The 125,574-nt window shown below is 41.8% G+C and overlaps 5 protein-coding genes and 1 long non-coding RNA gene across 11 annotated transcripts; 1 reads left to right on the top strand and 5 right to left on the bottom strand.

Moving 5' to 3' along the window:
- Positions 1-7,745: 7,745 nt before the first annotated feature.
- Positions 7,746-20,739, top strand: ephx2 (epoxide hydrolase 2, cytoplasmic). Its single transcript, XM_036128103.1, has 18 exons — positions 7,746-7,956; positions 10,391-10,469; positions 10,550-10,712; positions 10,799-10,989; positions 11,052-11,174; positions 13,093-13,164; positions 13,237-13,332; positions 13,415-13,493; positions 13,581-13,615; positions 13,703-13,729; positions 13,798-13,883; positions 13,972-14,083; positions 15,481-15,555; positions 15,631-15,673; positions 15,750-15,852; positions 17,312-17,381; positions 20,253-20,333; positions 20,409-20,739. Exons 1-18 carry the CDS (start codon positions 7,853-7,855, stop codon positions 20,553-20,555), a joined length of 1,686 nt encoding a protein of 561 aa, XP_035983996.1. The 5' UTR covers positions 7,746-7,852; the 3' UTR covers positions 20,556-20,739.
- Positions 20,740-21,745: 1,006 nt separating this feature from the next.
- Positions 21,746-25,866, bottom strand: plaat1l (phospholipase A and acyltransferase 1-like). The gene is made up of 5 exons (XM_012850969.3): positions 25,696-25,866; positions 23,843-23,972; positions 22,244-22,332; positions 22,007-22,171; positions 21,746-21,918 (listed from the first exon to the last, which is right to left on the bottom strand). Exons 1-5 carry the CDS (start codon positions 25,702-25,704, stop codon positions 21,853-21,855), a joined length of 459 nt encoding a protein of 152 aa, XP_012706423.1. The 5' UTR covers positions 25,705-25,866; the 3' UTR covers positions 21,746-21,852.
- A 3,855-nt stretch (positions 25,867-29,721) lies between these two features.
- On the bottom strand, positions 29,722-40,733 carry LOC105916420 (zinc finger protein 513). 4 transcript variants are annotated; one of them, XM_036128384.1, is made up of 7 exons: positions 40,590-40,733; positions 40,086-40,330; positions 37,504-37,620; positions 35,021-35,152; positions 34,493-34,939; positions 31,859-32,040; positions 29,722-30,612 (listed from the first exon to the last, which is right to left on the bottom strand). In XM_036128384.1, the coding sequence occupies exons 2-7, from the start codon at positions 40,123-40,125 to the stop codon at positions 30,064-30,066; spliced, it is 1,467 nt and encodes a 488-aa protein (XP_035984277.1). In that variant the 5' UTR covers positions 40,126-40,330; positions 40,590-40,733; the 3' UTR covers positions 29,722-30,063. The 4 variants fall into 4 exon arrangements, with proteins under 4 accessions (XP_035984277.1, XP_035984274.1, XP_035984276.1 ...); XM_036128381.1 differs by having other exon boundaries at positions 34,493-35,152; XM_036128383.1 differs by having other exon boundaries at positions 31,859-32,037; positions 34,493-35,152.
- A 2,090-nt stretch (positions 40,734-42,823) lies between these two features.
- On the bottom strand, positions 42,824-44,892 carry LOC118557806. The gene is made up of 2 exons (XR_004928026.1): positions 44,207-44,892; positions 42,824-43,152 (listed from the first exon to the last, which is right to left on the bottom strand). It is a non-coding gene; the product is annotated as an uncharacterized LOC118557806 (long non-coding RNA).
- Positions 44,893-46,806: 1,914 nt separating this feature from the next.
- On the bottom strand, positions 46,807-60,993 carry dusp27 (dual specificity phosphatase 27). Of its 3 annotated transcripts, none has more exons than XM_021309705.2 (6): positions 60,899-60,993; positions 59,393-59,574; positions 58,975-59,093; positions 52,827-53,058; positions 52,526-52,743; positions 46,807-49,563 (listed from the first exon to the last, which is right to left on the bottom strand). In XM_021309705.2, exons 2-6 carry the CDS (start codon positions 59,533-59,535, stop codon positions 46,832-46,834), a joined length of 3,444 nt encoding a protein of 1,147 aa, XP_021165380.2. In that variant the 5' UTR covers positions 59,536-59,574; positions 60,899-60,993; the 3' UTR covers positions 46,807-46,831. The 3 variants fall into 3 exon arrangements, with proteins under 3 accessions (XP_021165380.2, XP_021165381.2, XP_021165379.2); XM_021309706.2 differs by having other exon boundaries at positions 59,411-59,574; positions 60,899-60,992; XM_021309704.2 differs by lacking the exon at positions 60,899-60,993 and adding an exon at positions 60,496-60,690.
- A 6,946-nt stretch (positions 60,994-67,939) lies between these two features.
- Positions 67,940-116,732, bottom strand: LOC105916419 (prolactin receptor). The gene is made up of 9 exons (XM_036128418.1): positions 116,454-116,732; positions 98,539-98,648; positions 84,020-84,164; positions 80,544-80,713; positions 72,813-72,991; positions 70,966-71,119; positions 70,732-70,819; positions 68,891-68,960; positions 67,940-68,749 (listed from the first exon to the last, which is right to left on the bottom strand). The coding sequence occupies exons 1-9, from the start codon at positions 116,645-116,647 to the stop codon at positions 68,111-68,113; spliced, it is 1,749 nt and encodes a 582-aa protein (XP_035984311.1). The 5' UTR covers positions 116,648-116,732; the 3' UTR covers positions 67,940-68,110.
- Between the last annotated feature and the right edge of the window lie 8,842 nt (positions 116,733-125,574).

Genomic DNA, 125,574 nt, shown 5'->3' with positions numbered 1-125,574 from the left:
TTCTTTAAACACTTTTAGAATGTTTTGCATCAACCAGCCAATCAATTTGGACTTTTTATGTCACAAAGACTCTCTTATCTCCTGCCCACTTGAGATGACCTGATTGTTTTAATTGTGAGAACACACAAGTGATACTCTGGATTGGAGCTCTTTCAGAAACACAAAGCATGGTCTGGACTGGTGACCAGACAGAGGTTGAACTCCCATATCCATGACAGGCACAGTGTGCGCCGCCTGGTTAAAGCATGGAGTTCTGCACTCAGCGGACATATAAAAGCAGTTCTGGTGGGTTGAGTGAAACCACCGTGGGTAATAGTGGATGTCCAGCATGTCATGGAGACGGTTGTAAGCCTTACACCATATCAACTGAGAAGGACAACAACCAAATGGTCCCTCTTTAGAGAAATTAGTCTGTTTTACAAATAGATGAATGAAAACATAGCACTCAAAGCTCTTCCTCATCTCAAGCAACTTTAGCCATGCATCCCTGTCCTCCACCCTCCCCATCTTGAATCACTATGTTACCTGCAACACAAGAGAAAATAAAACAGCAGACATACAGTATGTAAATTGCAGAGAGGCATAAAGTTAATCATCCCTTCCTCCCTTGGGAGTCTCAGATCATAACCCGGTTCACCTTAAGCCCGTGTATAAACCTGTTGTACAGAGGGAGTCTGTTGTACCACGCACAGTGAGGAAATGGTCTGAGGAGGGTGAAGAAGGCCTTAGAGACTGCTTCAGCTCCACTGCATGGAATGAGCTTTGTTATCCTCACGGGGAAGACATTGATGGAAAAACAGAATACATCACCACTCCCATTCTTGTTATCTTCATTAAGTTTTCTTGCAATACATTAAAGCTGAATGTCTATGAAGGGTCAGTTAAGTTCCTGTTTTTAGCTGTAGTAAAGGCCAGTTTAAGTAAAAGGAATAATAATAAATACATAATAAAAGTAACAAACAAGGAAACAGACCATGCCTATCTTAGCTGAATAAACAAAATGTACAATGTTGCCTTTCACTAATTCAATAAGTAATTGTTTCCTATGAACAATGAAGTTACTTTTATATTTCAAATTGATGAAACTAAAGAAAAAAAATGCACCTAGCAAGAGATCTATACTTAATTAACAAAAAAGCGCATAAAGGCATTACTTTCACAATTTAGATAATGGTTCAAAAACTCAGTTTTAGAAAAAATTGAATATGATACACACATATTAGTATTTGTCCATTTGCAATAAAATATCCATAAGCTACTTAGGGTTTACTATCAGAACCAATAATTCATCGAACATTAAACACATTCTTGGGTAATGAGTCCAGGAAACACGTTTTACAAGCAGGGAACTGAGTGTTAACACCGTGACATTCAACTCTCGTCAAGTTAGTTAATATTTGCAACTTTCCAGTCAGCTCTGTAAGTTTAATTGATAAGTCTTTACTTAAGACTTTGTGTTGCAAATCCAACTTTTCCAGGTTGAGTTTGCCACTAGAGGTATAACATAGATCGGAAGCACTGTTGGCTTTACGGTCGTGTAGTTCTTTTGACTTGCATTATAGTTTAGGTGTCTTGGAAAAAAAATACAAAATGGCAGCGTTGATCTTAGATTTTTTTATTTTCTATTTTATTTTATTTTATTGCCATCAATTCTAGTCTATTGTACCTCCTATTGTTTTGCTCCTGCTCCCGTTGATAATTAATCCTGTACCATCCCAATCATGTGATCTTTCCTAATGTTGACTCCCCTCCTGCAGGACTCCTGAAAAAATGTCAGCCTCTACTCTCTATACCACGTGTCAAACTTAAGGCCCGGGGGCTGAATCTGGCCTGTCAAGGCATTTATCTGGCCCTCAAGAGAAAAAGGCATATCATGTCATAAATTTGAGGCATATATCCTTCTAAATTGTATAAAGTGCTGATCTCTATGGCAAGGAGCCATTCATAATACATGGTATAGCTGGTCATGGTTTCCAGCAAGAGAGATGACTAAAAACGATTGATTTGTACTGGTAGCCATTCCTATGGTCATTCCAAAAAAATACACGTCAAAGGAATGTGCGGTAGTACCACGAGATAAATTCAGAAAAGTTGAGTTCGCCCTCAAAAAGACACAGTGTCATTTTTTCAGTTACGTATGTGTGTTCTGAGCTGCAGACTCTTTTATGGCTCGAGAAATTCTCATCAATATTTAGAAAAATGGAAAGGGCATAAATCAGAATCATTGTGTGCAGAATTTAATATTAGCGCTACAGATAATGTTCCACTGACAAATTCTGAAATAGATTATAATGCATAGTATGACTGTTTTGTGAATGGAGATTTTGAAGGCAATGAAGTTATCAATGTGGGCTGCACCACTGTAAAATGTAATGTAACATGGGTTCTATCCTGGTTTAAACATGTCGATGTGTTTGTTAGAAAGCCTGTATGGTTTGAAAAGCCAAAGGTTTGTGAATTTAAGGCACATCAAAAGCAGCTTTTGAGTCTATCTGGGTTAAATGTTGAGTGGATAAATTATGTTTACTATAATCAACAGTGAGTGATAAACTTTACTGTTGAAGGGTTTATGGCTATGGGGGATCAATTGCATCAAACGACTAAATAGACAAGACATTTTAGATGAATGGGGGCTCTGACTATTAAGGCAGGGCTAATTTTGCTAATAACACTAATTGGGATTTTTGTATATCAAGTGTTGTGCCTATCTTGAAAAGGTGGATTCTAGGAACTGTTTAAAGATGGATGACATCAGACGGCAGCCATCCGAAAAGGCTGACCACCCGACCGCCTGGACACGTCCATGGACTCGTGTATCTACCAAATAGTTTATAAATGGTGTGAAAGAAGCTCCATGACTGGAAAGGACTTAAATGCCACGTGTCAATTTGGTCATTTTATTGAGCGAATGGACTGTGATGATTAACCACATTAACACTGTTTAGGTTATGCATTTTTTACATTTAATGGATCAATTTAGCACAGGCAGCCGGATAGTTTAACCCATCATAACACACAGTATTAACATTACAAACCAGTATTATTTGTGGTTATATTTACGTATCTGTATGTGCATTTAGTTTGATCTTTCACCCTCTCCATGCACCATGAGAGTTGCTGAAGTTTTGCCAGAAACCTTTGGATCCAACAGTTAAAGGATGCGACGAGTGCATGAAATAAATGCAGCAGCATTAAACCAGACAAATGTACGATGCAATTAAAACCTTTATTGCAACTGAATCTGGTGTCTCAGCAGGGCTTTGTTCTGGTCTAGTTTTTTTAAGGATTCTTGGCGGTTCTTATGTTTAATTTATTTCAAATACCGACTCATCATAAAACTGGTGAGGTGGACGCCTTCATCAAGGATTTGCTGAGAACAGTTCAATTTGTGTTAAAGGTTAGAGGGTGAACCGTACATGGGCACGTAGCCTCATGACGCTACTTCCAGTCTGAAGTAAATGAAAGTGAAAAAAATGGGATGGTTACTGCACCATGCTCAATTTTTAAAATTTGAAAGATTAATGAATAAGCCTCAGCACAATACATATTAAGGGTTTGTCATCCTTCAGATTTAGTTTTAGCTATAGTTTATTTTAATATAAAATCCATTTCTGCTAACAAAATAAACCATAGTGCACCTTAATCTTTGTGGGTTATAGACCACACCTCATTATAATTGTCAAGCATGCTGCTACAGGGATGAATATTTGGGCTTGTTTTGCAGGACCTTGCCCTTTGTAGTCACTAAGGGTAGAGTTAGTGATTTTTCCAGAAGTTTCCCCAAGTCCCTTTTTGAATAACTGTACGAGACGTCTTATCAGCTCTTCTGTTCCTGGGGTGTATAGCGTGAAAAAAAATCTCCCAAATCTACTCCGGTCTTCTTTCTTTCTACAGAGGTCTTCCTCCTCTTCTCATGAACTTGTGCGCGATTCGCTTCTTGTGACTCTCATTCGGTCATGACTTGCACTGGTTGTTGTAGGACCCTAATGTCGAGAAGAAGAGGCAACGAGTAGTTTTGGTAGCCTCGTGAGACCATCCTGATCTCGCGAGCTTTCAAGGTTTCACTCGCAGATCAGTCTGGCTACTCTCCGTTAAAGAAAATTTGGAGCCGTTCACCAAACGAACGTCCAATCAGCGTTGGCTTTGAGGCGGGTTGAGGTGTGACGCAACGAGAAGATCGACAGTTCAGTCTAAAGAACATGGCGGCTTCAGCCGATGAAACTAGCGTTAGCGTGGCTATCGAGCAAGTTTTATCGGAATTACAGAGTATTTCTCTGCTGAGCTAACGAGCCTTTACCTGCAGCAGCAAGAGTAGCTTGGCTTGTGGTTGTGTTTTCTCAGATTCGTCGTCGCTCTGTTACGAGCGACGACGAATCTGATTGGTTCATTTGGCCCGTCTATCACCAACATAGGCCAATCAGCTAACCAGTATTTTCGCCCCTTCCCAAAATTACTTCAACGGAAGGTTTCCAGATGGATATGCGGAGCAAATCTATCTGGCGGAGTCAGGTAATAGTTTTGGGTGGTTTTAATGAAAATCAAAACTCACAAAGACACGGGAGGATGCAGGAGCCAGAACAAAAACAAAACGTAGATTCAGGAAGCAAACGAGGAAGAGATCGGGCAAAGTGACAGGAAGCAAACAGTAGAAACTAGCGGCGAGTGGGAAAATGAGAGGATCTTAAATACTGGGAGGATGGGAGCTGGAACAATGGTTGGTTGACTACAGAAAATTTGGAGGCCCCCCCATTACACCGGTGGGCCCAAGCGGCCCCTTAGTATGCCTATGGCTTTGACCGGCCCTGGCTGGCTGTCTGCAGGACGGAAAAGTCCCAACAACTGCAGCTTACTCGCTCAATTTGGGGAGGGTTTGGGGTTGTTGCGGGTCTGAGGTGATTTGCGAAAAATCTATAAGTCCCACACCAATGAGGGTTACATTTCCTGAACCCAGACAAGAAGACCTACGTTTTGATGTATAATTTGTCTACGTAGAGTGAAAATTGAGCGAGTAGGCTGAAGTTGTTCGTTCTTTTTTGCATAATTTTGACTTTGGGGTTGTTGCCGGTCTGAGGTGATTTGCAAAAAATCTAAAAGACCTACACCAATGAGGTTTACATTTCCTAAACCCAGACAGAAATACCCACGCTTTGATGTATAATTTGTGTAGGTAGAGTGAAAATTGAGCGAGTAGGCTAAAGTTGTTCGGTGTTTTTTGGAGAATTTTGTCACCATGGTAACTGAAAATGGCGTGATGAGAAAACGATAAAAGATATCCACATTCCGTTTTCACTTCTGAATAGTTCAAATATATATCTACAAACTGGAAGTCAAACGATGTTCGTAGGTGAAAGCATGACGACACAGTAGAGCGTTGAAAATGGCAATTTTTCTGTGTTTTTTTGCAAATTTTGTTCCAACCGTAATAAGCCTATGCATTTTCAATGCATAGGCGGGCGCCTAATAAACCAAAGACTGTACAGAAAGGACCTGAAACAAGGCTGAGCTAATAAATCTAAGAAACACAGGAGGACCAGGGGAAACCTTCATGTCAGGAAAACAACTAGAGTAACTAAGACTGACATATCAAAAATGGAATAAAACATAATCTAAATATACTGAAATGCTAAAACAGAATAAAAACTCTGCAGACCGCGACACATTCGGACCGAACAGCAGGGATTGCTCAAATTTTACAGGCCTGCAGCTCCCACAGAGATCTGATTTTTAACCCTTTTCTGAATACGTAATGTATTGACTACTTTCAGGATGGAAGGTCCAGTTCACCCGGTAGAACAAAAAGCGTTTCTGAAAAGGATTACAAACTATAGCTTTAAGTGCACCATTAAGTTGTTTATACACCCAAGTACTCCAGAGCCAAATTAGGCAAGATAAGATAAGATAGGGCTTTATTGATCTCACAGTGGAGAAATTTACTTGTCACACATCGGCTTAATTAAAGGCATACTATGCAACATTTTTCAGTTAATTAATGTGTTCCATACCGTTTTGGATGATTAAATGAGTCATTTCAGGTCGAACAAAGGTTTTCTCGGCCGCCCTGGGGGTCTGTGGGGGAAATACCGCACTTGCAATTGCAAGAGCTCATGGCCCGCACCCACAGAAGTCTCGCTTTACGGTGAGAACTGTGTTTTTGCCCTGCCATTCACTATATGCACGCGCGAAAGCAACAACAAAGAACCGCGTGTTAACGTCAAATAAACATGCAAGCATATCGAGTTTTATTATTATTATTATTATTATTATTATTATTATTATTATTATTATTATTTATTTTATTTTTTTATGTTGGTGAGACGCTACCGCGGTGAGGCGGCGGCCGCGGCTTGGCGAGGCGGCCGGCCGCCTCGCCAAGATAGCGCTGCGGGAAGCTTGATGTTCATACCTTCACTGTGTTAGTCATTGTTTGTACTGCCGTTTTTTCCACTTTTCGTTGCGTTCGCCTGTCTGCTAAGCTCAAAACAACCGCGCCTGGCTTGATGGAGAAACCAGAACAGCTGAGCATCTTTACGACAGTGCACTTTTACTTTCGCCCCCTGGGGGGAGCCTCGCTGAAAAATCAACCCCGGTTGCAAAGTATACCTATAACAAAAAGAAAGGTGCCAAAAGGAGGAAAGGTGCATAAGGTATAAGGTATATGTTATTTACAGTGTGTCCACATATGTACAGTGTATCAAAAATAAAATAAAAAATAAAATAAAAAGTACAAGGGAAATAAAGCAGATATTTAGGGTGACTTATGTACGCTCAGGTGACTTATATACGAATGGAATGACGTTTTGCATTAAGTGGTACCAGGTAAGTACAGCGGTGAGGTAGTGAGATATCTATACCACTGAAGTTGCTTATTAAACAGGATTATTTAACAACATTAGGCAACATCCGCCTGGCAGCTCAGTTTTGGTCCAAACCGGTTTTATCAACGGGAAAATTATCCCAAACACAGCAGCAGACCTACAACACAGCTTCTCTATGTTCTTCATTTCTCTGCAGGTTAGATGTTAAGTAGCTTTAGTAAGTACAACAATCCCTAATGAGTAAATACGCTTGCACTAAAAGAGAGTGGACTCTGTTTTTATCACGTCTGGAAATGGTTTTGCAAACTGTGTCAAAAGTAAAATAAAAAAAAAAAACATATAGTTACACCGGAGCTCCTACTTCAGTCATGCATTTGTTATATTTTTGCAGAAATAAGGTTTTTTTCAGGTAATATTTTTGCCTCCTGACAGACCGTAGCTTTTCATTAACAGCAGGCACAAAGTGCAGGTTTCCAGAACTTTGTAATGAGCTGCATTGGTCCAGTCAACACTACCGCTCCAGCACAAAGCAGTCCAGGGCAGTACAAGCTGCCTCTCTGTTTTCCCAGAACTTAAAACTCCCCTGACATTTATCACAGATAAAACATTTCAGAAGATCCTTTAAAAAAAGGAGACAGTTTGGTTTCTGTTTGTATTTTTTATAAAAAAGGTAATATATCTGCAAAATTCTTTAGAATATGTTCTGTGAATCATTTCCTATTTAATCAATTGTTTGCATTGATTAGAGGTTTAGAAATCGGTTTGTTTTTCTGTCATGGAGATCTTGCCATTGCTCAAAATAAAAAGGATACGAATAATTAAAGTGAGAAATAGTATAAAGCTGAGCTTTCGTGTGTGAACCGGCCTGGTGTGGGCCAGGCAGGAGCTTGCATGTTGAGTGGGCGGCCTCTCAGCGTTAGTGTGTACAGAGGGCAACGCCTGCTCTGCTGAATGATAACCCCCCCCCCCTTCACCCCTGCAGCAAACTTCAGGGCTTTCAGGCTGACACATTAACATCCTGCAGGGTTTCCGAGGACATGGCAGCAAAGAAAGCCGTTTTGTTCAACTTCTGGGGGGTCGTCGTTCCGTCGAGGCCCGGCGGAGTTTTCCACAAGCTGGAGGAGCAGCATGGACTGCCGCGGTGAGAGGCTCCAGTTACACAAGATATGGCATGCGCTGCCAAACACAGGACGCCTAAGGTTTAGGCTCCGGTCCGGATGAAACGCAGCAAAAACTCGCTCGCTGAAGATGCTTTGACGCGTTTGTAAATAATGTTTGAACATTTGTGATGCAGAAATGCAACAATCAATTTGTTTGTGATAGATTTAAGTTGCTAAAGCTGCAGGTTTTAGAGTATGGCTGTGAATTCCTCATAGCCCAACAGTATGGAGGCATGAGTCAGACCAGGATTGTGATGGTCCCTGCAAAATTGACCATTTAGTCTTGTTACTTAGTCAATAATTGAAACTGCAGGACATCCAGGGTTCGTAGGCAGGTAATAGTGTTGAAAGATGAAAACTGCATGAATGATTTCCACTTTTGCTCCCTAAAACCTCTCTTTGGTCCAGGTGCATCTTTGTCTTTTGTTGAAAAGCAGTGGTTAGGTACCAAAATAAAAAACCTAGAGGATCATGTAAACCTGGCTGTGCGTTTAATATTGCAACTAAACAGCTGGATAGATTATAGTCAGCTCTCTAACAAGTGTATGCAGGGCAGAGAAAAAACACTTTGGTATTTATTTACTTGTTTTGGTTAATTTCCAAGAAGAAAATTCAAACATTTGCTGGGACAAACTCTATAAAATGTAAAAGTTTAATTCGTTTTCATCATGAATCCGTTTAAACTTAACCAGTACATCTGAAAAATTAAACTGACCGTAAACACTGTTAAAATGTTTGCGTCGTACTATCCACATCTTCTTGTTAGCTGATTATCGACAAAAGGTAGAAGAACACGATTCTACATTTCCCAGGGAAGATGATCACGAGAACGAGAGAAAATGCAACTTTTTTATTGCCGTCTATTATCAGTAGACCCATAAAACCCATTTCTATCACATCAGTTATTGTTCTTATCTGGCCCAATCGTTTTATTGTGGTTTTTATGCTTGTCCAAATTTTACATAATCAAAGCAGTTAAAAAGTCAGGTTTGGTTGGCCCATTTGATCCACCATACCACTGGTTCAACTATTCAGGGCTGTGAAAACGTCTGTCTCCAAATGGATTGTTACGTTTTCATTGACCGAACCCTCCAAACGTGTTTTAATATCCAACAAAGATGGTATATACTTAAAATGTTCAGATGATTTATTCAAAAAAAAAAAAGAAAAGAAAACTGCTCCTTAAACACTATAACTGATTGGTCCACGCTTGTTAGCAACAACTGGTTATGAGTCTTTTATAACAATGTGGAGGAATGTTTGCTCATACTGATTTGTTGAATTGATTTAATTTAATTAATGGGTCTGAGCACAATTGGCCAATTCACATGATCCCATTAACCAGGCGGCCGCCCCACAGCCTTCATTTTGTCTCTCAAGGCCATTCAGGGGTGGACTTGCTGGTGGGCTTTGGGTCATTATCCTGAAGTTGAGGTTAAGGTCTGGGACTGAAAGGCCAATATTCTCTTTTAGGGTTTTCTTTTGCAGCAGAGTTTACTGTTTTATCAATAATAGCAATTACAAAAAAAAGTAAAAAACAAAGCAACTGGACTTGTATTCCGTAAAAAAAGAAAAAAAAAAAGTAAAAAACAAAGCAAGTCCAGTTGCTTTGTTTTTTACTTTTTTTTTTGGAATGACCATGACCTGGATGACTGAGAATCTTCACCAGCAATAAAAGTTATCCAGGTCCTGAAGAAACAAAACACTCCCAGACCTTCAAACCGACACGTTTGACTGTTTTCTGGACGACCAGATAATAAGATTATTATATATTTTTTTAAATCCTGGGAATATTTTTCCAAAAGTCTTTGGATCATCAAGATGTATTTTGGTAAATTTGAGATGATCCTTTATGTGTTGTTGGAGTTTTAGATGTTGTTCTGGGTTCTTCTGTAATCCACTGGATGGGTTACAGAAGATAGTTCAGGTGTGGCTTAATAAAGTGAACAAAAAACTATTTAGTTATTCACTGAAGTAGTCACTTTTTACACACAGCTCTAATTTAATTAGCTTGTGCGGATAACTCGAGAGAATTGGAATATATCTCCTAGAATAATGCTCCAAGTCATTTTTATCAGGGTTTTTCAGAAAACACACGAAACAATACTGCAACAGCTTGTTTTTTGTTTTTTATAAGACATTACACAATGTTTATGTTGTAAATAAAATGTCACCCATTAGAAACCCCCTTTTGAATGGTTGAGTGTGCAAATAAGTGCAGCAAGATAACATGTAGATAATTATTTGATCTTTTTCTAATTTAACAATGTTATCATGCTACCATGCTGGATGTATAATAGTTACCTCTTTATGGTTGGGAAAATAAGCATAAATTGTGATGATTTGCCTACATTTATTGGTTATTTTGTGTCATTAAACCTCAGAACATTTATTTTTTTTGATTGTCCTCCTCAGAGGTTTTCTCTCCCAGGTGGCGTCCCAAACTAAAGGCGCCTTGATGCAGGCGGAAAAAGGCAAAATGACTCTTAATCAGGCGAGTAAAGACATCACCTTCATGCCACTTTGGGTCATTTGTTTTTACTAAAGAAGTGGAGGCATGTTTTTTTTATGCAGATGGTCCCTGCTTTCAAAGCTGAGTGTGCAAAAGAAGCTAAGGCCCGGGGAGTGACGCTGCCGTCTGATTGGTGCGTCAACTGCCTGCTGGAGGAGGACAGAAAGGCAATGAGGGACGTTCAAGAAATTGTGTTAAAGACTTCTGCAAGTCTGCGTTGCAAAGGTAGCGTACTGACCTAACAGGTTTTCCTTCAGTTTGTCCCTTTGGACCGTTCAGAGCAGGTTTTTACTTCAACCTTTGATTTAAAGGGGTACTGACCGCAGTCCTGGCCAATCACTGGCTAGACGACAGCGCCTCCGCAGACGACCTGGCTCAACTTCTCTGCCTCCTTGGCCACAATTTTAACCTCGTCCTCTTGTCCTGCCATTCGGGGCACAGGGTCCCAGAACTCGGCATGTTCAACTCTGCTTTGGACCAGCTGGGAATCTCATCAAAGCAGGTGGTTGAAATGCAATGTTTGATCCTGGGTGGAGGATGTGAGCTCATCGAACCCCGTTTCAGGCTTTGTGGCTCGACGTGGAGAAGGAGGGGGTGAAGGCAGCGGAGAGAGCAGGGATGAAGTCCATCCTGGTGGAGAACCTGGAGGCCGCTCTGCACAAACTGTCCGACTTTACTGGAGTTCAGGTACACAGTTGCTAGTGTTGCGCCGATGCCATTTTTTGGCCCCGATACCATACCTGGCTTAGCAGTATTGGCCGATACCGATACCATCTGTTTGAAATTGATATGTGTTTGTGTGTATATGAAGAACTGCATACTACTTAGGGTAGTAGAACTTTTTATTGCCTACCTGGAATGGGTGACAATAGCTGAATAAACTTTTGGCTCTCAAAGGCCAAAATAGTGCAATATTTGTGAAATTATAACATGTATAACAGTATTACAACAGTAAGACAGTAAAATTACATTAATAATTGAATAATCTCTTTTAAACCCCGAGTTTTGGCTCTCAAATGCCAAAATAGTGCAACTTTCATGAACTTATATAACATGTATAACACTAGTCAAGAGAGAGAAGGCTGCGTTCAAGTGACATACAAACATCAAAATAGTATCGGTGCCCTATTAGTTGGTACTCCCGATACCTATACCTCCTTTTTAGTGCTGGATTGGAGCCCCGTCCCATACTGGTATCGGTATCGGTGCAACACTAACAGTTACTTTACTTTAACACTCCTAGGTTAAAGTATATACACACATATTCCCAGTAATATTAGATTTATTATCCATTAAGCAAGTCACACCTTCACCAAACCTTCATCAATAACATTCATTGCATATCGATATTTGGCTGCTGCTTGTGGCAGAATTGATCCGGTTCATTTGTACTGGTTGGATTTCTGGCACAGACCTGGATTTAAGCGTTTTGCACACATTTTTGTTTTGTTTTTTTTTTGGGCTTTTTTCGCGGCTCTAGTGGCTCACCTTTTCTGAAAGTAGGCTGACAGGAAGGGGGTTGGAAGAGGGGGAGAGACATGCGGCAAAGGACCGCAGGTCGGATTCGAACCCGCGGTCGACCGCGTCGAGGACTAAGGCCTCTGTATATGGTACAGGTCCTTTGTAGTTAAGCGCTGCGTTTAGGATCATCCCATCTGAATCCATCTAGCCCCAACATGCAGGGCAGTCAAACTTTTTTACAGTAGCAGGCCACACTCTATCAGGTAGGAGGGTGCACTTATGCCGGTGCCCGAGCCCCGAAGGGGAGAATTTTGAAAAATAGAATCTCCCTGATGTATTTTGGAACCTTTCAAGATAGGTGATTATTTAAAGAATAGAGTCAGAGTGCATGTTTTAAATTGAATAAAAAGCAAAAAAAAAAAGTGAATGATCAATTCTTAAAAAACAACCTTTGTTTTTTTTATTATTTTTCTTAAAACATTTTTCACATGTTATCATCATGTTTTAACAAGGTTTTGAACAAATTTGCATAAAATTTGTTGAATTTGAATTACTAGCACCATATAAAACAGATCAGATTAGGTGAATATATGACAATTTACTAACTTCCGAGCACGCAGTGAGACCTGCTCATTCCATGCTCAACACCAGCTGTGCTGTGCGCTCGCTTGGCTGTTTCTCCGCGAGCATCGCGCGAGAAGAGTTTTTCAGAGTTGAGCTCAGATTGGTTGCTGCGCGCTCAACCAGAAGCCACAAATATCGCTCCAATTATATAATCAAGGAAAAGTAGGCGGCAGCAAGAGCTGCTATAGACGGCGATTTGCCGCCGCTGACCGGCTACTTTTGACTGCCCTGAACATGCAGTTTCAAAAGCCGCTTAGAAATAGGCTCAAAATGAAAGAAAATACACAATAAGTTAAAACTTCCTAAAGCTGTAGAACTGTTCAAATCGACCATTAAAAGTCTGAATTAATTAACATTTATGATGAGAGGATTGAAATTTCTGATAATTTTAATGAAGACTAAAGCGATATCTTATTAGTGCAGATGGAGTTTTACTCCTTGAGCTGATTTGTAACCAACAGTCGAGGGACTGAATCTTTGCGATGTAGAAAAAAAAAACTTATTTGTCTTTAATTTCCAGACTGCTGGAGCAGAAAGTCCTCCAGTAATCTGCCACCCGGACCAGGTGTCCCATGGATACATCCCCGTCAGGGTAAAGACCCACATCTGTGTCAGCAAATCACCAAACCCTATCAGTACCGTTTAATCAGAGATACATTTTCAGCCTGGGGTTCGGACCCACTACGTGGAGATGGGCTCCGGTCCGCCGGTCCTGCTGTGTCACGGTTTTCCTGAGAGCTGGTACTCCTGGAGGTACCAGGTGAGCACCGATTAAAGCTTTAGGTCTCAGGACAGCAGCAGTCTGCTGGGTGTTTTCATACCTGCCTCCTCCTCTCCGGCAGATTCCAGCTTTGGCTGCAGCAGGGTTCAGGGTCCTGGCTCTGGACATGAAGGGATACGGACAGTCCACAGCACCTCCTGGTGGGCATATATGGAAATTATTTCCCGAGTCTAAGGTTTTCCCCCCTTGTCCTAAAGATTTTATGGTTGACAATTGTTTTCTCACAGACATAGAGGAATATTCTCAGGAGCAGCTTTGCAAGGTACTGACGTTGCTCCATATTACTGTATAAAATATACAATTCTGCATTTAAACCCGACTGGAGTGTGTAACGTTTCTGTTTCTGCAGGATCTTATCACGTTCATGGACAAAATGGTAAGAAATAAATGAACACCCTGATGAATTAAGGTAAACTTTAGCTGACTTTGATTTTCCTTTTCAAGTTCATACCACAGGTGACCCTGGTTGGTCACGACTGGGGTGGTGCGCTGGTTTGGACTATGGCCCGGTATTTTCCAGAGAGAGTCAGGTGAAAACACAAACGCTTTCTAAGTTAGTGAAGACTACAGTATTAAAAATACCAAAGTGAAACCTGTTGTTCTCTTTTTCCTGTGGAGGGCGGTAGCGTCTTTGAACACTCCCCTGTTCCCAGCGGACCCTTCAGCTCCCGCCTCAGAGAAACTAAAGGCTCTTCCGATATTTGACTATCAGATTTACTTCCAGAAACCAGTAAGTTTCAGCTATTCATTGATAACCTCAATAAGTCTCCCACAGGAACAAACCTTCTTCTTTCATTAAAGAAAAGAACAGGATTTTAAATATGATAGAATCATCTACACTGTAGAGTTAGTTATGGAGTTCCTCAGGGTTTAGCACTCGCATCTCTTGGTGAAATTAACAGACACTGTAGCAGCTAAAATCCTCTATTTTAGGCTACTGGTTGTTGTTTCTGAAAGGCGTTGGTTTTTACATGCGCTCGATTAAAATTCGCAAGGCCGATCTTCAGTTTGACTTATGATAAAGTAATTTATTATCAGAACAATGTCCATTGTCTTACTCTTTCCATTTAGATCCACGAACATTCAACTTCAATCCAAACCAAGCACAATAGAAAACTGTTGCCTCTTTCCATTAACAACACCTGAACACAATCATGGTTGACCTTAAATAACCCCATCCCCCATCAGACACTCAGAACTCAAAATTAAATACGCCCCCTGGTGGCGATAAACACAGGAAAGGAAAAATGGCTCCTACAGACACCATGGCACAAATATGCACCGATATGCTGATGATATTCAGCTCTTCACTGATAAATGGCTGAAGATAGATTTACATTTTCTGATGCTCAGGAAAATGGTTTGGGTTTAAAATTATGACTCAATGCAAACCCCTGGTTTACTCAGTTAAACCACTTTTAACAATCAACCATTGTTTGATTTACCAAATATGACTGTGTTGATTTTGACAGAAGGAATTGGACTATGTGAGTTGTTGTAGCTCTGATTGTGTTGGACTGAATTATATTGGAATAAATAATTTTGATTACAGAGAGTGTGTAGTTTGATATGAACAACATGTGAGCTAAAAGGAAATAAACAATTAGTGAAACCAGGGTACAACGATTTTATTCAATCGTGACTGCTTTGAAAATGATGGAAAAACTGCTTTAAATTTTAATTTCTTTAGATAAAGTTAGATTTGACACTGGCGGGGGTTCTATCTTGGTAAAGGACCAAAAGCTGCTTTGAAAATGAGAACCTCCCTCCGTAGTTCCAGATATACATGGTCAGATTAGATTGTTTTTCAATTTTGTCACATTTCTTTGGGTATTTTCCAAAAGAGCAGCTCAAAAGAGAAGATTTGAAGCATTTTACGCATTTAAGAGCTTAGTATGGTTTCCTTTGGTTGTATGAGAGTAAAGCAGATCATAATTGGTGCTCTGACTATGCCTCGTTTCATTTGGTAACTGTTCCCTCACTGTAGGATTTTCACTGTTGGATTTAAAAATTAAAATGTCAACAAGATTCTTAACTAATCAGTTAAGTGAAATAAAACCACCCTTTGTTTTATTGTTGGAAACGATGAACTAAAAAAACACTTTTTTTTTCTAATCCATGTTTCAGGGAGCAGCCGAGGCCGAGCTGGAGAAGGACTTGGAGAGATCGTTCAAGATTTTCTTTTCCAGCAGCAGCGAAGCGGTGAGTAAACCCACACCAGCGCAGTTTCAGGTCGAAAGGAGCCGGAATAAAACCCGGTGGCAAATGTCTCCCCAGGCGAGTCGTCCGGCTCTGAAGACGTCCGGAGTCTGTGCTCGAGGTGAGGAGCTCTCCTGGTTTCTGTGTTGGTTGAAAGGCGACGAGCGGAGCTGACGCTGGGCTCTGTGGTCCCCCAGGCGGGCTCTTTGTGGGTCTCCCGGAGCAGATTCCTCGCAGCTCCATGCTGACGGAGGCAGACCTGCGGTACTACGTCAGCCAGTTCAAGGAGAGCGGCTTCAGGTTGAGTCCATTTGACACGACACCAGATTAGATTCCAGTGATTTTAATCTGATGGTGTTCACATTTAACCTAACTCTAGCCAGATGTATTTCACTCCGCCTAGCTCCACTCACATCCATCTGGGACAGATCCATAGGAATTGCCTTTTTTGAAGGCTGGGCCTTATCAAAAATTCTTGCATATGATTGGATAAGCCACTTGTCTGTCATCTTTATCAACGTGCTTTTTTTTTTTTTTTTTTTTTTTTTCCCAGTGTCCTGTCTAGCAATGTGGCAATAGTAATTGATGTCTCAATGCCTGATAGAGCTCGACAGATTTTGCTTTTACAAGTGGAGCAAACAGCTTTTGCCATAGTGCTCCACTTGATTTATGCTTGTAAATAGCTTTATTGTGATTCCTGCAGGGAGAATTTCAAATTATATGGACACTACAATGGGAAAGTAAAGGAAGAACAAGAAGTGAAAGAGAAAGAAAAGAAGAAAAAAAAGAGTAGAGGTGAAAGAAAGAGGAGATAAAAGGGAGAGAATGATAAAACCTTCTCCGTCTGCTCCGTCACCTGGAAAGAGATGCAAAAAGAACAGCACAACCAACAGACATAAAGCAACAGATACAATCGAATAACACCTAGATGCCATTGCTAAATCATATATATTATTATGTAAGCTGACGTGTAATGTGATACTTGAAAAAAGAAAGTGAAAGAACACGTGCTATTTCAACCACTCACACCGAAGCTAACCCGTGACGCTAATGAGAGCGACGCAGGAAAAAGCAAAACTTTCTTTTTTAAATGTGTTTGCGGCTCTAGTGGAACGCGTTTTATTGACAGTGAGCTGACAGGAAGAGGGGGGAAGACAGGCGGCAAAGCGCCGCGGGTCGGAGTCGATCCCGGGCCGATCCGCATCAAGGACTAAAGGCCTCCTAACATGGTTTGCGCTAACCGCTAACCGCTCCGCCACGGACGCGTCCCGGAAAACAAAACTTGCCAAATCCGGTCGGGAGAAGGGCGAAAACATGGTTTCCACCAACAAAAGCCTTCAAAGCCGTTCTCTGATGCTCTTTTAATGAAACAATATTAGGTAGATTGGACAACACGGAAGAAATAGCAGCATCAATGTTAACGCTTGCGTCCTCGATGCGAGCCGCCATTGTTGTCTGAATCAAATCAGTCTCACGGTCGCTTCTCTACTACGTCACATCTATGAAACTCCAGCCCTGCGTCCTGATTGGCTAGACAATAAAATTGGTTGGAGAAATCACTTTCTATGGAAGATGTCCCAGATGGATGTGAGTGAAGCTAAGCAGAGCAATATCAATCTGGCTAGAGTCAGGTTAGGTCACATTGAGGTGTTACATAAAGTTACTGCTAGCTTTAGGGAGGCTGTGTTTCTTGTTGCTCCGTCTACATGACTAGTGAATCCACCAGGGAACCGAGATCTCTCTTTGTCTTGTGTAACAGGGGTCCATTGAACTGGTACCGCAACAACCAGGCCAACTGGAAGTGGATGTGTTCGCAGCCCACCGGGAAGGTTTGTGACCGTGATTTGACTGGAAATGGAGAAAACTGTAGATCCCGGAGTCGCTTCTTTCTCACGTTAATTAACAGGCTTACAGGCTGAAACATGGAGCTTTAACGCAAACATGCAGGAATTATTAAAAGCAAGGTGACGCTTTTTACTTTAAAGAGTAGATAAACAGTTCTGCTGGGTGTGTTTCAGTCATTAAATGTTTAATTACCGCTCTACGGCTTACAGTTTTAACCACCTTAGACATAATTCCTATTTTAATTTATTATTTTGTTACATTTCCAATGAAAAGGACAATTTGTCTAAAAGTATAACCTACTACTAGTCTCCCCTCAGTTTTTGACGTTTTATTTACGGGCTTAATTTGACATGATGAATATTCTGAATATTGAAGTTTTTAGATTTTTTTTAAGGCTTAAAGTTACAGTGGGTAAAACTTATAGTGGTCCAAGACCGAGGAAATTTGGGAAATTAACCAGGACCCCATTTTTGGCCCAAACATGCATGTTTTATTATAGACATGACGCATTTTGCTGTCTGAGCTACTTATTGCTTCACTACCTCAGAAATGCACTGCAAAAATGGATCTTAAAATATGTAAAATGTTCTTAAAATGAGTGTATTTGTCCTTGATTTGAGCAGGTAAATAAGATTATTTGCCAATGGAATGAGTATTTTGACCCCTAAAATAAGATAATTAAACGTCCTGCACTTGAAATAAGATGACGGAGATGAGCTGTTTCTATTTTAAGTGCAAAAATATTATTCCATTGGCAAATTATCTTATTTACCTGCTCAAATCAAGGACAAATACACTAATTTTAAGAACATTTTTACTTATTTTAAGTTCCGTTTTTGCAGTGTGATTATTGATCTCAGTCCCATCAGCTTTGTTAAGTTATAAAGTCATATATCATAATTTATTAACCTTTATAAGCAGCAGGATCAAACTGTGGGGAGTATCAGACCCTGTCAGGTGTTTTCCTTCATCTCATCTCAGTTAACTGGGAACATTTTTTAAAGCTTTTATGTTAAAGTCTAAACATAAAAGCTGTCAGTAGCAGAAAATATCCAGGAAGTGCAGCATGGACCTTGCAGAGCCGTGGCCTCAAACCAGCCAGTTTAGGCCATTTTATTCAGGTGTGTGGAGCTAACATTGCAGCACACCGGCCCTCGAGGATTTGAGTTTCAGACCACTAAACTAAGGCCGCCTGCACTGCAAAAGGGAACTGAAAGTAAGTCAAATTTTCTTGAAATTAGTATATTTTTCCTTCATTTGAGCAGCTAAATAAGAATATTTGCCAATGGAGTGAGTATTTTTACCCCTAAAATAAGATAAATTGATATCCTGCACTTGAAATAAGATGATGGAGATGAATTTCTCTTATTTCAAGTGCAAAAATCTTATTCCATTAGCAAATAGTTTTATTTAGCTGCTCAAATCTAGGATAAATACACAAATTCCAAGAAAATTTGACTTACTTTGAGTGCCCTTTTTGCAGTGTGCATTTCAAAGCTGCGTCTGTTTATTACGAAAACGTCTCCAGGAGCATTATTTTAGCGTCCCATCAGCGAAGGGTCTCAACGTTTCTGAAGGCACGTTTACCTGATGCAAAGATCTGGATCAGGTCCTCCCAGTTCAGCTTCTTCAGGCCTTTCTGTGCGGCAAACGTCCCGCGTTTCCACCGCCGATTGGAGGCTCGTCAGCAGGAACCTGCACAGGTTGATGAGGTTCAGGTGTGTCCAGCTCAGGTGTCCTGCAGGTGTGCTCCAGAGGACCCAGAGGCCTGATTTACGGCTCAGACGGAGCCCTTCAGGCCCCTGAGGACTGAATCAGGACCAGTGTGGTATAGTAACGAAGTAAAAATACTTCACTACTGAACTTAAGTATATTTTGGAGTACTTTATACTTTTCTCGAGTATAAAATTTTTTGATAACTTTTACTTCACTATATTTCTGAACTTAATTGCATACTTTTACTCCAATACATTTTTAATGTTTGGTTTAGTTACTCGTTACAAAAAGAGAGAGATAGACTCACGCATGCAAGAGTTTTGACCCCACCTACTGATTGACTGCAACAAAGTGGGGACTTGCCTGGCCTTGTTTATCACCACCAACAGGATAAGAAGCTGGTTCAGTGGTAAGGCAGATTAAATTAACCTTGTGGTATAGGTAAAGCATCTAATAGCTGAGAGTCCTAATTTTCTTAACTAAATGAACCTGGTTTATCACTTAAACATGTTCTTAGTATACACCCCCTGGTCTAAATTTTGCCTGAACTTGGTTGTGTATAATTGTAAAGTGCTTAGCACTGACCTTACTTGAAGAAGGAAAACTTAAAGCTTACAAAAAGGTTGTATTTTCTGTCTAAACTTGGTCTAAATTTCTCCTGCACTTGGCTGTTTTATATTATTTCAAGTGAATTTGACTTTCCAATTTTACCAAAATCGAGAAAAATGTCATTCAAACTGCATTTGCTTTGTTTTACTTTTTACTTATACTTTTTATTACATTACTTGAGTACATCTATTTTTACAGTAATTTTCATACTTAAGTACAAGAAATTTCAGATACTTTAAGACTTTTACTCAAGTAACATTTCAGTCAGGGACTTGGACTTTTACCAAAGTCATATTTTGGAGAGGTACTTATACTTTTACTTGACTCTGAGATTTCAGTACTTTATACAACACTGGCCAGGGAGAGCTTATCCCGGGACGTTTCTTGGTTAATGCACCACATCAATGACACAGATCTGAACATAGAAACCTGAATTTATCCTCCAGCAGCAGGTGCAGAAGACCAGAATTAGAGAAAAAAAAAGCAGGTCCGTCTTAAAGAAGCGGTGACCACGCTTGTCGTGTTTTCAGGTTCTGATGCCGGCGCTGATGGTGACGGCGGGCAAAGACCCCGTCCTGCTGCCGGAGCTCTCACACGGGATGGAGGACTTGGTAAGAGGATTCGGCCGGAGAGCCACCGGGCTTTCAGTGGAGACAGGCGATCACAAACAGATGTGTTGTCCGCAGATCCCCAACCTGAGCCGCGGACACATCGAGGACTGCGGACACTGGACTCAGATGGACAAGCCGGCAGAGACCAACAACATCCTGATATCGTGGCTTAGAGAGACACACGGGGCGGCCAGGGGGGTCCCAGCGGCCCCCAGGCTGTGACGGGGGGAGGACATGAAGGAGGAGGGAGGGAGGGAGGATGTAACGTGAAGAGGAGATAAAACGTTACAATTTTAGCATTTAAGAAGGAAATGCTGGGAGGGAAAGATGCCTGAAGGAAACCAGGAACGGCTGGGAAAAAATAAAATGAAAAAAGAGGGGAAAAAAAGGTTTAGCCAATAAAAACTGGAGAAAATAGCCTCAAAATAAAAAAGGAAGATGGTGACAGAGGAGTTGAAACATGAAGGATTTGTCTCTAAAATCACAAAAATAAAAAAACATCAAAATGAAAAACCCAGTCAGATGTTTTTTGGTTCATATTTTACTTATCAGACATTAATTTACTGTAAACATGTTTCATCCTGATCATTTGATTGTGGTTTCACACGAAAATATAAATTATTAGTCATGTTTTTTTTATTTTTTGGTTCTTTTATTTTAAATCAGACTTCAAATTTTGTTTTTTACAAAAATGTGAATATTAATATGTTTAATTTAACCAGTAAAAATGTTAGTTTAGCAACAAAACAATGAAACTTCATCAAAGTCTGGCAGGAATCTTTAAAGTAAATTAACATCAATCAGAAACTGTACGAGCGTCTGATTAAACATATGCACAAAAATCTGATTTTATCTTTAAATTCATTTACAGACTGAAAAAAATGAAGAAATAACGAGTGGAGAAAGTCTGAAGTGAGAATATTTTACAATCCCAGGATAAATATGTGGGGAATGTTTCTGGAAATATTAAATCTGGTATTACACTGCAAAAAGGGAACTAAAAGCAAGTAAAGAATTCTTGAAATTAATGTATTTTTCCTTGATTTGAGGAGCTAAATAAGACTATTTGCCATTGGAATGAGTATTTTTACCCATAAAATAAGATTATTAGCTATCCTGCACTTAAAATAAGATGGAGATTAATTGTTCCGATTATTCCATTGGCAAATAATCTTATTTACCTGCTCAAATAAAGGAAAAATACACTAATTTTCAGAAAAGTTTACTTACTTTTAGTTCCATTTTTGCAGTGTAAGATTTTCTCTGACAATGTGATCACGTTTCAGGATGTTTCAGTGCGACAGGTGATAAAACATCTTGTTTTGTACCCATTTATGAGTAATAAATGCATTTAAATGCAGCCGGGGATCCGAGAGAGGGAGCGCACCACGGATGGATAGAAAAGGAGGAGGAGGAGGAGGAAAGAGTGCAGGAGGTGGAGACGCTCCTAAAAAATGTCTTTCAGCCTGAAACCAGGATGAGGGCTCCCCCTGGTGGTAGACGGTGACATCGGCTCCCTTCACAGCTTCTTCTCCAGAATCAGCTTCTTCCAGGCCGGCATGATGTGTTCGTAGATGAGCTCGATCTGTCAGAGACAGCTCCGTTAAAGTCCTCCCACCGTGACCCACACCTCCTCCTCCTCCTCCTCCTCCTCTTCCTCATCTTCGGCTCACCTGCTGCGACTTCTTCACCCCGTATCTGAAGAGCGTCGCCTGGTGCTCGCTGTTGTGAAACAGGATGTCAAAGGTCACCTCCCGGCCCATCATGTCCTCGATGGCCGGCTTCACCACGTTGTGGAAGTCTCTGGGCGAGTGCGTGCCGTCCAGCATGTTGTTGACCTGCAGACACAGAGCGTCTCAGCCTCCGGCCTCCTGCTCCAGCCAAAGCCTCACCAGCCGCAGGACATATACCTTGTATTTAGTTCCCAGCATCTCCAGAGGGTCCAGCTTGATCTCCGACCTCAGGGCCCGGCCGAACAGCAGGATCTTTGTGTCGGCGTCTGGGAGAATGAACCAGGAAACGGAAAAAAAAGAATCAGACGGTGAAGAAGAGGAACAAGCTGCTGCAATCAGAACCAGGAACCTCAGAGAGGAGACATAATTATCCCAGTTTAATTTTAATTGTATGCACTTTTTCATAATTAAATGGCAAACGTTCATAAAATAATTGCAGTCTTTCTTTGTAGACCCCATTTCTTTGGCTCGTGGACTTACAGGGGACCAAGAACCGCAGCTTGAGGACCGCAAACAGAACTTCTTATGGTTTTCTTCCACAGTGGATTCTCCAACCTGAGTCTTTGGATCTCTGCAGCTCCTCCAGAGCATCCTGGTAGGTCTGCAGATGGTCTATCCTCTCCAGGTCAGGACGATGGATTGATCAGAGCTCTGGGACGACGTCCCAGAACCTGATGCTCATTTAAACTGGATCAGAACTTCCCTCCTGACCCGTCTGCTGGTCTCCATGATGCTGGCTGTTCTCTAATGTTCTCTAAAAGAACCTCTGAGGCCAAAACCAGAGGATCTGCAACTCTACTCAGACCAAATTACTCACAAATGGACTCTGGTTACTAATTAATGAAACATTTTAGTTGCATTTTATTTTATTTCACTAAAGTAATCACTAATCAATGTCAGAAATCAGGGTAAATATACCTGATATATTTTATTTAGAGGAAAATTTTGTTTATCTCATCTCTATTTATGTTCAAATGATTTAATTGAACTGGAACAGAAAATTTAATTTGATGTTTATCAATTACTTTATTATGTAGTCCTTGGTTGAAGAATTTCTTAAATTGATTATTTTTTATTATTATGTGGTAATTTCTAAAATTGATTTATTTAATATTTGTTAAATGTGTGTTAAATTTGTTAATTGTCTGAAATAAATTCATTCATTCATTCAAATTCATTTATTCATTCATTCATTCATTTCTGGTTATCAGAATAAAGGGACTGAAAATAAATGCAGTTAAAGGTCAAAATGTTAAACCCAAGCATAATGTTCCTTTATAATCATGCTCCAAAAGATACATTGTAGTTTTAGGTTTTATTTAAGGTGACAATGTGAAATGGAGTAAAAAATTCAGGCAGGTGAATGGACACCTAAATTAAGTTAATGTTTCTGCACAAATAGCGGCTTCCTGCAGTGATAAACAGACTCTGGAGGAGACGCAGCTCCACCAGGAAGCCTCGTCAATTTTCTCCTTGTTTCATGCAGGTTTTCTGGGTAATTTTAGCAGCAGGAGTTTAGAAAACAAACAGAATCAGTAAAGGTTGGATGCTTACAAGAGTATTTTCAGATTTTTTGGCTCAGAAGCCAAAAAAAAAAAAACTGCATGGTCACAACATTTTCTTATTTCTAAGAGCATACTTCATTGTTTTACTTTAGGCTTTAACAATCAAACATGCACAGCAAAAATAAATCTTATTGAGCCAGTTCAGGTAATTTTATGAATTAAAATTAGAAATAGATTTCTTCACATTGGGTCATAGAAGGTGAACTCTGACCTCTGCTTGTCAGGTGAGCCACGTAGGGAACGCCGTCCCGTTCTCCGAAGTATATTCCGAAATGAGAGAAGTATTTGTTCCTGGGATACTCCACGATGTCTCCTGGGAACAGCTTAGGGTGGGAATTCTTCTGCACAGAGGGGAAAAAACATCTAAAATCTTTAGTTAGAGTAAATATAACAGCCTGAAACACATTTAATTACTGCTTCTGCTTGGCTTAAACTGCATTAAATCACATATCAAAGTGTTTGATGCAGACGTAATTGAGGTAAAGCAGCTCTGTGAGTTTTCAGAGTACCAGAATAATGCCAACAGAGGATAAGAAACCTAAGAAAGTGGTTCCTTCCTTCATTATTTCTTCCTTTCTGAATCATGTAAATATTGTCACTTTTTGTAGGAGAAAGAGGTGAACACTGACGCCATTTACTAAAACGCCTTTAGAATTTGAACCAGATGGCGGTGCTAGACTGAAAGAAAGAGGGTGGACCCGGACGTCCGGAGAGAGACGTTTTATGTTTGTACATTTAAAGAACCTGGGAAACCCCAGATGATGACGTCACAGCTTAGCACACCTCTGATCTAAAGCAGAAGGCCCTGTGAAGAAGCCATTTGATTATCTCCTGTAAAGCAGGTCCTCCACGAATGTGAGCTGAAGGGCCGCTCAGCAAGGAAGAAGCCATTGCTCCACAAGCAACAGAAAAGGCCAGATTATAGGTCCCACATGCCCTTAGAGTTTGGGGACATGTCCTGTAGCCTGATAAACCTAAAACTTTGGACATGAAACATCGGAGAAAGGGTCAACTTTCTCAGAACAGCCTTGAAACTGTTAAGTACGGAGATGTTGTGGGGCTGCAGAGGAACTGGTGGAACCGATCAGTTCCAGGTGAATCTAAGCTCTAATGAGGCCTGCAGGTCTATAAAGATTGGAACTCCACACTACTCCGGACATTTTGAATTGAGAAAGCTTCCCGGATGGGAAGCGAAACGTCTTCATCTTCATAAAAGTCCAGTTGTTTTATTTTTTTTTACTTTTGTTGGACTGATCATGCCCTGGATGACTGAGAATCTTCACCAACACACGACGGGATACAAAGTCAGCATCAGCAGTAAGATGAGCAACTTCCACGAGGTCCAAATGTAGCAAATAAAAAAACCTGACATTGATCTTTAAGAGTTATTTGCCCCCCCCCCAAAAAAAAAAAAAACTGCTTAGAGGCCGTTTGACCACAGAAACCTAAAGTATGTTTGGATGAGTCAATGTGAGGCTTTAAACCTAGAGCATGGTGGCGGCAGCATCATGCTGTGGTCTACTTCCAGCCGTACTGGTGAACGGCACGAAGAGGATGGAAATGATAAAATCTGGACCTGCTCTAAGTTATTGGGATTTCCAACTGGACCCATCCGAACGGTTTCAGAACCTGTACTGCAGGAAACCGACCAGTTCTGAGGGAAAAATGGGTCAAATATCCAACCTGACATGTTCCAGAGGTTTGGTGAAAACCCAAAGAACTGCTCAGCTGTTTGGTTTGTCCCTTGTGGGCCGCTGTAGCTAGAAGGTGGTGGGATTTGGGAAAACAGCAGTCACTATTGACACATTATTGACTCAAATAAAACAACTTTCTGATGAAAGAATGACTTTGTGCTGGTAGATCCGCCAAAATATTCAGTTTCTAGCTAAAATGAACATAAATCACCAAAACGTTTCCACGAAAGCAGCTAAATTTCCTCCCTACCATCTTCTCTCACGGTTCCCATGAATAATGAAGTTTTTTTATTTATTTTTTTTGCACACTTCTTGACCAGGAAAGAGACGAAGGTTAAATCTTAAACAGGGTCAGAAAGCAGCGACTCACCATGCCCATGGCTCTGGATGTTCTCTGCGGCGTTCTTCTCCTGTTCTCAAACCAAAGCCCGCTGCGTTCTCATGAGAACCCCAGCTGCTTTGCATGCAGACCTCACCCATGTGACGATGAACTCTGTTAGTCTGTCACGGTCCGCCGGGCGTGCTCACATCACCCCTCCTGCATAGACGTTCCCCATCTCCCCCCCCCCTGGTCGCCTCCTCAGAGGGAACCTCAAGGCTCTGTTGGGTTTTTGGATCGGTTTTCTGGTTTCAAATTCATTTGTGCAGGTGAAAAAGCAGAAATTTCCACCAAAGCGTCTCCATCCCAGGACCTGTGGGTGTGTTGGCAGGTGTTTCCTAAACAGATCAACTGAAAGAGGAACCAGCTCCAGTCCGTTTGGGGTTTTTTATTTTCTTAGAGATAACGAAGCCATCAAAGACGGCGGAAAGAAGGTGATGATAGGCCTGACATGAAAATGAGCTACAGCAGCAACCAAAAGGTTCCTTTGCTTTCCTTAAAAGTTCAGGGTAAAAAAAATAAAAAATAAAGGTATACATTTTTGTTTTTTTGGGTTTTTAATAAATTATTATTATTTTTAAATCAAGATTCTGGTCGTCTGGGAGCTTCAACAAACGTTTGATTACAGCTTCAAGTCAATTTTCTCGTTTTGCCCGAATAAGAAAAGACAGTTTCACATTTTTGATGGATATTTCTAACTAATGGCGAGAAAAATGGGTCTTAAAAAAATTGTATTTCTGTTGTAAAAATTAAATTTAATCACTCCATTAAAACTGAAAAACGACTACAACGTGCATCTGCGCTGCAAAAAGGGAACTAAAAGTTACATATTCTTGAAATGAGTATATTTTTCCTGTATTTGAGCATCTAAATAAGACTATTTGCCAATGGAATGAGTATTTTTATCCCTAAAATAAGATAATTAGATATCGTTCTTATGAAATAAGATGATTAATTGCTCTTAAGTGCAAAAATCTTCTTCCATTGGCAAATGGTCTTATTTAGCTGCTCAAATCAAGCGAAAATACTCATTTCAAGAAAGTTGTACATACATTTAATCCCTTTTTGCTGTGTGTTATTCTAAAAACCATGGTTTGTCATTTATAGCCAGAGTTGTAAAGAGCCATCGGTGGTTCTGCAGACATTTTACCTCATCGTTCCAGCAGAAACACCATTTCTCACGTGTAAACTTCAGTGACATCCTCTGGGAAGGTTTTCCACGAGGTTCTGGAGAGTTTATGTGAGGAACGTTCTCAATTTTTCAGCCATTTCATTTCAAATGAAAAAACAAAACCAAATTTTACAGCATTATTTTGGATTTCCTATATTTGCCTCGTTAATTTCTCAGTTTTTTCCGTCATTAAAACAATGTGAAGTAGCAGTAAGACAGGCAATGAAACGACAGAAACGAGGTCGGTCTTCATGTCTACGTTACAAAATAAAATACATAAAATATGCAGCATCGGCGCAACAAAAACGCAATAAAACGACGACTAAGGCTGTTAGAATGGAAAAGTTTAGGTCAACCTGAGCTAAAAGTCTAGTTTTGATTTAAAGAGTTCCAGGTTAAATGTGGACCTAATATTTGTTACGAACCTCTTGGTTCTTCCCAGAGCCCGGATAAGTGAGACAGTAGGGGTGTCACAACACATCGATATATCAATTAAACAATTAATGACCCTACTGATGCAAAACTGAAAATATCGACCATATCGTCCTTTTTAAGAGGCACCTTTATTTTGAAATTCACAAGGCGTGAGACTAAAGTGATCTGTTGTTTCTAAATCATATTGTTTTTGTGAGTTAATATTAATTTTGTTAGACGATTTTGCTTCATAATGATCTTGTCGATGCGAAGTCAGAACAGACTTGGTGATATCGGCAAACATCGCTCGACTTAATCTTGAGGAAATGAAACGCTGTAAAATTATTACATTTTAGGACATTAAAATCTCCAATTAAACTAAATTTAAGATTAAATACAAAAAAAAGAAGAAAAATCACTGAAATTTGCCTCATTTTGTACGTAAAGTTATATAAAGTATCTAAAAAGTTATCAGTTATCCCTGCTGTGTTTTACTCCTCTCATTCATTTAAATCTTTATTTTTAAAACTCATAAAACAGGATCTGAAAACGTACATTTACCTGGACAGCTGAAAAACCAACAAAGAACATTTGTCATTTTTAACCTTTATTCAGGCTTTCAGCACGAGGTAGCCACCAACATTTCCACACAAAACAAAAAAAAAATGTTATAATAATCAAAATAAAACCTCAACTTATAAACTTTTTACCCCAAATCAACCAACCTGAGCTTTCAGCGGCTCAGGCTTCCAGACATTCAACGCTTAAAGTCGATTTAATTCACCCTGAGCTGCCACTAATCAGCAGTGGCCAATCAGAACACAGCACGATAAAGCAGCGGCCAATCAGAACACAGCACGAAAAAGCAGCGGCAGGAGGAGCCAGAATGAGAAGAAGAAAACTTAAAGCTGCTGAAATGATAGAAAACGGAAATCATCTTCAGAAAATAGAGATCTGGAGGAATCAGGTCACCTCTGAGTGTTAATAAAACGCTTTAATAAAGCATAAAGCGCTTTAATAAAACTTGTTAATAAAGCGCCTTAATAAAGCACCTTAATAAAGAGTGTTAATAAAGCACCTTAATAAAACTCGTTAATAAAGCGCCTTAATAAAGCGCCTTAATAAAGCGCCTTAATAAAGAGTGTTAATAAAGCACCTTAATAAAACTCTTTAATAAAGCGCCTTAATAAAGCGCCTTAATAAAGCGCCTTAATAAAACTCGTTAATAAAACTCGTTAATAAAGAGCCTTAATAAAGCATGAAGAGCCTTAATAAAGCGCCTTAATAAAGCGCCTTAATAAAACACGTTAATAAAGCGCCTTAATAAAGCGCCTTAATAAAGCGCCTTAATAAAACTCGTTAATAAAACTCGTTAATAAAGAGCCTTAATAAAGCATGAAGAGCCTTAATAAAGCGCCTTAATAAAGCGCCTTAATAAAACTCGTTAATAAAGCGCCTTAATAAAGCATGAAGAGCCTTAATAAAGCGCCTTAATAAAACTAGGTAATAAAGCGCCTTAATAAAGCGCCTTAATAAAGCGCCTTAATAAAGCGCCTTAATAAAACTAGGTAATAAAGCGCCTTAATAAAGCATGAAGAGCCTTAATAAAGCGCCTTAATAAAGCGCCTTAATAAAACTCGTTAATAAAGAGCCTTAATAAAGCATGAAGAGCCTTAATAAAGCGCCTTAATAAAACTAGGTAATAAAGCGCCTTAATAAAGCGCCTTAATAAAACTAGGTAATAAAGCGCCTTAATAAAGCGCCTTAATAAAACTAGGTAATAAAGCGCCTTAATAAAGCGCCTTAATAAAACTAGGTAATAAAGCGCCTTAATAAAGCGCCTTAATAAAACTAGGTAATAAAGCGCCTTAATAAAACTCGTTAATAAAGAGCCTTAATAAAGCATGAAGAGCCTTAATAAAGTGCCTTAATAAAGCGCCTTAATAAAACTCGTTAATAAAGAGCCTTAATAAAGCATGAAGAGCCTTAATAAAGCGCCTTAATAAAACTAGGTAATAAAGCGCCTTAATAAAGCGCCTTAATAAAACTAGGTAATAAAGCGCCTTAATAAAGCGCCTTAATAAAACTAGGTAATAAAGCGCCTTAATAAAGCGCCTTAATAAAGCGCCTTAATAAAACTAGGTAATAAAGCGCCTTAATAAAGCGCCTTAATAAAACTAGGTAATAAAGCGCCTTAATAAAGCGCCTTAATAAAACTAGGTAATAAAGCGCCTTAATAAAGCGCCTTAATAAAGCGCCTTAATAAAGCGCCTTAATAAAACTCGTTAATAAAGCGCCTTAATAAAGCGCCTTAATAAAACTTGTTAATAAAGCGCCTTAATAAAGCACATTAATAAAGCATAAAGCGCGTTAATAAAGCGCTTTAATAAAACTCGTTAATAAAGTACAAAGCGCCTTAATAAAGCATAAAGCGCTTTAATAAAGCATAAAGAGCCTTAATAAAGCATAAAGAGCCTTAATAAAGCGCCTTAATGGCGTTTTAAAGCAGCTGCAGCAGCGGTTCAGTCTGTTAAAGGCACCTGAGCTCAACGTCAGCCTCTGATCTGCAGGCCAGCAGACACATTCAGAGCATTAGAGGGAATCAGAAAGTGTCGTTTCATGTTTTAATGCGTAAAAAGGCAGACGGGGAACAGGACAGGCACTGCGGTGTTTCCCTGTGAGCTGCAGCTCCGGCCGTTTCTATCCGCCGACGCCACGGGGGGCAGAAATCTGTGTCTGCCACATTTAGACAATCTGCTGAGGGAACGGCGGCTTCAGTCGCCCGTCTTCTGTGGCGTCTCTCCTGACGGATGAGGACCCTCCGTCTCCTCGGCGGCGTGCTTCCTCTGGTGGCGCTTGTAGTTGTCCCAGTGGCCCGTGGTGTAGCCGCACCGGGCGCAGGCGTACGGCTTCTCGCCCGTGTGCCTGAGCATGTGGCGCTTCAGGTTCATGCTCTGGTTGCAGGAGTAGCCGCACACGCCGCAGTGGAAGGGCTTGGCCCCCGAGTGGATGCGCTCGTGGCGCCGCAGGTTGGCCAGGTTGCCGCAGGCGTAGCTGCAGGACGGGCACTGGTAGGGCTTCTCGCCCGTGTGCACGCGCGTGTGCCGCTTCAGGTTGTCCAGGTGGGCGGAGGCGTAGGGGCAGTGGGGGCAGCGGTGCGGCTTCTCCTGGCAGTGGGTGTGGGAGTGGCGGCTCAGGTGGTTGGGGTAGTGGGACAGGAAGGGGCAGTAGGGGCAGCGGTAGCGCTTGGCGCCCCTCTGACGGCGGCGGGACCCGCGGGGGGCGCCCCCGTCTTTGGGGGGCGGGGAGCAGCGACGGCACACCTGAAACCAGAAGAAGGAGGTGAGGCGGGAAGAGGAGCGGAGGGAGGGAGTAACGGCCACAGACATGAATACGTAGACGTAGTCGGGTGAGAGGCGTGCCGACAGAGCGGCCATCTTAGGTCAGACCAAGCTGCAGTCAGACAGAATACAAGTCAGGAAAATGTACTTTATGTTTTCAGACTCTCTGAATCCGGAGAATTCTCAGCCTATTTCCAGATAAATCAACTGACTGAAAACGTCGCACCTTTAGGGGCTACATGGGACCAATTGATTGAATTAAATTATTGTCTAACTTAATAAATAATTTTGATTTTGTATTGAAAGTAAGCAAACTTCCCAGGAAGCCCGACTTTTACTCCGCTTCTGTGTGCGCAAATAAAAGGACACTAGGAACCAGATCCTGGGGAATTACCTTCCATAAGTAAGATTTTATGATAGACAATCCTCATGCTTTACAGTTATAGTTTTTCCGGCTTAAACACAAGATAATGGGTAGCATGGATGGAAGTAGAGAAAAGTACATTGAACACCAAAAACAAACAAAATGGTCCTAAATTACTGGATAGACATGATTTGTGGTGGAGGGGGGGGGGATATTATACAGTTTTTGCTATGATTTTGTAATGTATTTGATTCTTAGATGCGTTATTAGATTTTTTGTTGATCCCCCCCCCCCCAAGATTGCGGTTTGTAATATATAATTTTTAAATGCTGTTATGGGCACCTCTGCTCTCACTTTTCTGTATATAGTTTTGCTCCTATGTAGATCAGTGTCTGTGTATATAGCCTATACATACAGTATATATATATATATATATATATATATATATATATATATATATATATATATATATATATATATATATATATATATATATATATATATATATATATATATAGCAAGAAAGAGAGAGAGATTTATGTGTGTATAATTTGTGTGTATATTAGATTAATATGTAACTGCAAAATATGTAAGTGCATGTACATTTTTCATCCAGTTTGACTTCAGTTTAAATAGTTTTGGTTCTGAATAAATATGTGTAATCTGTCTGAAAGGTCACGATCACTGTGCACATGTGATTAAAATGAGATCTGAGCTGCCTCCTATTCATTTTGACAGCAGATGTTTGATCTGTGGTCTGACCCAAGATGGCCGCCCTGTAGGCACGTCAGCCCAGCGGCCGGCAGCGTCCAATGGGGCGTCTACGTATATGATGTCTACGGTAACGGCCCCCCCATCACTCACCTGGCCTCTGTCGGCCTCCGCCTCGCCTTTCTGCCCCTCCAGGTCGGCCTCCTCCAGGGTGAGGCCGCACAGCCGGCAGCACAGGGGGAAGAGGAGGACCGGGAGGGGCCCGGCGGGGGAGCCCAGGCCCCCCAGGGTGCGCAGGTAGGAGGAGTCCCTGGACACGCCGAGCGTCAGCTCTGCTAACGACACAGAGAGCAGGATGAGCCTCGACTGCAGCAGCTGCTGGTTCAAAGCCCAGCGAGGCGTCCCCCCCCCCCCAACAGTTCAGCAGAGGTTAGTATTTTCTGCTCCGTCAACCAACCAGAAAGAATCTCTCTTCCTCTTTTTCTGCTCAATGCGTCCCAGATAAAAATAAATAAATGTCTCAGATTCTTCTTCTTCTGGGTCACGACGTGAAACAACAACTCGTGTTTGGATAAGATGCTGCGGGCCTCTAAAGCAACGCGACAGATTAACAATGGTGCATGATGGGAAACGTAGGACTATTAACCATGATTCCTATCTCCGTTTGTGGTTAAAAGAACATTTCATACAAACAAACTTGGTTGAGTTTTTGCAAACAAGGATCACATGTGGAACGCCTCATGGCTGCGTTCTCGGCCCCCTTTTATTACCCACAGGCTCCCCCTGGGGGTGGTTACAGTGTACTGCAGCCAGTCTTAGCATCCTTACACTGGTATTTCAGTGCTTTTCTACTTCCTGTTGTTTTGAGAGGTCCCGTCATTAGCTCTGTGCGTTCATGGTGCCGTACGGAGGAACCTCTGCTGCCTTTTTGCAGCCGGTGGGTTTATAAGGGAACCAGAACCAGAGAGACTAGTGAAGGCACCTGCTCTCTGAACAGTTTGTGAAACCACTTAGAAGAATAGAAGGCAGGATTTAAAAATGGATATATAAATCACTAAATGTTGGAATTTTGATGTGGACATGCTTTCAGTTATTATTTAAGGATCTTATTTGAGATTTTATTCGAATTAGAAAAGAAAAAAAACGCTTCTCAACATGAATTAATCTGACAATGGGGTTTATTATCTTTGTTCTGGTACCACGATGAGAACCGACTGGACCACTGAGCTTTGGCTTCATCATGGCTGCATCTCTGTGTCTCTAAATCCACATTTTGAAGAACGACAGGAATGCCACGCAGAAGAAGTGTCTAAAGGAAATTAAAGCTTTTCTTCTGCTTGGCAGAAACCGTCGAAGGAAACGCTTTACGGCCTGTACACTGATTCCCTGTTATATCTCAAAAGTATCTAATATCTAAAGTTATTGAAAACACATTAAAACTCATTAATTAGGCAGTAGAATTAGTAACTTGCCTATATGATTTTTCTCCAACTCTTTGTTTTGTATTTGTAAAACAAAATTACATTTCCAGATGTCTGTTTTGGTCTGGAAAGATTTTTATTTTTCACCAATTCATTTTTTATAATATATATACATATTTTTCCATGGTGTAATATTATTCTGATTAATAATACATTGTGTGTTTATTGTACTATTCTATGTACTAATACAATAATCATTTGAATGAGTTTTATTTATAATAGCAGATAAAAATATATTCTATGATCTATTGCTATTGTTACTGTTATCAAACCAATATTTATATTTTTATAGTATAATTCTGATTCCTAATATTTAATAATGTATATAACAAACAATACTTTATGTCCATATTTATTAAATGAAATGGTCTAATATAAGTAATATATTAGATTTGGACCTTTAACTGAGCTTGTTTAATAGCAAAAATGTTTCACCATTTATGTCCATCATTTCTTAAAGTACATAAAAACCCCAGCTATAAACACATATAGAAATTTATTTGATTTTGAATATTCTTTAGGATTTTTTCTTATCATTTCAGTGTTTCCCGCAGCGCTATCTTGGCGAGGCGGCCGCCGGTGGTCCGCGCAAAGCTTGTCTACGCCCCCCCGCTCCGCCGGTCCGACAACTCAACGCCTCGCCTAAGCAAATTCCTGGGGGAAACACTGCATTTATTTGATTTGCATATGTATTTGTGTATTTTGTACCTAATAAATATATTGTAATAATGTACGCACTGGCTTTGTTATATGTACTTTGTTCTATTCCCTGTTTGGTTTTTGTAAAAAAATAAAACAATGCACCTACTATAATGACGAGGTCTTCGCTTGTTTATGATACGTTCACCAGAGGGCGCTAAAATCTCAATCGATAATTTTAACTCTCCAACAAAACAAATTTTTAGTACAAGATTATGTGTTCAAGTTAATTACATAATTTTATAGTAATGTAGAACATTATAATACGGATGTATTTAAGGATGAAAATATTTTTCCCCATTTCTGTTTGAACAAATAATAAAACTAATAGAGTGCATTCAGACAAAACGTTATGCAATAATACATTCCCCGACTTCTAAACATCCGATGATGACGTCAAGCAATACAATGGAGAGAATGTAAAATGCATCAATTTCTTCCAGAAAAGTCTTCAATATTTTCTATATGACGTAGTTTAGCTTCTTTAATGGTTTAAGGATAGAAATAAGTATTTTCAGCACCGTAATGACATTATTTTTGGTTATTCTGTTGATCGTGCTACCGGTACAGATCAGGTAGTGACACCAACAACCCGGTGAAACTTTACCTCCATCACTCCCACCTTCCTGCTTCCTCCTCCTCCCCCGCTTCTTCTCCTTCTCCCTCCTCGGCGGCCTCTCCTGGGCGTGCATGCGCTGGTGCCTCCGCAGGTTGCCCAGGGAACTGCAGGCGTAGCTGCACTGCGGGCAGCGGTAGGGTTTCTCCCCGGTGTGGGTGCGCAGGTGGCGCTGCAGGTTGACGAGCTGGGCGGAGGCGTAGGGGCAGACGGGGCAGCAGAACGGCTTCTGGCCGTCGTGCGTCCTCATGTGGCGCTTCAGGTGGTTGGAGTAGCGCGAGGTGAAGGAGCACAGCGAGCAGGAGAACAGCTTGGAGGGGGCGGCGGTCTTAGCCACGGCTTTCTTCTTCTTCCTGCCGGCTCCGTTGGAGGCGGAGCTCTGCCGGTTCTCCTCACAGGTGAGGCAGTAAAGCTCCGCCCCCAGGTCCAGCCCCACACCTGGAAAACACCGCAGACAGTGAGACGGAGACGGAGGTGTCAAAGGTGTAGCGCCTAAAACTGGAGGTGAGGAGCAGTCACCGAGGCCCAGGCCGGCTCCCAGAGGCGTGTCCCCCAGCAGCTGACCGCAGCTCCTGCAGGAGAGGAGCGCCGGGAAGGCGGAGGCCGAAGAGGCCGCGTCCTCCTCCACGCTCAGGGAGAACACCGTCACACCTGCAGCACCCAGGACAGAGGAGGACCACGATTCGATAAATATCGATTAAAAGACAAAAAGGGTCAATAAAAATGAAATACAATAAAAGTTTTCCTTCCGTTTTCATTCATTTAGGTTAATATTACGTCATTACGTACTCTCAACCAATCACAACGCAGACCCAGGAATGTTCCGCCCCCTAAGCTCCGCCCCCTTCTAAGAGTTCAGATTTTTCTGATAAAAAGTTTTTTGGTAAAAAGTTGAGTTTGAATTCAGTGTTTGTGTGTTCTTTACTTACAAATAGGTTGCTAAGCAACAGCATAAAATGACCAGGGCTGCATTAAAATACATTTTTGGAATTTGTTGATAATTATCGATATCAATATTATTCCTATATAATATTATTTATATAGATTTATTTAAACCATAATTCTGATTTCATGTGGACTTTTCTCTGCATTGATCTAAAGGAACAAAAATAGCCTGGAGATGAAGGTGTTTGTAAACAAAAACAAAAAGTGCTGTTTTTATTAATTATTATTCAAGAGAATAGCTTTTATGTGAGCTGGACATAAACCCTTGTTGAACTTAAAGAGAAACCAACCAACAAGTTTATGTATTAAACTGTTAAACTTAATGCTGTGGTGAGATTCCTGAAAGTTTCAGGTAAAATGTATGATCGTATAAACTCTAAAACAAATAATAAAAAGTTAGATCACCTCACTGCAAACCCACTTTAAACATAATTAGCGACACCTAAAGCACGTCTGATCCATTAATTGTTACGCAGCCAAAAGCTGCTGACCTCAGCGATTTGGAAGTTGCGTTTTTTTTTATTTTTATTTTTTATTTAGATTATATTGCAGATGGGATTAATTGTCCAGCCCTACTTTAGTTTCTGCGATTAGGTCTGTATACGCCAGCTGTCCTGGAACTGGACAGGAGGCGGATGTTTCTCCACCAGCATCAGGCCCCGATCCACTCCAGGATGTAGCCACAGCCCCGTAAACAACAATCCTGACCGAACCGTCCCACTCAGGGCAGTGGATAAAAATCAATACAAAGATTAATATTGATGTTGTTAAAAACGATTTAATATCAATATTCTGGATTTCAATATCAATATACCTCCCAACCCCTAGGGGGCGTCATTACAGCCATTAATGTTCACATTATCAATATCAATCAATATTATTTCTATATAATATTATTTATATCTATTTATTTAAACCATAATTCTGATTTCATTTGGACTTTTCTCTGCATTGACCTAAAGGGACAAAAATGGCCTGGAGATGAAGATGTTTGTAAACAAAATTTTTTTGCTGTTTTTATTAATAATTATTCAAGAGAACAGCTTTTATGTGAGTTGGACATCAATCCTTGTTGAACATAACCAACCAACAAGTTTATGTATTAAACTGATTGACCAGAACTTAATTCTGTGGTGAGATTCCTGAAAGTTTCGGCTAAAATGTCTGATCGTATAAACTCTAAAACAAATAATAAAAAGTTAGATCATCTCACTGCCCCGATCCACTCCAGGATGTAGCCACAGCCCCGTAAACAACAACCCGGACCAAACCGTCCCACTCAGGGCAGCGGATAAAAATCAATACAAAGATTAATATCGATGTTGTTAAAAACGATTCTGGTTTTCTGTATCAATATACCTCCCAGCCCCTAGGGGGCGTTATTACAGCCATTACTGTTCACAGCGAGGAAAACCAAGTGAGACAAATTTGCTGAGTGACAGGATTTTAGAAGCGCCTTCTTCCCTAAAAATCAGACGTTTGGACACATTTTTGGTTTCTGTGATAAATGCATTGAACAAAACGCACTTTATGTCATGTTAATATATCAGTGTTCAATAAATTGAACATAAATATAATATTTGGCTGTTTTGTTTTTTTTATATGAAATGACTTTGGGCATTACTTTGAGGCAGATGAGCGTTCACACTGAGCCTGGTTCTGGTTCTGCTGGAGGTTCTCCTCCCTGTTAAAGGGGAGTTTTCCTCTCCACTGTCGCTTCATGCATGCTCAGTATGAGGGATTGCTGCAAAGCCATCAGCAATGCAGACGACTGTCCACTGTGGCTCTACGCTCTTTCAGGAGGAGTGAATGCTGCTTGGAGAGACTTGATGCAACCTGCTGGGTTTCCTTAGAGAGGAAACTTTCTGACTAATCTGGAGGATCTGATGGAATTTGACTTTGTAAAGAGCCTTGAGATGACATGTATCATGAATTGGCGCTATATAAATAAAACTGAAAGTAATAAATATCGTCAAATCAAGCTGAGCTATATGGAGAATCGTATCGGCTCTTCCTACATGATACCCAGCCCTGGTGCTTCCAGGGTCTTCACTGACCTCCGTCTCTGTCCAGCCCCATGATCTCCGAGTCTCCAAACTCCAGATCCCCGTTCAGCAGGAAGTCGCTCTCCAGAACCGGGCGGCCCGGCTCGCTCGGCGCCGCTCCGTCCTCCGCTGCAGACGAGAACGAGACTTTAACTAGGACACGTTACCATAACGAAGCCTACCTGACTATCAGAACCTTTAGTCCAGGGGTGTCAAACTCATTTTGGTTGAGGGGCCGCATTCAGCTTAATCTGATCTCAAGAGGGCCACACGAGTAAACTCATTGCAAGATTAAATAGAACTAATAAATGTGGACTTGTTATTGATTTTTATATTAAGTTAATTTCACTTTTAAACAATATATTATGAATAACCTCAGCGTTTTTAAGAAAAGTATGTGCAATTTCAACAATACTTTTACTCAGTTAAACATTTACCAGTGCATTATGCATAAGAACTGATCACAGTGATTATACAATGTTGAAAAACATTTATTCACATTTTTGGAACTTAAAAACGCTGTCCTGCATGACAAAATACATCAAACAGATAAAAATTAAGAAATGATTTGAATTTTTCCACACCTGAAGCTTAATCTGCTAATTAAAACACAGCGCCCCTCGTGGACAATATAGGAACTGCATATTTTCAATTAAACAAAGTACATGTTTTTTTTTTCAATAATTGTTTTATCATTCTCTTCCTTTTATCTTGTCCACTTGTGAAAGTCAAATCTGATGAGCTCTTTGTGGCATCTTATTGCCACGTTGCCAGACAGGACACTGGAAAAAAAAAAAAAAAAATTATAATGATAATGCATTTAGCCACAGGGCTGGACTAAATTGTTTGGCGGGCCGGATCCGGCCCACGGGCCGTATGTTTGACACCCCTGCTTTAGCTTTAGCTTTAGCGCGTCTCTGAACCTGCAGGAGGAAACAGAAACGGGTCAGGAGTCCCACGAGAGGAGAGGATGGACGCAGCAGGAAGTCAGCGAGGAAGAGATAAGCGGAGAGGAGGAAGAGCGGACGTCCCCTCTGGCGGGACGAGGCGGGGAAGCAGAAACAGGATCTGGAGGCGAAGCGTCGAGGTTTCCACCACGTCCAGCTAAAGACATCAAATCACACGTGTCAAACTCAAGGCCCGTGGGCCGAATCCGGCCCGTCAAGACAATTTATCTGGCCCTCAGGGGCTAAAAAAAAAAAAAAAGGTGTATCATGTGACAAAATAGAGGCATATATGCTTTTAAAGTGTATAAAGTGGCTAAAACTGTGCCTCCTGTAATGAATGTTGATTATTTCTAATAGTGTAGTAACAGCATCCTGCCACTAGGTGCCAGTTTTTCCCACAACACATTAAAACAACCCAGAAATGTCCAAAAAGAGAAAAAGTGATCCAGAATCATGAGTTTAAAACCCAATATCATTTTTTTGTGCTACTTTTATGTTACTGGGAAATTCTTCAGTTTTATCTGAACTGAGATGAAATTATGAAATCAAAAGTATCATCTCTACAGGTGCAACCGGCCCTTTTAATGACGCCAAAGTGGCCCGATGTGGAAATGAGTTTGACACCTCTGCATCAGATCATGAAAGACAGACGATCGTTACATCGATTTGTGTCGTTCAGAGAATAAAAACTCAACGCTCAGTTTAAGTACGGAGAAAAAGAGCGTGTAGACCGTCTGGGTCAGCAGGCGACACCTTCACAGCCAGGACAGCTGACTGGACACAGGTCCAGAAGACACTAGAAGCTGGTTTAGAGTTCTGGACCCACTCGCCTTCACAGAAAGTTAAGTGGAAGGAAGAACTGCGGTAGGAAAGGATGCCAGCAGAAAAGGAGAACCAGAACCAGATATCCAAAGTCCTCTTTCCAGGTGAAATCAAGGTGCCAGAGTCTGGAGGAGGAGAGGAGAGGAGAGGTCCAGAAACCACGGTACTTAAAGTTTCCTCCGTTTGGGTTCTGGTCCACCGGGTTTTCTGAGGTCAACTTCCTGTTTCCTTCTGCTGACAAGCTGAACGGGCCTGAGCAGAACCCCGTGGAGGATCTCTGGATTTGTTTTCCCCAGAGGAAGACGAGCCGGGCCTCCAATAATCGATCCGATGTAATATTTTAACTTTCACAAGAAATAAAGTCCAGAAAAGCTTCACTAAAAAAAAAAAGTCTAATAAATAAACAGAATGGATTAGTTTCACTTTCTGACACGAGGGACAAGAAGAGGCTGAACTTTTCCCACAATGCTCTGATTCTGGGTCCGACTCCTGACTGGCGCTTAGACTGGACCAGAACCTCCTTCCTGTCTCCCACGCAGATGTTTACGCACGTCTGGAAGAAAGCTGTCAGAACATGAAATAAACACAGAAAGGAGGAGGAGGAGGAGAGGAAGGATGAGGGGAGCAGAGGGAGGTCAGGAAGTGGAGACAGGAAGCAGAGAGGAGGATGAGATAAGGAGCCCAGAAGAACAACAGCCCCTCCCTGGTAGACCCTGGGGGGCTCCAGACCTGCTAAAACCTCCACTTTGCCTTCAAAACTAGCCCACTCCGAGAAATAGACCAGCGCATGCGCACTTCCTCCCTCCTGGCCGCAGGTGAGCTCACCTTTCAGCGGCTGCGGGTTGGACTGCTTCCTCCGCGGCATGCTGGAGCCCCTCGGCCGCCGCAGGCTCCGGTCCGTCCGTCAGCCAGCCAGGCAGCCAGCTAACTGCATGTCACCCTCAGCCTCATCATCATCATCGTCGTCGTCGGCGGCTCCTTCCTCTTCCTCTTCCTCCAACGGACAGCGGCGGAGTCATCGCGAGCGACTACCGCCCGGAGCGGAGCCGCGGAAAAGTGCTTAAACGAGACTAGAAATTTAATAAAACCATCAATAATTAAACGAAACCGATGCTCAGCCGCTGTTTTATAAATGTCAGTAGAATAAACACAAGTATAACTTTAATATTCCCACATGTACGCTGTGTATGGCATCGTTTTCCAGCAAGTAGACGGCGCCCTGCTCGTTTAAACCCAGCCAACTTGGCCTTTAAGAAACTAAACTCCGTTTAAACTTGTAGCTAAAGTTAAAACTTTACGCTTCCGGTCTCGGTTCACAGATAAACTCACCTGCGGTCCAATCCGAGAGCAGAACGAGGGAGAAAAGTGACGCTGAAAGTTTAAATCCGCCGTTTGTTTGTTGCTGTCAGACTGCTGACACCGGCGTCCGCGAGCCACGTGACCCCACTCGGCGGCAGGGGATTGTGGGAGATGTGGTTCCGAACAAGTCTGTCCTCGCCCAGCATGACTTGAAAGTTTGGGTTCTGCTTTAAATAAGCAGGGGTTGTTTAATTTAGATCTGACTAGAAATGACACAGTTATGACGCTTCAAACATGATTTATTTAAATTATTTCCAAAACGACGTCGGGTTTGTTTTTAATTCGGAATTCTGGTAAATATCTCATCAATTACAAGTCAGATTAAGCTGATTCTGGTTTTATTTGAAAGTAGAAGTTCTGCTTTAAATAAATTATTTAGATCTGACTAGAAATGACACAGTTATGACGCTTCAAACATGATTTATTTAAATTATTTCCAAAACGACGTCGGGTTTGTTTTTAATTCGGAATTCTGGTAAATATCTCATCAATTACAAGTCAGATTAAGCTGATTCTGGTTTTATTTGAAAGTAGAAGTTCTGCTTTAAATAAATTATTTAGATCTGACTAGAAATGACACAGTTATGACGCTTCAAACATGATTTATTTAAATTATTTCCAAAGTAACGTCGGGTTTGTTTTTATTATGAATTCTGGTAAATATCTCATCAATTACAAGTCAGATTAAGCTGATTCTGGTTTTATTTGAAAGTAGAAGTTCTGCTTTAAATAACCAGGGGTTGTTGAATTTAGATCTGACTAGAAATGACACAGTTATGACGCTTCAAACATGATTTATTTAAATTATTTCCAAAGCAACGTTGTTTTTTTAAATGAATTTTGGTGAATATCTCATCAATTACAAGTCAGATGAAGCTTATTCCGGTTTAATTTGAAAGAAGAGGTTGTGCTTTAAATAAATTATTTAGATCTGACAAGAAATGACAGAGTTATGACGCTTCAAACATGATGGGATTTATTTTAATTATTTCCAAAGCGATGTTGGGTTTGTTTTTATTATGAATTTTGACACGATTTGATGTTTTTTTTGGGGGAGGAGGGATTAAAACCTGGACTTTTTGAGTTCTGAGCTGTAAAAAAACAACAACCGCCCCTGAGTTCAGAATCCAATATGGCTGCCATGCAAATAAACTGTGGTGAAACATCCATTTAAACTATTTCTGGTGCGTTTAATCTGTCCTGAAAGTAAAAACTCTGATCTGGGTTCAGCTGTCATTTGCTCTGCTGACACAATATTAATCTGTTTCTCACTTTTTACTGTGTTCAAACACTAACAACATGTTGGCTCTACTTCTGCAACACCTGAATCAGATATAAACCAGCAGAACTGATAATAAATGGTTATATTACATTATAACTAAGCAGCAGCCATATTGGATAGTGACCCCTGGGCTGCTCGGTAAGCTCCTACTCTCTCAGTCAATCAAAACTCTGAGTTTAGGTTGTTTATGTTGTTTTCATAATAGGGAGCTGTGAAAATATGACTCTTGAAGAAAGAAAATGCTCCACTTGGTGCTTTACAGTTTTTAATTTTATTTATTTAAAGGAAATACATTAGAGAAAATTATCCCTTTTACTAGTGAGAGAAATGCATTTTTATTAGCTTGTGTTGCTAACAATTTTTAGGACCAGAGTAAATGTAAATAAACTAGTTTTATGTCCAATTTATGGAAGATGTAAAGTTCTAGCTTGAAAATATAAAAAATAAATTCTAATAGATTAAGACATTTAAAAATTTAAAGGAACCTAAAGAGCTTAAATATGAATCTTACAAAATAATGCATGTAAAATAAAATAATGCATGACAATATCAACATAATAAAATAAAAAAATTGTAGATATAGATATCCACATTTAAAGCATCACAAATGACAAAGTTTTGTGTATTAATTTAGAAGTTTTTTTTTTTTTATTATAACCAGTTAATAAACATTATACAGATGCTGAAGCCATTTATCATTTCCTTAAAACTAATTTGCTTGCAAATGAATTCAGTGTGTTAAATATGGTTAAAACATGCCTGAAAATCTTATTGAAAAACGATTACATACGTATATTATTCTGTACTTCTCTATATGTACACACACTAAAAGTCCCAATAAACATTTCTTCCCCTATTGGCTCATTAAAATATTTGTTTTATCATCAACATTTGGATAGAAATGAAAACATTAGGCTCCATGTTTTTTAGTGGAGCGCCTCAAGGCTCTGTCCTCAGTCCTCTGCCTTTCATTTTTATTTTTCACACGTTAAACATGGCCTCAAACTCGTCGATCCTCTGTCTTGTGTTTCCTTTGCGGATCTTCTTGTAGGACACCGTTTTATATTTTGATTGGCTGCTTTTCTCCTCGTCGTTGTCCGCATCGGCCTCGTCGTTCATCTTTGGGGAGTTTTGACCTGCTTCCTCCGTGTTTCCTTTGTCATCGGCAACTTCCTTTTTCCTGTCGTCCACAGACGACTCAGCAGCAGCGTCCATCAGCCTTAGTTTCCTCTCCATCCGGCAGCCTAATGCCTGTCGTTTGAGGAAAAAGAAACATTCTCTGTGAATTTCTTTTGGGTTTTTTTAAGCTGCCGGTAGATAAAGAGACACAATTTGCTGCATGGAGGCTTGTTTTGTTTCTATAAACAGGTTTGTGTCATCCTTGTGGAATTTTAATTAGATTTGAATGAATAAACGCTGGTTTAAATCTTCTTTTTTTGCCAGATTTTGTGCTCAGCCAAGCGTTAGCAGCGTTATGTAACGAAGCGGTGCAGCTTTCAGGTTAAAATTGAAACGCTCACAGAATAAAATAGCCATTTGGTCTGAGTGAGAAGCTATCTGACCTTTGCTTCTTCACGTTGTCTTCATGCATTTGCAAAAATAAAATAAATCCTGCTTTGAATCCGTCTCAAACAGAAAGTATTCTTCAGCATCTGAACACAGCTTTGCAGAGAAAATCTGCAAGGTTCCTTTTCTTTTTTTAAAGGTGCGTTTTGTTTAAAGCTTTTCTAACCAGTATTTCATCTAAACTATGGAGGAACAAGTCTTCCATATTTAGAAATAAATACAGAAATAAATAAATGCTCAATAAATAAATAAGCATACAATTAATTGCCGCCAAAAATACAATAAACAAATACCACATCATGTCAAGAAATATAACTAGTACCAGGCCTCTTCATTGGAAATAAATTAAATCCACGTGAATAATTATTGCACATGAGAGCTTCTTTGCAGAGTAATTCCATCTATTCATGTAGTTTTTGTTCCAGTCTGCAGTAGAAATCTGGTTGAACTTATTTTAGCAGCAGTTTGATGGAGCGACTTTAATTTCAGTATCGTCAAAGTATTTGACTTAATGCACTTAGATCATCTGAAAATGTTTTGTAAGTCTGACCACAGCAAGCTGACAGGTTTTTGCTTTGGTTTCATTTTGATTTTTTGATTTTTAAACCGCGTCTTTACTCGGTTCGGACGTAAAAGCGATGAAAGCTGTGACGCCTTTCTCTGACTGCAGGAGTCACCGTCTCAGCCCGGGTCAAAAACCTTTCCAGAATTCAAAGTGAGATGCACATGAGGCGTTTACCTTTAGTAGAAATGTCTCTGCTGTCCCGGCTGGACGTCTCCTGCCTCTGACAGAGCTGTGCTGCACATCCTCTCCCTGCTGGACCTCATGGAGCCGCTTCTGGCAGGACGTCCTGGTCCTCCCAGGCTTTGTTGCTGCTCGCTGGTCTGGGATAAATGTCCCCACAGTGATGGGCTCTGGCAGACACCCAGTCTGGCTCTTCCTCTGCTCTGGTGTTTTATCAGATTCTGCACCGTTAGACCGATTTATCCCTCCGTTCACCTCCTCTTTCCATCTTTTCTCTTCTTTATCTAGTCTAGTTTAAATCTCCTGACCCCTCGCCTCCATGTTTTGTTTTCTTGCATCGTTCTCTCCTTCCCATCGTCGCTTTTTCTCACTTTTCTATTCTGTTCAACCTTCAACTGTGTTTCTGTTCACTTTTCCTCCTCATCCTCATTCTCCCATCCTCTGTTTAATCTCAAGGTTTATCTTCCTCCACTTGTTTTCCTCCTACCCACGACTTTTCTCTTTCATTAACGTCTTGCCTTTGCAAAGCTGTCATCTCTCAGGTCTGAACGTTTCACCCACTGCATTCTTGTCCTTATTTAACACTCATATTTTCACACTTCTGCATTCCATCCCTTCGCGTGCATCATTTCTAAAAAACCCTTCGGACGGTTGCAAGGATGAAAATTTGCTGATTTTCTTGGCCTCCGCCACACGTATCTAATTTTTCAAACGGCTGGTTTTCATTTAAAGATGCTTCCCAGAATGGGAGAGTTTATATTACAGATATTACCTGGTCTGGCGTTCTGTTAACTGTGACATCATCCAGAGAAGACGGCTCACCGACTATTACCATCTAACATAGAACAGATTACTGGATCAATGTGTGCTTCTGTGCTTGTTTGTCTCTCTTGTTGTGTCTCTGCTCTGTCTTCTGTAACCCCAGTCGGTCGAGGCAGATGAGCGTTCATACTGAGCCTGGTTCTGGTTCTGCTGGAGGTTCTCCTCCCTGTTAAAGGGGAGTTTTTCTTTCCACTGTTGCTTCATGCTTGCTCAGTATGAGGGTTTGCTGCAAAGCCATCAACAAGGCAGACGACTCTTCCTGTGGCTCTACGCTTCTCTAGGAGTGAATGCTGCTTGTCGGGACTTTGATGCAATCAACTGGTTCCCTTATATAGGACATTTTTGACAAATCTGTATAATATGATTGATTTTGACTTTGTAAAGTGCCTCGAGATGACATGTTTCATGAACTGGCGCTATATAAATTGAATTGAATTGAATATGAATGTGAATTTTCTCACACCTTCACCTTATTATCTAAAACCCCAGACGCACCTCCTGTAAGTCTCCACTGGGTGGCAGTATAAGACGGGGAAAACATATCCTCTGCACATTTGTTTCTTAGTAACACAAGTCACATCAGCAGAATTACGGATGAATGCATAAATATTTTACTAGTTTGATGCGTATAAGAAGCTCTTTTCATCAGACAACAACGCTTTCAGCATGTCTTCCCTGCAGGGACATTATTCTCCTCTATATAACCGTCTTTCATGTAACCTAATGAGGAAGAGTCCACTATTTCCTAATAATCTCTGTGGTCCAGACCTCCATCTGGTCATTTAATGTTGTCTGGATCAGTTTCCCAAGGTTGGCTGAAAGTCAAACATTTTGCATCTTCTGTTTCAACAAAGCAGAAGATGAGACATAAGCTGAAAAATCTTTGCACTTCCCAGGTTTCTCTGGCACTGAAGGAGTTTCTGCTGTTCGGGTCATGTTTGCATATGAGCCGTGGAGGCAGAGAAGTGGGCCATATGTGATCAAACATCTCGTTAAGGTGCCGGGGGATGCAAAATTAGGAGATTAGTAGGCCTGGAACTCCTCTCTAGCCAGCTACAGGGAGAGATGTGGTAATTTGAAAGCCAGTCGGTGTGAAAGCCTCCAGATAATTTCATGCTCGTGTCAATTTGATCAGGAGAGGTGGTGAAGACTGATAATCTACTCGACATCGCTCCAGTATCAAAATATACCACCGCAGAACGACTAGACTACCCTCTTTTTTTATTATTATTAATATTTCAACACAATAAAGATAAATAAATGAATGAAGTGGCTGTTTCTGATAACATTTATTAAAATCATTAAATTACAGCAGTAAAAACCAAGAAAAACATTCCTTTTATCAGTAGTTTTACGTCATCGTGAGCTCGTATCTAAATGATGACGGCTTTCCATTTCACACTGGTGCAAAAGAAGAAATAAAATTATCTTTTTTGGTACGATTGTCCGCAAACGTTTCCTCCTCGTTTGAATCTAAATGCATGAAGGGAAGAGAACAATGGGTTCCTGTTTTAGGCAAACTCTGCTACAGACTCTCACAAATTGATATTTTCCCTTTGTTTGTAAAAGTGAAATTACTGCTCAGGCAGAAAATCAAACGCTGTAATACTCATGTGCGGCCAGTAGATGGCGACAGAGATTTTAAACACCAATTGAAAAAAAAAAAGGAAAGAAGCTAAAGCCAGATGCGGAAAACCTGTCCAAACGACATCAGTAATTTAGCCTTATTAGCGTTGGGACTTGATCGGCATTAGAAACGGTTGTTTTTTTCGGGGCGGACTAATTCAGCCAAAGTTCTCATTCTTCATGTTCCAAGATTCGGCGTTGGGACTTTGCTTCCTGCTGGGCCCTCCATGCCGCCAGGACCTCGTCGTCCTCGGCCTCCGCGGCCGCCCGGGCCCTGATCCTCTGTCTGGTTTGAGCGATGAAGGTGGCGATGTCGTCCTCCTCGTCTTCGGCAGCCTCCTCTGTCCTCCTTCGGCTCCCTTCTGTCTCGCTGCCCTCGTTTCGTGAACGACGAGCGGATCTCCTGCTGGCTGAGAAGCTCTCTGCTCCCTCCTCGCTCTCCTCGTAGGCTCCGTAGGATCTCCCTGCTCGGCTCAACCTGTGGGTGAAGCCATTGCAGGAGTAGTCGGCATCGTCGCTCGATGGATCTTCCTGGAACCTCGGCTGATATCTGGACGGTACGCCGAACGTTCCCTCATCGTCTTCTTCTTCAGCATAGGAGCCTCTGTGACTCGAGAAGTCAAACTCGGAAGCGGAGGCTTCGAGATCGTCGTACGGATCCTGAGACGGATCGGCTTCGCCAGCCGAGGACAACTTCTTTGAAGGAGGCCTCACGCTTTTTAGCCAGTCGTCGATGCTGGTGTTCCTGTCTTTCTCCAAAGCCGGGTTGAGATTCAGGCAGCCGGAAAGGCCGTAACTCCGCTTCGGCTTCTCCTTCTTCTTTGTTTCCTCCAGAAACTCCTCCTCTTTCCTCTTTCTGTCCTGTTCCTCGTCCTCGTCTTCCTTTGGCTTCTTTTTCTTGTACAGAGTGCTGCGTTTGTTGTCTTCCAGGATCTTCTTCTTTTCGTAGGTTTCCATTTTGCCCCTCATTTCGGACTTGATCTCCTTCTCTATGGCATCCAGTTTGCCGAGGTTCACCTGGTCTTGGAAGAGGCTGAAGAGAGGAACGCTGGTGGTGGTGATCTTGCTTTTCTTGGAGCCTACGTCCGAACCAATAGTCGAGTGTCGCCCGCTCAGACCGGAGACGCTGCTCGACGCCGGACCCGAGAGGACGGACGTTGCTCTGCCGCGGCCCTTGGAGAAAGCGCTGGAGTACGACGCCCCGCTCAGCGAGGAGGCTCTGTCATCCTCCAAGCCTCGGCCGGCTAGCATGCTCGGCGCTGCGCCGAAGCTGAGCTCAGACCCGGCGCAGGACGGCGGCGGCAGGCTCATCTCGCTTTGCTTCTGCTTGATCGTTTCAGTCACAACGTTGGCGATCCAGTTCTGTATGCTGGCCAGGTTCACCATCGGTTCCCCTCCAGGCCCTTGCACCGTTGGGACCGGGAGGATCGGAGGCACCGCTTGGACAGCGGACTGAGCGTACCTGGTGCTTCGAGGCTGTGAAACCGAGGAGATAGCGGACGATCTGCCGCTCAGCATGGACACGTTGTCGTCGTTGGCCACACTCGGCGGTGCCGTGACGCCGGCTCCGGCCCAGAAAGCCGACAGCGGTATGGTTCCACCGCTGACGCAGCTTTCTGTGTCCCCACACAGGGACTGACTTTCCTCCAAGGTTTTCTTCGAGCGCTCCAGAATCTCCTCGCGTCTTTGCCGCCGTTTGATGGCGGCGGAGTCCTCGCCGCGGCTCAGCTCCAGAATCTCATCGGTGTTCTCCTCGCCGAGACGTTTCTGCTGCCGCAGCTTCCACGCCTGGTAGGCCGTCAGGTTGACGTCCTGGAAGGACGGCGGCGCCCTGGGCTCCTCCTCGCCGTCGGCCACAGAGCTTTTCTCTCCGTCCTCTCGGTCCTTCTTGTTCCAGCCAAACTGGATCCTCTTGACGCGCCAACGCTCCAAAGGCGTCATCTTCTCCTTGTTCTTCTGGCAGAAGTTGTACATGGAGCTGGAGTCAGAGAGGATGCTGTCGATTTCGACGTCCATGTTCCTGTGTCCTCCCTCCGTAGCCGTGCTCTCGCCGCCGTCCTCGTCCTCTTTCTTGCGGTAGCGAGCCGCGGCTTGTTCCTCGATCTCTTTCAGACGCTGCTTCCAAAGGTCGGAGTAGCTCGTGCAGCTGGAGGTGGACATGGCGTCCGAGGACGCTCTCTTGTTTCTTTTCTTCAGCCTCTCTTTAACAGCTCGTATGTCCTCGCTGGTGACGCTCTCCGCTTCGCCGTCTTCTTGCTTCGTCTTCTTGACAGAGCCCCCGTCCTCCTCCTCCTCGCCGTTTAGCTGGGCCTCCCACCACTCATCGCTCTGGTACCGCTCATTTCTGCGCTGCCACTCGCGGATCATGCTGTCCAAGCCGTCGTCGTCATCTTCCTCGCCTCCGTCCTCCCTGGCCGTCTGGTCCGGCAGGACTATCTCCTGTTGACCCGACTCCTGGCTCTGAACGCCGTTCTGGATCAGTCCACTGCGGAGGGCCGCCGCCGCTGCAGAAGAAGCGACGCTGCTCATCACGCTCTCTGAATCCTCCTCCTCCTCCATCATGATGGACCGAGCCTTCACCCCCACCATGCTCTGCTCTTCCTCTTTATCCGTCTCATCATCGTCGTCGTCTCCTTCCGCCTCACCGAAGATCCGGGCGCGGGCGCGAGCATCGATCACGGAGCACTGGCTGAGCGTCTCGTCGTCGTCCTCGCGCTCCTCCAGCAGGTTCTCGTTGAACTCCCTCAGCTGCTTCAGGAAGCCCTCGTTGGGGTTGACGGCGCGTTTTTCCCGGATGGCGGTCAGGGCCTCCATGATCGTCATGTTCTGGAAGATCATCAGGTAGGACGCCACCAGAATGGCGGGCCGGCTGACGCCCATCATGGAGACGACCAGGACTTTTCCTGCAAAGCAAAACAAGCAGTAGGGCATAAACACGCGGCTTTAAAGGACGGTACATAATTTAGTTGTGTATTCCAAGGAAAAAAAAAAGAAGTCTTAGAAATTGAAGATCTTGTGTTAAACCAGAGGCTGATTCTCCTGAGGTGAACCCAATGAATAACTACACTGGAGATTTTCTTCATTTTCCAAGGAACTCTGATCTGCAGGCTTCATAAAACATTCTCAGAAAACGGGTGATACACATTAAATATCAGCTATTCTGGATCTTTGTGTGCGTCAGCGATGACTGCCGCTCAGGGACACACACACACTCACTCTCTCTGCTTTTAGTTGAATGTAATGAAATGGGTGCTTTGTGTGTTATCCTTGAGGGTTAATACAAGATGAACGAGTAAATAAAAATCATCTGCCAACCTCAGAACACCTCGGAAAAGCCAACAAACCAAACCTTTTGAGGAGTTTATTTCCCAGAATCCCAGTCTCATTCCCAGACGGGGATTCTGGGAATGAGGGAATTTAAGGGAAATGTTGACTTCCTACTGCTCATTTGCATATGTTAGTGGAAACAACCCCAATGTTTCAATGCCACATGAAATAATACTTATTGGATAGGTGCTCTAAAGGTTTTTTTTCCATTCTCTCTCTTAGAAATGTCTTAAAATGTTCTTGACATAGAGAGAGCAGCGATAAGACGTTTTGAATCAGACAAAATGAAAACTCTGGCTGCTTTAAAAAGGTTCAACTTCCATTATCCACCTTTATCTTTGCTCAGCACGGCGCTGAGAGACCGCTGACCTGTCTTACACTAAGCCCCATTAGTTTCAGCTTGAATGGACACTAAATGGTGACGACAATAGTAATTCATCCTAATAAAACATTTGTATCAAATAAAACTCCTAAACTTGAACTTTCCACATTTTGTTGCTTTACAGCCACAGAGTTCATTGTATTTTTATTGAGATTTATTGAGACAACCCAACACAAAGTAGTGTAAATCAATAGCTATTACCCTCTTTACGCTGATAAACTCAACTAAATAACCTTCAGAAGACAACCGACCCGTAAACAGAGTCCAGCTGGGTGAAACTTAACTTCAGTATACATGCATATGTTCTGTTTCTGGCCTCAGAGGTTCTTCAGAGACCATTAGAGAAGAACCAGCATCGTGGAGACCAAGGAACCCAGCAGACGGGTCAGAGAGGAAGTTCTGGTCCAGTTTAAATCAGGGTCAGGTCCTACAACAACATCCTAAACTTTGAACGTCTCCCAGAGCTCGGATCAATCCGCCATCTGGACCTGGAGAGAGGATGGACCTCCTGTAGACCTACCAGGAGACCTCAGACTGGGCTGAAGGTTCACCTTCCAGCGAGACGTACAGCCAGAGATATTATGGGATGGTTTACATCTGTGCAGACACATGTGTTAGGATGGCCTAGTCCAAGTCCAGAACATGGAGCACATTTGAGAATCTGTGAACCTTAAGTTGATGTTTAAAGACTCCAGTCCTTCAGAGCAGGTGTCCAGCAACGTTTATGTGTCTCTGCTTCAAACACACCTGAGTCAAATAACCAGGTCATCTGCAGGACTCTGGAGAACCTGACTGCAGACTGAGGAGATAATTCAGCCGTTTGACTCAGGTATGTTGGATCAGGGACACTCGAGGACTGGAGCTCACATCTCTCCTGCCCTCCGGCAGGCGTTTCAGGTGCCTCCGGACCAGAACCAGCAGACTAAAGAACAGCTTCTTCCCCAGAGCTGTCTCTTTATTGAACTCTAACTCTCACTGATAGACTCTCCTCTCCCTCCTCACACATACCTCCATTTTGTTATTCTGTTATTTACAAGACTGTAATGTTCACCTGCACTCCTGACTGTTACTATTGTAACAACTGGTCACATGCATCTTGCACTACTAACTATCACTAAATATTGATTTGCACTGCTGACTGTTTATTCACAGTACCAATTGTTTACATATACATTTGCAATACCGTACTTTAACTGTAATATGCAATTACCTTCCACTGCACTTTAATTTAGATAGCTTCTGTCCAAGCTTTATTTATTCATTCTATAGTAATAGCCACCTGTATATTATGCTCACAATTCTGCCTATAGTAATACTAGTAATAGCCATCTGTACATATATTCATAGTACATGTAAACTCTGTTATAATAACAATCATCTGTATATTATGCTATTGTACATATTTGTAAAACTCTATTTATAGTAATATCCACCTGTATATTATATACGGTACATATCCAGCTGTAAATTTAGTTCACAATACTAGTTATCTATATATTATATTCATAGGACAAATCTATCAGTAAAATTCTGTTTATAATAGTATCCATCTCTATATTTATTCAGTAAAAACCCATGTCCTGTACATATGGAACCATTGTTTATCCTGCACTTGCTGCTATTGCACTTCTGGTTAAACCTAAACTGCATTTCGTTGCCTTGTACCTGTACCTGTGTAATGACAATAAAGTTTAATCTAATCTAATTTAATCTAAAAATGATCCGGAGCTATCCAAAAAGGAAGGTGTACAAAGATGAAAAACACAGTCTCTGGTTATAAAGTGACAAACTCAAGGAGTGTGACTTTTTTCCCAAAGTGCTTCATGTCATGACAAATAAAGAAAAGGTTTTCAAACAGAAGAAGACTTGTGGTGTTTGCAATGAGGGCAAAGCTAGTCTAAACATCTGGGGTTGCCATTGCAAAAGGGAGGCAGCTGCCAACTCCAAAGTCTGGGAGGAGAACTGCTAAAGGAGGTAATCCCTGTGGTTGGCAGGCCGAGATGGCACCGATAGCTGAGAAGCAACATGGTGTCTGAAAAGCTCTGCATGGTTCAAGATCACTGAGGTGTGAAGGACTTTCAGTGGAAAAGAGCAGGTCTCTAAAATCTATCTATGAGCCGGAGTGAAGATGAAGGCTCCACCAGACCATTTCTCACCTTTGTGCGTGAGCAGAGCCTCGTCCAGGAACTCGGCCGTGGGCCGGAAGTGAGCGGCGATGTCGGCGTCAGGGAAGTCGTCCACCTCGATCCCCTTGTACTGGATGTTCATGCCGGCGTAGAAGGACTCGTTGGTGTAGACCCCGGTGCCGTGGGCGGTGTTCAGGATGTGCGTGATGCCCATTCTCTTCAGACGGGCCTTGTTCACTGCGACGGATCTGAAATTTAATAGAAAAACAAGGCATTCAGACACTCCTCTGACCTCACAACGAAAAAACGTCCTCCATGCGGGGCGACTCACTTCTCAGCGATGTAGATGTTGGGCCACACCTCGTCCACGGGGTTGATGGGAGACTCCAGGCGGTCCTGGATCATGGCTCTCTGGATGTCCAGCACGCAGGGGGTGTTGTAGGCGCTGCGGTCGTCGATCATGTCCCGGACGCGGTTGTAGAGGTCCTCCACCATCAGCTGCTCGGCCGACTCCAGCATGGACTCTGGGATGGACTCGGTCCGGACGGCCCGGGGCGGCAGCTCTGATTCCAGAAGACAATCACTGAGTGTTTGCAAAGCTGCCTTTTACTTTAAAATCCCATAAAACCCAGAGCTGGCAGTGAAGAAACGAGCTTCTCCCAACGACCAACAGCAGAACCATCTTGATCACTGTCTGACTTGATCCGGTCGTAAAGTCTAAGATAGAGATCTATAACAACCCATATCATCACACTACCACCACCATGCCTTAATGATGCTGAGAGATGTTTGTGTTGAAATGCTTCATTGTTCTAGGTGGATTCACCCCACACACACGCACCTTTCCTACTTTGGTTTTATCCCTGCAAACAATCACAGGCTATGTTATTATTAACTAGAGAGGGATTTTATCTTTATCTGTGTTTTATGGGCTTTCGGGGAATAAAGTGTCATAAAACTGCTCAAATCTCTACAGAGTGGCTGCAGATGTATTTTTCTTCGTAAACCAAAGCCTAGGAGGGATGAAAATCCTTGCCCCATGTTGCGTTCGAGGCTACTGTACATGCCCGACCACCACAGAAGAAACATGGATGAACGGCACTGCTGAGAAGAGATCAGATCTCATAAATGAATAGTTTAATGATTGGTAATCATTTATAGGTTCATTAAACCCAGATTATTACGCTCCTGACTGCATTCTGAACAACACAACAGGACCAGTTAAAGATAAACCCCACCAATGAGCTATCAGTGGTCTAAAAGTTTAGGGGGGTTCCCAAAGTGGCAGTCAGGACCCCCCGGGGTGTCGCAAGATGAATTGATTGATGCTAAAATAATTTAGTATTTCCTTCCCCAATTTTTTTTTGAGTTCTAATAATTTTAAGACCTAATTTTCAGTTTCCATAAAAAAGAACTCCTCACCCCTCACCAAACAATGGGGATCACCAGTCACTGACGCTGTTATTTTGGGGGTCCCAGGGTGAAAAATTTGGGAACCCCTGGCTTAGAGAAGAACAAATCAAACCCTGAACTGAATTATGTTTTTAATTTAATTCAACTAAATTTTAGTTTATATAGCACCAATTCATAATAACGTCATCTCAAGGCACTTTCCAAAGTCAGACTCCATCAAATCCTCCAGATTGGTCAGAAAGTTTCCTCTCTAAGGAAACCCAGCAGGTTGCATCAAGTCTCTCCAAGCAGCATTCACTCCTCCTGAAAGAGCGTAGAGCCACAGTGGACAGTCATCTGCATTGTTGATGGCTTTGCAGCAATCCCTCATACTGAGCATGCATGAAGCGACAGTGGAGAGGAAAACTCCCCTTTAACAGGGAGGAGAACCTCCAGCAGAACCAGAACCAGGCTCAGTGTGAACGCTCATCTGCCTCGACCCACTGGGGCTTAGAGAATACAGAGCAGAGACACAGAAAGCTCAGAAGCTCACATTGACCCAGGAGTACTTTCTATGTTAGATGGTAATAGAGGATGATCTGCCTTCCCTGATGATGTCACAGCTAACAGAACGCCAGACCAGGTGTACCTTCTATGAAGAGAAAACTGACAGAGAACAAAAAGTAATCCAGGAGCACTTTCTATGTTAGATGGTAATAGAGGATGATCTGCCTTCCCTGATGATGTCACAGCTAACAGAACACCAGACCAGGTGTACCTTCTATGAAGAGAAAAATGACAGAACAAAAAGTTAAAAGCTGAAATAACAACAAACAACGCAGACTGGAGAGCAGTAGGAGAACTTAGCAGAGTGAGAGAAATAGACCCTGATGTCCTCCAATAGCCTAAGCCTATAGCAGCATAAATATAGAGATAGCTCAGGGTAACATGAGCCACTCTAACTAGAAGCTTTGTCAAAAAGGAAAGTTTTAACATTAGTCTTAAAAATAGACAGGGTGTCTGCCTCACAGACCAAAACTGGGAGTTGGTTCCACAGGAGAGGAGCCTGATAGCTAAAGGATCTGCCTCCCATTCTACTTTTAGAGACTCTAGGAACCACCAGCAGACCTGCAGTCTGAGAGCAAAGTGCTCTGTTAGGAACATTTTACGTCTCCTCTTGTCCGTATAGCGGTGGAGTTGGTGAGACAGAGACGTAATCAGAGCCCATTTCTCCTGGTCATCTCTGCCTGCCGACTTTATACGTTTTATATCCCAATTTATTTTGGTTTTGGTCCGGCTCTGCAAGACTTATGAAACGTTGTAGATTAGCGACCCGATCAAACCAGCAAGGGTGACTTCCTGTTGGCGTCTATAATTTAGCCGAGTCACAAAACCTCCTTTCCTATGGAAAACTACTTTTCCGTGTTCGTTTCCTGCCCCAGAAGGGCCAAAAGGACCGGCCCTCAGTGTGTTCGGTTCAGTTCAAACATGGCACAGAGTTTTAAGGTCTCATCTGTCCAGCTGACTCCGCTCCAGAAGTTGTGGGCTTTCTTTAGATTTAACTTCAAGCCTTCCCAATAGGTTATATTTTAGTTTTTCTGCTTCTTCTGTCGCTAACGCTAACAGCTAACAAGCTAACCGACGCCCACAGAGTCTGAGTTGGATCTCTGGTGGTGGTTAAGTTCTCTAAGTATTTCACATTCTTGACATTGGGGTGAATTTACTCGGACGTCGCTGAAGTCTTGCACACATCTGGGCGCTTCAGACCAAATTATTGCTTTTATAGAGACGCCAGGTCTGATACTCAATGAATTCCTTTAGCAGCACCTGGCTGGTTTTCCTCCTAAATTTGACTGCAGCAGCGAGGATGAACTCAGATTTAGGACGTTTATCTCTTAGAATCCAATCATAAATGAATTCAGCAGAGGAAATTATCTAACTGGTGGTGATAAACTCTCCCTGAAGCACAGAGGCTCACATTAAAAATGAAAAGTCTCCATTAAGGGTGAAGCTATAGGCTCCCCCGTGGTGTGACTACTATAATACATGCAGGCTGATGGCGCATCTTCGGGTCCCCAGAGGGAATAAAAGCACTCCGACTGTCATCCTGGAAAACAGCCACTCGTGTTCCTGTTGCTCCCGAACGCCGCCGCCCTGTAATAAACCTCCAGTTCATGCAGAAAACATCCCCCTGCAGACGGAACAGGGATCGTCCATTAAGCTGCCAAGCCAAGACTGACACTGGAGATGATCTTAGAGATGTGCCACCGGGGCTAATTTCTTCAATTAGTGTCAGTCTGCTCCTCCGGTGGGGAGCGTGTCCTCGTCTGGGAGCGAGGAGCGTTCAGAGGCTTGATTAACCCACGTTCTGCATCTGGATGAGGGGAGAGAAACGTGCTGGCCTCGTCCAAACCCCGCAGCTTCAAGCCTTTAAAAAAAAAATGTTTATAAAACAACCAACATGCTGGGCAAAGAGACAAGCAGCCGAGAGGTCCGTGGTAACTGGAGGAGCTGTAGAGACCCACAGCTCAGGTTGATTAATCATGGGCTCCAAAAATCTGGAAGAGTAGGAAGAAATATGCATAGGAGACACAGCAGACGTGGGAAAGAAGCAGCTCCAGGCTGGCGGCAGGGGCGCCACCAGGGGGTGGCCAGGGGTGGTCATGCCCCCCCCCTTGCCATGTCCTGGCCACCCCACTGGCCAGTGTAAATTGTAGGCAACCACTCTTCTATCGCGCTTTTATTTGTATCTGCCAGTATCTACTTTTCCCTACTGTTTTGTTCTCCAATAAATTTATAAATGTGCACCTTAATCTAAATATAATTACAAAATAAAAAGGAATTGTTGTTCAACTGAAAATGTTAACTGTACTGTTATTGATCTATGCACATTAGATCATTAGGAACATTAAAAACCCTCCCCCCAAAAAAAAACATTAAAAACCAAAAGATATTAGTAGACGTTTACTTAAGTCTAGTTAAGATAGTTTTCTACATGCAGCTTTACTACAACAGTAGAATAAAATCTTGAAATTATGGCTTTAGTTTCAGTGCCACCCCAAGAGTTTGAGGGGCCCCATCTGGCCACCCCTATGAAACATTTCTGGAGGCGCCACTGGCTGGCGGAGCACGGTAGTGGCAGCGTCATGCTGCGGAGAGGCTTTCTTCAGAAGGTAGATGGAGCTAAATAGATACATCCTGGGCAGGAGGTTCACCTTGCTGCAGGACATTGAGGCTCTATGGGATGGCCTAGTCAAAGTCCAGACCAATAGGCAACTGGGAATCTGTGGCAGGACTTGAACATTGGTCTTCACAGATGTTCTCTGTCTGATCGGACTGAGCTGGATTTATCTTACAAAGACGTTTCAGTCGATTTTTTTAAAGCTGGTGCGGCTAACAGCGGTTATACAAAGCGTCACATTAAAAAGTCAATATTTCTACAAATGTTCCCCAGTCAGAAGCTAGAGGTGACATTTTCCTGTCAGTGAAAGCGTCACCAGCAGCAGCGGTTCTAGACCAAATTTACCAGGGGGACCAAGCTGGGGCACAGAGCAAAAAAATGAAACAATAAAATGGCAATATTTAACTGTGTAATAATATTAAGTGAGCCACATGTGGCTCTGGAACTGCTTTAAAAAGGTTCAACTTCCTTTATCCACCTTTATCTTTGACCAGTCTGAACTTTTCCACATTTTGTTGCTTTACAGCCACAGATTTCAATGTATTTTTATTGAGATTTTATGAGAAAAACCAACACAAAGTAGTGTAAATCAATAGCTATTAACCCCTTTACGCTGATAAACTCAACTAACAACAGAGGTTAGACCCCTGATCAAGCAGATGAAAACTTTGCCTCTAGCTCAATACGGCTACACTGCAAAAAGGGAACGCAAAGTAAGTAAAATTTTCTTAAAGTTGTGTATTTTTCCTTGATTTGACCAGGTAAATAAGACTATTTGCCAATGGAACAAGATTTTTGCACTTAAAATAAGAACAATTCATCTACATTATCTTATTTTAAGTGCAGGATGTCTAATAATCTTATTTTAGGGGTGAAAATACTCACTCCATTGGCAAACGGTCTTGTGTAGCTATTCAAATCAAGGAAAAATACACTAATTTCAAGAAAATTGTACTTTAAGTTCCCTTTTTGCAGTGTATAAAGCTAAACGTGAAACATCTCAATTTTTTAATTCTTCTTGAAGTAAAACTGAATAGGTAAAAAATAAAATTGGTCAAAGTGACCAATCAGTTATGGTTTCTTTGCCATTGTAGAAAATTAGAAGAAGTGTATTTAATGTTATGTCTTTAGTACAGGGGCCAGGACCATTTCTACTGGGGCATGGGCCCACTGAGCTATATAATACACTGGAGTGCTAATCGCCGGCTGTTACTGTTACGAGTCGCTTTGAAGCCACCAGCCGCCATATTGGTACTCCCTATTTTCCCCCAGTAACTAGGGAATATGTGCGCTACAGCATCGAATAACGAGGATTTTCTCATATTTAGGGGAGGCTTAAAACTTTTAAAATGTCAAATGCCATATACTTTTATGTTATGTTCTAAAACTGTCAAGTACTGAGAAAGTAATGTGCTGAAATATTTAGCATTTTATTTATTTAAATATATATATATATATATATATATATATATATATATATATATAACATTTATAAATATATAAATAACAATATTCAAAAACATATATTTACATATATGTATACATATCTATACATAAATACATATACACATACTTATATATACATATATATATATTTAATATGAATAACATGTAAAATATTTCAGCACCTAATTTCCTAGTAGTTGATAGTGTTAGTACATCCACTGACTGTAGAATTACCTGTGAAACGTTTTCACACAGCCAGAAAACTGCTTGTTGTTGCAACCAAATCCTATGGGATTCTGTGAGAGTAGGGAGTAGCAAGATGGCGGCCAGTGACTTCAGTTTCTCGGCAAAATCAGCACTCCAGTGTATTATATAGCTCAGTGCATGGGCCCCTGTTGGCCCCTGGCTAGGACCGCCCCTGGTCACCAGACCATGAAGACCCGAGGTTCTGCCGTCTCACCTTCGTTGATGATCTTCTTGGCAGCGACGGCCGAGGAGAGGTGGATGGGCTCCATGAAGATGCTGGCGGCGTCGGAGCCGGAGATCATGGAGAACCTGGAGTCTGAGGCCGTGGAGAAGCTGGCAGGACAGCAGAGAGGCAAGAGAAGCTATCGATTTAAAAAAAATGCTTTTAAAGAGGTTCAGCAGACGGTTATGATGGGAATCTGAGTTGATTTTGTTTCATATGTGGAGGCAAAGCTTCAGCTTGCCCTGAAAACCCGACTTTAACCCAAAAGTTCTTCAGATCTGCTTCGCTTCAGGTGTTAAAATCTTCTCTTTGCTTCATGTTTACATATTATTAAAGGTTAAGGGTAAAAACTTCATGTTTTTACAGTGGTAAAGCAGAAAGGCTGAGATATAAAAGGAGGCGGAGCTACCAGGACTCTTCTTCATACCTGGGAGACGGGCAGCGCAGGTACTGGGCCTGAACTCCTCGCACCGTCTCCTCCTCCTCCTCCTCTTTTCCTCCATCAGGCACCGTCCGATCGCTGCGCTCCTTGCTTTCATTGGCCAGCTCCATGGATCCCTCCTTTTCTCCACCAATGAGACGGAAGCACACCTGAAGGCAGAGGTGCAGAGAACCGTTCAGCTCTTCAGGTTTTTGTTTTCTCTGGAACGTTTTTAAGAAACAAATCACTGAATCCCTTTTTTTAAAGCTGCGATGATGATCTCTGCTGCTTTTAAAATGAAGATCTGAGGCCTTTTTTCTTCTTGGAGATAAAAGTTTAACACATTTTATTCCAATTTATTTTACTTCTTAGCTCATTTAACAAAATCAAATAAAAATAAATGAACTGAGACGTTTAGAAATGAGCAGAAAAATTAAATAAAATACTGAAAAACTCAATTAAACAACAAAGTAATACAAAAATCCATGAAATAAAAAATAAATGACTAAAGCATTGAACAATTTGAAAATTACCTAAACAGAGTAAAATACTAAATAAAGACACATAGAAACAAAACAAAAAGGAAACAACAATAACAGAAAAACTGGAATTAAAAACGAGGAATATTTAGTTGCAATAAAAATAAGATAAAATGCTTGATATAAATGTCAACAGTTTACTAAACGTAGTTATAGAAAATAAAATAAATATATAAAATAGAATAAATTGATTTAAAGAGACAAAAATAAGAATATTTTTGGGATATTCTGGAATATTTCAGGGGAGTGGTGGCCTAGTGGTTAGAGCACAGATCTTCGGTCCCAGAGGTTCTGAGTTCAACTCCCACAAGCTGCCATTCTGGGTCCCTGAGCAAGACCTTTAACCCCTGATTGCTCCCCAAGGGGATGGGTTAAGATGCAGAAGTGAATTTCTCCATTGTGAGATTAAAAAAGTTCAATTATTATTATTAATAGTAAAATAAAAAAATAAATGTAAAAATTATTAAATATAATAAAATACTGACCACACCAACACAAGATGAGATAAAAGTAAACAATAAATAAAAACTAAACAATACAGTGAGGATTTACGTTGGTAAATGTCTCCTCTGGCCTGTTTTTCTTCTTCTTCTCTGTTTTAACTAAAACGCTGAAGCCAGACGGAGGTCTAAACGTTAATCTAAGGCCTTCCTGGTGGCGCCTCCAGCTCTCCTCTCTCCTCCTTCACACCGACCTGAGCCTCGGCTCCTTGTTGACATGAAAACGCCACCGAGCTGAGCTTAGTGGCCCCGGTGGTCCAGCGTGACGTGGATCCAGAGCGTTTGTCCTTCCAGCAGGTCTATTTTAGGCCGGGGGCAGCAGCTGCCTCGGCCTGCGGGCCTCTCAGCAGCAGCAGGAAACCTCCGGGGCCACAAAGTGCTGCCGGCAGATCTCAGACCAGACGGGAATAAAAGCGTAAAAACGTGACAGAGCCAGCAGAAACCTGCCTCCTTACCTGGCTGTGGGGGTCAGGGGTCGTTTTCTCACCTCCTGGTGGGTGGAGCGGCTCCTGTGAAGCGGACCCAGGCCCCTCTGACTCTGATTCCTAAACTTAGACCCTCGCCTCTTCCTCCCCTCCTCCTCCTCCTCCTCCCCTCCTCCACCAGGCCTGTGGACGTCCAGACACCCGACACCACGGCTGCAGGTATCCGAGTAGTTTTACTCCCCTACTGCTCTCCTTTCCTCTTTCCTTTCCTTTCTGGTACTCATTCCTAATTGCTTTTATGTCTCCTTCCCTCCTTTGTCCCAAACCACCAACCTTCTGCATTTCTTTCTTTCCATGTTTCCCAGTTTCTCGTCATCTTTATTTATTTGTTTCCTTCCTGTTTACGTACTTTCCAGTTGTTTTGCTGTGAAAACCTCTCCTTGCTCCTTCACTTCCTTCCTTTCCTTTTATCTCATTTCTTCCCATCTTTCCTTCCTTCTTTACTTTCTCTTGGAGAAACATCAAACACCCCAGACCTGACCTTTGACCCATATCTCACCGTCTCCTGCAGGAACCTGGAGGATGCTGATGATATTATTTTACTGGCTTTAAGATTCAGGAATTAAAAAAAATAAAATAAAAAATTACCCTGACGGGTTACGATTGATTTGTATGTTTCTCTGATTTTCGTTACTTTTTTCTTCTTTTCCCCCTCAAACTGTTATTTAAACTCCAGAAAAGCAGCTGAAACCCTCCTGTCTCAGAAAAAGACACAGGACAGCCACTCATAACTAATTACTTCATTAATAACTAATTCAATTACTAAACAATATCTAATTTTCTTGATTGGTGAACTAGTTCTTACACCCTTTAAATGAGGAATCCTTCCTTATAATAATAACTAATTAATAACTAATTAACTAGTTAATTAGCTCTGTTGGTGAACTAGTCCTGATTTAAATGGAGGAATCGTTCACTACTGATTACTTTATTAAATCCGCAGGCAACAGATATTAGCCATTTGATAACTAAATATAAAGTAATTCATAACTAATAAAACTATTTAATAACTAATTAGCTTGATTGATGAACTAGTTGTTAAACTCTTTAAATGAGGAATCTTTTGCTACTGATAACTAATTACTTTACTAAATTAGCAGGAAACATATTATCCTTATAATAACTAATAATTAATGAACTAATTAACTAGTTAATTAGCTTGATTGATGAAATAGTCCTTAAACTATTTAAACGAGGAATCCTTCCTTATAATAACTAATTAATAACTAATTAAATAGTTTATTAGCTTGGTTGATGAACTAGTCCTTTATCAAATGAGCAGAAAACACATATTAGCCTTATAATAACTAATTAATTAACCAATCAATAACTAATTAGCTCAGTAAAGGATTAATCCTCCTGAAGTGATGCTCCACAGATCCTCGTTATTCACCAACATGAAGTTTAAAGCAGCCTAATTCTTCCCTTCCTTAATCGCTTCTTCCCGTCCTTCTTCTGTCTCTTCCCTCAGTCTGTCCATCATTCCTTCATTAACTTCCTGTCTTCTCTTTTTCTCATCCCAAATCCTTCCTAGTTTCTGTAAGTTCCTCTTTTATAAGCCTCCCTGTTCATCAAAGCTTCCCTCTGTCCTGGACTTCTACAGCCTTTTAATTATCAATCACTTGTTCCTCCTTCCTTCCTTTGCTAGCGTCCTCTTTCTCTGAATCCTCCCTTTTGCTCTTTACTTCTTTCCTTCCCTTTGCCTCGCTTATCACTCCTCCCTCTGTCCGCCCCTCCATTCCTTCATTCCTTTCCTCATCAGTCAATCATTCCTAAGATCCTCTTCTGATCCGTCGTCACTTTCCACTCGTTCTCCTTAATTCCTTCCTGCATCCTTCCAATCTTTCCTTTGTAGGCCTGGGTCCTTATCTGTGGAGCTGAGAGCGTTTTCCTCAGATAAAAGTCATTAAATCCACAAAGTTGATCTAATTACCATATTAACTGGACTATAAGGCGCATCATCATTTTTTGAGAAAATTTAAGTGCGCCTTATAGTCTGAATAATACGGTATCTGCAGCTTTTCCTGTTTGTGACACTGGAAGCTGCGCAGCGTCGCCTCCAGAGGCGGAGAGACGCGTTTATCTGGACACCCCCCCCCCCCCAAACGTCATCAGGACTATTTATATTCAGACAGCAGCTGATTATAGCATCTGAGTGGGAGCTCGTGGTTTCTGGCTGGTGGGTTTCAGGTCAGGTCATACGACAGGATTCTAGCGCGTCCCGGATGTTTTTGTGTTAATTACAATTTTATAACAAAGCCTATTAATCATTGTGAAATCTTCCCTGAATATTTTTCATTTTATTTTCACAGAACTTTTGATCTGTGGATTTCATGAAGTCTAAGGGTTTGTTTTCCATTATTGAATAAATCTATTTATTCCACTGACCCCAATTAAATAGTTTGGTTTAAATTCTGTCCATTTGCATACGTTCAAAACAAACCATCACAAGAATTTTAATGCACATACTTGGATTTCTGGCTACATCAAATGTTAAATATTTATGAGTTTTAAAACCTTTCTAACCCAATTAACACGAGTTTTAGGCCATTAAAAACTCCCCCCAACCCAAAGCAATCCGGACTCTGATCAGTTTTATTAGGATTTTTTTTTTTCAATTTTCATCCAAATCAATTAAAAAGCAGACATAAAGTTGATTTTTCTTTTTTTTTTTTAAACGTGGAGGTTATTAGTTTTACAGATGTTATAATAGTAAAACACTAAAGTTTGAAGAGATTTTAACACCAACCGTGTTCCTGTTGTAATTTTAGTAGATATAAAAAAACAAAACCTGGTCACATTTTATAGAGTTTTCACAAATTTAGACAAATGTAAAATAGAAGACATAAAAAAAAAAAACTTGTGTGAGGAAGAGTTAAAAATAAAAAACAGGACAGCCTGGAAACGTGATTTAACCTGGGTTCAAATGTAAGAACATGATTAGAAAAAGTCAGAGAGTAACTAGTTACATTTACTGGAGGAACTTTTGGAACAAAATCTACTTTTTGTATTTCTACGCTTCACTTTTGCTAGATTAAAATACGTTAAAGTGGTGCTGCTTTCACTGGAGTGCAGTTTTATCCTCTGCCTTGTAGCAAGAAGGTCCTGGGTTCAAACACCATTCATTATTTACAGAAACACCAGTTTGCAGTTCTAGGATTAGATTTTTTTAGTAGGTTCTCCACCACCAGAGCCTGATAATGTCACAAAGTCCAGATTCTGTGAAACCACCTTTGTGGCCACGACTTCATCTCCACACGTACATCTAAACGCAGTTAGATCTTTCACCCAATGTGTCTCTTGTTAACATGAGAGTTTTTAGTTTAAAACTTGAACTAAAAACACTAAAATCTCAGTGAAAGCGACCAGCAGACGGCTCTGCCATTAGTGGACTGTCCGTTTTTATGAGACGGGTAACGGTTTTCACACAATCACTCATTTATGCAGCTTTTTTAACCTTTAAATCACACGTGTGTCAAACTCAAGGCCCGTGGGCTGAATCCGGCCCGTCAAGACAATTTATCTGGCCCTCAGGGGCTAAAAAAAGAAGGCGTATCATGTCATAAAGTAAAGACATATATGCTTTTAAAGTGTATAAAATGGCTAAAACTGAGCCTCCTGTAGTGAATGTTGATTATTTCTAATAGTGTAGTAACAGCATCCTGCCACTAGGTGTCAGTTCTTCCACAACACATTAAAACAACCTAGAAATGTCCAAAAAAAGAGAAAAAGTGATGCAGAATGATGAGTTTAAAGCAGGCGTGTCAAACTCATTTCTATATGGGGCCACTTTGGCATCATTAAGTCATTAAAAGGGCCGGTTGCTCATGTATAAATGATACTTTTGATTTCATTATTTCATTTCAGTTCACATAGAAGTATAAAAAATGCCCAGTTTATACAGTTTATGTGCAAAGAAAGTTGATATTGGGGTTGAGTTAAACTTTTAACTCATCATTCTGCATCACTTCTTCTCTCGTTGGACATTTCTAGGTTATTTTAATGTGTTGTGGGAAAACTGACATCTAGTAGCAGGATGCTGTTACTACACAGTTAAAAAAAAAAATCAACATTCGCTACAGTAGGCTCAGTTTTAGTCATTTTATACACTTTAAAAGGAGATATGCCTCTACTTTATTACATGATATGCCTTTTTGGCACTTGAAGGCCAGATAAATTGCCTTGTCGGGCCAGATTCGGCCCACGGGCCTTGAGTTTGACACGTGTGGTTTAAAGTGTAACTCACCCCATTATCAACTTTTTTTGTTGCTACTTTTATGTTACTGTGAAATTATTCAGTCTTATGTGAACTGAGATGAAATTATGAAATCAAAAGTATCATCTCTACAGGTGCAACCGGCCCTTTTAACGATTTTTAATGACGCCAAAGTGGCCCGATGTGAAAATGAGTGCTTAAAATGATCCAGTGCTGCTTAGAAAAGACACAGCGAGGTGAGAATGAGCAGACTTTATTCACTGTGATGGAAAAGCACTTTGAGCCGACGACACATCTGCAACAACACGACTCTACAGAGGGAGAGAGGAGCTGGAAAGGTTCAGGAATCATTTGTCAGATTACATCTGTTTCTCCAGCTGAGGCCCGCAAAGTTCCTTTAAAGTCTCTCAGTTCATTTGGACCAGCTCAAGAAGATTGTCTCAACATTTTAAAAGGTAACAAAGTCACTACTTTCGCATTGGCACCAACTTTCAACAATTCGGTAAAGTCAGAACAGAATTCCAGGAGCTTTTTTGTTGCATCAGAGCCAAAAGTTGTCGTTTCAGAGCGAGACGCTTTCCTGCAGCCGGTGCTGAAGCTGCAGCAAAGCGTCGCCCCGAGAGACAAAAGGCACAGAGAGACGAGGACACGCTGCGCTGACGCTTTCTAACCCGCCTGGAGGAACGTCAGCGGCTCTGCTCTGGTGCACCAAGGAGGGAAGTTTGGCACAATTTTCCAGAAATACCGGGAGAAAAATAAAATAAAATAAAAAATATATATATTTATATTTATACTGCAGCTCTGCAACGATCGGCAGAGACGTCACCAAAAGCTGTGGCCTGATGGTTCTGGTAGAAACGTCCAGGACTAAGGAGAGAGGAGGGAGGGAGGGGAGGAAGGTAGCATAGAAGGAAAGAAAGGAGTGAGGGAGGAAGGAAAGAATGGAGAAAGGGAGGAAGGAAAGGAGAGAGGAGGGGAGGGGAGGAAGGGAGGGAGACGTCACCAAGCTGTGGCCTGATGGTTCTGGTAGAAACGTCCAGGATTAAGGAGAGAGGAAGGAGGGAGGCAGTGTGGAAGGAAAGGAGAGAGGGAGGGAGGGAGGGAGGGAGGAAGGAAGGAAGGAAGTGTAGAAAGAAAGGAGGGAGTGAGGATTGAAAGGGGGAGGAGGGGAGGAAAAGGGAGGAAGGAAAGGAGGAATGGAGCATAGAAGGAAAGGAGAGAGTGAGGGAGGGAGGAAAGGAGGAAAGGAGGAAAGGAGGAAGGAAGGGAGGAAAAGGGAAGAAGGGAGGTAGTGGAGAAAGAAGGAGGGACGGAGGGAGGGAGGAAGGCAGCGTAGAAGGAAAGGAGAGAGGAAGGGAGGAAGGAAAAAGGGAGGGAGGGAGAAGGGAAAGGAGGAAAGAAGGAAAAAAGGAGGGAAGGAGGTGTAGAAGGAAAGGAGGAGGGAGGAAGTAAAAAATTGAGGGAGGAAGGAAAGGAGAGAGGAGGGGAGGAAAAGGGAGGAAGGAAGGAAGTGGAGAAAGAAAGGAGGAGGGAGGAATGAGGGAACGGAGGGAGGAGGAGAGGAAAAGGGAGTGTGGAAAGATGGAATGATGGAAGAAGGAAGACAAGGAGGAAGATAGATAGTAATGAGGAAAGGGGACATAAGGAACTGAAGGAAGGAAGGACTTGAGGAAGGAAACAAGAAAGAAGGACCAAAGGCCAACAAGGATGGAAGTGAGAACTTAGGAAGGAAGGAAGGAAGGAAGGAAGGAAGGAAGGAAGGAAGGAAGGAAGGAAGGAAGGATGTAGAGACTAAAGAGGGAGGTGTGTGAGAAAGAACAGAGAGACCTGACCTACGATGACATAAGAAATTAACTCAGACTAGAATTATTCCCAATTAAACACATCAGGAGTGAAAAGTCCAGTTTCCTGGTTCTGATGAACAGAACCCCCCCCTCCGATGGACAGCCAGCAGAAACTGAGACTCCTCCTCCTCCTCCTCGTTGAAACACAAAACTCTACCTGAGTTCGTCCGTCTAGCTGACAGAACGATGATCTCTTAGAAAAATAGAGGTGTGGCGCGTTCACAGACGCTCTGACCTGCAGCGGATGCCTCTACATCTGAAAACATGGAGGTCTGACTAAACTGCTGATCACTCCTCAGCGTGAGTATCAGCGCCGGTGCAGGCTCTAACCAGGCAGACGGACCTCAGAGGTTTACTTAGATTCTCCTCATGCTCTGGATAATTATCTATCTGCCAACCAGCGCATGGATGATTAGGGAGGGAGAGCATGCTGGGAATAAAATTATTATTTATCGGGTTCCATCAGAGATGAGGGAAATAAAACCTGAATCGTCTCCACCGGCGTCTTCCTGAGACAAAGCTGAACGAGTCTGGCCCGTTTAAAAAAAGGCCAGCGTCACACACTGGATTACCCATAATTCCACACTGAGCTGGGTCAGGAAGTCCAGCTCCAGGATCCTGTCGGGATTTGTGGGTTTTTAACCGAAACCAGAACCATTTGGATGCCTTTTTCTGAACTTTCTGAACACAGGTGAGTGAGTGCACTGCAAGAACGGATCTAAAAATAAGTAAAATGTTCTTAAAGTTAGTGTCTTTGTCCCTGATTTGGCAGGTAAATAACATGATCTGCCAATGGAATGAGTATTTTGACTCCTAAAATAAGATAATTAGACATCCTGCAGTTGAAATAAGACGATGGAGACGAGTTGTTCCTGTTTTAAGGGCAAAAATCTTATTCCATTGGCAGATAATATTATTTAGCTGCTCAAATCAAGGACAAATACACTGATTTTAAGAACATTTCACCTATTCTTAGTTCCGTTTGTGCAGTGTGATGATGTTATTCAGCTCCTCAGGAAACATGGCCGCCAGCAGTTCACAGAGCAGGGTCCGTTTTTAGAGCTACAAACTGTCTGAAGCTTGTCTGGGGGGGGGGGGGGGGGGGGGATCAGCGGCGGCCCTTTAGCTGCTGTCCTCCGCCTCTACGGGCAGCAGAGGGTCGGCCGCCTCGCTCCTCTCGTTCTCCCCGCTCTCCTTCATCAGCGTCTTCCTCGCCTGGTACTCAATCAGCCTCCTCTTCTTCTTCTCCTCCTCCTCCTCCTCGTCTTTCCTCGGGAACAGCGGGAACTCCTGGCAGTACGGCGACGGCAGACACGGCACCAGGTGGACTTGGCCGCTGTCCCTCATGAGCTGGACGCAGGTGTAGAAGTCCTGCAGCGGCGAGCCGCTGGGAGGCGGCGCGGCGGCGTCGGCGAGGCCCGGATGCTCCATCATGCTGTAGTCCGTCCCGGGAACGGACACCATCTCTGGCCTGTGCCACGGAGCGTCCGGCGGAGGCGCGAAGGCTTGGGGAGGCGAGGCGCAGTAGGGCGGCGCGCTCTGGACGTACGGCGACGGGTTCTGGAGGGGAAACGGAGTCTGGCCGGTGACCGGTGCTCCTTTGTCTCTGTCCAGGACGTTGGCCGGCACGCCGCCGTCCTTGGCCACGCTGGGGTAGATCCCGTCAGCGCTCACCTGGTCCCACACCTCCACGGAGTAACTCGGAGGTCTGTAGCCGTGGAAGTTGGTGAAGTGGCGATTGATTTCTTCCAGATTCCCCTTCTGAGGACGACAAAAGAGAAACAAGAGACGGAATGAGATGGAGAGAAGAGACATTTAGGGATAAGAAAAGGTGGACGAACAACGATGGAAGCGCAGGCCAGCACAGAGGGCAACTACATTTCCCAGAATGCAGCATGTCACCTTCAGAAGGAGCGGGTCAATCCCGATGATCCGTGGCTTGGGAATGGGCGGCAGAAAGTAGTCCTTTATCCTGAAGAACGGGGAAAAAAAGAAAGAAAAGCAGGAGATTTGAAAAGGCAGCACATAAAAGCAAACAAAGACAAAAGTTATAGTCAGAGTGGCTCATGTTACCCTGAGCTATCTCTATAGTTATGCTGCTATAGGCTTAGGCTACTGGAGGACATCAGGGTCTATTTTCCTCACTCTGCTGAATTCTCCTACTACTCTCCAATCTGCATTGCTTATTGTCATTTCAGCTTTTAACGTTTTGTTCTCTGTCATTTTTTTATCTTCATAGAAGGTACACCTGGTCTGGTGTTCTGTTAGCTGTGACATCATCAGGGGAGGCAGATCATCCTCTATTACCATCTAACATAGAAAGTACTCCTGGATCAACGTGAGCTTCTGTTCTTTCTGTGTCTCTGCTCTGTCTTCTCTAACATAGAAAGTACTCCTGGATCAACGTGAGCTTCTGTTCTTTCTGTGTCTCTGCTCTGTCTTCTCTAACATAGAAAGTACTCCTGGGTCAATGTGAGCTTCTGTGCTTTCTGTGTCTCTGCTCTGTCTTCTCTAAGCCCCAGTGGGTCGAGGCAGATGAGCGTTCACACTGAGCCTGGTTCTGGTTCTGCTGGAGGTTCTCCTCCCTGTTAAAGGGGAGTTTTCCTCTCCACTGTCGCTTCATGCATGCTCAGTATGAGGGATTGCTGCAAAGCCATCAACAATGCAGACGACTGTCCACTGTGGCTCTACGCTCTTTCAGGAGGAGTGAATGCTGCTTGGAGAGACTTGATGCAACCTGCTGGGTTTCCTTAGAGAGGAAACTTTCTGACCAACCTGGAGGATCTGATGGAGTCTGACTTTGGAAAGAGACTTGAGATGACGTGTTGTGAATTGGCGCTATATAAATAAAATTTTGTTTAATTTAACTGTGAGCCTGAAACACGTCTTACTTCATCCATGTCACAATCCAAACTCTTGAATCCAACAGTCCACAGAGCGACTGGCAGAGATGACCCTACGGTCCGATGTTTAGGGAGATCACCACCAAGGAGCGGGTTTACAGCTAGCAGGCTTAAAACGGAGGCAACCGGACTTTCTCTCAGTTCATTCTGAAAACGTTTCCACACCTCTCCAGGAGTCTGTCAGTTCTGGTGGCTCCCACTGAGCAACCTGCAGCTGGAGCGCTGCTGTTTTTAAAAACATGGAGACCCATCCTCCTATATCAGGGGTCTGCAGCCTTTACAGTCCAAAGAGACATTTTGCCTCCAGTCCACTTGAATTAAACTCATTCAGAGCCCCAAATGTTGTCTGGCCTTTTGATAAAAGACTAGTTATAATTTTTGATAAAGATCTACTGCAGGAAACATGTTATCATTAAAGAAACGCCCTTTCATGTCTATTTTGATGTTTTAAAAAAAAAAAAAGAGGATGGGCAGGATGTTGATATTTGTGGAAAATGATGTAAAAAAAATCATAGCTTCCAACATAATAAAAGGATTTTGATTTAAAATTAAATATTACTGGTACTTTTGGCATCATTCTGTTGTGCAAACTAAAAGCAATATTCCAAGAAAAAAAACAGTGAAAACCTGCATTTATTGCCATTATTATATACGATAATAAAAATCTAATTTGTAGCCTGGATGGCTCTCTTATCTCCTAAAAAGAACTGCAGCTCCACCTATTTGGCCAATAAAAACCCTAAAGGTTAGCTTTTTCTCTCTGCAACAGGATGGTGGCGCCCTCTGTGGCCACACAATGACATTACAGCAAAAGAAAACAAAAACAAAAGGTTTCCTCACCTCCTGCTCTGAGGAATGACTCCGAACGTGATGACCAGCAGAGCCACCACACCGACTCCCACCACCAGAACCAGAACCAGGACCTTACCTGCACGGGAAAACCCACATTAAGAAACTTAATCAGCTTCAACCGTTCCAGTAACTAAAATAAAGACTGTCCAGGTCCACAGGTTGGTTTCTTATCAAAATAAAAGCCTTTTCAGCCTCCCCCATCACCATGGAGCTTGGCCGTACCTGTGGGCGGCCTGGTTGGGATGCTCATGGGCAGCGTGGAGCTCCATTTGCTCCACAGCCCAGAGTTTTGGGATCGGCAGCGAACCCGGACCTCGTAGTCACCTGCGCGGAGCCCAAGCAGCTCCACATGAGGCTCACGCAGCGGATGCTTCACCTGCAAACACAGAAAATCACCTCAGAGGGAACAGCTTATGGCAACAAAAATGTTTTTTTGTTTTATTTTGGTTGAAAAGAGACAAATCCACTGCAAAAAATGGACTAAAAATAAGTACGATTTTCTTTGATTTGAGCAAATTAATTAGATGATCTGCCAATGGAATAAGAGTTCTGCACTTAAAATAGGAACAACTCATCTCCATCGTCTTATTTCAAGTGCAGGATTCAATTCAATTGAATTCAATTTTATTTATATAGCGCCAATTCATGAAACATCATCTCAAGGCACTTTACAAAGTCAAGTTCAATCATATTATACAGATTGGGTCAGATTATACAGATTGGTCAAAAATGTCCTATATAAGGGAACCAGTTGATTGCTTCAAAGTCCCGACAAGCAGCATTCACTCCTGGGGAACCGTAGAGCCACAGGGAGAGTCATCTGCATTGTACATGGCTTTGCAGCAATCCCTCATACTGAGCAAGCATGAAGCAACAGTGGAAAGAAAAAACTCCCCATTAGCGGGAAGGAAAAACCTCCAGCAGAACCAGGCTCAGTGTGAACGGTCATCTGCCTCGACCCACTGGGGGATGTCTAATAATCTTATTTTAGGGGTCAAAATACTCATACCATTGGCAGATAATGTTATTTACTTGCTCAAAACACACATTTTAAGAATGTTCTACTTATTTTTAGATCCGGTTTTTGCAGCGTCTGACATGTGGATCATTCAGGTTCAGGTGACTCGTAATTTCAGGTTTTCAAACCAGTAGCTGCTGGGTCCAAAATAACTAAATAAAAAGTTGAATCAATAGGTACTTGGTTGATGGGAAGCAGAAAGAAAAACAGAATCTTTGGTTAAATATCATCACCAAGCAGCGATTATTAGTCGTTTACCCAATCTGGAGTTTGCATGTTTGCCCTGGTGCATGTGTGGGTTTTCTCTGGGTACTCCGGCTTCCTCCCACAGCACAAAAAACATGACTGCTAGGTTAACAGGTCTCTCTAAATGACCCTTAGTTGTGAACGTGTTGGTCCGTCCTGCGTTGCCCTGTGTGGGACGGCAGCTGCCTCCTAGTCACCCTGCACGGATAAGCTGGCATAGATAATTGATGTAAAAACCTGGTATGCCTTTTTTTACACCTCCGCTTTAGACCTTGCATCTTAATGAACCTGTTTTGAATTTACGTTACACTCGATCGTTAACAGAAAGCCAGGCCAGGGTGTTTACGGTCCTCATCATAACCTTTCAGCTCATTAAACCCCGGTGTTCCTCTCCCAGAGGCACAGCGGGGTCAGACGTGGAGCATCTGCAGCAATACCCTGACTATTCCTCACGCACTAAAAGCATGGTGAAATCTTTATAAATCCTGCAGGACATGAGGGAAATAAATCAGGGTCCTGCAGCTAGAGACTGTTTAAATGAACAGTGGAGTATTTTAATAATATTAATGAAGCAAAAAGAAAAACATTGCATTAGGGAAAGATATTTGTCATGTTGTCTTAGTGAGATTTCTGCCCTGTTTAGGCTATTAAACATTGTTGTGTCCCTAAAGAGCATTTGTGTTGCTTTTTCCTGTCTTTTAGTGTGACTGACTGATGCAATCTGAGCCAAACAGCCGTCTGCTGAACAGCCATAGCTCTTCAGTTTGCTTTTTCCTTAAACTCATGCATCACCAGGGCTGCGTACCTTCCAGTTGTCGGCCTGGCCGCTCCGTCTGTACTGCAGCTCGTACGCCAGCGTGATCCAGCCGTAGCGCAGGTCCTCTGGCGCCGGGTACGCCCAGGACAGCAGCGCGCTGTGGCCCGCCTCGTCGCCGCCGGCGTCCGTCAGCGAGAAGGTCAGGTTGACCGGAGCCTCCGTCTCCACTGTCCACGGAGGGTAAACACAGGAGAGGCCCGCTCAGACGTCACAGGCTGTTATTTCTATCATGGCTGGATAGAAATAACAACCTGTTCTATCTTTATTTCACATTCAGAAACACCTCCTGGCAACTTCAGGAGGGAAAAGGTTAGATCACACAACCCTGACTGCAGGAAATAATTGGATCCTGTGAATTTGGTGAAAGGCAAAGAGCATTTCTCAAAGCCAAGTTTGTCGTGTTACTTCCTGATTCCTCTCCCTGTTTCTGACCGACGGTGTTCCTCCATGCAGTGGCGGTTCTAGACCAAATTTACCAGGGGGGCCAAGGTGGGGCCAGTGTTTTTTCACAGGGGCACAGAACAAAAAAATTAAAAAAAAAAACAATAAAATGGCAATATTTAACTGTGTAATAATATTAAGTAAACCACTTGTGGCTCTGGAACTGCAGGTTTCAGACCCCTGATCTAGCAGTTGAAAACTTTGCCCCCAGCTCAATACGGCTAAAGCTAAACATGGAACATCTTAAGTTTTAAATTCTTTTTAGTGTAAAACTGCATAGGTAAAAAATAATATTGGTCAAAGGGACCAGTCAGTTATGGTTTCTTTACCATTGGAAATAATTATGAGAAGTGTATTTATTATCATGTCTTCAGTACAGGGGCCATAACAGGGGCCAGGACCATTTCTACAGGGGCATGGGCCCCTGTTGGCCCCTGTCTAGAACCGCCCCTGCCTCCATGTCTTCCCTGAATTGCTCCTGCTCTCTCAGGCTCAAACTTATTTTGTTCTCATCAACACTGCAAAAATGGAACTTAAAATAAGTCAAATGTTCTTAAAATCAGTGTGTTTGTCCTTGATTTAAGCAGGTAAATAAGATGATTTGCCAATGGAATAAGATTTTTGCACTTAAAATAGGAATAATTCATCTCCATCATCTTATTTCACGTGCAGGATGTCTAATTATAATCTAATTAGCATCACATCTCTGGAACTCTTTGCCTCTGGAGCTTAAGTCACAGACTGATGTTCGTCTTTTCTCCACAAGATTGAAAAAATGGCTCAAAGACAATCAAAAGTGTGAGCACTAAACTGGCTTGTACTGTATTGTTTGTTTTAACTTCTCTTGTTTTTTATGCATTTGTGTGTCGTTACTAACCTCCCTCCCCCTTAATGCTTACACCTTTTAAAAGCCTAACCAGGGACGAAGGCTGCAAATTAGCCCATGGCTACAAGCCTTATGTACTTGGACATCGGCCACCTGTTTGGTTGCAATGTTTAATTGTACTGTCCCTGTCAAATAAATAAATAAATAAATAAAATAAAATCTTATTTTAGGGGTAAAAATACTCGTTCCATTTGCAGATAGTTTTATTTACCTGCTCAAATCAAGGATAAATACATTAACTTTAAGAACATTTTACTTATTTTTGGATCCGTTTTTGCAGTGAACTTGTGCCTTTAGTTCCTGATTTCATCCTGGACTCTCTGACACTCGGCTCAGAATTACGGAAATGCGTACCGACGTAATCTTTTTATTCCCACCAACAGAACAACCGGACAAACGGGGCCGGTTCAGGCGGGTTTTCTCATCTGCTCACTCTCACCACCTTAAGACACAGCGGCGCACTCGGCTAGCATTACTAAACCACCTTTCTGCTCTCAGATGGAACGCCTGTTGACGGTCATGAACAGCCCAGCAAACAACAGCTGGGTGTGGGATGCAGGAAGATGTGAGGAAGAACGCATGCTTAGATGCTGTGGGACTCCCAGAACCAGACGGATCAACAGGTGAAGGCTACACTGCAAAAAGGGAACTAAATGCAAGTCAAATTTTCTTGAAATGAATGTATTTTTCCTTGATTTAAGCAGGTAAATAAAACAATCTGCCAATGGAATAAGATTTTTGCACTTAAAATAGGAGCATTTCCTCTCTATCATCTTATTTCAAGTGCAAGATATCTAATTATCTTATTTTATGGGTCAAAATACTCATTCTAATGGCAAATAGTCTGATTTACCTGCTTAAATCAAGGAAAAATACATTAATTTCATGAAAATTTGATTTACTTTTAGTTCCGTTTTTGTAGTGTAACCAACCAGACAAAGGACCAAGCAATGGCTAAGAAACAGAAGCCTTGAGTTCCAGAGGATTTCAACATGGACTTGTGGCCTAAACCATCACAGCCATCCAGAGATCTTTGCTCTCTCTAAATGCATCTTTGTTGCAGGTTTCGTCTGCGTTTAACCTCATGTCCGTACGGCCCAACATCTCTGAGAAATGACGTAATCTGAGGTTTCACGTCAGCTCCCGTCGTCCCCCGCGTACCAGCAGCTTAGATGACCTCCGACACCTCCGTCACCTCAGCACCTCGGCATTTTGCTGGATTAGCTCCGACATCAGGGAAACGGCGACCTTTCTGTGGCAGCCGCCCTGCGCCGCTGCACGGCCCTGATAAGAGCGAGTCGCTGCGACATCTGAGACGAACCCAGAGATCACTGTGGCGACCGCACGCACAGCCGCGCTGATAAATCACACACAGACGAGCCTGTGGTTGGTGCCGTGCTGCAGGAAGTAGACTGATCCCAGCAACAAAACATACGTTTAGTTCCTGACAGATGAGATTAAGCTGTGGCAGAGGAGTCGTGCCGTTTATCCCAAATATCTGCTGCAACATCAAAGCAGGCTTTAGGAGCTTTTCCAGCCGGGCCTTCGTCTAGCAAACAGGCTTTAAGAAGGTCGGTGAAGAAGTGAAGATGTGCAAAAGTAACAATCAGGAACGTTGGGGACATTTCAGTCTGTTGGAAACCAATAAAACTCTGGCTTCTTCCCGCAGTTCCGGCAAACATCTGGTTTTATTCCACAATGACGGCTTCTTTGTTGGCGATTAATAAAAAAGGGCAGTAGTGACATAAATGGCGGCTTGTTTTTATGGCCAGATTGCAGAAAACTGTTTTTTTTTTTATTCCAAAGGGGAAACCAAACTCATCCCAGAGCTGAATCCAGAAGCTTTTCTATCTCATTCATTCACCGATCACCAGGACCCAGCGTCCACCTAAACCACACCTGGAATCAGAGCTAAACAGGAATCGTGTTACGGACGTAGCCATGAATGAAAGAAGCTAACCAGGGAGGCGTGAGGGAGCGTTTCAATGGATTTCATGACTTCATGAAAGCCTCTTTATTTAAATAATAACCTGACTAATCAAAGGGAACTGCTTTTATGACCTTCACATCGTTACGGCACCATCCTGTTTATTTTACAGTCATCTGCAGCCTCATCCGTCTCTATTATATGAGAGAGAAAGACAATTATCTGATCTGATGCAAAAGTTCTTGACTGATAACATGCTTTTCTGACTTTTAGACGTAAACTATCCACTACTGGTTGGAAACATCATCCTGGAGGAATAAAAGCCAAGACGGCCCACGTTTATAAGCTATTGCTCGTGTTCAACTTGCATTCATCCTTTTCTCTCTGCAGATGATTCATTGCAACTTTGGGGTCATCGTGCTTTGGAGAAACTGAGTGCAATGAAATAACAACAGGATTGTTGCAGAACAAAATTAATGTTCTTTGGATTTCTTTGCAGATTTTCTCGAATTGTCACAAATCGATTGGACGTTTTTCTTGCCAACATACAAAGCATTTCAAACCAATTACTCTCCACGCTCAGGCAGTAAAAACAACTGTTTTATCATCTTATATTCACAGATCACATTTATATGGCCAGAACATTTCAGCTCCTGATTGGATTCATTCTCAGCTTTTCAAAACACTATAAATCAATATGTGCTGTAGCGTTTCCCTTGGCTCAGTTCATAACTATCACCATGTCATTTTAATGGCAGTAAAAGTGCCTTTAAAGGCAAACTAGGCATTCTAAAAATTTTTTTAAAAAGAACCCGATTAACTCATTTGTTTCATGTCCAAGCATCCTAACTAAATAATAAGGATTAATGGTGAATTAAATGCTTTTCTTAAGTTTTCTTAAAATATCAAAGCTCATCTATGGAAAAATCTTAGCTTTCTTTTTTCTAATTTATCCTCAATTACTGGGTAAATTTTAAACTTAAATATCACTGTATTTCAAACATGCAGAGGGATTTGAAATATAAGCAGGGATTTAATTATGAAGTTCTCATTATTTCCTGTTTATTATCTGAATTAAAATACTTTGTCTGGCCCTCATTGTGTATGGAAACTGATCTATAAATCTTTCAATGATCTTTCGAAGATCATTGATCCACTGATTAATTGATTGATTGATTAATGGATTGTTAAATTGATTAATTAACATTCAATGGAACGTTAGATTCATTGATTAATCGATTTATTGAGCGATTGATTTTTTAATTGATTGATTGCTTAATCAATTGATTTATTGATTAATTAACTGATCAATTAATCATTTGATTGATTGACTGGTTGATTGATTAATCAATTAACGATTAAGCGTTTGGTTGATGGATTCATCGATTGGTTAATCAGTTGACCGATTTATTCATTAATAAATTTATTGATTGCTTAATCAATTGATTTATTGATTAATTAACCGATCAATCAATCATTTGATTGATTGACTGGTTGATTGATTAATCAATTAACCGATTAAGCGTTTGGTTGATGTATTCATCGATTGGTTAATCAGTTGACCGATTTATAAATAAATTGATTGATTGATTGATGGATTGATTAATTAACTGATCAATTGATCATTCGATTGATTGACTGATTAATTGATTGATTAATCGATTGACTGCTTGATTAATTGATTGCTTTATTAATCAATCGATTGGTTGATTAATCATTTGCTTAATCGATTGCTTGATTGCTTGATTGATTGGTTGATTTATTAATCGATAGATTGAGATATAATTTTGCCTCATTCTGCAGCATGGTGCTTACCAAACTGGATCAGTTCTGATCAACCTGTCAAATTTGGACTGGATTATTCTACAATAAGTGATAAATTTTTTCTTGTGAGCTTTGATAATTTCAGTGTTTGTAAAGAATGAATAAACATTAGTTGTGATGTTTAGTTTAGCACAACAGGTCCAGTTTAAATTATTTAAATATATAAAGGTTTAAAGGCCCTTTTTTCATCCTGAATGAGTCTGCGTTTATCGACAGAGTTCTTAGCCAGCAACTCAAACACCAAAACGATCAAAGAGTCAAGGATGACGGGCATCATTTAAATCTAAATAAAGCACATTATTTTTTCTAATTAATTATTTTTAATTAATTACAGATATCTGAAAATCATAAGACCACTACTGTCACACTCAAGAAGGAGCGAGACAAACTGAAAGATCTGAACTGCTGAAACAACAGTAGAATCTGAACGCTAAGGCCCTGTTGCTCTTGGCAGGAAGGTCCTGGGTTCAAAACTTGAAGAACTTGTTCAAAATGAACTTCCCTTTCTGTACAACCATCTGCAGCCTTTAGCTGTGCAGCCATGCTTTCTGGAGCTTCTTTAAATCCACCCAAAGCAGACGTTTTGAGCACAGTTTGCATTCCTATCAGAGGTTGAGCACATTGTTTTGCTTTTTTAGCTCCTGAAAGCCAATTAAAGGCATGTTGGAGCTTGAAAAAGTTGTCCTGAAAACTCCCTGAAAAAGCAGTTATGATGTATGACTTCATCGTTGGTCACTGAGTTCATAGAACCACCATGATGGAGAAATTGTAATTATGACTAAATGCACTTTTTGAAATGTAACTTTTATAATGCTTTATTTTATGTTCACCTTTATTTAACAAAAATGCTGTTTATTTACCCACCTATGAAATACATATGTGAAGGGCTTTGTCTTAAAACCAACTAACTCCTAAATGGATGACAGGTAGACAACCTTACAAACACAATATTTTGTTACAGTACAATAACTTTTCATTACATTTTATCTTGAACTTTTTTATATTTATTATATTTGGGTTATTTTCTTTTTCTTCTTTAACTTTACCATGTGATGGATTTGTATTGCAAGACATCAGAAAGAAATCGGAAAATCCTCATAAGAAGCCAAGTTACTCTTAGCATGCTAACATTACCATGCTGTGGATTTTTGTATCTCTAGCTAATGTTAACCAATATACAGGTCAGCTGAGACCGCAGTACACAGATAGATTTCTTCAGTTCTGTTTGCAGAGAATATGAAAATCATGTAAGTATCTTAGTGTTAGCATGTGATTGTTAGCCTTTAACACTTTAAAAAAAAAAAGTTTTAGCATACATCGGTTCAGACCAGAGTGCATGATTTTGTGTATGACTTTTATACAGTACTTTCTGGTTCAGAAATGCTGCAACAAATTACTACAATTAGCTGTGATTGGCTGGAATCAAAGCTAATCATGATCACTGTCATTATTTGTCATTGCAACGTTGCACATTCAAATCAAATGTGTCATCTGCATTTAACCCAGGAAACAACCTTCCCAGGACACAAGCCCCCTGCCTTAAAACCACTGGGCCACATATCCTTCTTTGCTAAAGTAATTATACTCCATCAGCCTACCAATTACTTTATAGTTTTGACAACAATGTTTTAAAAACACATTTCTTATAAATTGCTACATAATTAACTTCTGTAGTAGGTAATCTGCAAAAAAGTGTCAATAACAACAAGAGTTAGCATGCAAACGTTAGCTTTTATAGCTTTTAGTGCACAATGTGCACATAGACTGCAGCGCATCATTGTTCATTTTAACTAATATACTGTATGACTTCTGCAAATATTTTAGCACGTAAGTGTTAGCACATTAGCATGCTATGATTAGCATCTCTAGCGAATGTTAGCTTTAATGTACATTGTCAGTCTCGGTGGGAGTGATTGAATGTTCGTTTGAGCAACTATAGGGTATAATTAATGTAGACTTCTGTTTTTAGAGTTTTATCACAATTAGTTGTAGATATCGGCATATAGCATGCTAAACTGGCATCTGCAGCTCTGTTGTAGTTCTTAGTTTAGTATTTCTCAGTGGTCTGTTCCATTCTGGTTTATTTTCACTTTACTGTTCATAGATATGTGAATGAATGCGCCACACAGAGCATATTTTAAGCCTCTGGCATTCATGGAGTTCACTTTCATTAATGAAGGACAACAAGCCTGAACAGGATTAAGCAAATTCATCATTAATATTGAAAATCAATTTGTTTAACTTGCTCATATTTCCACATTTCTTTGGGATTACTTTATCATCATGTTTTGATTTGCTATAATTAACTCTTGGGTTGCTCTGTTTGTCGTTGAGAAGTAGCCGAAAAGAAAACATCTTGCCTTAAGGCAAGAATCAACCCAAATTCCTCTGGGAAGGCACACGACTAATTCCTCTTTATGAACATCATCACCTCTTCAGGGCCAGAATATATTAAAACCAACCAGTCCTGAAGGCCTTTCATAATATTTCCGGCTCTGATGTGTTTAGAGTCTCTACAGGCCTATTGGCTGGATGAATGAACTGAAGGGGGATAAAACAAACGTTAGCTGGCCCTGAAACCCTTCGCTTACCCTCCCTTCTTTATTTGTTTTGACTCAATTAATGTATAGACACGCCTTACCGATCTCTGCTACATCCAGGCAGTACTGCTTGGAGGTGTAGTTCCTCTGGGCTGTCACAGCGGTCACGTTCATGCAGTAATACTTCCAGATGGACGTGTGGCTTTTGTCGAAATGGCAGCTGTTGGGACCAGCAGATGTGTAGTCTGGACACTCATGTTTGGGCCCCTTACTGAAAAATGAAAGAAAAGATGACGATGAAAGCCACTCATTTGGCATCTTTACCTGCCAAACATTTTCATTTGAACCATATTTGGCTCAATTACAGGACATTCAGTTGCGCTTTGAATGGAATTTCGATTGCCCGCCCAGAAAGGGTAAAGATAGGAAGCAGATTGTTAAGAGCAGATTACATTCAGACACTGAGACAGTTTAAATCCTCAGAGACAAGCGGCTAAATCTAGAAGAGGCTCAACAACCTTCTTACAGTGAAGCTTATAAACCTCTGCAGGGTTTGTCCAAAGACCTGTGTACCAACAGTGCCTTGTTTGCCATCAGCTCAGGCTGTGGTACATAATGATCCATTCAGATTACCATGTTGTACAATTTCTGCACATTTCCTTTGCTGTAACAGGCAGGGAACTTTATAAATCTACAATAAATCTGAAAATCACAATACCTGACTGTGTAAACGTTCGTTTCGACCAATTAACTCTATAGTTTATTTATATTTGTCAGATTTAAGGTGTCGGACACACCACAAATTGCTTATAATTTTAGATATATTAGTTATTATGTGTTGACTATTGGAAATAATGGATTCAATAGCATGATACATCTTGACACTAATCAGAAAAGTGAGACGTTTTGACAGAGACAGAAATAAAAAAGAAAACCATAATCCAATAATCAAGAACCGTACCACTTAACATGACCCACAAATTGTAAAATGAACCAAAGTCACCCCAAAACCATGACGGTACCAAAACTACTGTGACCCAAAAAACAATGAGCCTAACTAAGAGCTATAACATTCCAAAAAAAAAAAAAAAAAAAAAAAACTGGACTTTTTTTCCAATGTTTGAAGACGTTTCACTTCCCGTCTAGAAAGGTTTCTCAATTCAAAATATCTGGAGTAGTGTGGAGTTCCAAGCTTTATATTATTGCCCAACAAAGGCCTTGTTATGGCTTAAATAACATGCAAGTTGAACTGAAACAGGTCCACCCCTTAATAATTAACTGACAGGTCCCATTGAATCGAAACAGCAACAAATCAGAAACCAGGTCTAAAAACTCATGAATGATTTTTAAACCATGAACCAAAACAAAAAACCTGACACCCTAATTATAAATAAATTAAAAAAAGTAAAATAAAAAAAATAAAAAAACAATGTCTCCAAGACCATGAAATGACCATAAAAGTCTTAACCTCAAAACCAGGAGCCAAACCAAAGAGTTTATATATAGATAAATGGTAAAAGCAATAATGAACCAAACCAAAAACTAAATCTGTACTGACCAAACCAAAAACCATGAATGGAACCAAAAATCATGACCTCATAACAGTGAACCAAACCAAAGGGTCTATGAAACTATGAAAATCACAAAAACAACAGGTGACCCTAGATCCAGGCCAAAGACGTAATCCCAAAACTGTAAAATTAACCAAATAGCATAAAAATAAACTGAAAACGTGACTCCAAAACCATAAATAAAACTTGAACTCTGACACAATAATCCTGACTCCAAAAACATCAAAACCGTTAACTGAACTAAAAACCCTGAACAAAAAGCAGCATAAAAAATGTTTTAATGGAACTAAAAACATGATCCAAAACCCTTGAAGGAGACCAAAGACCTCACAATGTCAAAACAACCAAAAACCATAAAGACTTTCACCCTCAATGAGATTTAAATAGGTTTTGGTTTAAAAACCGTGAAACAAACTCTAAACCACGGTCCATAAAAAAAAACATAAACCAAACCAAAACCATGAACACGACTAAAAACCAAGAACCAAATCACCAAAGACCATCACCTGAAAATCTTGAAAGTGAACTAAACACTTTGACCCCAGAACTATAAATGAACCATAAACTGTGACCCAAAAACCACAAACCACCCTTACTGCAAAAACGAAACTAAAAATAAGTAATATTTTCTTAAAATGAGTCCTTGATTTGAGCAGGTAAATAAGATTAGCTGCCAATGGAATAAGATTGTTGCACTTAAAATAAGAACAATTCATCGCCATCATCTTATTTCAAGTGCAGGATGTCTAATTATCTTATTTTAGGGGTCAACATACTCATTCCATTGGCAGATCATTTTATTTACCTGCTCAAATCTAGCACAAAAACCCAAATTTTAAGAACATTTTATTTATTTTTAGGTCTGTTTTTGCAGTGCTGACAGCCGTCATCCAAAAATTAAGAACCAAAACAGAAATCTTAAAACCAAGCAAAAAAAAAAAACATCAAACCAAAAACTATGAACCATGATCCCAAATTCAGGAAACCCAAAACCATGAACTATGGTGGTAATCGCCACAAAATGGTGAAGCAAATTAAAAAATTGTTTATTTTCTGCATTTCAGGTACAAACCTAAAGCTGGAACAGAGCCGCTGCTGATTCTGTTAAGATTCAACGTGGGATTCCCGATGGAAAGCCGTGTTTTCTCAGTTTGCGTGACTGCAGCGGCGGAAACTTGTTAAAAGTCATTAATGCTACTCCGTCCCGAATAATTAACGCTGCAGGGGGCGCCTCAGATGTGACACCAACACGTTTGAACACTAATGGAAACCTTCGGACGTCTAACGGAGGCGTTTGGTGACGCCATCGAAATGCTCCTGTGGCTAAAATTACTTTTTTAACAAAATGGACTTAATTAAATGTCTCCCAGTCAAATACATTTAGATTTTAATTAGATACTTTGACAGAGTTGTAAATATTCCCAATTCGTTCATTTCTAGAGGAAAATTTAGTTTCTCACGTAATTAGCCTGAAGAGTTTAACTGAGTGTAGAAATCAGTGAAACTGAAAAGCTGCGACAGCCAGAAATCAAAACCGGAGGCGCTGATTTATTCCACGCTGCTTTGGTAATTTCTGAGCAGATAATCCCAGATTTGAGTTTGTTGTCACAGACACACGGCAGCAGGAGAACGACAACAATCAATGTGTCTGTGAGCGCCGGCGCCATATGGGGGCAGAGGTACAATCCAATTTGTCCTGATTACTGGCAGCCTTTTCCCCCTGCGGCGCGGTTGCCAGGCGTCCCGTGTGGGACGGACATCCCACGTGAGACGGCGTTCGGGATTTCTGAGCCCGGCCTCTCACGTATCGACGTCTTAAAAGCTTCACGCTGGAGCGGAGCTGCAGAAATCAAACGGGATTTAGACGACGGCGCTCACACGACCCAGAAAACCTGAGAGGGCTGGCCGCCAGGTTCCAGGAGGAGCTTTAAGCCGAGGCGCCTCTCACGGGTGTGTTACGCGTCCGGCGTTTGACTCTGGGGTTTGTTCAGAAATATGGGACGTACTCTTTGTTGTACGTGAGGATGTAGGTGACCTCCTCGCCGTCCGTCAGGTTGTCCAGCGGGTGCCACCAGCAGGTGAAGTCCTCCATGTTGGGAGAGCGGCAGTAGTAGATCTGAGGCCTCGCAGTCGCGTGAGCCGCTGCCTCTGCTGGCACAAGACAAACCGAGCACACATGGGTCCAGCTGGATTTCAACACGCACACATCATGAAAGAAAACTGGCAAAAAGCAGAACATTTTTACATTTTAGCGAACAAAACTGCAGGGATTTCGTGGACACTACTGACAATTCAACAAATAAACAAATGCACAAGCAGGGGCGGTTCTGTTATGGCCCCTGTACTGAAGACATTATAATAAATACACTTCTCATAATTATTTCAAATGGTAAAGAAACCATAACTGACTGGTCCCTTTGACCAATATTATTTTTTACCTATGCAGTTTTACACTAAAAAGAATTTAAAACTTAAGATGTTCCATGTTTAGCTTTAGCCGTATTGAGCTGGGGGCAAAGTTTTCAACTGCTAGATCAGGGGTCCGAAACCTGCAGTTCCAGAGCCACAAGTGGCTCAATTAATATTATTACACAGTTAAATACTGCCATTTTATTGTTTTTTATTTTTTATTTTTTTGTTCTGTGCCCCTGTGAAAAAACACTGGCCCCACCTTGGCCCCCCTGGTAAATTTGGTCTAGAACCGCCACTGTGCATAAGGTCTATTCAGGAAAAAAAGGAGCTAAAATTGGAAACATTGATATTTAGATAAAAGGCAAAAACCTTTCATGAACAACAAAAAACAAGCAATTTAATTCTAAACACACAACAAAACCCCCCAAAAAAAAAAAATGAACATATTAAAAATGAAGTGAAACAGAAAATAAAATCACAAATTTCCCAAACAAACCAAAGCGTTTGGAGTCAGTTTGCCCCTATCAGCCCACACATTGCTGTCTCGTCCATTCCTGCTTCCAATTAGCACCATTGCAGTTAAGCAATTGCATATTGCCTTATTTCTGTCATTGGTTAGGTATTGTAATAAAATAAAAACAATAAAAGTATTTCATTTGCCCACTACTTCCAAGGTAATTTTGAATTATGTCCTGTTTCCCATTTTGCTTCCTTGTTTTACACAAACTGATAATTAATGAGTCATATTAAACCCCGTGTCGACAAAGTGATGATCAGCTCTTACCGTAAATCATTAGCTGTGGATAAGAAACGCTTCCTTGGTGAGTACGAGTTACTGCATGTTCAGTAAGTTAAGTAAATTAATCCTTTTTGGATTAATTTTCTTCTGGAATGAACCGACCAAACTGTACAGAAAGGTGTAATGACTAGAATCCAGCTGGGTTGGGTTTCCTTTTGTGTTCATGTTATCCGTATTTACTTCTTTATTTATCTTCAGTATATTCTTAACACATCAATTCATGCTTTTGTGTGTGGTGTTAAGCTTTGCCCCTTGATTAAGTGTCTCCTTGTGTCTTAGTTAATTAGTCTCCTTCTCTCAGCCTCCCTGCTTAACTTCTGCTCCTCATTCTCTGATTATCACACCGACTGCCATGTCATTCTCCTCACTTCCCTCAGTATTTAAATTTACTATTAACTATTGATCCGCGTTGGATCCTTACACTGCCCGTTATCTCCTGTCCATCTCCCCGTTTAATCCCTGTTTTTCTGCCGGTGCTTCATGTCATATTCTCCTTGTTTCTGATTAGAAGTTTTTAGCTTTTTGTTGTCATTAAAATCTTCAATTTACCTCGCTGCACCCGATTTTCTGTCCTGTCATTTGAATGATCTGGTATTTAAAGAGTTTCTGCTACCATTCACCCCAACAAGGTTCCCAGGGCCTACGAATTAATCTACGTATTCACAATTTGTCTTACATTAAACCCACTTGGAGTATTTTGTTGCTGGAAAGATAAAAATGGTTCCAGTTAAAGTCCCAGTAGAGTTTAGCGACATCCAGATGATTATGTGATAGTAAAACAGGCTTAAAGCTTCATTTACTTAAATATTAGACTTTCAAAACACTTTAAGGTTTAAATTCAAAATGTACTTGGATTATACAAAAAAAACCAAAGAAAAACAATAACCTATTTCTCTAAAAAGTATAGTTTTATCCATTCAGATCAGTGCTTTTCTGCATAATAGGTGCTTTTACACCAAGGTTATCCAACCATAACATTTAAAGTAAAAGGTATTTTTCTGTTAATATTTGACGCCTCTGCATTATGGGGTTTGTAGTTTTTCAGAGCTGAATTTCTCTGTGAGAACTACAAATTACTTATCTAGTAAATGCAACCAGTGTGCATCTAACATATAAAAACAAAGATTTGCATTCATGAACAGACAGACAGGTTTAAGTAAACCTAACTAGGTGTGATTTAAGATTTAAGATCAAATATTTAGATTAGTAAAACGTATGCATCTCCCACACCCACTTGGAGAAGGATTGTTTTTTTTCTGGCATGTATTATTCGCCGTGTGCAGCTTTAATTGAATGATATGTTCTTCTGTTTTTCCTATCTTGAAAAATAGCAAAGAGAAATAAGTCTCTTTTTTTGCTTACCGATTACCCGTCAGACATTTGCACCGTATGAAAAAAATAAAGATTGAAATTGAAGTAATTCTCCATTAATGACGGTTGTTGTACACACACTGCAAAAACCAAACTAAAAATAAGTAAAATTTTCTGAAAATGAGCGTATCTGTCCTTGATTTGAGCAGGTAAATAAGATGATCTGCCAATTGAATAAGATTTTTGCTCTTAAAACAGGAACAATTCATCTCCATCATCTTATTTCAAGTGTAGGATGTCTAATTATCTTAATTTAGGGGTCAAAATACTCATTCCATTGGCAAATGATCTTATTTACCTGCTTAAATAAAGGACAAAAACACTATGTTTAAGGACATTTTGCTTATTTTTAGATCAGTTTTTGCAGTGCAGAGACCCCCTGAGCTGGTTGCTTGCAGTTCCTCCTCCTGCGAGTCACATGACCTGCTCCCTTCATCTGATCCCTATGAGCTCCTCATCCTCCGTATACTTACTTCCTGCCCGCCGACTCTGATTTGTCATGATGCTGTTGTGCTGCTGCTGCGTGTCTTTTTGATTCAGCCTCTGCTTTACCTCTGGTCACTCCCTGCGCTTTTGTGGGCCTGACAGAAATTTCTATGAAACCCAACTTTCCTCGGGGATTAAAGTCTTTCAACCTGGGCAGGTTTTGGGTTTTTATGAAACAGCAGAATTACCAGACAAAGAGGGCTTTCTGTGAGCAGCGCTGCTAAGCTATGTCACATAAGAGACTTATTTCTGCCTGAACATTTATCAAGATTAGTGATTTATAGAAGTTGTTCTTTGGAAATTATGCTTTGAACTACCCCCCCCCCCCCTTCTGTTTCAGCTGCTCCCCATAGGGGGCGCCACTGCGTATCATCTGCATAAATCCACTTCTTGTCACGCCAGTGCCTCTTCATCTCTTCTTCCATGAACTATAAGGTCCGTTATGTGTTTCCAAAGTCATGTTTTAAGTACTTTTCACCATCTATGCAGAACTCCAACACTGTCATGACTGAAATTAAACCATGTGAGCCAAACAGGTTTCTCTCCTGTTTGTTTTAAGAAAAGCAAGGTGTGCATGACCCATTTGTTTTGTGCAGGAGAGCTGCAGATTTAACCCACGCTCTGCTGAAGTGGATTATAACACAAATCAAACACGCTGCCTGGGAGGTTTTAGTCGCTCTGAGTCTATTTCTCCTCCTGAACGCTGCTTCTTTACACTGAACACTGTTTCTACAGGTAGCTTTGGCTGTTAAAACCTCTGATAAGACATCAGGTTTGCAAGTTGTTGCACTCTAATTTGGTCAAACCCACTTTTCTCTCCATCTAGATGTGTTTTTTTGGCTTCTATTCAAAAAGGGAACAAAAGCAGGTAGATTCTTTTAAAATGAGTTCCCTCGGAGTGAGGCAAATCCGACTCACCGCTGTGTTTCATAACGGACCGCCGGCCCAAGGTTTTCCATTAATAACAGGCAACACTTCTCTGAAATATCACAAGGTGCTTCTGCAGCGCACACACAGAGCTCTGCAAACAACGCCTCGGTTACAGCGAGCCCTCGGTGCCGATCGATCCGCCGTCAGCCACGTTTGTGAGCAACGCTTCACCAAACACAAATGACCAACACAGTCAGAGAGAAGCAGTGAAACCCAATGTGTGTTTTTCTTTAAAAATAAATGACAGTAGTCATAGCTATTACATGTTAGAAAGAAAAGGCTGGAATACACAGCAACTGTAGACAAAAATAACAGATTTTTTTTTTTTGCTTAGCTCATTTTCTGAACAAACATATTTGTAAATAATATATTAACAATGGAGGCATCTGAATAAAAGTATGTTTTATTGGGTAAAGAATTAATAAGAAATATTTTGGGAAAACTATCATGATAAGTGTGCATTTGGTACATTTGTTTTAATTAATTTAAAGAATCTACAAACTATGATCTAAAAATATTTTATATATATATATATATATATATATATATATATATATATATATATATATATATATATATATATATATATATATATAAAATCCTTTAATAGTAATAGATTTACAGGCCGTACAGCTTAATTACGCCAGCATTTCTCCCAAATCATTAAAGTTACTTTCCTGGAACTTACCAGTTACATTTTTTTTTCCTCACGCTCATTTGTTACTTTTCCAGATCTTACAAAGTGTGATAAGAGGAGATAACTGTAACCTTCAAACTCCAGGATGTAAACAGTGTTTTCTGCAAAGTCATTTTGAAGTTCTCTCATGCCACATCCACACAGAGACAAGATTAGGTGTGTCCGCAAAGCTATTTTTGTTGTTCAGGTGTTTAGCGTCCACATAGAACCGCCGTCCTGGGAGACCTTAATCAATTTTTAACGAGTGGTAGAATTTAAAACACAAGTTTTTCATGTGTCCATCTTTTCTAAAACAATGACGTCGTACCCACATATAACAGCAAACATGGCGTCGTCCGGTTTTGCGTTAACGCTAAAGGTAATGCACATTATTTGCATGTTTCTGTGACGTGTCACAGCGCCACCAACGGGGTCGGCATACCTACAACAGCTCTGTCAGTGGTGCTGCGTCGTCTAGTCATTTTTTTCTTAATCATTTATGATAATTTACCGTTTTCGTCTTTGTGTGGATACCTTTAACTTCCTGGAAAGTTTCCTGTAAACAAATGTAGGTTTTGGGAAAGGACTTCTGGAAAGAAATAGTAGCTTGTAAGTTCCAGATCATGAACTTTAGGTTCTTGAAAGTTTCTTGAACCATTTCCGCAGCTGTTTTATCGCATAGCCGATATTTTATTTGCTTTTTATTAGAAAAAAAAAACTTTAATAAGAGAAGACACAATCAGAATGCATTAGAAAAAGTTTGTTTTGTGAAAAAATTCAGACTTTCCAGCTACTCCCAATAATCTTGCATCACTGTAGTTAATCTTGTCTAAAGGAGTGACAACATCCATGCTTCACAAGGAGGAAAAATCTAATTTGTGGTCCCAATAACAGACTACAAAACTCCTAATGAAGTCAGCGACAATCTGGATGATGCACCAAATGTCCATCCAGTCGCTACAACCCCCTACGGCAAAGGATGAAAAAAAAAAAAAAAAAAAATCAATTATTCAGCCGTCATCTCTCTCTGCTCCACTCACAGAATCCATTTTCTGATTTAATCAGTTTCCACCTCAAACGCACACTCAATTATCCAATCCATGCCTCTGCCTGATGGTGCCATGAACGAAATTCAAATAAGAGCAGAAAAGAAAAAATCCTCTCACTAAAACTCACATAGCTAAACCGACTCATACAATTTTAAAAACATTACTCCCATCATTGTTTATGATCATTTATTTAAAACAAAGTAGATTTCTCTGTGCGCAAAAACAAGTCTTAAGACTGTATGGTATATAATAGAGCTTAAAATATTCCAAAACTTTGAAAACGTTTCCCAAATACACAAAAATAAGTTGAAAATGTCTAAGAACTGGAAGAAAAAAAAATCAAACACAAAATTTAAATATTGTCTGTAAAAAAAAGGTGAAGGTGTTACCAATATTCTGTGGTTTCATTTCATGAAAAGAGGGTATTTTTGCACCTACTTGTTACTCTTGTGTTCTCAAAAGCAAAAATTCAAGTAATAAATATGTTACCCTAAAGACTTATGAAAGTTAGCAATTTTTTCTTCTCCCCCCATGGGTTAAATTTCAAATAATTACAAATATGTATTACAGACAACACTGGAACCACATGCATGTTATAGGAAAAGTTCCTGAAGAAATCTGGAGGGTAATGCACTTGGTGTGTGCCATAACAGCATAAAGATTTAACTGCTTATTTTGACCCTCAAAAGTCAGCTTAATTGGGGTATAAATGTCATTAGGAAATTTGAATGTATCTTTCTAAACAGAAAATACTGAATAAGCAACTATTTAATTTGGAAAGTGATAAATTGTGTAACATACTAAAGAAGTTACTAATCTGAAATAATAGTAGCTGAAAATATCTGTTATGCTAATAACAGCTCATTAGCTTGCCTCTAGAAATTCTCAGTTATCTGCATCTTGGCCTTTCAGTTAATGCTAGCTTATAAGCTACAGTTAGCATAGCAGATAATGTTAGTAGCAAAGTGGCTAAAGGAACTGACTTTTCAAATGCTATAATGCTGTATGCAATGTTTACTGTTGACCACTTGCACATTTTAAACGTAATATTAGTATGTTGTCTAATAGCTAATATGCTTAGGAAACGGGCTTAAATCAGAGACCACTGGACGTTTGATCAGTTTTTCTGAAAACTTTTGACACCTGTCCAGGACTTTGTCAAGTCTGACAGCTCACACTTGTAGTTGGTCAAGGGTTGCTCGAGTGCTGCTATTTATAACTGAGCGAAAGTCCAGTTGCCTCTGATTTAAGCTTGTTTGCTAAGCACATTAGCTATTAGACAACAGTAATATTACGTTAAAATGTGCATGTGTTTGTTACTAACATTATCTGCTATGCTAACTGCAGCTTATAAGCTAGCATTAGCTGAAAGGCCAAGATGATATCATGTTAGAATCAGCTGAAATGCTAACCTCAGTGTGTCAGCTAACATTACCTTTTATGTGAGCAGGAGCCTATATACTATGTCCCTGTTTTGGACAACCCGTTCCTGGCAAAAGTTGTCCCCAGAAATGTCCCCCACTTCAGTGTTTTACAGGTTATCCTACAATTAGCATGCTGGATAGCACTAGCATGTATGCTAACGTTACTTACCAGCAACTTCAAGGTTACCATATGCTAAAATGCTAACAACATGCTGGAAAATCCGGTCTTCTATGCTAACAGAAGTTTATATGCTGTCCTTAGGAACAGCGCTAACACTAGCTTGTTATTTTGTTTATTAGCTAGTTTACGTATGTATCAAAAATGAAAATGCTGATAAACAAATGTCATACGTTATATTTTAATCTTTGTGGAAATGCCAGGATATATCTTTCTGAAGTTAGGTGATACTCTGCAGAAAAAAGCAACATTGAAAAGAAATCTATGTTTAGACCTTTTATTTTTTGATTTACAGTAAATGAAGCTGCATGCAAAGCTAATTAGGAACGCATTCTTTAGATCAAGTACAGAAGCAATTACTTCAAAATTGTCCCTTTGTAAGCAACAAGAAAGTCATGTGGCCTTCGTCAATCCTGACGGGAGGCAGGGAGTAATCCATTAGAGAACACCAAACAAAGGCCTTGTGTTTACTTTAAGAAGCTCAGCGAGCTTCACTGCAGGGACTTTACCAACAACAAGTACTCCTCAGAAATACAGCGGGACAGGAGGCATTCTGGGAACCAATAAATCTGCACACGTAGATTCACGACAGGCCAAATGGCTGGAAGCAACTTCACATTTTTAGATTCCATGTATTTTTTTCCTTGTACAACAGTAGGAGGCCTGTGGAGTTTGGGATGGGGCTGAAAACCCTGCAGGTACAGACCTGAACGTCACACGCAGATGAACCCATACATAAAATTCCTAAAATGAAATCACACCAAACCTTTTCTCATTTACGTCAGTCAATATCGGCAAAATTATTTCTGTTTGCTAAACCCTAGAATAATAAACTTTAAAACTTCCTTTAAATTCACAAGTATATATTTCCTATGTGTCTGGTACCCTTCCTTAAGCTTCTCACTTCTGTGGCATTAATTTGACAGTCGACTGACAGGAAATTGAGTTTTAAAGAAGGGGAAGACCTGCGGTAAAAGTCCATGGGTCGTGTCGAGAACTCAGGCCTCCAAACCCCACTAAGCTTTTCATTTTACTGGAATTTAGGCCCATTTCTCCTAACATAGTGAGCAGGAATATAACTCAGGGACATAAAGTCCCTATTGGGCTAAGACGGGCTTTTGATGGTAACTCCCAAACTCTGACTTTACTGTCCTGAAGCCGACGTCTTGAGGCATCGATTCCTCATCTTGCCATTTATTTCGTGAAGTGCACCAGTCCCTCCTCCAGCAAAAATACCCCCCACATCATGACGCTGCCACCTCTGCAGACTCGTGGACGTCCAAATTGTCCCTCTGATATCTTTATTTCTTTTTTTAAAATACTGTCACACAAGGAACTTGCTGGTGAAGATTCTCAGTCATCCAGGTCATGGTCATTCTAAAAAAAAAAGGTAAAAAACAAAGCAACTGGACTTGTTTTCCGTAGTTGAAGACATTTCGCTTCCTCTCCAGGAAGCTTTCTCAATTCAAAAAGTCTGGAGTAATGTGGAGTATCAAGCTTTATACAATTGGCAAACATTACAAGGCCTTTGTTTGCCAATTGTATAAAGCTTGTTACTCCACATTACTCCAGTTGCTTTGTTTTTTACCTTTTTTTGGAGTCACACAAGGAAGCGGAGTGCTTGACATGTCACTTCACGTGTGGCCATATCATCCTCATATGGGCTTCTCCAAAAGCATAAGTGCCGATTAATCTGGTGCATTTTGAAGAAAGCAACATTCATTTTACCTAAACATCTGGTTTTAACTATATAACGAGACATATATAAGTGGTTGTGAATATAAAACAATGGACCACAGCAGAGGATGAGCAATAAGTAACAAAACAAATGAACCATAAAACTTGTTGAGTCCAGCAATGTGGTGAGAAATGAGGATAATCCAATCAGATGTGGACGTCTTTTTACGACGACGACGCGTTTCTTTACGAGCAGCACTGGGGAGACGCAGGCTGAACCCGACACCACGGACCATAAAGCGGGCTCGGTTCTGATTCTCTCGTGTCCGAGCTCAGAGGAAAAACAGCAGTCACGGGTTGCTGCTGCTGCTGATCAGGAGGATTTCATTAGTCAAACTCCCGCGGCGAGCTTCTGAGAGCAACCAACAGCTGCTGCAGACGCGTACGCGGGGATGAAATAAAGCAATTACCGAGTTCTGCAACACAAACAGCCCCGGGGGCCCATCGAGCCCGTTTATCTGTTGTGGCGCACGTCGAAGCTGCTCTCGCTGTCATTTCTAACCTTTTAGCTGCAGACAGACACGATGAGGCGTCAGAGGCGACGGGGCTGATAAAGCCCGTCATTTCAGCAGGGAGGCTCTGCATTTTCAAACAGTTTATCTCAGATTCGGGCAGCGGGAACGACACCAAGCCGCCGACCTGATGTGAACCTGTCGCTCAGATTAGCCGTCAGCCCTGCTCTCCCTCTCTGGATATTAAATGAATAAATCATTAACTTAATGAATAAAATAATGTCTGCGCCCTCTCGCGGTCCCTGCAGCTGTCATTTGGTAAATGCAGCAGGAAGCCGAGGCCCGGAGCCGATTGGCCTCGGAGCCTCTGAAGCTGACGTCCAAACTTTCCTCCTGTTCTCCATCTCATTTCTCGGCGCTTCTCTTCTGTAGTTTTACCAGCTTTGGCAGCTTAGCTCATTTTTACTTTTCCTCGTTCTCATCTCTTTTGGTTAGGAACAGGGCTGAACAATTAATCGCATTTTCAATAAAATCGCGATTTAAAGAAACCCAATTTCCAAACCGCAGAGTCAGCAATTTTTGGCTATGTAACAATTAGGGAATTAGACACGTCCATTAGGTGTTGGTAAAATGTTTAAAGTGGGTTTGCCTCCACATGGAAGGGAAGACAGTTGCAGCAGTGATATAATCTAACTTTATTACTTGTTTTAGAGTTTATATAATCATACATAGCATTAAGTACAGGTCAATCAGTTTAATACATAGACTTGCTTGTTGGTTGGACTTTATGTTCAACAAGGATCAATGTCCAAATCAACTAAAAGCTGTTCTCTTGAATAATATTCTGATTAATAGAAACATTAAAAGTTCTTGTATTAAATAGTCCTTGTTTACAAACATCTTTATTTAGAGGTCATTTTTGTTGCTTGTGGTTAATGCAGAGAAAAGTCAAAATTGCAATTTTGGTTGAAATATATTGAAGGCAGAACGCAATCATTTCTGCTCTGAGTTTAGATGCTGTGGGTCTTTTAGCAACTAATCCACATGGCGAGGAAACAAATTGATTTGTTGTTTGTATATGTTTAAAAAGACATGATAAATTAAACTGGAAAAAAAATAAATAAAAAAAAAAAATCGCATTAAATCGCAATATTAAGAAAGAAAATCGCAATTAGATTATTTTCCAAAATCGTTCAGCCCTAGTTAAAAACGACATATTTGTTGAACCTGCAACACAGGAAAAGCTTTCAGAAGCGCGTCCCATCCTGTGTTTCACCGTGTTTCACTGCTTTGGGAAAACTTTGGCGATCTGTGTGTTAAAGCCAACTGCTGTTGTGCAACTTTCCCATAATTCCCAGCTTTACGTCGCTTTTAAATGCCAGATTCTTGCCGTTCCTGAATCGATTCTGCTTCACTTTGTGCACTTCTTCAATTTTAGAGAGTCGGCATCCTTCCTTTTTTTCATCTTTGAAATGAATGATCTAGTTTCAACATCTGCAAGCATCCTGTTTGCTAAAGAGTTGCTTGTTTCGTCTCGATTTGTTCTGTTCATTGTTGCAACTCTGTGTGCTAAGAGCTTTGCAAAACACTCGACGCTTGAAAAGAAAGAAATGTTGCTTGTCATATAAGAATATTGAGCTTTTATTAAGATGTGTTTAACAACATCTGCATGAGTTACATTACTGACAATGTTTCAGCCGTCTAGTCTGAGCCACGGCTGCAAAGGTCTGCAAGTCTCATCTTCCGACTGCTGATTCATTTGGATAATAATAATAATAATAATAATAATAATAATAATAATAATAATACACTGCAAAAAGGGAGCTAAAAGCAAGTAAGGTTTTCTTAAAATTAGCATTTTTTCTTGATTTGAGCAGCTAAATAAGACTATTTGCCAATGTAATTAGTATTTTTACCCCTGAAATAAGATGATTAGGAATTCTGCTCTTGCTGATGAATTGTTTCTATTTTAAGTGCACAAATCTTATTCCATTGGCAAATAGTCTTATTTACCTGCTCAAATCAAGGACAAGTACACTCATTTCAAGAAAATGTCGCTTACTTTTAGTTCCCTTTTTGCAGTGGATGCAGAATTAGACTTATGCAGGTATTTGTTTCAGAAATGCTAAATAAAAAGGAGATTCCTTTGCCGGCGCCGATCTGAAAAAGTGCCATAATTTTTGTCAGACTGCAGTGGTTTGACCAAATCAAAATGTTCAGCTGGACCTGGTGGGTTTGTTCGTGTTTTTCAGCAACAAGGTCGGACCCCTGATGGACGAACCTCCACAGAAAGTGATTCCCTTTATTTGTTGTCGCCATAAGTGACACAAAGCCGTCCTTTTCTGTACACCACTGTGGTTCCGCTGAGTCTGGCATAACACAAATAACATTAAATTTAGCTGTTTCCTTTTTCTGCAAAATAAAAAATTGTCTTCCAAATAATTTCAGTTAATTTTCTTTTTTATCTTGAATGTTTAATTTTCTTCTATGCATCACATGTCTGAGTAAAATTTAGTGGACTAATTCTGAAAGTAAGGCTCATCTAAAGCTAACTTAACTTTCAAGTTGTGACTCAAAGTCATTTTATAAAAATACTGGATTAAAAACGGATCTATTTTATGCAACCTTTATTTAATTGGGTAAAAAGAAAAGAATCAAATCTCTTTTTGAAAAGAGACCTGGGGAAATGGTCCGGGAAAAATCTAAACAGCTCAATTCACTTGTTAGATGTATTGATTAAACTAAATATAATTATGATATACATCTAATATTTGCTACATATACATGTAATCTTTTTCACACCCTGTGAAATCTTCTCTTTACAGTTCATCACGTGTCAAAGCAAGCAAAATTTATAGTCCCCCATTCCCCGTGACAACACGCATGCACTGGAAATACAATGTTCTCATTAATCTGAGTAAATGTTTCTTTTTCTGTAAAAATCGGAAACCGTTTTCCATAATCATCTTATTCGGGGTCGTTTTTCATATTGATATTTGATTGTATGTCGATCGTGTCAAATAGGAGAACAGCAGTGAGTTAAATGTCGCTTATTTATTCTTAACATGATCTGAAATCAATTTTCAGAGTGGCTTCTAAGTACAAACGAGTGACGTTTGGTGTTTATCTATACAGCACATAAACCGTGAATCAAAGTGGAAATGAGTCACAGAGCTCTGCAGGAAGTGGAAATTAAATGGCGTGAAACCGCCGAGGCAAACCTCTTCAGAGGCCTTCGTGTGATGAATCAATACAGTTTGATTAGAGCCTCTGAGTGAGGAAGGCTACATCCTCCTCATCACATGCCAGCAGGTCGACGGCCTGGCTAATAAAAAGTGAAGGAGAGCAAAATATCCCTGAATGTGACAGGAGGCACAAATAACCACACGAGTCACTGAACCTTTTGGCACATCTAAGCCATTATTGATGTAAACGGGAGTTATGGGTATTATTATGAGCTTTATGAATCAAATCAACTTCCCTCGGATACCTTCCAGTCAGAGGCTCTTCCTCCAGCTGCGATCGGCCTCCGCGGGATGAAAACAGAAGTTCGAGACGTGCCTGCTGGGGTATCGACGTGTCGGTGCGCCGACAGAGGATGATTACATGCACAAATTGAGTTTAGAGCAACGCAGGAGGTAATCAGGAGCCTGGTGGTTGTAACAAGGATTTATCTGCACTCCTCCTGAAGTACTGCTTCTAGTTTAGACATTACAGACAGGCAGTCTGGTAGACAGCTCAGGGGTCCTATCAGGTAGTGACACAGTGTATCGTAACGCTCCGAATATCCATTGAATGGAGCGGCTTGAATGGACTTTTGAGCCTATTGTGCCACATAAAAATCAGTAAGTAAAGACAACGGTGAATATATATAAGGCGCACCGTCAATTTATGAGAAGATTTAGGGATTTTAAGCACGCCTTACAGTCCAAAAAATACAGCATTCAAACATCTTTAAAGAAGGAGGAAAAGATCAGAGGATTATTGTGCTGAGCATAAAACCGAGCGGCCTGCACAGTGATGTTTGCGAGATTTCCATAATGCACACGGGCTGAAGAGCCGCTCAGCGAGGAAGAGGCCATCACTCCAAAAAGCAACAAAAACTGCACTGTGAGACGCAGACCTCCGTGTTGGGAGACCTGATCAAACTGAAATTAAAGCCTTTGGCCACAATGAGCTGTGCTATATCAGCAAGCCTGAGAATACCATCCTAGCTGTGAAGTACGGAGGTGGCAGCATCATGTCGATGAATCGTCATGAGGAAAAAATATTATGTGGAAACATAGAAGCAGTATCTCAAGAAATCACCCCCCCCCCTCAAAATATAAATAAATAAATAAAACAAATCACGAAATAAGGGACTAAGTGGCAGAAGGACAACAAAGTCAGTGATTTGGACCCGTCCTAAAGCCTTGATCTCTAGAAAATGTAATTAACGGAGCTGAAAAGGCATTTGTGTGAAAGGTAGCCCACAAAGCTGACCCAGTTCTGAGAAGCTACAGGAAGGAAACCTGAAATGTTTGATCAAAGTTACAACATTTAAAAAAGGTAAATCCACCAAATGCAGAGAAAATGGATAGAAGCTTCTCAATTTGAAGAAAGTAAAGAAAATCTCTGGTTATTCATTTGCAACTTTTGAGTTCATTTTTTATACCAACAATGTTTGTTGTCTTGTGAAGCACTTGGGGTCACATTCATGTTTCTGAAAGTTTTACATAAAAACACTGAATTGAATTTGTGACTCTCTGAAAATGTCTGGCCTGCTACCGATTCACATGTTTGAAAATGTAACATTTGTTGTAACTTCTCAGATAAGCTAATGGTTAAATAAACTCCAAATGCCGAAGGGAACATCTCCTCCAACCATCACCTGGTGACAGTAACAGCAGATACGATGATGATATTTAGGTCTTCTTTACTGTTAAATTTGCCACATTTACAGTAATCAAAGACATTTGCTAGGTGCAAAGTGCATCAAGGTGCATCAACCAAACAGCAGCCATCAACTCACCTTGGAGGTGTCTCGCTTTTAGCGCGACTTCCTGTGAGATGATAGGGCTGCTGCCCCCCAGAGGAAGCAGACAGAACAGCAACCACAGCATCCTTCTGTCGTCTGACCACCTGTCCACACAAACAGAAACAAACATCAGCGGAGAAAGTCCTCCCCTTTCCATCTGTGTCCCCGCAGCGCTTAGATGATTGTGGGAAAGTGTAGCTTCAGCGTGACGTCCTCCAAGGGTGGAAGCCCCAGAGACGGGACGCGTTGGGATTTTCAAAGGCAGCAGCGTGGTTTCCTCTGAGCTGCATGAGTCCCAAAACTGAGCAGCCGTGACACAGCCTCACCTCCCCTAGTCACGGTACAAATGTCCCACAGGGGGGGTGCATGCCCCCCCCAACTAACACAAACATGGAACAGCAATCAGGGGTTTATTTCTGGAACTTCCTCTTAGTCCAGAACGACCGAACCAAATCAGAAATGTTCCCATTTGCCCAAAGGTTTCATCTTATAATAATCGCTACAGAAAAGGCTGTTTTCTTATTTCTATTTCTGTTTGCTGAGGCAATTAGTTATCAGCGATAAGGAGTGACTGGTCCGAAAACGGCCTCTGTAGAGAGTTCAAAGACAAACATTTACCAAAATACCGATAATGTTGGTGAAAGTCGCAATAGGAAGGCTTGAATATCGTCGTTGCTGCCAATGGTGGCAGAAGTAGTCGCCACATCAGCCACGTTGGTTCAGATGGATTTTAACTCTTCGGAAAAGAAATCCTCACACTGCAAAAACTCAACTAAAAGTAAGTAAAATTGTCTTAAAATGAGCGTATCTGTTCTTGATTTAAGCAGGTAAATAAGATTATCTGCCAATAGAATAAGATTTTTGCACTTAAAATAGAAACAATTCATCTCCATCATCTTATTTCAAGTGCAGTATGTCTAATTATCTTATTTTAGGGGTCAAATTACTCATTCCATTGGCAGATAATATTATGTACCTACTCAAATCTAGGAAAGAAACACACATTTTAAGAACATTTTACTTATTTTTAGATCCGTTTTTGCAGTGCATATGAAAAGACATTTTGGATTTACTCAGGGAATCTTTGTCTGATGCTCAAACATGTTTGATGACCTTAAGCATTTAAGTGAGACAATAAGCAAAAATTGAGGACGTCTGCATTGATACGACTGCATCAATCAATCTATCAATGAAGACCTACTGATTTGGACCGAGACCCAACGCCAGAGTTCAAATCAGAACATCTAACGTTTCCAAAACAAACCTTTAATCTGCTCCACAAAATCCTGTTTTATGAAAGAGTTTAAAGAGACTTTCAGGATTCTGGAAGGAAAAAAAAAAAAAAAACCTTGGTAACAAAGGCGCTTTTCAGGTCATTTCTGCCTTTCCAAACATTGCTGGTTCATCGACTCCACACTGACCTGAATGTACAGTAATCTATGAGAGGCACTGGAGCTCCAGTAATTGGACCCGCCCACTTCTGTTCTCTTATTCGAAGGCAGTAAGACACTGGGATATAAGGGCCGCTGAAAGCTCATGCCTTTAATCCGCTTAGTCCACCGAAGCGGTCGGTTACTGACCGCTGAGCATATGGAGCGTGACAGGTCCCCGATGTACGTTAAAACAAACCCGCAGATGATAAAACAAGCAGATTAAGACCTCATTAAACTCTCTTTCATTTGAGAAAAGCAAGGACCTCAGCTCAACTAAGGTCCTGGTTCTGAACCTGACAAAGATGGAGGGCTTGGTTCAGGTCAGGGGTCTCTTCCTGGACATCTTGCTGTCTATTAGCAGGGGGTGGGGGATGGATGGGGGGGGGGGGGGGGGGTGACGAATGGTCAGGATAACCTTGTCTGCCAGCCAAATTCTCACGGTATTTGTGCGTTCACACACACACACAAGAATCCACCTTGTCCTGTTCCCGCCTGAATTGTTCGGACCAATCACGTTACAGTATTGTGGTTTAAAGGGGGACATCAGCTTTGATGAAAGCAAGAGTTGCTGAGCCCACAGCCGAACCAACGTAAACATGGCAGTGCAGGAGGACACACACGTAGCTGCTTCTCTCACGTCTGCTTTGTGAGAATCCACGATTTCTTCTTTGACGGGAGAACACCAACAAGTGCCTTGACCAGCTTACCTAGGTGTCAATTTGCCCAATCAGCTCGGGGTGTTCTGCTGAATGTCCCTCGTCTGCCCAAATGGGTTTGATGGGAACAGAACCAGATTCACAGTGTGCAGAACAGAGAGCTACACATTATCAGTCTGGCTGGCCAGGTTAGGATCAGGACTTTGTCTGCAGAAAAAAGCCGAGCCCAAGAGAGAAGTTCTCGATTCACAGCGACTAGGTAGATCCTGGAAGTGGCCAGACTCAGCCTTAGATCCAGAGGAATGGTCTTCATTGGAGTGATGGGCTGGACACACCTCGGGTCCACCAGAAAGAGATGAGAGGGTTGTTTGGTTTGATAACTGATTAATGGGTTGGTTAGTTGTTTGGCTGGTTACCAAGTGGTTGATCAGTTAGTGAAACGTTGGGATTGTTTGTTGGTCAGTTAATCGTTACGATGGCTGATTGGTTGGTTGGTTGGTTTTTTGGTTGGTTAGGTGTTAGTATGGGTGGTTGGTTGGCTGGTTGGTTAAGGGTTCAGATTGATGTTTGGTTGGTTGGTTGGTTGGTTGGTTGGTTTAGGGTTTAGATTGATGGTTGGTTGGTTGGTTGGTTGGTTGGTTGGTTGGTTGGTTGGTTTAGGGTTTAGATTGATGGTTGGTTGGTTGGTTGGTTTAGGGTTCAGATTCATGGTTGGTTGGTTGGTTGGTTTAGGGTTCAGATTGATGGTTGGTTGGTTGGTTGGTTGGTTTAGGGTTCAGAATGATGGTTGGTTGGTTGGTTGGTTGGTTTAGGGTTCAGAATGATGGTTGGTTGGTTGGTTGGTTGGTTGGTTGGTTGGTTGGTTGGTTGGTTGGTTTAGGGTTCAGAATGATGATTGGTTGGTTGGTTGGTTTAGGGTTTAGATTGATGGTTGGTTGGTTGGTTGGTTTAGGGTTTAGATTGATGGTTGGTTGGTTGGTTGGTTGGTTGGTTGAGGGTTTAGATTGATGGTTGGTTGGTTGGCTGGTTTAGGGTTCAGAATGATGGTTGGTTGGTTGGTTGGTTGGTTGGTTGGTTGGTTGGTTTAGGGTTCAGAATGATGGTTGGTTGGTTGGTTGGTTGGTTTAGGGTTTAGATTGATGGTTGGTTGGTTGGTTGGTTGGTTGGTTTAGGGTTCAGAATGATGGTTGGTTGGTTGGTTGGTTGGTTGGTTGGTTGGTTGGTTGGTTGGTTGGTTTAGGGTTCAGAATGATGGTTGGTTGGTTGGTTTAGGGTTTAGATTGATGGTTGGTTGGTTGGTTGGTTGGTTGGTTGGTTGGTTGGTTGGTTGGTTGGTTGGTTGGTTTGTTGGTTTAGGGTTTAGATTGATGGTTGGTTGGTGGTATGGTCACGAGCTTTGGGTCGTGACCGAAAGAACGAGATCCCGGATACAAGCGGCTGAAATTAGTTTTCTCCGTAGTGTGTCTGGGCTCTCCCTTAGAGATAGGGTTAGGAGCTCAGTCATCCGGGGAGGACTCAGAGTAGAGCCGCTGCTCCTCCACGTTGAGAGGAGCCAGTTGAGGTGGCTCGGACATCTGGTCAGGATGCCTCCTGGACGCCTCCCTGGTGAGGTGTTCCGGGCACGTCCCACCGGGAGGAGACCCAGGGGAAGACCCAGGACACGCTGGAGGGACTATGTCTCTCGGCTGGCCTGGGAACGCCTTGGGATTCCTCCTGAGGAGCTGGCCCAAGTGGCTGGGGAGAGGGACGTCTGGGCCTCCCTACTGAAGTTGCTGCCCCCACGACCCGACCCCGGATAAGAGGAAGAAGACGGACGGACGGACGGACGGACGGTCGGTTGGTTGGTTTAGGGTTTAGATTGATGGTTGGTTGGTTGGTTGATGAAGTTTTTGGTTTGTTGGTTGGTTAGTTGTTATCTGGATGATTGATTGGTCGTATTGATTTATTTACCAGTTATTTAGGCTTTTTTGTTGCAAGCCAAGTCCTGGTCACCTTCCTAAAGTCAACCATTTAGGATAAATGTAAAAGGACCTCCTTAAAGAAAGCAACATCAAATAAATGTATCATTGCTTAAGGCCTCTAAACAAAGTCTGGTTTTGGCTTTGGCGCCGACTGAGGGCCGACATGATTTAAGCGTACCTGACAGTTCATAATAACACATTCACTTTGTAGTCTTCAGTAATTTGTTGTGTTTAATGGTCTAAAAGGCGGAGAAATCAATTAGCAGACTCCGGTCGCTTTGCAGACAGCTGATAGTTCAGGATGATTACCACGGCAGATTTCTATCTATGAAAACTTCAGCGGAGGAGCCGGCTTTCTAATTGGAAAACAACAAAAATCTCTATTTCATCCCTGCTCCTGTCGGTGTGCATCTTATCCGGTTGGTGCAGTTCTCCTGCCTCGTACTTCCAGGAGGCAGAGCTGAAACTCTCAGAAGCTGCTGATCCTCGGGTGTTGGAAGCTTCCTGTTGTAAGTCAGCTAAACCAGCTGCAAATAGCCTTCAGCCATCCCTGGAAACATGTAAGAGGCTCGGGAACGGCGCACGCAAACTTTGGATTCATTAACCGTCTGATCTACTGCTGATGTACATCCGATCCTCTGGCGCTTCCAACCAGGTCGTCCCTGCAGGTGGATCTGTCTGGTCTGGATGTGGCGGGTCCAGATTCTAGAGCCCCCCCACCCCGTCACTCCTTTTAACCATGACGGACTCAAGCTTTGTGGTCCGTTCAGGTAGAAAGGATCAAGCTGAAACATCTGAGCTGCACTCCTCTATGTGCATTACAGTTTTAGAGAGTTTTTACCCACGTGAGGCAAGATGGAGCGAATCTCCCTGATCCTTGTGAGTGTTAAATCTGGTTTAAAGGTCACTCCAGGTGCCTCCATCACCTCATCCTGCGGCGGGGGAGCCGGCCAGGAGCCAAATAAAAATCCCCTGCTGACTGATTTGTTTGCTGATCTGATTAACCAGTTCAACAAACAAAATCAGTGGCAGCTCTAAGCCTTTTTATTTCCTTCTGCGACTCCTTCCTTGCCCAGCTCTCTCTGGGCCCCAGCCTTCGCATCGTGTCTGTGGGGCTGCTGGTGGGTGCCCGCGCGGCGGCTGGTCTTATCCAGCTGCTGACAGCTGTTTCAGCATCTGGGGGGGGTCGGCAAACAATACATTAATGCGTCTTACGTAAGAAAAACAGGAAACATGCAATGAGGTCAGATGAGAGGCCGGGAAACGCGGCGTACGGTTTGGTTATGAAGGAACGGAGGAGGGAGCCGACACACGAGAAGCAACAATAGGCAGCCCGGTCTGTCCTGCAGCGCTAAGACAACAGGGACAGGGAGTAATCGCTGCCTTCATCTGAGGGGAGAGGAGATTACAGAGGCAGTTTTCTCCTCCACATCTATGAGTTACGCGTCAAAACACATCCAGATACCTCAGTCCACCTCAGACTCCATCTCTGTGGCGTTCAGAAGCACGATGCCAAAGCACCGAGGTGGAGCGACTCCGCCGACGGCCTCGGAGACGCAACCTTTGCTTTCTGAAGCCTGCGTCAGAGCGCCGTGTCAGACCCAACAGGCCTCAATGAGCTCGGTAAAAGGTTAAAGGTTAAAGGGCAGGGAACCTATGGCAGCAGGAGTTGGGTTTGGAAAGCTGCGTCCGAATGGAAAACAAGACGCCTGGAAAGAGGAAGCGGCCGAAGCAGAGACGTCTGACTTCACCAGAAAACCAAACACTCCTCGTACTGAACGTCCTTTTTTGATTTCATGTTGTCTCACAAACTTTTTAGGGTCAATTTGTCAATCTGATTATTTATTTTTTTTAGTGTTTTCTGGACTCATTCCCAGAGGATCTCGTGATTAAATGCGTCTCCGGCGCATGTTTCTGGCCTCGCGGGTAAAATTCAGCTCGACGATATTTTTACAGTCTGATTATTTCCTCTCTGATAATTTTCCCATCTTCAACAGGACTGTGTTTAGAGTTCATCTAGTCCCAACGGTCTTTTACAAAACGGTGTACCTCACTGCAAAAACTGAACTAAAAATAAGTAATATTTTCTTAAAATGAGTGTATCTGTCATTGATTTGAGCAGGTAAATAAGATTATCTGCCAATGGAATAAGATTTTTGCACTTAAAAAAGGAACAACTCATCTCCATCCTCTTATTTCAAGTGCAGGATATTTAATTATCTTATTTTAGGGGTCAAAACACTCATTCCATTGGCAGATAATATTATTTACCTGCTCAAATCTAGGACAAAAACACAAATTTTAAGAACATTTTACTTGTTTTTAGATCCGTTTTTGCAGTGCTGCCTTGCCAAAGGGGCATAAGGCAGGGCAGGAAGCAGGAATCAAACTTTTTTGTCTTTTTTGTCTGGTTTTCTTCCATTTTTCCATCATCTTTTGGTCATATATTCCATCGTTCTGGTGTTTTTTTTTCCTTTTTCCTGATGTTTAACCGTCTCTCTGTGTTATTTTATTCTTAGTGGATTCACTTTGGTTCGTTTTGTTAATTTTACGCGGTATTTCATGTCTTTGTGCCGTATTTATTTATTTTTGCCACCGATAATTTCCCGCGGCGCCTCTTTGACTTCTTTAATTTTTTTTAGGACGGAGAACATGACAGACGTTCTCCACATCGGCGGGACCTTCACCAGTCACATGTCTGCTCGTGTTTATGAACGGAGCCTCACCTCAGGGTTTTTTTTTTTTTTTTTTTATCACCCCCAATGTCTTCTCACATTGAGCTCATTTAAAAGCCCGTGGGGGGGGGGAGAAAAAAAAAGCCCCTTTAAACCCAAACACATGTGACTGAACATCCACACAGGTCTATTTCTGTCAGGATGCGTGATGTAAATCCACCCGAGGGGCTGCATAAACTCAGGAATGTCCACTGTGGTTCATTCATGCTGCAGGAAAACAAAAAAAAAAGCTCTTTTTCAGCGCTGCTTTTTGCTAAAAAACAAACAAGCTCAGAGCTGAGCTTTCCCAAGCTAATGTGCCATTAAAGACCTTTTTTTCCCCACAGATAACACGCTGCTGGTTTACCTCAGATCGTATTGATCTGCTGGTTTCTCCTGAAAACACGGAGCACGCGTACCAAAAACACCTGAGAGAGTGTTCTTAGAAAGCAGCTTCAGGTGCTTTACGCCTCGTTTTATTCGTAGGTCTAAGTCCTTCGAATAAAACGGAGCGGGAGGAGCTCGTTTGATTGGTGTGCAGCACTTTAGCTCACTTTGGGACGCCGGGGCTGGAAAAGTCTTCAGAAACACAAACACGATGCTAAAAATATTTAACTTTTATTCCGTTTTCTGCTGTTTAGGGTGTTTTGAAGCTTGTTTATACGACACCAATAAAAATATTCCTCCTCATTCCAGCTCTTCTCGTGTTTCATGCGTCATGTGAAGCTGAAGGAGGGTGACTGGTTTTCAACACGGTGGTGGCAGCATCATGCTGCGGGGAAGCCGGTCCTTAACCTTAACTCTCATCCTCATTCAGGTGATCAAAATATCGTTCCTTTAAGCCAGGCCAATAACGACCCTAACGACTCCTCGTTACAGAGGAGTGGACCAGTTTCGGTTCAATCTGCTGGCTTAATGACTTTAACGACCGCCCATTACTAAGGGGTGGACCTGTTTTTGTTGAATCTGCATGTTATCTAAGACATTACAAGGCCTTTGTTAGGCAGTAGTATAAAGCTTGGTACTGCACATTACTCCAGACTTTTTGAATTGAGAAAGCTTCCTGGAGAGGAAGCGAAACGTCTTCAACTATAGAAAACAAGACCAGTTGCTTTGTTTTTTACTTTTTTTGGAATTTATTATTGACATGAACAAACTGGAATCTGTCCGACAGATAAGATTTAAACCAGCCTAATGCTTTCCCCTTAATCCCTACAGTATGTTCAAGTCTTTCTAAATTGTGAGCACTGAGATCTAATAAGACAAATATAGACACAAGTCCATTATCTGAGGCTATGAGAATATCATTAGTGACTTTCACCAGAGCTGTTTCAGTGCTATGATGAGCTCTGAAGCCTACTTTTTTTGGAATGGTCAGAGTCGACGGAAAAAACAAATACAGGACGATGCTGGAAGAAAATCTGGCAAGGGTTTAGGTCAGAGCACGTCCCAGGGGCAGAGTGGCCTAGTCAAAGTCAACCAGGAATCTGCTCTCCATACATCCAGCCTGACGGCGTAAGGAAGCATGAGACAAAGCTGGTTATGGCACTGTTCAGCTTTTAAATACAGAAACAGATAAAAACCACGTTTCCTTTTCCTCTCACTGATGCACGACTCCGTGTCGGTCCTTCAGACGAGACTCTCTGAGGTCTGAGGTGTAAAAACCCAGACCTGAGCTGAAGGACGCCCCGTTGGTTTTTCCGTTGGCTTTCATAACGCATCTCCATGCGAACGTGCCCCGGGTGACTTCTTCTCCTGAATAAATAACGCTGAATTAAATCAACTCAGCAGGGAGCGGGTGGAGGAGGAGGAGGGGGGGGGGGCATGATTAAAGCTGGCCAGAGTCAGACGGCGGCGCTCAATAGAGCCCGTTTTGATATTTAAAGGCCCGGTCGGCCTCACAGACGTAATCAAATCATCTCGCTCAGGGACTCAGCAGCTGAATGATCCTAATTAAAGGCAGGAGGAATCTAATTCCCCTAGTTGGGGAATTTCTAAATAACCATCAACCGTGTGTCATATCTGTTCCAATAATTTAAAGCCGCGCCGTCTGCAGAGCCGCGATTACATTAGCTGTGCTCTCCAACACGCGATTCCACGCCATTAAGTGGTTAACATGAGGAAAAACAAGTCTGAGACCCAAACTGTCCTCAGTTCCTGTCGTCCTGCGGCTTGAAAACAAATCAGCTTCTTTGAAATGTTACTTCAGCTCCGTCAGCCTGCAGTCTGGACTTTGACTAGGCCACCTCCTCCAGCTCCAGTCCAGCTGTTCTCTTGTTTCAGTCCATATTAATGGTTTCTACGCTCCCAGGAAGGTTCGTGTCGGCAATCGGATTTCAGCTTGGATAAAATACTAATTAAACTTTTTTTGGGACAGAATTCACCGTAAAAAACAGCGTCAGAGGCTTGTGAAAAATAGCTATTTAAAAAGTATGTAATAAATAATAGGAATAATTTTATTCCTTTAATGCCTGTAAACATTTTTTTAAAAAGGACCCCTGAGTAAAAGAATATCCTAATATTAACGGAGACAAAATGATACAAAATTAACTGCAAAAATGGATTGAATCAACTTTAAGAATAACTAGAACAAATAACATTTTATTTGTTAAATAATTCAATTATAGGTTAGCACATTTATTTTTAATAACAAAAAAAAGAATAAAAATGAGGACATGGAAATAAAGGAGAAATAGCCCTAATAGTACTACCATGAAGAGACTGAACTGGTAAAAATGTAAATATTTAATAAAATTCCCTTTAAAATGCCAGAAAGACAAGTAATACGTCTTTTCGTGTCAATTCGCTGTTTATTTGTGGCGTTACTGCAGCTCTTTGCAGCTGTTTAAAGTAAAAATGTAACTGGTTTTAGGACAGAAAGCGCTGTAAAAACGGACCGAACTGGGAAACTTATTCCTTAAAAAATTTATTTTTATCTGTTAAGTTCAATAAATATTCATAACTTGGCTTTTTATTAAAAATAAGAGTAAAAATGACGTGAGACGTGAACTAAAAAAAACTTTATATTGTAGAAGAAAAAAATCGCAATTAGGTTTAACATAATTTTTTATTATACTAGTTATTTTTATTACTGAAATAAATGGACATCAACATAATATCCATAAATATTACTCTAAAAACCGTTCAAGGAAGTTTACATTTTCTGAAAAAGTTTATTATTTTCACTATGCAACACTTTAAATACGCATTTCCACATAGAATAGCTTATGGTAAAGCCAAATTTTTAAATTTGTAGCAAAAAGAAAAGAAACAAATGTAAAACCAATAAATACTGTAGAAATTCAAAAGGAGAAGGGCATAATTGATGGTAGATTTTGCAGCTTTTAATTAACATTTGTGAAACAACTACCTGCACAGGTCTAATTGTGTAAACGAGGGTGAGCGGCCTTAACGAGCTTAACGAGAACAAACAGGAAGCGCATGTGTAGAGGCTCGGCGTGAAATTATCGAGCCCTGAACCGCAGCTGAAAATAAAAAAAATGTAAAAAATAAAAATCAAGGTGTGAAGAAGTCTGGATCTTCACCTGTTCCCTCCATCACTCCCTATCAGTGACCTCCTGCTTCCAAACATCTAAAAGTCTCAGATTAGGTTTGGAGTTGGTGTCTCACTGCCACAGTGACGGTACCAACCGTGAACAAACTGTTCTGGCCCTCATGGGAGACCCAAAAGTCTTCTGGAGGGACAACACTGTGCTAACTGTGATGCATGGGGGTGGCAGCATCATGCTGTGGGCTGGTTGGCTGCTAGAGGTACTGCTGCAGCAGCTGGTGGAAGAACCATGGACCCTGGTTGGTGTTCTAGCAGGAAGATGAGGAGGATCCTAACTTCTGGCTAACTTCCCCAGATAGAAAGCTTTCATTTTGAGTTTCAGGCCAGATGATTCAGTAAAAGTTGTCACTTAAGAGTTAAAACTGACAAGGAAATCTGGAAATTGTGTAATTTAAAAAAAAAAACGTAATATATGAAGATCTGTGCAGCTGGTTGAGACGGTTTCCTTCAACCTCGTCTGTAAATATCCGGGCGACTCCTGTCGCCGCTTTAGGAACCTTTTCTCCGCGCGTCTGACTCAGACGTTTACAGAAAATTAGCAGCTGGTCTCACGATGATGACGACTAACAGTCAGCTGAAGAGTGCCGGCCGTGAAGACGTCCTTTAAAACACCAGACGGGGCTTATTTAAAGAACGGCTGCTGCTGCTGCTCCGCTGCAGGCGACCAGCTGACCTTTAACAACAACGACGCTAATTAAACCTCGACAAACGGACAGGGGGCAACGCATTTAACAATAAGCTGATGGCTCCATGAGATGTGGCTGAATTAATGAGCTGGAGTGGCAGCTGCTCCTCCCATACGAGCTAAAAAGCAGCAGCGATGAAGAACCTCACACACTGCGTCAACTTTTATCCAACTTCCAGATTAAATATGCTTCAAGTCGTTTTTAGGGTTTAATTACATTTATCCACCGTAAATAAAGGTGCTGTTTGTTGTATTTCTGCACTAAAGGGATCTAACAAGAATAAAATTCAACCGGAATGATTTGGATTGTCGTTTTAGACGTTTAAACACCAAAACCAGCATAAACTCTAACAGATAAAGGGAAGATTTATTCCGATTATCGCTTTTAAAAAAAAAAGGTCCGCTGTGTGGAATAAAATGCCATCTAGTGGCACAAACTGGAAACTGCAACCGACAGAACGCCGAACAACCAACGAGATGAACCGGTTTACTTTATGGCGATTTAAAGGAGCAGTGAGCGATATTTCAGCACCACCTGGGGACCAAAGCAGAACCCAGCCCCTCCTGTCCCTTTTCACGCGTCACTTCCTACGCCCATATTTGGACAAAAAGACAGCGAAACCGCTGCGCCTTTCAAAGGAACATTTCAAGTGAAGAAGTACCTAACTCATTCTTCACGTCGTTATTTTTTAGTACTTTCTAAAATAATCAAATGTTGCTCATTGCTCCTTTAACGCTGCTGTCTTTGCCACCCTGGACATAATTGGTTTGACAAATGATCGGAACAAATGGGGGAAGTCCAGAGAACTCGGCGAAGATCACGGAACCAGAACGTTTCTAGGGAGCCATTTCCAAACAACGGCTGAAAAGAAATCGGTTTGGATGTTTGGCTTCAAACACCAAACTAGGAACTGCTGGAACACCAGGAGCTCGTCACTGACAGCCGTCAGGCATGGGGATGGTAGCATCATGCTGCGGGCTGGCGGTTCTGAGCCAAAAAGTTACATTTTACGTCTGATTTCAGGAAAACGACTCGTTTGTCGCCAACCGGTTCAGCGTCAGAGGCGGCACCACGGCTCGGTTACTGGAACGTCAACAGGCCCCCTCTGGTTAGGAGCTCCAGCAGCCCCCCGCCCCTTGTTTCAGCCGGGGTCCTGTGACAAACATTAAAAAAAGTCGCACGAATCAGCTTCTCCCACAAACTCGTGGCAAACAAAAACTTTAGCGTCCCTCTGGGGGTTTCTGACACAAACCGGTCAGATCCGCACGGCCCAAATTAAACAGATTAAATGAAGACACCCGCCTGTTCTCTGCGGCCACGCCCGTTACATGCAGACGGCGCGGCGAGAAGTCCCATCTGGAGGACGGACATCACTCTGCAGCTCTGCAGAGCATCCCCCCCCCCTCCTCCACACACACACACAACAGGAAACCCAGATGTGAACGGACAGCAGCGTTCGATCAGCTGGGAGTCACATGTCAGGCCCGATGTAAACACGGCGCCGTTATGTAACCAGAGCAGGCAGATGATGGAGAGGCGGCAGCTTTAAGCGTCTCTAATCGATCATTTAATCAGCAGAGATGAACGCAGCTCCTCTGCAGACGTCGACTGAACACGCTCTTATAAAAACGGGGAAGTCATTAAATCACGGCCGCACAAACAACCACAGATGACCTGCCGTCAGCTCCCATCATGCACCTGCTTCGTGAAACGTGCTGCAGGCGGTCCCGCTGCCGGATGAAGCGACGAGTGTTGAACCAAAAGCTCAACAAACAGGTCTGGGCTGCTAAATCTGGCAGGATCATGCTGTGGGCCGCTTTTCTACTAGCGGTGCTAAAAATGGAGGACTGCCTTTTGGGAGACCGTGGACGGTTCGTTAGGGGACCAGCCACAAAGAAATGGACAAACGTCCAATCAGGACGGAAGAGGACGCTTCAACTATCTGAAAGACGTTCATCCGATCTGTCCTTGATAAAAAAAAATCATTGCAGCCTGGAGAGAGAGGAACGATCTCAATGAACCGTTAAAAGGCCTAAACTGAAAAAGACATCCACACCGACAATGAGAGGATGCAAACAGAGCAAAGTCTGCTTCTTCTGTTTCAGTGCGTCTTGTGTTTCATCCTCAAATGCTTTCAGAGTTGTTTAAATATTTATTTTACATTTCCCCCTAATTGATGCTTTAATCTTTTTTTTCCCCCGGTTACATAATGGTTTGTTCCAACTCTGCGGCCCAAAGCGGAAAAACAACAACAATCCCCCCATGAGGATCATAAAGCACATTTAGTTTGATTTAAACATCATTTCCGTACCAGAAGCACGCAGACGTAACATGAAACTGAACGTTCTTGGCTTTTAATGCGTGTTTTGCAGCTTGAGAGACGTCCACCAGCACGTCTGACTCGTGTGAGAGCTCTCCATCCAAGTTGTCTCCAGCTTGAAGTGTTTCTCACAGCATCACGGCCCGATGCATTAAAGTCACACCTGATGAGGTCGGCCGGCCAATCGAGCGGGACTAGGGGTGGAGAGGGAGGCGTGACGACGTCACCTGTCGTGGTGCAGAGAGGCACGCCGGGTAAAGGTACCACAGCTAGCTGGAAAGATTAAACGTGCTAAGAGCGTCCTTCCAAAGCTGCTGGTTCTACTGTTCTTTCCAGCACTTCATGTAGCCTTACAGGCTTGAATGAAGCAGTATGGACGTCCTTCAGCGTCACGATGCTACAGTGTCTTTGGCATCACGTTACATAGGTCATTCCTTTGCTTTGTACCAACCCTGAGCAGCTCTGGATCTTCACTAGTGGCGGTACAGTGTCTCTGCAGCCACTGAGCTATATAATACACTGGAGTGCTGATTTTACCGAAAAACTGAAGTCACTGGCCGCCATCTTGCTACTCCCTACTCTCACAGAATCCCACAGGATTTGGTTACAACAACAAGCAGTTTTCTGGCTGTGTGAAAACGTTTCACAGGTAATTCTACAGTCAGTGGATGTACTAACACTATCAACTACTAGGAAATTAGGTGCTGAAATATTTTACATGTTATTCATATTAAATATAGATAGATAGATAGATAGATAGATAGATAGATAGATAGATAGATAGATAGATAGATAGATAGATAGATAGATAGATAGATAGATAGATAGATAGATAGATAGATAGATAGATAGATAGATAGATAGATAGATAGATAGATAGATAGATAGATAGATAGATAGATAGATAGATAGATAGATAGATAGATAGATAGATATCTATATATAATTTAAATAAATAAAATGCTAAATAATTTAGCACATGACTTTCTCAGTCCTTGATATTTTTAGAACCTAACATAAAAGTATATAGTATCTGACATGTTAAAGGTTTTAAGCCCCCCCTGAACATGATAAAATCCTCGTTATTCCATGCTGTAGCGCACATATTCCCTAGTTACTGGGGGGAAATAGGGAGTACCAATATGGCGGCTGGTGGCTTCAAAGCGACTCGTTCAAACAGACGGTGATTAGCACTCCAGTGGATAATATAGCTCAGTGTGTCTGCAGCGCCTTCTCGTGATGGTACGCCTACGATTCTGACTCCATGATGGTGCTGTAAACCCGAGCACGAGGTCGGCGTGTCTGGTCCGGCTTTAAGGTCCCAACAAAGCCAACGTTGGGGCTAAACTTTAACCAAAGTTCCTCCCAGAACCCCCAATGTGGTGCAAACACAAGTTTTGTGAACCTCCAATACCCACAACGACCCATCAGACCACTGCGTCCTTAATCTGCGCCAGAAGGCCTCGCCAACAAAGACCACCAAAGTTATGGCTAATCTCTTTACATCCTTTCTGGTCTCAATCAGAACCCTTTCAACTTAAAGCCCCCAATAGAAACTCCTTATCCTACAATGTGGCAGAGGAGGACTGCTGAGTGAACACCTACAGACAACGAGAGAACCAAAGCCTCGTAAAGTGGGGCTTTAAGGCTCTGGTGGGTCTCCTTTGGACTCCTTCACATAAAGGAGTCTCCTTTGGACTCCTTCACATAAAGGAGTCAGAACCTTGTGGACCTGAGTGTCGCACTGGATTATAGATGAGTAGCTTTCTCGTTTAGATTGACGCTCAGAAGTAGACGGACGGCACAGGCTGTGGACCTTACGCACCAGACGAGTAGGAGTACGGCGTATTTAGACCGATCAGTCGTCTGTTTGCAGCATTGACTCGATAATTTGCCGCCCCATGTGGCCGTCATGGGTCGCTTCACTGGGTTCCTTCAGAGCCAGTTGATTGTTGGACGCGGCACACAGACCCCAATGTGGTCCATCTGTATGGTTTTACATACAGAAGCAACTTTTCCTGATCTCTGCTTTTGTTGTAAACAAAAATAAATCAAGGTACCGGAGCCGTGGTCAGTCCAGAGGAGCCGGGGCAGACGAGCTCCAGCCTCCTCTGTCCGGTTCAACCACGCGACGACAATTAGATTATCTTCACTGTTAGAGATGTTTCACTGTCGAGGCAGGAAGACTGCATATGTGACGGTAAAGGCAACATGACAGCAGCGCCTATAGAACCAAACACGTGTGGCTAAAGAGATTTTCCACCTCAGACGGCAGGAGATGTAACCTTCATGTAGATGTTGGGAACTTCCCCGCTGCTCCAAACATCCATTAAACAGACAGAAAAAGAGACGTTCATGTTGTCTCTACTCCAACCTGCTGATTTTAAACCATAGGTTAACCTGGACCCCATGCTTTCCCAGCTTCCTGTTAGCACCGTCTTCTGCATTTAAAGTGGTTTTTCTAAACACCTGAATGCATCGATCTCCGTTCAGATGAGGCATTTATGGGCCACTTCCTGGTTCCTAGGGTAAAGTTTTAACTTGTTTCCGAGCCACATCCTCAAAACTCCTTCCAAGCAGGCAGCATCTCCAGCTCTACATCGGGTAAAGTAGCCCTGCCCCTCCCACACTTGTTGCTGTCAGATCACCAAATGAGAAGCTGCTTCACAAATGGTCACATCTTGGTCTGCAGATGAGTGCCGCCATGACTTTTGAGAAGAAAACGCTGTTTGAAAGCACACGCAACAAGCTAGGGGAGCTAGTGCTAATGCTAGCGCTAATGCTAGCGAAAACGCTAAAATAAACTAGCTACTACTTCAGGCTAATTCCCGAGCCAACAACAACTCAGACGACTTGTCGGCTGTCGTAGCAATTAGCATTTTTTTTTCCAAATCGCGTCTCATTCAGCTGACTGACAGCAAGCAGCAACAAGTGGGGGAGGGGTTAGCGCTACTTCAGGCGACATTGATCAGGAGAAAACTCTGCACCCTCTCCGTCTTTCCAAGTTTAAAATTTATTCTAAACTGTTTTTTAACCACAACAAATGGATAATGTAATGTAAATTTACATTCTGCCGTTAGCTACGTAACTATTTCGGCTGGCAGAAAGATAAAAACAGCCGCCGTCGGGAGCACGACCAAATGTTTTCCATCGAAAGATTTAAAAAAAAAAGAAATGCAACATCTTGGGAGCGAGATAAATAGCACGCTTTTTCTTTTCTTTTTTCCTGAAGCAATTTAAAGAAACCCAACATATGCAGATTTAACATAATTCTGGTTTTATTTTGAGGCTTCTGATCCTGGAGTCTAAGGAATAAAACAGGAGGAAGAGAAAAAGTTCCTTTATGGAGGCAGGAAGTCTGAAATCCAGCAGAAAATTAATAAATTACACGGTTATCCCCATTTATGCATCAGAGCGCTTCCCGTTACATTTATCTGTTTTTTATTCAAATACAAACGCTGCGTTAAAGTGCTTGCTGATGGCTGGTGCATTCATGGACTGACAATTGTTTGATTTTAAAGCGCAGGTGTTAAACTAGGGGTCAGATCAGATAAAAGGGAATCTGATCAGTTGATTTGTGCTTCTATGATTATAAGGGATGAGCACAAGCGGAGCTTTCAAAATGTGGGCATGAATATACCAGCAGCTTCTGTAAGAGATCATATCCAGGAGGACTTCAATTATACAACAAAATGTTTGCAAACTTTAAAAAGAAAAAAATGCTGTCCTCGCCTTGGTGCTGAGGGGCCAGTCTGGCGTGATTGGACCAGCTCACATCTCTGCAGCGAGACGTCTCCAGGCAATAAATGATTAAAGTTTGCATCCGCGTAACGAGCTCTGCCAGCATCGGTGCGATTTTTGATCTGAACGCTGGATGGAAAAAAAGAGAACCGCCTCCTCGTCTACATGTCCAGGTCCTCTGCAGCCCGGAGGCGGTCCAGGTAAATGAAAGATGTCCCGGTGCTGGTTGGAGCTCTGCTCTGAATGCCGGCGTAAAACATCTCCAGAGAGTTCAGAGACACATTATCAGCGCAGGACGCGCAGTTTCCTTATCTGTGCCGACACGCAGCGGCACCAGGCTGATCAGATCAACGTAAAAGCTTTTAAAACAGGACGTATAGAAGTTCTCTGCGCAGAGCATCAGCGTCAGAGCTGCTGGAAAATCCAACCTGAGCGTTTGTCTTCAGTCAGAAAACATGATAATAATGTGTTTTTTGTATTACAGGGTTAAAATGGGTTGAAATCAGCAGCAGAGAAACACCTTCCAGGTTCTCTCCAGGCGCCAAAGCTCCTATTTATCCCTGCGCGGCCGCTGCGCAATCCGGAGCAGCCATCTGCTTGCGCTAAAAGTCAAACATGCGGCTTTTTGTCAACTTTGCACACTTAAAATAAATAAATAAATAAATCACACAACGCATCTTGCAGCAGGTTACAGTGGTGGGCATAAAGCGCGCTGCTCGTTAACAGCCAACATGTGAAGCATGAATAAAACGAGCAGCTTTAAGCAGCTTTGAGCAGCAAAAGTCTGGATTCATGGGTCAACCTGGGAGCGAGGAGGCGCCGCTTACCTGGAGCTGCTGCAAGCCGCCTTCAGAGCCTCCTTCTCGGGAGAGGCGCAGCGCGCAGCCCGCGTCGCTGCAGCCGTGGATCCGGGGAGACGTCGGCTCACGCACAGCTGCTCCCGGCGCGCAGAGAGGAGGCTTTCTGAGCGGCCCCCCTCCCGCAGCAAGGAGCTTTCTGCCTCCACCTGACGCCGCGTCATCCGCTCCCACCGCCGCCTGAGGAGGAGCGGCGGGTGGAGCTCCGTCCAGCGGCCCCGATAAGCGGGGAGCTGCCCACCAGAGCTGCCTGATAAGGACGCGGAGACACGCCGCAGGAACACGCGTGGGGGAGAAAAACCTGCTCCACACCGAAGCTGCGGTCGCTTTAACCACCAAACTCACACCGCATGTTTCTATTAAAAAAAACATGTTAATCACCAGCAATGAGCGCTCCACAACAAGCGGCTTCCTCCCGTGACGTCACAGCCCATATAAGGCATATAGCAACATGGCTCTCTGCCCAGGGCGGCACTACAGGGAGGGAGGAGGCAGGAATGATATATATATATTTTTTTAAAAACTTTTGAGCTGCACGCTTGATGACACTATTGCTTGTTTTAACGCTCTGTCATGGAAATATATATAAGTATGGACTGCTTTTGTCCACATTTAGTCGTTTTTTTTTCCTTCTGTTTCTACAAAGTTTTATTATGGGTACTTGTAAATATGCAGCTGTTTTAAAATGCGTCTCAACTTGTGATCAGCACGTTGGAAAAAAAAACGAAAAGTCACTCATGTTAACTACGGAGCCCTAGAGAGGTCATCGCAAAATGTTTTGCATGTTGAGAGAATGTGCGCTCGTTTTACTAAATCGTGTGCACAATTTACTATATTGTGCACTCGTTTTACTATAGTGTGAGCTCATTTTAATAAATTGAGCTCTCATTTTAAGCATAGTAAAACGAGGGCACAATTTATTAAAACGAGAGCACAATTTAGTGAACATGGTTATAGAACATTGTGTGCATGATCTACTTAAACGTGGCCACAACATGTAAAACGTGCACTCAATATTGTCTTGACACATGTAAACATGAGCACGTTATAGTATATTCGAGATCTCGATCTACCAAAACGCACCCATGAATAATTAAAACGTGTGCTCGAATAAGTTTTATTAATTCGAGGGATCAATTAAAGGAAACATGCTCACAAATTATCACTTAAAGTGAGCTCTCCTGGGCTCCGTAGTTAACAGACGCAAGAGACACGTTGGCTTGAAAGATGAGACGAGTCTAAGCAGCGAGGAGGAAACGGCACACGGGGCATCTCTGATATCTGCTGATCCGCAGCATTTTGTCGTCTTCCACGTCTTTGTTTTCCTGAACTGCGTGTTCTCATGTCCACTTTTTGGTCTTTTCGGGTGTTTGTTGTGTGACCATAGGTGGGCCATCTGAAGGAGGCTCAGCCATAAGAATTCATTGGACGCTAGGAGCATCCTGACAAGTTTAAGAATCGTATGTTTGGAGGATAAATGACACCTTACCGCCATCCGCTCCTTTCTCTGCCAGCATGTTATCCCAGGAGGAGGCTCGGTGCTAAACGCCGGAGCTTCACACTTCAGATGTGAAGCTGTCTGCATTCTCTAAAGCGGAAAACAGAGGAAACTGGCTGCAAAATTTCCACGCAAATACACATTAAACCATATAAAGACCAGGATGTGGTATCAAATATAAAAGTTGAATCTGACTCCACAGTAAAGCAGGACAGGGACTCTGAAATCAGATAATATTTAGTTTAAAATTTGACACGACAACTGGATCATGCTTTACTGACCAGAGATTAGTGATGTAAGCAGTTTGGAAAATGTAGAAAAAAAAGTGTAATTTATTCTTGGATCGTTGTGTCTATGAATTAACACTTATGAGCTCACTCTTAATGTTTCTAATAAGTTGTATGGTGGAATATGTGTGTCTTTGGTTGCATATGGAGCGGTAGAAAGTGGAGACACCATTTATTCAAGAAACGTCAACACTGAGCACAGACAGAGTTCTTTAAAAACCCATTTAAATAAACCCTGTTTATATATATATATATATATATATATATATATATATATATATATATATATATATTTGCCTTATTGATAAATTTATTTAAAAAATCCCCATTGAGGGCGCAGGAAATGACAACAATACCTCCTACAGTCACTGTTGCAAAATTAGATAGAAAAAATTTACAAAAAAAAAAAAAAAAAAAAAAGCCAAATCTTTGCTTTAAAATGCAACATATTTAATTGAAAAACAATATTTTTTTTCTATGGTCAAAAATCGTGACTATAAACTTTGACTTGGTTTAATGTTCTTTCAAGACTTTAAGAATAATAAAAGCATAAAATTACAAGTAGGGCAATAAAAAAACAATCATTTTTTTCTGTTTAACCGTTTAAAAACAGAAATAAGCTAAATTTTGAATTCAACATTTTGCATTTGTAAAACCAAATCACAACTTTTTGTTCTTCCTATACACGCCTGAACCAAAAAAAAAATGTTACTTGATCCTCGTTTGAAAATCTTTTTTGAGCTCGATGTTAGATTAGTAGATTTGTATCAAACTTTCTATTTTAGTCTCATGTGTAAAATGATAAAAGCATAAAACCACAGATGAAGAGAAATTCAGTACCACACACAGAGTCGTGTGTTTCAAATGTTGATGCTCATTTCGATGCTGTTTCAAAGTACATTCATGGAAAGTTTAGTGGAAGGAAAAACTCTTGTAGAAAAAGGAGAACCAACAGCAGGCACTAACACCATATCTCCTTTTAACCTCCTCCACAAGCAGCTTTTTTACCCAGTAGTTTTAGTTGATTCACCTTTAAACAAACTGACCAGAGTAACACTAAAGATCAAACTAACATAACCTATATTTCCACCTTTAAAGAGGAAAACAGTCCAGCTGGACATTATTGGGGGAACTAGATGAGATGCAGAGCTGATCCGTCCGCTACGACATGCATTACCGAACTTTTCAGCCTGCAACCCCCAATTCTACAGACTGCTGACATCGTTTGGCACGTGGGATTTAGTCTTTTTGTCTGTGTTGGGGGGTTATTAGATAATAAAGTCGTATAATTTAGTGGTATTTTTGTTGGAACTCTTACTAAAAAAAGTTCTGCTTTCTACCAAAGTTGTGCTTTGGTATCGGTTTCACAAATAAGGAAAGACTAAATCTTTTTTCGTGACATTTGATCGCTCTGAGGCAGCGGCTGGCTCTGTTTCAGCTCTCTCCTTGATGGCCGACTCTTCACCCACGTTTAACCAACGAGAAGAGCATGACTGCTCCCCCGAAGCCGAGGGGCACAACTCAAATTAAGCAGAGCACGGCGTCCTCTGAATGATTCATCCGACGGATTCGGATCCGGAGCCCCGGCCGTGGGGGGGAAATGGGGCGGCTAAACTCCAGCTGATGGGACAGGAGCTCGGCTGGCAGCGGACCAGAACACAAACGCCTCCACTTACCCCGAAATGAGCCAGATTAGCGGTGAGAGCAGAGGGGAAACAAGTTAGATGGAGGCCTCTAGTCTAGATCCCAGTGCACTGATGCATTTCTTCTTAGTAGAATTTTCTCTATCTCACCTTTAGACCATCAAAGCAATTCTAGTATCAGAGGAAGATAACCTGAAGCACCTTCCACAGTCAAACATGGTGGTGGAACGATGGTACAGGCCCGTGCCGCTGCTTCAAGACCTGAACAACCTGCTTCGGTGGGTAGAACCACGAGTTCTGCTCCCCAGGAGGAGATCCTGAAGGAGAACGTCCGACCATCAGTTCACGACCCAAAGCAAACCAAAGTCCACCTCTGCGTCGTCTGAAACCTGAACGAAGCAAAGATCATGGGGTGGCCTAGTCAAAGCCTGGACCTAATGTCCAACTGAGGTGCTGCAGAGTGACCTTAAACATGACGTCCACTTCACATCCAATTACTTTTTCACGTGGGGGCAGGTTAGTCTAGGTTTATTTTTTTCCTCCTTAATAAATAAAACAATAATCGATAACTACAGTTATCTTTGTCTTAATGGTCTGGAACAGTGAAGTGAGTCTTTAATGTTCAAGAACTTCTCAACGGGCGAAACACCGCCGACGCCGATGAAGACCAGAAAGTAGGGCTGGGCGATATGGCTTAAAAATAAAATCTCCGATTTTACTTTACCAAATCCGATTAATCGATTTCTTTTTTTTTTTTTTTGCCTTTTCTTTTCATAAAAAGAAATGAAAGAAATGAATTTAAAAACTTGCTTTTAAGAGCAGGCTTCACATCACTTGTGTAACTTCAAACTAAGTTTAAAAAAATAAGTAAATGAGTAAATTAAAATGCCTCGCATTACGGTATATTTTGACAATATATTTTCCTAAACATATATTCAGCATTGCGTGCTGATCTCTTCACGGAAGCCCAATGATTAATTTGGAGAAAAAAAAATCCAAAAATGTATTCTTAAAAAATGTAAACTCGAATTAATCGATTAAATGGATTTATCGCCCAGCCCTACCAGAAAACCTCCGACTCGTTGGTTTAATTGATTATCTACACAAGTCTGGATGCTTTTATCGCATTAGAAGGTCGTCTTTACCTTGTTGTCCGGCCCTTTGTATCTGATGTTCATACCTTCACTGTGTTAGTCATTGTTTGTACTGCCGTTTTTTCCACTTTTCGTTGCGTTCGCCTGTCTGCTAAGATCAAAACAACCGCGCCTGGCTTGACAGAGAAACCAGAACAGCTGAGCATCTTTATGACAGTGCACTTTTACTTTCGCCCTCTGGGGGGAGCCTCGCTGGAAAATCAACCCCGGTTGCATAGTATACCTTTAATGGAAAGTTTAGTGGAAGGAAAAACTCTTGCATTAAAAGGTGAACCAACAGCACGGAATAACATAATCATATCTCCTTTTAACCTCCTCCACAAGCAGCTTTTTACCCTGTAGTTTTAGTTGATTCACCTTTAAACAAACTGACCAGAGTAACACTAAAGATCAAACTAACATAACCTATATTTCCATCTTTAAAGAGGAAAACAGTCCAGCTGGACATTATTGGGGGAAACTAGATGAGATGCAGAGCTGATCCGTCCGCTACGACATGAGTTACCAAACTTTTCAGCCTGCAACCCCCAATTCTACAGACTGCTGACACCATTTGGCACGTGGGATTTAGTTTTTTTGTATGTGTTGGGGGTTTTTTAGATAATAAAGTCATATAATTTCGAGAACAAAGTGGTATTTTTATTGTAACTCTTACTAAAAAAAGTTCTGCTTTCTACCAATGTTGTGCTTTGGTATCGGTTTCACAAATAAGGAAAGACTAAATCTTCAGGGCTAAACAATGAAGTGAGTCTTTAATGTTCAAGAACTTTTCAGCGGGCGAAACACCGCCGATGCAGATGAAGACCAGAAAGCCTCCGACTCGTTGGTTTAATTGATTATCGACACAAGTCTGGACGCTTTTATCGCATTAGAAGGTCGTCTTTACCTTGTTGTCCGGCCCTTTTTATCTGGTGTTGAAGAAAGGACGGCGACATAAAAGTAAAGGTGCCGTCGAACTTACTTGAGGGCTCTTTGGTGGATAAAACATGTAATTATTCTAAAGACGACTCATTAGTTGTGTTGTGGCTTCTGCAGATAACTCAGATTTAGGTTTTCTCCTTGGAAAACGTGTGTTTGCAGCGGCTGCGGTGCCGTGCGAGGACACTGCCTTCGTCTCCTTGAGCCTTTTCGTTTGACCGTGTTGCGAACCTCCTGAGGACGGGAGCGGTGACATCGGAGAGTGGAGTGGGCTCTCGGGGGGACGGGCCTAATGGAGGCACAGAACACGCAGACATGTTCTCCTCCTGGTGGAGAAGCCTCTGCTGCAGGTGGAACGCAGGACAAAGCAGCGCGGCGGCTCACTTTTCTGACTGCGCGTCGTGAAATGGGTCAGCGGTGATGTCACAGTCGCTATGCAACAGATTTAATCCCACTTCTCTCAGATTAGGAGTGTGGGGGGGGGGGGGGGTCACTGTAAAACCTTTTGTCTAGATTACACCCTGATGGGATGGTTTCCCTTCATCTTCACTCTGCGTCGCAGGTTTGCCATATGCTGCTCTGCTCACACCTGGGCTCACCTTTGACCTCTGCTTTGAAGTCCACTCGTATAAAACAAGCTTTTTTTTTTACCATCAAACACGTTCATCGTTATTCAGCAGTGACGAGTTTGGAGGATGGGGAAGCAGCTGCAGCCGCATCCATGGGAACATCTCATCAAAATATGCAGATCTTCAGGGAAAGTCCACTGATTTTGATCAATATTCTGATCTTTATTTCAGAGATAACTTTATCTGGTAAAGCCATAGCTGGTACTCCTGTTCAGAAACACTTTTTGCTATACTGGGTGAAATGGATCCTTCATCCTGACAGTTGTCAATACATTATTTATTCAGAAAAAGGAGGTTAAAATTTAGATCTCTGGCTGCAGGCCTGTAAAACTTCCTTGTCCCCCCCCCCCAAGTTCTAGGGGTATCATCTTAGCTATTGGTTGTCTCACATGGCAATCCTTCTGATGCGCTCACATGACGCCAGTGTGCGTGCTCGTTCCTTATTAGTTTCCGCTTGCTGGCTGCTGGTTAGCTTAGCGGTTAGCTTAGCAGTTAGCTTAGCGGTTAGCTTAGCAGTTAGCTTAGCGGTTATCTTAGCGGTTAGCCTAGCAGTTAGCTTAGCGGTTAGCCATTCATTGTAGCTCTGCTGCTCTCACTGTAGACATTGAAAATGGCTGAGAGTTACAAGAAGCAAACTGTGTTCATGTTTATGAGAAGAAGAGGAAGGAATCAGAAGAAAGAAAGAAGACCAGAGTGGATGTGGGAGATTGTTTCCCGCGAGGAGCAGAAGAGCAGCTAAGACGGTCTAGCGCAGTTATTCAAAAAGGGACTTGGGGAAAAAAAATCACCAACTCTGCCAACTCTTGCTGGTGAAGATTCTTTATATTGGAGAAACCAAACAACCTCTCCACTGACGCATGGCTCAACACAGGAGAGCTACCTCCTCAGGTCAAGACTCTGCTGTCCACCTACACCTTAATGGACAAAGGACACAGTTTGAGGACCAAAATGTTTACATTTTGGACAAAGAAGATAGATGGTTTGAAAGGGGTGTGAAGGAAGCCATCTACGTTAAGAGAGATAAAACAACCTTAAACAGAGGAGGAGGCCTTAGGTTCCAACTCTCAAAAACTTACAATACAGCTATAGAATTAATTCCAGCCAATCATCACCTCAATTCTCACCCTCATTCGGGTGATTATAACATCGTTCCTTTAAGCCAGGCCAATAACAACCCTAACAACTCCTCGTTACAGAGGAGTGGATCAGTTTCGGTCCATTCTGCTGTCTTAATGGCTTTAACGACCGCCCATTATTAAGGGGTGGACCTGTTTCTGTTGTATTTGCATGTTATCTAAGCCATTACAAGGCCTTTGTTTGGCAGTAGTATAAAGCTTGATGCTCCACATTATTCCAGACTTTTTGAAATGACAAAGCTTCCTGGATAGGAAGCGAAACGTCTTCAACTACGGAAAACAAGTCCAGTTGCTTTGTTTTTTTACTTTTTTTGGAATCTGCCAACTCCTGTCTGCAAAAGTTCCAGGACTTTTGCAGACATCTGCCCCCTGTGGCAACAAACTGAAATGACACCAGTGTTGCGCATGCATACGGGAGAAGAGAAAACGCACGACCTCCAGACATCACGAAACAGCAGTAAGTCCAGAGCTTTAGGACATCTAAGGGAGACTCCCTGGTGTCTCTTCACTGGGGCAGTTTTCAGCTGCCTTCTGCAACCTCTGCCAAGGAGATGCAGGTCCTGTCCAGTTCCACAGGCTCCGCCTTTGCCAACCCGCAAATGGTGGCCTGACGGAGGAGATTGTAGAGATCTGCAAAGCACCCGCCTGCTGTTTCAGTAAAATCCTCCATCCTCACTGCTGGTGACCCCCAATAAGTCTTTTTTGCAGAATACAACATCATAGACCTGCCATGTGGAAGTAAAAAAATCAGAGAGGTTTCACAGCAGCAACGGACCGTTGAGGAAACAGCTGCCGGTCACCACTGGCAGACTATTGTGAATGTGTTGTTCCGATTTCAAGCACTAGGTGTCATTATTACTTATTTTTACTATCTTATGAGACTTTTTTTTCTTTAGACCTACAATAATTTGTTTGCAGGTTTAATTAAATGCTGAGCGGGTAAAAAGAAAACTAAATTAGACGTTTTTAAGTAGAAAAACAACATTGCGGCCTCTGAGTTGCTGGACTGGTGAGAACCCTGACATACACAGGGAGGAGATGCAAACTTCACATTAAACCAGTGACAGTTTTATATCATAAAACAGTTTCAGTTCAGACTCTCTCCAGAGGACTAAAAGTCAGAGTAAATCCTTCCTGTTTATGTATTATTTATCCCACTTATTTCAGATTCAGGGTTTAATCGTCTGTGTTTCAGGACTGGCTGCTATTCAGGTTGATTTGGGTTTTTTTTTTCCACCAGTTGGAGCAGAAAACAAGATAATTTCTGTTTGTTTTGGGGAAAAAATGTGTAAATGAAGGTCTATGGGTCTCTGTCTAACAACGACTGAGGGAACACGGCCTGACGGGAGGAGACAGGAGGGAAAAGCAGTAAACGTATGTACGAGGGGTGCCAACAGAGCCGCTGCGGACGGATGGACAAGCTTATAATTAGATCAACATGGAAATGTCAGCAGAGTCCTGCTGCATGTTTCAGCTCCCAGCAGGGACCGTCTCCGTGTGCGCCGTGCCTCGTACTGGACTCATTCTGTCACATCTCGTGCGTCTCCCCCTGCCATTACACTTCAATCTCGTTCAGTCTGAATAAAACATTCCCCCCCCACCCATCCGCTGAATCTGCTCCGGCGCTGGAAGCCGAAGCGCCACCAGGTCCCCGTCGCACCAGAGGAGCCGCCGAGGCCGTCCAGCTGCTGGATCCTGGAGCTGCTCAGTTGTTCCTCTGTATAATCTGCCACATGCAGATCCTCTTATCTCAGAGAGCAAGAAGTGCTTTCTTTGTTTTAATCCTCTGTAATACCGCGGCTGTTCTTTTGGGGATTAGATGAGAC

Source organism: Fundulus heteroclitus, chromosome 24 (genome assembly GCF_011125445.2).
Source record: "Fundulus heteroclitus isolate FHET01 chromosome 24, MU-UCD_Fhet_4.1, whole genome shotgun sequence".
Taxonomy (NCBI): Eukaryota; Metazoa; Chordata; class Actinopteri; order Cyprinodontiformes; family Fundulidae; genus Fundulus; species Fundulus heteroclitus.
This window is presented reverse-complemented; position numbering and strand designations above follow the sequence as displayed.

What these genes read in the sequence shown, in the direction of transcription:
- dusp27 (XM_021309705.2), bottom strand. Translation starts at nt 59,535, where the DNA reads ATGGAGCTGGCCAATGAAAGCAAGGAGCGCAGCGATCGGACGGTGCCT. An exon ending in AACATCTACATCGCTGAGAA is followed by an intron (nt 52,744 to 52,826) that starts GTGAGTCGCCCC and finishes ATTAAATTTCAG; the next exon opens with ATCCGTCGCAGTGAACAAGG. An exon ending in GGCTCTGCTCACGCACAAAG is followed by an intron (nt 49,564 to 52,525) that starts GTGAGAAATGGT and finishes TTTGCTTTGCAG; the next exon opens with GAAAAGTCCTGGTCGTCTCC.
- LOC105916419 (XM_036128418.1), bottom strand. Translation starts at nt 116,647, where the DNA reads ATGACGCGGCGTCAGGTGGAGGCAGAAAGCTCCTTGCTGCGGGAGGGG. An exon ending in GCGGCTTGCAGCAGCTCCAG is followed by an intron (nt 98,649 to 116,453) that starts GTAAGCGGCGCC and finishes TTGTGTGGACAG; the next exon opens with GTGGTCAGACGACAGAAGGA. An exon ending in TTGACCCGCTCCTTCTGAAG is followed by an intron (nt 68,750 to 68,890) that starts GTGACATGCTGC and finishes TGTCGTCCTCAG; the next exon opens with AAGGGGAATCTGGAAGAAAT.
- ephx2 (XM_036128103.1), top strand. Translation starts at nt 7,853, where the DNA reads ATGGCAGCAAAGAAAGCCGTTTTGTTCAACTTCTGGGGGGTCGTCGTT. An exon ending in GCAAAATGACTCTTAATCAG is followed by an intron (nt 10,470 to 10,549) that starts GCGAGTAAAGAC and finishes TTTTTTATGCAG; the next exon opens with ATGGTCCCTGCTTTCAAAGC. An exon ending in TATTTTCCAGAGAGAGTCAG is followed by an intron (nt 13,884 to 13,971) that starts GTGAAAACACAA and finishes TTTCCTGTGGAG; the next exon opens with GGCGGTAGCGTCTTTGAACA.
- LOC105916420 (XM_036128381.1), bottom strand. Translation starts at nt 40,125, where the DNA reads ATGCCGCGGAGGAAGCAGTCCAACCCGCAGCCGCTGAAAG. An exon ending in GGGGCTGGACAGAGACGGAG is followed by an intron (nt 35,153 to 37,503) that starts GTCAGTGAAGAC and finishes TGGGTGCTGCAG; the next exon opens with GTGTGACGGTGTTCTCCCTG. An exon ending in GGAAGGTGGGAGTGATGGAG is followed by an intron (nt 32,041 to 34,492) that starts GTAAAGTTTCAC and finishes CTGTGTCGTTAG; the next exon opens with CAGAGCTGACGCTCGGCGTG.
- plaat1l (XM_012850969.3), bottom strand. An exon ending in TGCTGGGAACTAAATACAAG is followed by an intron (nt 22,172 to 22,243) that starts GTATATGTCCTG and finishes CTGTGTCTGCAG; the next exon opens with GTCAACAACATGCTGGACGG. An exon ending in GGGTGAAGAAGTCGCAGCAG is followed by an intron (nt 21,919 to 22,006) that starts GTGAGCCGAAGA and finishes TGTCTCTGACAG; the next exon opens with ATCGAGCTCATCTACGAACA.